At 40.3% G+C, this 118,286-nt stretch overlaps 1 protein-coding gene and 1 non-coding gene across 4 annotated transcripts; one reads left to right on the top strand and one right to left on the bottom strand.

Annotated features, from left to right (window-relative positions):
* Positions 1-30,033: 30,033 nt before the first annotated feature.
* Tnip3 (TNFAIP3 interacting protein 3) lies at positions 30,034-117,478 on the bottom strand. 3 transcript variants are annotated; one of them, XM_021653053.2, is made up of 10 exons: positions 117,404-117,478; positions 84,765-84,858; positions 70,947-70,994; positions 68,002-68,079; positions 65,326-65,391; positions 64,078-64,176; positions 61,770-61,898; positions 55,320-55,436; positions 47,293-47,353; positions 30,034-30,719 (listed from the first exon to the last, which is right to left on the bottom strand). In XM_021653053.2, the coding sequence occupies exons 2-10, from the start codon at positions 84,846-84,848 to the stop codon at positions 30,688-30,690; spliced, it is 714 nt and encodes a 237-aa protein (XP_021508728.2). In that variant the 5' UTR covers positions 84,849-84,858; positions 117,404-117,478; the 3' UTR covers positions 30,034-30,687. The 3 variants fall into 3 exon arrangements, with proteins under 3 accessions (XP_021508728.2, XP_060229806.1, XP_060229807.1); XM_060373823.1 differs by having other exon boundaries at positions 47,293-47,349; XM_060373824.1 differs by lacking the exon at positions 61,770-61,898 and having other exon boundaries at positions 47,293-47,349.
* Positions 84,916-85,046, top strand: LOC132649815 (small nucleolar RNA SNORA17). Its single transcript, XR_009588327.1, has one exon. It is a non-coding gene; the product is annotated as a small nucleolar RNA SNORA17 (small nucleolar RNA).
* Positions 117,479-118,286: the final 808 nt, after the last annotated feature.

Below are 118,286 nucleotides of genomic sequence, written 5' to 3'. Positions count from 1 at the left end.
CTTGATAATATTGGAGCTAATTATTTAAAAAAAATGCTTTGGCTATTTAGTCACTGTTATGCCTACTGCCATCAATAGTCACTAGATACCAAAAAAAAAAAAAAAGCCATTTTTCAATAGGTTTACTCTGAGCCACATTTATTTTTTTGACTTGACTGCTGAGATTACACAGAAGAAATTCAACTTAGGTAGTGCTTTTAGTTAAATCACATTTACCCCTCTCTCCTCATCCCCCCTTCTCACTTCTTTCCCTTCCCTCCCCTCTCCCCTCTCTTTTCTGTCCTTTTCCTGTTCTATGATTTGCAAGATATTCCTGGGATACCCTGTAAGTTCCTGGATATGCCTCCCTCCTAAATGCTGGGACCAAACAATGCCATTCTCATGCTTTCTTCTTTTTGGACTAAATTCAGGGTAGTTTCTTGCAAATATGGCAAAAGGACTAAAAAATGCATAAGAAAACAATTCTAATCTTCTTGAAAACCATTGTAAACCATTTCTTTGTACCTTGGCAAATAAAAACTGCCATTCGAAAAGTAAAACTTAATAGGATAGTGTTTCTTTGTTTCTTTTTAATTATATTAAAGTTCTATTGTGTGTTATCACACTCAAATATACTAAGGTTTTTATTGGATTAAGCAAACCAATTAACAAAAGACTTCAGAGAGTGCTATGTAAGAAAATGGGGTAAAGATCAACACAAAATGTCCTTACTCTCCAGAAGAGCACAACAGACCAGACAAGGAGGAAAAATCAAGACACGTGGACTAGATGAAGTGTACCTATCAACTGACAGGGTTTACTGCTACACAGTTTGCAGGGCTGGGGATATTGCTCAGTGGCAGAGGGCTTGTCTGTCACTGTGAGTCCCTGGGCTCAATTCCTAGACCTTAAGACAATAATAGTGTATCAAAACATAGTGCACAATAAATCACAAATACACAAATACTCATATGAATTTGAAAAGCATTATATAAGTATAGGCAATGCAGACCACAGAGGAAGAGGATCCAGGAAGTCCTGATGAGATTTGATAAGCTAGTGTCAGAGGGCAGGGGAGGAGGACTCACCTTTTCAGTAGACTATTAGAAGGGGATAGGGGGGAAAAGGAGGGAAGGAGGGTCTGGGAGGAGATGAGGGAGGGGGCTAAAATCGGGATATAAAATGAATAAATTGTAAAAAAATAAAAATAAATTAAAAAGAAAGAACTAAAAAGCAAACAAACCAATTAACATTAGTTTTGCCACATTTCTACTCAAAAGAGAGCGTGTTCACATCTTCTTCATTGCGCCAAGTCGGACCCTCAGAAGACTCAATCAAGCATGAGCAGCACAGTGCAAAATCCATCACCTGTATATGGAGAATAATAAGGAACAGTTTTTTTCTTTTCTTCTGAGCCTGTCCCCCGGCCCAGCCCAAGAGCTGAAGCCAGAACCCAGGGCTGTGTGATTGCCAGGCAAATGTTCTACCAACTGAGCTAAATCCCCAAGCCCTGAGCATGACTTCTCAACAGCCTTATGACCTGTTGAATTTTTTAAAATGTATTATTTTGGGTTATTTTTAAAAGAGTATAGCTATTGTGCCTGAATAATAAATCGTAATTGAGTCTATTAAATGATTTTTAGAAAGAGTTTTTATAACAATAGAGTCTGATGTGACTGAAAACTACTGATATTCGAGAGGGGAAATTTGATTTTCTCTAATGTAAGTTTAATTGATCTTGCCTGAATCCATTGGTTTAATCCTTATGCCTAATTTCTCTCCTCAAATACAAATACTTAAGTTTCTCTCTTTTCTTGCTCTTATTTTCTTGATACCTTTCTACATTTTTGAAGTCATGATTATCTAGTAATGTGATGACTATGATATTCTGTCATTTCTCACCTCCAAACCCAAACAGCTCAGTCAAAATCTGAGGGAATTCTAGTTCAAAGAGACTACTAAAACTAGAATGTTTTCCTATAATTGGAAAAAAACAGCAAAATGAGAATTCAAATAGCTTTGAAACTCAGATGACTGAAAACTTAAATTTACTTGTGCATCTTTCAAAACAAGGGAAAAGCATTTTGATATGAAAAGAAGAATGGAAAGAAGGAAAACTTAAAACACCTCACCTTTGTGAGAAACTGCAAATAACCTACTAAGCAATGAGCAGGTTGTGCTAAATATAGTGTGTCATTCACGAACTGAACACAAACTGGCATCTAGTCAATAATACCAGGTGTGGATGTTCTTGGAATAGGAGCACAGATAGTCCAATCATGACTCAAGTACAGGCTGAACTGCAGAATCACAGGCCGGTAACTCTCTCTCTTCACATCCGCAGACACGTGAATGAAGCTGTTTCCTCCTTGTATTTAGTTCAAGACAAGGCAGAATGTAGTGTGGAAAAAAAACCCACAACAAAGTGAACAATGATACCAATGGGTGATAGCAATTTAAAAGGGGGAAAGAGAAAAGGAAATGAAAACGAAATAATAAGTAAGAACCTAAAGGAATTGTGAGAAAGTAAAGACAGGTAAGTGACATCAGCAGCAGCCCTAAGGATGGACAACTGAGATTCTGGAGCAGAGGCCGTGGAAATGAAGCAAAGATGGTTTTCTTAATGATAAGATATTACTGAGAAAAGGGCTAAATTCTGATCCCCACTTAACACTTATAAAGGTCAACACAAAGTGGGTCAAAGAACTAGCTCAAACCACCCAGAGAAACATTAATGGGATTTCAAGAAATTTAAAAGCTTCTACACAGCCATGGAAACAAATAATTGGAGAAAGAAACAATCTACAGAATGGAAGAAAGTCTTTGCCATCTCTATTCATTTGACATGGATTCATATTTAGAATATGTAAATAACTGAAAAATGAAATGCCAAAATTAACATGCAATGAAAGACATGAATGAACAAGCTGAGGTTGAATAGACATTTTTCAAAAGAAGTACAAACAGCCAAAGAATACACGAAGAGATGCTCAACACCCTCAGCACCAGGCAGATACATATGAAAACTGAGTTGCGATTTCCTCTCAGCCCAGTCAGAATAGATCAGCACCAACAACACATCTCAGCTAACAAGTCCAAGAGAAAACAATGCTCTACATCTTCTCAGCACCATAGGTGATGCTGCCAAAAGGGGCACACAGATTGCAAAGTGTGGGGTGGGTGGCAAAGACAGATGTGGCAGAGAGCGGTTACACAGAACAGGAAGTGGGGAGGGAAAACCAGATGTGCCCGAGAGGGTTATATAGGACAGGAAGTGTGGGGAGGACGGAACAGACAGACATGGCAGAGAGAGGCAGAGCATAACACAGTGAAAACGGTCTAAAACCTTTAACCAAAATGCCCTAGTAACATCTTGAGGCTCATAAGGGTGCAGCAAGAAAACAAAATAGAAGCAAAAGACCATGCAGCTATCACAGGGCAAGTTATGAGATTTTCAGAAGTTCTGAAGTCAGAAGAGTCTTTTCAGCAAAAAGAGAGAAAGCAAATTGGATTGTGGATTTGAACCAAGTGGGATTTAAGCCAGTTTGCCTTAAGGTAGAATTTCCCCAAGGTTTTCTGGATTAAACGCAGCGTCTACTATTGCTTAGGTGATTGATTTGTTTAAGATGTAGAACTCCCTCTATAAAATAGCTTATTTTAAGAGGAAATTAACAACCTAAACAGCAATATCAGTGTCATGGGCTGGTTATGTTTTTTTTCTTTTCTTCATACACATTAAAATAAACATTTGTAAAAATGGAATCACTTAAAATACCTCATGCTATTGTTTCTTGTATGCATTAGAGGTGAGATTTCTGTAGGCTGTGAGCACCATAGAAGAACTCTTGTCTGGCATCTGCAGTGGCAAGAAGTCCCTGAAAGAGCTTGAGGAGGCAAGAAATCCAATAGATCTATGGACAGAATACTGAGTATGCAATGGGAGGCATGGCTCGGAGGAGGGAGGGAGCTGAGGAGAAAGGCCCTGAGGTTGAGTAGAGAGAATTAGACAGGATCGATTGTTTCTTACCTTTTCTGGTTAAGGCAGCTCCCAAAGATGCTCCAATCGGAACAAGGAGTTAGACTCTATCTCCAACAGAGGAGCTTCTGTGGTCATGTTTGGTCCATCACAGCTTCTATAATCATATGCTAGAAGTTCAGTATAGCTGAGTACAGTAACAGCAGCATAATTGAAAAGAGGTTCTAATAATTCAAAGTGTCAATCCCACACTCCTTTGAATACATGCCATGTTTCACAGAATTGGACAATGAGAAAAAAAAATAAGATTTGTAGAGTTTTATTCTCTGCTCAGTTGGGGGTGCCATCTCAGATCCTGCCTATCTTGTGTACACACACAACTCCTAAGCATTATCATGTTTGTGTAAACATGGAAGGTGGAAGACCATACTTATAATACAAATGGAAATACCGAAATTGATGATCAACTTAGCTTATCTTTAATCTGAATAAAACACAAAAACATCTCATTCGTTTTTAAAGACTTTCCATAGGGTAAACAACTGAGCAGACACTATCAGTAAGATCAGTAACTATGACTTAGTGGTGAGATGGTGGGAGAACTTGGCTCTCACTTATTAATTCCTAAGCACAGAATTAATTATTATGACAGGACTTCACTGAACACTCCTACTATGAAATTGTGGCTCAGAAGTATGGAAAAGATGACAGTGTCAACATTCCACGAGCAATGAAAAGGTTCCAGGTATGCCTAAAGCAATAAGAAGTTTTACTATTTAAACTTCACTTCCAGTTTGGAAAGGGTATACTTTTCTGTATATTTTTTTCAAAGTCTAAACATTCAAAATGCTTTTAAAATATTTCTGTACCATTTTGTAGACAATATTAAGCTAATTTTACTTTGCTGTAACAAACCTCTACCACTCTGTCTGGGCGTCCTGAGTATGAACATTGCCTGACATATTTCTGCTTTGCTTGCTCTCTGTTAAACTCTTGCAGTGAGGGTTGGTGGAGGAGGAGCAAGGCTGGAGGAAGAAGGAGCATATTCCTTCCTTGTGTCATTTTTGAACCTGTTTTTACTACCTGCTGCCACCTGCGTCTCTGTAGAGATGGTGCGTTAGGCAGCAGCAGTATTTTGTAGACACAGCAGTTGACGATAGTTGACGGGTTTTTGTCTGTTTCTTTCTCAACATTTATTACCAGGCTCATCATGGTTGCTCAGAGACATCAGTTCCAAATGGCCAGGAACCTCTCCTGGGAGGCTCAATGTTTTTTCAAAGACCAAAGACAACAGAACAAAGGTGAATGATGCCTTAGCTTTGGAACTCAGAGCTGCTCGTCACAGAGCCTCCATGTTTCTCTTCCTAAGCTTCTGTGGTCTAGCCCTTTCTGTCTTCTATCCCAAAAGTTGCAACTGTTTTTCCAGGGGCATCCTGTGTGGTTTGCTGTTTAGTTCTTGTAACAGTAAGGCATTAATACCTATCAGAATGCAGAGGTGAAAAGATACACATCTGATTGATCTTTAGGAAAAAAAAAGCCAAGGATGCATGGTAGAGCTTAGCTTCAATAATAGTATTAATAAAACAAATGTGGGATAATAAAATTCATGTGACGTATCATGTACTAAAAACATGAAACTAAAATTGATTAAAAAAACTGATAGAAGTTTTTAAACTTTTCTGTAGACTTATTTGTTTTTATTCTATGTTTGTAGATATTTCTGCTGTATGTTTGTCTGAGAACTACTTGTATACAGTGTCCACAGAGGCCAGAGAGACCCTGAACTGCAGTTACAAACGGTGTTAGCTGCCATGAGATGCTGGGAATCACACCTGGGTCTGCTAGAAGAGCAGCCAATGCTCTTAACGGCCGAGCCATATCTCCATCCTCCATCCTTGAAACAATTTGACATTAATATTGTCAGTGATTTGGGGGGTATGACCTAAATACCTAAATTGAATTGTAGTACACAAAAATCATTTGCATAACAGAGTAAAGACAATACATGTAAAGGCAGAAATACTTACAAGCCATATGTCGGATAAGGAGTCAATTTTCAAAATATATCAGGAGTTAAAAAATCTTTTTTAAAATTTTATTTATTGTTTTACTAATTAGCATTCATTCACTTTGTATCCCAACTGTAGAAACTCTTCCTCATCCCCTCCCAATCCTACCCTCCCTCCCTCTTCTCTTCCCATGCTTCTCCCACAGTCCACTGATAGGGGAGGTCCTCCTCCCCTTCCATCTGATCTTAGTCTATGAGGTCTCATCAGGACTGGCTGCATTGTCTTCTTTTGTGGCCTAGTAAGGCTGCATCCTCCTGAGGGGGTGGTCAAAGAGCAGGCCACTGAGTTCATGTCAGAGACAGCCCCAGTTCCCATTACTAGGGTACACACTTGGAGACTGAACTGCTATGGGCTACATCTGCACAGGGGTTCTAGGATATCTCCATGAATAGTCCTTGGTTGGAGTATCAGTCTCAGAAAAGGCTCCTGGGCCCAGAATTTTTTTCTCACCTTTTGGAGCTCCTGTCCCCTCCAGATCTTTCTATCTCTCCCTTCTTTCATAAGATTCCCTGCACTCTGCCCAAAGTTTGGCTATGAGTCTCAGCATCTGCTTTGATACCCTGCTGGGTAGAGTGTTTCAGAGGCCCTCTGTGGTAGGCTCCTGTCCTGTTCCCTGTTTTCTCCTTCTTCTGATGTCCATCCCATTTGCCTTTCTGAATAAGGATTCAGCATCTTACCCTGGATCCTCCTTCTTGCTTAGCTTCCATAGGTGTACACATTTTAGTATGATTATCCTACATTATGTGTCTAATATCCACTTATAAGTGAGTATATACCATGTGTGTCTTTCTGCTTCTGGGATATCACACTCAGGATGATCTTTTTTTAGTTCCCACCATTTGCCTGAAAATTTCATGATTTCCTTGTTTTTAATTACTGAGTAGTAAGAAGCATCTCCCGAATAAAGTATACAATCACAAGGGCAAGCCACACTTGGCAAAAACATGTTTACCATGGAGTCACATGAATAACAACAGCTGGGGCGAACTCGCTCCCATCTGCTACACCTGTAAGGAGCATGTAAATACATTCCAATAACAGCTCTGTCTATTGAAGGAACTGAGGTCTTCATAAGACTCTTGTTTTGTTTTCTTGGAGTTTTCTCACAGCTCTCAGAATTCTCCTCACACAGCTTCATCCATGGACCTTGTTTGGACAACACTCTAGGACATCACACTAATTGAAATAAGACAGAGACAAAAAAAGAAATGTCTTTTTGTCTGATCTCACTTATGTGGGGCATCTAAAAACACTAATATTTCAATGAGTTCAAATGCATAATAAAAACTAGTAGAATGGCTGCTGCCTGCTACTAGGGTTACGGTGGTGAAGAAGACGCTGGCAAAGGGTGCAGAATCTTAGTGCAGTGGGATGAATTCATTCTGGAGCTCCAATGCATGCAGTACAAATGATGGTACACAAACTTGAAAACTTCTAATACAGTAGATCTTAAATATTCTCAGCACAAAATATATGAGATAATGGATATGTAATGAAATGAGTCTCATGTACTGATTTCATACTGTAGAAACACATTAAAACCTGATATTATACCCTGAATGAACTACTTTTATTTGGTAAGTATGCCCTATTAAAGGGAGAGGGATGTGATTAAAAAATCTATAATTGTTTTAATATTAGAAAGACTATAATATTAAAATCACATACAACACATAATGGTAGACTTTCTAATATTAATATTTGGAGTTATTCTATTATTCTCTTGAGTATGATACAAGATAAATAGGATACGCATAAGCTAGAACAATATTAAATGTAGTTTCAACTAAAGTTTTTCAAACAAATAAAGCAGAAAATCCAAATGCGTAACTTTTACATGCAACCGAGTCAAGCAAGGGCATACAGAATAAAACTGTCTGACTTTAGGGGACTGAGGTTCAGCCACCACTGGAGTGTGTGGGGAGAGGGACACAGCTTTGTTATGGCTGCAAGCAGAAGAGATCCATCACTTTTGACTTTCTTGGCCCAATCTTCCTGTGGGCTGGGGTCTGCTGTTTGTATGGAGTGATGTGTTTTGCAGACTCCTCCTTGACTGGGAGGCTCTTAATAGTAAATGCAGTTATCCACGCACGAAGGACAGCTGTAGGTGTCAGCAAGGAGTGTCACCCTTCAAAGGTGCTAAGAGGAGCCTCGGGCTGGAGAAAGGTGGAGAGGGCACCTGAGAGTTTTATGAAAAGTTCCATAATAACTTGCACATAACTAGACTCATGGGAGGACAAACAAAATGTGATCACTGCTGTTGGTCCAAGAGAGCCCATCTGAATGGCTGGAGACCCATAGGAGAGATGGCCTACTATTGAGTATCCATCTGCAATCCTGGAAGTTTATGCAGCATTAATGTGCTATCTCCTAAAAGTAAAAGTAAACCATATGTTTAGTTCACATTTGTGTTGCTTTTTACAGTTTCTAAAAGCCTTTCGTAGCTATAATTCCTTCTGGGACTAACACGAAACCTATAAAGAGACCCCTGCAGGCAACGGATTTTATATAAATTTTGCAGATGGAGAAACTGAGGTTCAGAAGGTCATATAATCAGTATGTTAGGTTACAAAAAAGTTAAAGTTTGCATCAAAGTACATTTGTTATATCAGTTAGTTATGTGCCCAAAGGTAGCACTAGATTTGGTTGACTGGAGGAATCCAGAGTGTCTGTGACCAGGTATCCCTTTCTCTCACTCTAGAGGAATTTTTGGAATTTTCTCCTTAAATATCTGAGACCTTTAAAGCATCATTGAAGTCTTATGAACAAGAAGATTTAAATTTTCTGAAAAATATAATCTGGTCATTGGCTTTATATTTTATACGGCAGTTCCAGATATCACTTTGTTAGTTTTGTTTGTCCACTTATGATCCCACCAAAATGTATATCACAAAACACTTATGATGGCACAAACATGTGAACACAAAGGGCCAGCAAAGGCTGTCTGTGGGAAGGCAGTGGTCAGCAGCAGGTGAGACGGAAAGCACAGGGGAGTGTGAGTGGCACAGGGCTACCCACATGCTAAGTGTTGAATCCATTACTGTGCTGGACTGCAGAGTGCCACATTAACCTTGGGTCTCCCTTCCTTCACATGGGAAACAGGGCAGTCAGTTGAAGAGGACGACCTTGCTGTTTGTTGACTCCTATGACGTGCTTAATTATTCTGGATAGCTACAAAGTGTTCCACTGGATGTGTGTCTTTAAGCTGAGCCATGAAGACCGCTTCAACCTGTGAATGATGTGAATTGTTCAGCAGGGAATAAAGTGACCAGTAGTTCAGTATAAGCTATGAGAAACAATGTTCTTAATGTAAGTGTTAGGGTATGCTCACACACACAGGCTAATGCACAGACTTTCTCTGGACCAATTCTTTTATTCTGTCACCACTAGAAGCCACTGTTGGTTACCTGAGGATGACCTAAATGCCAAGACGTGCTAATCAGCACGGATACTTCATTTCTATACATACAAAAACAAAATATGATAGAATTTCTCTGTGGGTGTGACACTTTTCTGACTTGTTTGCCTGACGTCATAATTATCTTACAGTAATACACTAGAAAATGAACCATCTAGACAACCATGAAACACATTTTGTCCAAAATGTAATAAGTATGATTACTATAAAATATTCATCACATATTATATACATGATTGGTCCCCATAGTCTTTTTAAACACATGTTATTTTTGTTGTTGTTGTATACAAAACAGTGTGAAAATGGCTGAACATGAAATAGACACAGTCTCTGCAAGCTAATTTATGAGCACACAGGAAAGGGAATGGTTAAAACCAATTAAATATAGTTCATAAAGTGTGGGATGCTTTTGGAGGGACAAGGGATGGGTCTTTGGACAAAAAAGCAATGCTAGCACGCTGTGGAAGAGGTGCAGGCATTGAAGTGTAGTGAGTGAGGACGCAGTCATGAGTGGCATGCAGGACTGAGACTGAGGGTGGTTAAGATAATACATGTAAAGACCCAGGGGTGAGAAAGGCCACTATAAGTTGAGGAAACGCAAGCTAAATGCACATGAATATTGAACTGGAAATGGCTGAGTATAAGGGGTAGTGGTCATGTTATGGTAAATCTTAACAACCATTTAAAGGTATTTAGACTTGGTCCTTCAAGTCATTAGGTAACTAATTTGTTCCGTGAAAGAAATAATCAGACTATTATTTATCAAGCTTATGTTTCCTTCCAAGTGGAAATGGATTATCAGAAAACTTACCAGATGTAAATGTTACTCAGCACTGTCCTAGCTTTCTTGTGTTGCTGTGCCAGACCCTGTGACGGTCAAGGGAAGTCAGGGTAGGAAGGAGCCTGGAGGCAGGAACCGCAGCAGAAGTCATGGGAAAGTGCTGCTAACCGGACTGCTCCCGTGGATTATTCAGCATGCCTCTTTACACACCCCAGGTCCACCTACACAGGCTGGACCAATCATGTACATACTGCGGGGTGAGTACTTTATAGTAATCAAGTTACTACATTTTGGACAAAAGAAAGTATTTCATGGTTGTCTAGATGGTTTCATCTTCTAGTGCATTACTGTAAGATAATTATGATGTCGTGTAGGCAAGTCAGAAACGTGTCACACCATAAAGCAATTCTATCATATTTTGTTTTTATATGTATAGAAATGTATATCTATGCTGATTGTCACATCTTGGCACTTAGGTCATCCTCAAGGAATCAACATTGATTTAATTTTTAATTAAAATATTCCCAGATATAGCCCACAGGTCATTCTGATGGAGGTCATCCTTCAACTGAGTTTCCCTCTTCCTAGGTGACTCTGGTATGTGTCAGGCTGAAAAAGAACTAAGCAGCCCAAGTAGAAACCAGCAAATGACCTGAAAGACAAGTCAAAGTTGCCAAAATAAAAAGACTGGAAAGGTTGTTCCCGATCAGAAATAGAGCTGAACCTCGTCAAGAAGGTGGCATCTAGCCAGGTAAGGTGATGTGAAGCTGTAATGTCGTCATTTGGTAGAATGCAAATTTCAGACCAGGCTTGGCTACATACGGATTACTAAGCAAGCCAGGCTTGTGATTCAAGATCTTACCTCGGATAGATAGATGACAGACAGACAGATGGACAGATTTAAAGAAATGATAGGTACATAGATAGATAGATAGATAGATAGATAGATAGATAGATAGATAGACAGATAGGTAGATGATACATACATACATACTTAATAGATAAATCAAAGCAAAAAAAATAAAAGAAGGAAGGAAAGAGGAAAGATTAGGGAGGAAGGCAACACCTGAAATTTGTCTTAAATATGTGAAAAATTGCAAGTTATTGTGTAGCAGGAGAATAACATCAATGAAAAAATATCAAAAACGGTGTTTTGGGAATGGTAAACAGGTATTTCAGTGAACTGTTAGGTTGAATTATAGGCCCTACATCTCAGAATTTAGGTTGGATCGATATGAAACAAAGCCATGAGTCTCAGACCTAAGAGTTTGGACTTGTTTTAAATTCAACAGAAAGTCAGAAAAGATTCTTCCCATATTTGAAAGTCAGGAGTTTTGATAATTTAGAAAGATATGATGGGATACTAGAACTAAAGATATCAAAATGCTGTTTTTCTAAAGCCATAAAATAAGCATCAGATAGAAACCGACTGATAATTAATGGAGTAGTTGGATGGGTGAATAAGTGTTGTGAGAAAGTAAGTTCCTGTTGTCCCTGACCCGCATTGCTTTGTGCCATGGGTCCTGGAACTATCAACCAGGTCCTACTGTTTACATTTCACATCAACAGTGTTCTCGGATGTACAAAAAACTTGGAGTTTTAGAAGACCGGAGGCTGCCCAACTCTAGGACCAGAAAATGTCTAGGCTTTTCAAAGCACAAAGAAGACAAAAAAGTTTACTGCGTGAATTGCTTTTGTTCTCGTGTATAAAATAATAAATCAAAATCTAGTGTTTTAAATTCTATTTTGAAAAGTTATTAAAAAAATATATAGAATTCTCTCTATATATATAAAGAGAGACTCTTAGAGTATTGGGTAAACTATTTTGACTATAAATGTAAAGATGACTGTATATCTCAAAACTTTAAAAATTAATATGTCCTTCACAAATTATGAGAGCTTTGAAAATGTTAACTATTGTAACTATTTCAAATTAATTCAAAGTTTTTTCTTTAGCTTTCATGAAAAAAGAAAGGAGGAGAACCAAAGTCTTTTCAATGACATTACAGTGACTCAGATTTGGCTTTTTAAACGTATACTGTTTTTATTTCCCAGTATTACCTCAAAAAGGTTTTCTAAGGCCAATTGACTTTTCCTTATCAGCTGATGAATGTGAATACTCAAGGGGTGACATGTAGGAGATATATGTCCTTAGGTGGGAGGTTGGTGCTCCAATTAAGATACTTCTGCATTGCCGCATAAATGGAATTGCATCTACTAAGTCAATAGTTGATTCTAGAGTGACACTTTATTATAAAGTATGCAACGTCGTTAGAGCTTGAATAAATACCTTTTAATATTGGTTATAGATACTATTGTGAAAACACAAAAAGTTGCTAAGGGAGCTGCTGAAATGCATTGGAATACTGTAAAACATGGGATGTTTCAGTAAGGGGGGGCTTTCGTTGGAATACTGTAAAACATGGGATGTTTCAGTAAGGGGGGACTTTCATTGGAATACTGTAAAACATGGGATGTTTCAGTAAGGGGGGGCTTTCAAATCCGTGACAACTGTAAATAAGAACACAGCGCACTTTGCACCCCTCTACATGCCGTCTGCGCTAGGTAAAGTAAGAGTCGCAGTTCAAGCAACTTGCGCACACTGGCTAAGAGTGTGTGGATGAATGCACAATGGTATTTTTTTTTTTTTGAGAACTTGACAGACATGCCGGACAGATTTCGCTCTTTGTGGCTACGTTCCCAGTCTTGAGGGCTTTAATTTTTTGGTCGGTAATTTGTATTTAAAGTTTTTGTTTACAAGTGTGTGAACTTTAAATTACTGATTCATTAAGAAAGTCTCCAAAATTCTAGTTTTGAAGGCATCGTTTTTAACCAAAGTATTTTCACTTGTTATTATTAAGCCTGTGAAAAAGCAAAGGACCCAGGAGGGCTCAGCACTGGGCCATGTTAACGGAAGTCTTAACAGAGGCTCATATCTGAATAGGAGCCGTCAGATGGCGTGCATTCTAAGTGCTAGTGTTGCTTATATAAAAAACACCAGAGAAAAGAAGATCACCCCTTGGATTTTATGCACTAACAACAGGGAAAGTTAGAAATGGTTTTTCAGGTCTCATTCGTTTGAGACAATAGTTCCATCTAGTGGACGTTTGATTTACAACAAACCCTTGAACCCAAATGTTCGTTTTCTCTTCTAATGAAATCAACATTAAAGGAAAACAATACACAGAATAATACGTTTATAATTAACAAGATAGAAGTCAAGTGTATTAACAGAAAAACAAAAGGATTTATCTATAAATAAAAAATTCAGATATTTAGGAATGAACTGATACTTCAAAGAGGTTGGTCTAACTTGTGACTGAAATGAGCCAAGCCATACAAAAGGCCCAGTGGGACTGTGGCCAGAAACAAACCAAGTTGTTTAAAATGTGTCTAAAAACTTCATGACAGGGTTGTTTATTCATTATTCAGGCAGACAGTGTTTACTGTTTACTGGGTGGGTACTAAGTGTGCTTTAGCCAAGTAGTTCAAGGAGGGACGCTCTTATGTTGAAACATGACCAGAACCCGGAGTAAACCATGGGGAAGATGAAAGAAAGAAAGAGAGAGAGAGGAGAGAGAGAGAGAGAGAGAGAGAGAGAGAGAGAGAGAGAGAGAGAGGCCACTGGTTCAGCTGTGTAAATCAAACATCAAACATGACAATGATTTCGAACAACTAGCCCAGTTGAAGTTTACATTGGTTCTGTTGAATGTTGGTTCTAACTACCCTAAAAGTAGACATGAAATGCTGTACTCCAATTAGAATATAAAGAATGTTTTGTCTTGTTTTGTTTTCTATTTACCCACTGTCAGTGAACATGAAACCTAAACCCTCTATGAATGGTTCTATGAAGCAGATACAGAATTAATTTTACTCTGAAAGATCAAATGGGTGTTATATTATCATTTACTTTTGTTCCAAAACCAAAATTAGTGCACCAGACAAATCTTTTAAAATCTACAGTCTGGGGGTAGAGGGTAGGCTAGAGAGATGGCTCAGAGGTTAAGAGAACTGGCTGCTCTTCAGAAGGTCATGAGTTCAATTCCCAGCAACTACATGGTGGCTCACAACCATCTATAATGAGATCTGGTGTCCTCTGCTGGCATGCAGGCAGAACCTTGTATACATAATAAATAAATAAATCTTTAAAAAAAATCTACAGTCTGATTTCTCATGGAAGAGACATATTGTGCCTTGATTATGTTGCTGGACAAATATGCCTCCAGCCACAGCTAGCACCCTGACCAGAGGGATAATTACTGCATTTTTTTTTCAGTCCCTGGGGCCAAATCTAGCCTGGACTTAGGCTTATGAGCTACTGTTTCTCTAAGGATTTTTATATCTTCAGGCTGACAAAAATGCAGCTTGCCTTTCCAATTAGTGACATGATCCTTATTGTCCTTTCTGTAGACTTCATAAGTTAAGTCTTAGCCTTTCATGGAATGCAACATGTGTAGCTGATTGTCTTCATCACAAGTCAGTACTTTCCCACATAGGAGTTGCAAAGTAACCACAGCATGGATACTCCTGAATCCTGAAAACATCTCATTAAGTGATTCTGCTAAAAGAGAACTTTGAGAAAGAAATGCTATAGGTTAGTAAAGGGGAAGGTGAGATGGGATCCATGTAAGCGAGTAAAATAAAATCCCCAAGAACCAGTAAAGCAAAGACTGAGAACAAAGCCCAGATGTGACAATGGAGTAAGAAAACACTTTGATTCATAGAAAAATCTAGTGGTTTAAACAAGTGGTTTTAGAAATGCTTACTGCTAATGCTAATAGATAGAAATTGCTCTTCAACAAGCCAGGGAGAGTACTGGGGATCAAACCCCAGGGCCTAAAACACATTAGTCAAGTATTGTACCATGAAGCGTGCCCAGTCCTGAATACCAGCTTAAAAAGAAAGAACAACAATTGATATCTCACTCACTAGAAATTTTTCCTTAATTGTTTTGAAGAAGAGAGGTTATTTTGAGACAGGGTCTCACTGTGTATCTTTGACTAACCTGGAACTCACAGGCCTCCTGCCTCAGCTCCCAAGCGCTGCAATTACTTGTAGGTATGAATCACTATGTCCAGTGTGCTGGCTACTATTGTGTCAACTTGACACAAGCTGGAGGAATCTGAAAGAAAGAAACCTCAATTAAGAAAAATCTTTTGTAAGATCCAGCTGTATGGCATTTTCTTAATTAGTGATTGATGGAGGAGGGTTTAGCCCATGGTGGGTGGTACATCCTGAGCTGGTGGTCCTGGGCTCTATAAGAAAGCAGGCTGAGCAAGCCACAAGGAGTAGAGCAGTAAGCATCACCCCTCCACGGCCTCTGCATCATCTCCTGCCTCCAGGTTCCTACCCTGCTTGAATTTCTCTCCTGATTTCCATCAACGACAGATAGTGATGTGGAAGCATAAAGCAAAGAAATCCATTCCTTCCCAACTTGCTTTGGGTCATGGGATTTCATCACAATTACAGTAAGCCCAACTAGGACAGCCAGCTAAAAATTGATTTAATTTTTAGTTTTTATTGTTGTAGATCAGATCTTCTGTTGTGACACACGTCAGACAACAATCTGTGTGTAGGGTCAGTTTCTTCTTCCACTTTTACGTAGGCTTTCGGGTTGATCTCAGATTTCCAGACTTTCTTATGAGAAAGTCTGCTGAGCCAACCTTCCTGCCTACGTTTATTTATTTATTTTTTCTGTCCTGAGCAGGATTCTTTTTTTAGCTTCCTTTTGAACAGCTCATTGTTTATGCACAGAAATACCCTGATTTTCGTACTCCAACTTTGTATTTGGCCACTGTTTTGAATTTATTTTTTAGTTCTATGAGGTTTTTTGTTGTTGAGGATTTTGGGTTTTTACATAAGCAAAGATATTTCCAACCTAAGTGACTTTTACTTCTTTTTCTTGTCCTCTGCTAGGACTTCTAGTACATCATGAACAGAAGCAATCTACATGGGAACCCTTCCTTCGTAGAACCCTCGCTTGGGACCAACCAGGCAAAGTTTCAGCTGCTCCAGTGAATACAGTGTTTGCTGTGATCATGCAGATGGTGAACTTGTCTGGCTGTTTCTGTGTGTGTGCTGAGATGATCATATGCTTTTATTCCTTCTTCTGTAGCATACTGTGCTCATTTACTTGTGATCAAGGAATAAGAACCGGCACCTATTTCAGGAAAATGATCACAGATATTTTCTTCCCTGGGGCTTTTAAACTGACAGGCAGATGGTCATTCTTTGCCTGTTTGCTTGTTTCTGCATCTTCCTTCTTTGCTTCCTTCCATGTGAATTACATCTCCATTGTGGCCCAGGCACTGCCTGCTGTCTACAGAAATGAAGTCTAGTAAAAAGTTCCTGTGTTCAAGAAGCGCCAGTGTAATTCACTGAAAAAGCCAGGCAAGGCAAGGTTTTACACAGTGGTTAAATCTCATCACGCGGTAGTCCAGAGCCCCGTGAACAGAGAAAAGGGATGAGATGAACATGTAGTGAAGGGGTTGTTCAAAGGGAAAGCGTGATGAGCTTGGTTTCTTTGAAGGAGGAATTCACCTACGGATTTAGCCAATGGGTATTGACTAAGGACCTGTCACGCCCCGACACCCCTTCCGCAGCCAGCACAGCCTCTGCAGGATGCGGTCACAGGCTGCTGCTTCCTGTGCTCAGATGATAGCAGGGTTTCAGAATTTCTGTTTCAGTGTGTCTCCAGTGCACAGGACAACTGGACCAAGATTGGTGCTCTAAGCCGTATAGGTTTGGATGCAGCAGAAAGCATCAGGACACTGTGGATCAGGCTGTACAAGTTGCCAATAGAAAAGGAAAACCACACAGCTGTAAAAGCATAGCACTATGAGGATGTTATTTAGAAACAATAAGTACTTAGTTACAAAAGATGTAACTCAGGGCAAAGTTTTCTAGAGAGCACGATAATGAGTAGAAAATAGATCTTTGCAAATATTTGAATAACTGTGATAAATAGTAAATACAAAAAGGGTAACTCTATCCTCTGGCCATACTTTTCATAGGACACCTAACACCAGAAGTGTAAACAGCACTGGTGCCAGGAACATCATTGTCTAGAGGGGGTGGTGCCAGTGGCTTTGGGCTTTCACATTTCAGTGTAAGGTGGTGGGTCTATACTCCTCTGCCATGCTAGTCACAGGCTCTAACCTACAGCTGCAAGCCCCCAACAAACTTCTGTAAGCTGTTTGGGTATCTTAGCACATGAAAAAGCAGCTAAGATAGCATCTTCAGGACTTCCAGTACGTCATGAACAGAAGCAATCCACCTGGGAACTCTCGCTTTGTAGCATCCTCGCTTTGGACCGGGAAAGTTTCAGGTGCTTTGGGATGAAACTGGAATGGGCTGTGACATGAGAATTGGGCTTTCAGGTCAGTCCACCTTATGCTAAGCAAGCCCCAAAGCTAGAGCTCCCTAAGGAGGGTCACCTATCTTTCAGTATAGTATCCACCCAGAAGGGTGGTGACACAGTCTGTGAAAAACTGCCTGTCTTCTGGGTTGTATCATCTTATCATTAATCTGGTCAAGAGCTTCTTTTAATTTGTGGGAAGGCAGGGATTTGCACAGAGGCTGGAAAATATGTGCAAAGGTCGGGATGACACAGTATCAGAGATGGCTCAGTATATTAAAAGCAAACTGTCCTTGATCTCTTGATACTCTTCCATGGAGAGAACCTGTGCTAAAAGTTTCTTTCACAGGAAGGTGTGATGACTAACCCTGATTGTCTTCCTAATGGGATCTGGACACACTTTTGTAAACGTCTATGGGGACTTTTACAGAAGGGATTAACTAAGGAGGATTTTTCTTTGAAGTGAGGGCTCCTTCCTCCATGTGGCCTAGATTACAAAGAGATAGGAAAGATAGTGCTACTTGCCTGCCTGTCTTTGCTTCCTGCTGAATGAGATTATCTATCCCTCCCCTGCTGCTATGCCTGCTAGCTCTGCTGACTTCAGCCACCACCAACTAGCACCGTTGGCATTCCATCCTGAGGAGTAGTGAGTTCCCAGGAATCTCCCAGGCATTCCTCGCTGGGAATCCAGCTTCATGGACTGAGCAGTACTCAGCTTATGTAGCATACAGGCAAGTCATGTAAGCCATTCTACTGAATCCCCTTTTATCATGTTCTCCTTCCATCTTTCTGCTCTTCTGAACTCTGAATCTAGAGGATGTTGCCTTAACAAAAGAGGAGAAGTGATATAGTCAGCTATTAAGTGGACAGCAGAAAAAGACAACCAGAAGTGAATTAGAGGACAGATTGAAGACCATGCAGGACCAAAAGCCCCAGGCAAGGTGACTGGAGAATATGAAAGAACTAAAACAATCTGTGAGAAGAAAGCCAGTTAGAGAGGCTGTGGAGTGTTTGGATAAGAGACCCCCCCCCCCCCCCCGTTCAAAGAAGTGCCTTAACAATGCAGAAGGAAAATTCTCACAGGTGGAGATTCTTAAGACTAAATGTTTAAGACACAGGGTTCTAAGCTGAGAAGCACTTGAGGAACAATCCTCAAGTGTAGGATTGTACAATGCCTACAGTGTACATCCTGGCCATTCTGGCTGCCTTACTGCTTCGTAACTGGTCCCTCCTTTTCAACAGGGCCCCCTTTCCAGAAACAAGATCATGGTTAAGGTGTTGCGATGGATTTCACTGAAATCAAGAAAATATTAAAATTCAGCATTTTTCTACTAAAGACAAAGATTTCAAAAAAAGGTTATTCAGGTCTTCTATATCACCTGGCTACTATGTTTGGGGGCTGTTAGTTATAATACAACATACAATGAATGGGAAATGTCTTAGAGAACAGCTCCCAGGTTAAGGGGTAGGTAAGCTCAGCTCCGCTAAGTATGTGTGTCAGTAACTCTCTGGGAGTATATTAGTCAGAATTCTCCAGAGAAGCAGAACTGATAGAATGAATATATACTAAAAAAGTTTATTTAGGAAACTTACATTAGTAGCAACAGTTGTCGCTTGCCTGAGAGGCTGTGAGGATGGGAGTCACTCAGTCTTGGTGGTGCTTCAGCAGTCCTGGTCTGACACTGAAAAACTGGCCAGTTCCTGGAAAGCCACGGTCCTTCGTCAATGCTGGGAGCCCGGAAACGGTGGTTCTGTTATCAGCAATGGAATTAGTGTGAGCAACAGGATAAATCTACTCAAATTGACTGAAGCCCAAGCAGGCAAGAGGAAAGGGCTTGGGGAAAATGCAAATAATCTTCCTTCTGCCATACCCATTCTTTTTTCTGGACTGCTTCCAAAACGTGCTGCCCATACTTGGGGGCAGGGGTTCTTTCCACAACAGTTAAAGCAATTGGAACAGTTTTTCAGGTGAGGCTCCACGTTCAGATGATTCTACTTTGGGGCACATTGTTGGCATTAAACCAACCATCACAGGAATGGGTGTGCGCAGAGGTGTTGAAACAGATTGGTACACAGACCTCTCGCACTGAGTTTTTAATTCTAATTCTGTGCTATGGCCTGGGAATTCGCAGAAACTCTAGAAGGTCCCTGATTGGGGCTGCTACTGCTGGTGATCATTTTGAAAATGGCATTTGTAAATACGAAGAATGTACTTCATTACAGAGAAGAAATCATTACTAAAACGAAAAAAAAAAATTCAGCTTGTGATGAAGTCACAAGTTAGCATGTAGAGCTCTCTACTTCTAAGAATGAAAACAACTTTTCCCAGACAACTCATCAAAGATGTCCTAATCAATATGACAGGTGAGATGCAGTAGCATTTAAACCCTATCTTGCAGAGGCAGATGATTGACTGTAGTGTTAGGTAAAGTAAAGTCTGCCAAGTAAAGGGAGAAGTGGAAATATAGACTGGCTTCAATTTTCCATTAAATAATGGCTAAATTCTCCATGGTGAGTTTGAAGACCTGCATGTGCCCCAGCATAAACCATTGTGAAATTTGCCTGCGCAAATCTTTGGACACAATACTCTATATTGGAAGAAAACAGTAAGTAGAGAATAAGGACAAAAAGAACAAGAAGAATAGACTTCCTGGTGATGGCGCAAAGCATCGGAGAGCCATATGGATTCTTTTCAAACCTAAAGAATCACCACCACGAGGCAGCAAGCTACCCTGGGCCATGCATTATTTAGGCATCCCTCGATTAAATGGCTTATCCAGCTCCAAATGAATCACCGAGTTTTTACCCAATGAAGTAATAATCAGCCCAGGACTTGGTAGAATAGGCTGTTTGGTTGACAGGATTTCTAATATTTGTCTTTGAGTGACCAATCTTTCTAGCAATCTATATTACTCAAAGATTGTTACAATACTGTAAATCCACAAGCTTTTGGGGAACCAGTGAGGGATGGATCCTACTTCAAATGGAATAAGTTTCTTATTACACAGTTATTCTGAAAAGGAGCACCATGGATCTGAAAATAAAACTGTGGAGGCACCGCAGGGATACTGTAGGAAAGCATTAGAGAGTCTTATTAGAAATGCTGTTGGAAGTAGCTGTGCTGGGAGGGTGGAGTTCACCCTTCAAGCTTCTTTAAGAGGAAGGTTGGAACTATTGAGTTAGTGCTCAGCTCCTCTCATTAAAAAGGACTTAAATGAAGACTCCTGACTGAGAAAGGGAGGCTAGGCAGGCTGGGTGAAGGAGGCTTCTGCTAACAAGCCTGGTATGGGGGCTCACACAGAAAACCAGCACAATTGACTCCCTTTGTTGTTTTCACATGGACGGATGTATAGGGGAGAAGGCCGTGATGGGTTAGTTAAGGATATCCCTAGAAAAGGAGCCAGATGGTATAATAAAGCCTACTCCAGATCAATGTGACATGGCCTCTGCAGCACCCTTTAGTATGGCTCAAACTGGGAGGAAAAGGAAATCTGTTTGTTCGCCTTGCAGTTATACGCTGTGTTCATGTGGTGTGAAAGTCTTGAATGTGCTCATATAAATGCAAAAGGCTAACACCAGTGCAGAGCATTATTTGATTGTACACACAAAGGAGCTTCAATTAGCCCTCCTCCAGGATGTCAGGATTTTGATGGTGCCATTGTTTACTTCACATATAAGGCCGATCTAGGTAGTCACAAATTACAGATGAACTGATGAACTGATTGACTATAGTTCTTTTATGCCTGTACTGTGACTTCAACAGCTTTGAGTTCTTAACAGCTGTTTTCCAACATGGAGGATCATCTGTTCCCAGTGGTTAATGCCCTGTTTCCTTTGCCTATAGAGGGTACACTCATTGATTCTTGTAGCTTAGCCCAAGCAGAAGGTCTTATTCAAACCTGAATATTCCTGATTACAGGACCATTCTCAAGAGATGAAGCTGAGGACATCATGCCCAGATTTTAATTCTTACTTTTAGATCAAATATTATCTTGGAAATGCTTCGCCAACAGAAGATCTGAGCCTAGAGACAAGGCTGCAGCAGAGTGAGGGTTCCATGACCAGAAGTGAAACAGCCAGAGATGAGATTGGCAGCTTACCTTTACAACCTCTTAGTATCTATGGCCCTGAAGATATTCCTTAAGGACTTGGGTAAATGTAACAAAGCAGGACAGCCAACTCTCAAAATCTTAGTTATCAACAGTAGAACTTCACCAACTCTTCAAAAATTTCAAATGAAGAATTTTTGGTGTATATTTGACCTCTATCCTGCAACTTTTATCCCTTACCTCGGTGTCCTAAGTTCTCTGAACTGATGTCCATTTATTTATGGGGTCTTAGTGGTTTGGCTGGGTAGTATTTTGTTCAACCTTCCAATGTTCTCTTGTGCTTTCATTTCATGTATTTAAATCCAAAACTTATTGCGAGGTGATTTATTTATATTGTTGAAGAGTATTCAGAATGTCTGTCAGTCTCAGGATGCCTGCAGGGTTCTTTTTTAAAGAAGAAGCACTGAGCCATAAAAAGTCATGTCCAGACAGTCTGCTTCTCAACACCAGGGTATTGCTACCAAACTTGTTCCAAGTCTACCCCAACCTAATCACTCAGAGATGAATCACCACCATGACCATCACCACCAACATCAGAATACAAACCGGAAGATGGAGAGATTTCATAATACTAAGGTAAAAGATGTAAAATTTTTACATAGATAAGATTCTGTAAAGAATAAAAATAAAGAAATAAAAACCAAACAAATATTCTCAAATAAAACCTGGCTCTGTCTCTTGATGTGGGCCCAAGGTCTCCTAGTTCTTTATTTTCATTCTTCTCTGCCTTCCTTTCTAGCCCATCTTGATTCCTTTGAAACAATTTTTGTCAGGAACCTCCAGTGGCCACATTGGGCTATGAAGCAGGTAAGCAAATTTCATTATCCTTCCTATCCTCCATTCTGGATTCTTCAGACTTATTCTTAGTCCTGCTGCAACCTGCCTGGAGGATCCCCATTTCCAACTCTACCTTTGTTTCCTGGAATTCAACCTCTTGGTGCAGATCCAGAGTCCCCCTAGTTTCTCCAGCTTCCACTCTCAGCCTTTTCTCCTACCCCATCTCCATTCTTTTATGTCACTCATCTATCTTAGAAGCACACTTTGCCAGGGACCCCAGAGTCATGGCATCTCCCTAGAATATAAAATAGTTAACAACAACCAAAGAATGGAACATCCACCCACCCAACAAAGACAAAACCAGATACTGATAACGAAAAGCACCCAAACGTCTTAACTCTAGATGCCTTGATCCCAGAGCAAAAGCACAAACATAAACAGCCAAGTAAACATGCCTCCTCCAGAAGCCAGAAACTTTACTTAGAAATGGAAATCAGCTAAAGTGTAAGATAAGGTATTCAATATAAAAATTATGAATATGTTCAAAGACCTTAAAGATATAGATAAATGCCTTAATGAACACTATGAAATAAAAACAGTAGAATGAAATAATGAAAATGTTTCCATAAGATTCCCTGCACTTTGTCCAAAGTTTGGCTATGAGTCTCAGCATCTGCTTTAATACCCTGCTGGGTAGAGTCTTTCAGAGGCTCTCTGTGGTAGGCTCCTGACCTGTTCCCTGTTTTCTCCCTCTTCCGATGTCTATCCTATTAGCCTTTCTGAATGAGGTTTGAGCATCTTACCCAAGGTCCTCCTTCTTGCTTAGCTTTCATAGGTGTACACATTTTAGTATGTTTATTCTGAATTATATGTCTGATATCCACTTTTGAGTGAGTATATACCATGTGTGTCTTTCTGCTTCTGGGATACCTCACTCAGGATGATCTTTTCCAGTCCCCACCATTTGCCTGAAAATTTCATGATTTCCTTGTTTTTAATTGCTGAGTAGTATTCTATTGTATAAAGGTATCACAAGTTCTGTATCCATTCCTCAATTGAGGGACATCTGGATTGTTTCCAGATTCTGGCTATTATGAATAAATCTGCTACAAACATGGTTGAGCAAATGTCCTTGTATACTTGAGCAGATGATGAGACTCATAGCCAAACTTTGGGCAGAGTGCAGGGAATCTTATGTAAAAAGGGAGAGATAGAAAGTCCTGGAAAAATCTGGAGCATCACAAGAACAACAGAACCAAAAATCTGAGCCCAGGGCTCTTTTCTGAGACTGATACTCCAACCAAAGACCATTCATGGAGATAACCTAGAACCCCTGCACAGATATAGCTCATGGCAGCTCAGTCTCCAAATGGGCTTCCTAGTAAGGGGAACAGGGACTGTCTCTGACATCAAACTCAGTGGCTGGCTCTTTGATTATCTCCCCCAGATAATTATCTGGTAATTATCTTGATTACCAGGCCACACAGAAAGACAATGCAGCTAGTCCTGATGATGCCTGATATGCTAGGGTCAGATGGAAGGGGAAGGGGAGCTCTCCTATCAGTGGACTGGAGAAGGGGTACAGGAAGTAGAAGAGGGAAGGAGGGCAGGAGTGGGAGTGGATGAGGGAGGGGGCTACAGCTGGGATACAAAGTGAATAAATTGTAATAAATTAAGTGAAAAAAGAAAATGTTTCACACGCAAAATAGTAGAAATAAAACTGGAAATGAAAAACTCAAGATGTCAAACAAAAACCTCACCCACAGATCAGAAGACACAATTTCAGAACTTGAAGACACAGTAGAAGAAATGGGTAGCTCGCTCAAAAAAAATTGCTAAATATAAAAAAAGTCCAGGCATAAAGCATGTAGGAAATCTGGGGTACTAGGAAAAGTCCAAATCTACAAAAAAAGGGATGGAGTAATGAGAAACCAAAGCCAACGGTACAGAAAATATTTTTATAAACAAAATTATAGAATAAAAGTTCCCCAATCTAAAGAAACTAGTGTCTGCCAAGGTATAAGAAGCATGTGTGACACCAAACAGAAAGGACCAGAAAAATTCCCAACCAAGCGTAATAATCAAAACACTAAATGTTTAAAACAACAACAACAACAAGCTACAGTTGGAAAAGATCAAGGCAGGACTATTTGAATAAAGCCTGAATTCTGAATGGAAACTTTGAAAGTCAGAAGAGTCTGGACAGTGGTTCTACAAACTCTGAGAGACCACGGGGGTGCCAGTCCACAATACCCAGCAACACTAGAAAGCAAAATTGACAGAAAAAGCAAAACATTCAACAATAAAAACAAACTTAAACAATTCTTACTTACCAGTCCAGCTCTATAGAATATCTTAGAAAAAAAAAACTTTATGGAATGAGTTTGGTAATGTTTCTTCTGTTTCCATTTTGTGAAATACTTTGAAGAGTATTGGTGTTAGCTCATCTTTGAAGGTCTGATAGAATTCTAAAACCATCTGGCTCTAGACTTTTTTGGATGAGAGACTTTTGATGACAGCTTCTATTTCCTTAGGTTATATAGAGGTATTTAATTTATTTACCTAGTCTTGAGAAGTGGAATTGATCAAGAAAATTGCCCATTTCATTTAGATTTTCAAATTCTGTAGCATTTAGGCTATTGAAGTAACACATAATGATTGTTTGGATTTCCTCAGTGTCTGTTGTTATGTTCCCCTTTTCATTTCTGATTTTGTTGATTTGTGTAGTGTCTCTCTGCATTTTAGCTATTTTGGCTAAGGGTTTGTCTATCCTGTTAATTTTCTCAAAGAACCAGCTTTTTGTTTCATTGATTCTTTAAATTGGTTTATTCGTTTCTAATTTATTAATATTGGGCCTGAGTTTGATTATTTCCAGTCATCTACTCTTCTTGAATGTGTCTGCTTCTTTTTTCCCAAGGGCTTTCAGGGGAAAATAAGTGCATAATAGCAACAAAATAAAGGAATAATAATAATAACCATAAAACGCTGCTCACTAATAACTCTCAGGGTTAATGGTCTCAATTCCCCAATAAAAAGACAAACAGTAACAGACTAGATTAGAAAACAGAATCCATCTTTCTGCTGCACCCATGAAACACACTTCACCATCACCTTGGTTTCAAAGTATGGAAAAGCACGTTATTCCAAGCAAATAAACCTAGGAAGAAATCAAATATAGCTGTTTTAATATCTGAAAATAGACTTCAAATGGAAACTAATCAAAAGAGATACACGAAGGATACCATATACTCATATACTCATTAAAGGAGAAATCCACCCAGAAGATATAATAATTCTAAATATTTATATACTGTACACAAGTTCATAAAAGAAAACTACTACAGCTAAAATCACATGTTGACACACGATGACAGTGGGAGACTTCAGTGTCCTACTTGCCAGTTTGAATAACTCACAACTAAATGAAAATTGGATCAAGACAAAAATCAGGAAGGTAATTAAAGACTTTTTATATTTGAATAAACATAAATATACAACATACCCAAACCGATAAGACACAATGAAGGCAATTCTAAGAAGTAAATTCATTGCTCTAAGTGCCTACATCAAGAAGCTAGATGTCATCCGAAAACAATAACAACAACACACACAGACACAAACCAACAAACAAAACCAAGGATATGATAGAACTAAATGATGTCACTTATCAAATGGACCTAGCTGCTATCTACAGAAAGAACTTTTCACCCAAACACTAAAGAATAAACTTTTTCTCAGTATCTCATGGAATTTTCTCCAAAATTTGAGCATGTATTAGGACACAAAAAGTCTCAACAGATATAAGAAACATGAAATAACACCTTGTATCCTTTCTGACCACCATGGACTAAAGCTGGATATCAACAGTAATAGAAACAGCAAAAAGTACACAACTCATGGAATCTGAAGAACTCACAACTAAATGAAGATTGGGTCAAGACAAAAATCAAGAAAGAGAGATATTAAAGACATTTTAGACTTGAATAAAAAAATATACAACATACCAAAACCTATAAGAAACAATGAAAGCACCAACTGCCTACATCAAAACACTAGAGAAATCTTATTACCTTAATGACACATTTGAAAGTTCTAGGAAAGCAAGAATAAATAATACCCAAGGAGAGACAGCCCACTGCGAGCAGTGCTACTCATGATCAGGTGCTCCCGGGTAGTCTAAGAACGCAAACTGAGGAAGCCATAGGAGAAAAGGCAGTAAGCAGCATTTCTTCATGTTTTCCTCATGCTCCTGCATCAAGGTTCTTATCTTGATATGCTCCTCTGGCTTCCCTGAATGGACTGTTACCTCTAAGCTTAAGGAATCCCTTTTCTTTGCAACTTGCTTTGGTCAGTGCTTTATCGGAGAAAGAGAAGTAAGTATAACACAATGTTCCTCACAGTAGCTTCTGCACTGTTGGAGCAGAAGATGGAACATGAATACTATGAAAGAGAAACTAGGCGTAAGAAATGGTTTCTGAAATAACTGACAAATAACGGTTATAGCAACTGTTTTGCTTTTGCACCGTGTAGCTGCGAGGCAAGCAATTGGGCATATAAAGAAGACTCAGAGCAGCTGCACTCTTAATGCTTCAGAACAGCTCTCTAGAAACTATAATCATGAGGATTTCAGCAGGATGAGAGAAAGGGCAGAAACAAACAGGGGAAAAAAGCAGCAACAGGGCCATTAATTTGGGGAGACCTTGGGCTGGCTCTGTCCTCTCTACATGTAGATCTATCCACATGCAGTGCAAGAGGCAGGCAGCAGGGCCGCTTAACAGAAACTAAGAGGGCATGTAAGAGAGTGGGGCTGAATATGACACTGCTATATCTATTACCCAGCCTATGGATTTCAGATATGAGTGTGCAGTGATTGGACTTTGTTACCACACTTGGAGCAACTCACGCACTTTATGCCCCTCTTTCCTTCCTCACATAATCTAAACAGGATATTTCTCTTAACTTGGGATGTAACTTAATAATTCCATACAATACATACTATCTCTTTAACCATTTTTTTTTTCAAAACTATGCTCCTATGATGATAGAACTTAATGAAAACCAAACAGAGCGTCCCAGTGAGCAGAACTTTCTGGGCTGACCTAGAGAGCAGAGCTGTGACATCCACATACCTGGGCTGTCCCTCTGAGGACAGTTTTGAATCTTGGTTCTGTCACCTACTTGTCATGGGTCTCTGGGAACATTCCTGATCCTTTTAAGATTCAGATCAATTATCCATCACAAGAACATGATTATAATGTTTTTTTTTTCTGGTATCAGAGAGCAGTGCATACACTATAAAACAGAAAATAAAGCCTAAAGCAAATAAAACAAAAGTATAGCCAGTAAGGAGGAGGCAAAGCTGACCTATGCCCTGGATGTTATCAGGCCTGCAGTTTTCTTCCAACCTTACACTGCAACCAAACAAAGTGAACACATGTTTCTCTTCATGTGATATCTTCAAGTCAAAGATCAAATTCTCCGTGATCACCCAGACTCTTGAAGCGTGCCTGCTTTCATGTTTCCTTCCTCAGATAGGTGCCATGACCTCTTTTCCTTTCAAAACAACACAGCTATTCCTCACTAATGCCCACAAATTCTGTGTGAAGATAAAACACAGCCACAGAGGAGGGTATAAACCTTATTATGATCCCAGGCAGAGAAGTCTCTGAACATGTTATGGGGAGAGGACTATAGGAAGAATGAGGGGGATAAGATCTCTCTGGAACAGTTAAGGGTTTAGTGAAGGGTTTTCTTTTCACACTTGTAGTCCTCCAACTGGGAGGAAAAATGAAATTTGTTCTTATCAACAGACTGTTCTCCCCTAGGAAAACATTTGTGCATTCTTGCCAGTATTTGGCACCTTGTGAATTTGGTACTACCATAGGGTCAGTTTGAATAGTTAAGCCATGTTTTATTGCTGCAGACAGTAGTTACTGTCCTGTGAAGAATATTTTCTTGTGTGTACATTTTTTTTATTTTCATCAGCACAACTTGTTTCATAGACTTAATTCAGAAGGAGATAAAGACATTCCAATGATTTTGTTAACAGTCTGAAGAAATGGGAAATTCCTATGTGCAGAATGTCTTCCTAGAGCTGACAGTTGTTTTTCCTGACACACTTGAAGTGACACCCAAGTATGTCTTGCCTTCCTCATAAATAACAGCATATGCATAGGGCTCAGAAACTAATGAGGCAGCATCATCCTGCTTTTCTTAAGAGTTAAGCTACAGCATAGACAAAGCCCAAAGAGAAAATGCTTAGTTTCCTAAGACTTCTTTACCTTCTCATTATGCAGTGTGTACCCACAAATTAAAACAAAAATAGTTTCAGTTAGACAAGCTGCATAATTTGGGGAGTGAAGCTAAATAGATCCAGTAGGTTTATTTGCACGTGCCTGGGTGTTCCTACTTTTATTTAGGTTCATCTAGAAGTGTGAGATACTTGTAGATTTCAGTTTGTCATGAACATGCATCCTTACAAACAGAAACTCAAGTTGATGCTGGCAAAATCCTTCTTTTAAAAAAATGTAGGTCTTCTTTTATTTCAGCAAGTTTTTTTTCCCACCCTCCATCCCCTTTAGTCCTCAGAAAGGGGGAATCCTCCTCCCCTACTATCTGATCCCATCAAGCCTATCAAGTCTCATTAGGATTGCCTGCATCTTCTTCCTCTGTAGCCTGAGAAGGCCACTTCAACAGGGGGAAGTGATCAAAGAGCAGGCACTAGAGTCCATGTCAGAGACAGCCTCTACTCCCCTTACTAGAGACCTCACATGAAGACTGGGATGGCTATCAGCTACATCTAAGCAGAGGTTCTACGTCTTCTCCAAGCATTGTCCTTGCTTGGTGCATCAGTCTCTTGCAGGCCTCCTGAGCCCAGATTTTTTGGCTTTGTTGGTCTCCTTATAGAGTGCCTGTCCCCTTTGGGTCCTCCTGTCCCCCCACTCTTTCACAGACTATCTGTGCTCCAAAGTTTGATTGTGAGTCTCAGCATCTGCTTTGATTTCTTGTTGGGTGGAGTCTTTCAGAGGACATCTATGGTAGGCTCCTGTCCTGTTCCCTCTCTTCACCCGCTTTCGGTATCTATCCTATTTGCCCTTCTGAAAGAGAATTAAGCATCCTCCCTATGGTCCTCCTTCTTCTTTAGCTCCCTTAGGTCTGTGGATTGTAGTATGGTTATCCTGTATTATATGCCTAATATCCACTTAAACCTGAAGTAGCTGCACTTAGGGCTTTTAAAACTGCTGACTTTTTAGAAATCTGTTAGGTCACTTTGTAAGTTGACTGCAGTAAAACTTAGGTATGTATTATTCTTAGGTTAATTAGTTCAAAAAGCCATAGTTAAGTTTCCTAAACCATTACTCAAATTCACCAGCTGGCAAAGAGACAGAACCTCAATTCATGTATTTGGCAGTTCTTACTAACTCCATGCAGATAGAAGGAAGGCTGTCACCATCCTGTCAGGATGTTACCCTTCCATAAGCCACTCTACATAAAGATGAAAGAGGCTCACAAGTTCTGACAAGCTTAAAAGTGATACACTGGAAGAACTGTTTCATGTTTATCCTTTTATTCAGTTTAACTTATTTAGTCAGGGGAAGTCTAGAGGTCCTTTGATTGTCTATTCACATTCATTTAGTTTCAAGTTCAGTAATAATGAGCATATCACCTAGTCCAGCTGTCAAAACAATGAAAAACCAAGTTAGCCATTATGAAAACAAGGTTTTCTTCCAGAGACTACACAGTGTGTTATTAAATTTTTTTTAGTTGAAGAAATGGGCTGATCTGGCATTCTAGTTACAACCCAGGTTGGCCTTGAACTCCCTGTAATCCTGCCTGAACTCCCCATGGAATTATATGATGTGCCACTGTGCTTGGCTTAATATGTGTACATTCTAAATCAGTATAGAATGTCACGCCACCATAGCTGAAGTCATTTAAGTTCTGGAGTCATCTTCGCAAACCCATCAGTGGTTAGTTGAAGAGAGTTTCGAGGAGAAGCATGTAATCAGCTGTCCTGTGTCATTGTGGAGAAAAGCTCAGCGTGGCTGCAGAGTATCTTCCTGTTCTATTGTGTCTCAGTGGTCCTGACTTTTCCTCTATCCAGGACACAGGGAAGGAAATGCAAGCAGATCTCAAAGGAGAATATTCACAGCTGTCCTGAAGAAGCAAAGTGGCCATAGCTGAGAGCCCACCGTCCATTCCGCTCTGCTAGCATGCATCTCTACCGGTTGAATTTCCTTTCTGAAGAGAAACCTATGAAGGACAGTAAGAAAATAATTCACATTAAATTTTTAAATTTCATTTTCTTCTGCCTTAGGGATAAATAATGTAATCTTCTGGGTCAGCAAAAAGGAAAGATGTTTTACTTGTGAACTGCTCACATGCTTTCAAAGATGGGAAATAGATGGTCAGTGTTTCAAGTACTAACATGCTTACCATTTGGGGCAATTGATCGTGGTCTAATTCTAATTATGAATGGGGAGGAACATTCTGTATTGGAATTTTCATTCTCGCTGGCATTCTGATGGCTTTGGCATGTGCTTGTAAAAGTAAGTCATTTTTCACAGTTGCCAGTTAGGCTCACCCCACCCCACCCCAACCCCCACCCTCACCCCTGTCTCAAAGAGAGAGCACTTTCCAGTCATACAAAAGTGTCTGATTAAAATGTTTCCACAGTACACACCTAAAATCCAGCACTTGAGAGGCTGAGGGGGGAGGACCAGCTGGCAGTGCACAGCAACATCCTGTCTCCAAAAAACTAAAAGAAGGATAAAACAGGACTAGTCGTACTGCGAATGCCACAGAAAACACTGTAACTTTTACGATTGGTTAGTGCAGTGTGAAGGCTAAGATGAAAGTGTTGACATATTTCATAGGTTTTGGATAGCATACTGTAAGTGAGCATGACAAAGAAGGTAGAACTTTATACACGGCAACAGGAAGCAAGCATAAAATATGTCATTAAAGAGAATGTCTCATTTATTCACTATGACATAAAAATATATTGACTATTTATATTTGATACCCAGAATTCAGAATACCTAAGACAATGAAAAACTAACATCTTGGTAAAAAACAAATGAAAAACCAGGAAGAAAATGTTAGTTTCCTTCATCTAAAGAAACATCTTTTCCAATAGATGAAGACCATTCCAGAAAACCAGAACCAATCAAAATGAAGCGAACAAGTGATGAGGGGGTGTCCAACCCAAACTGATGTATCTACACCACAACCCCTGTACCTATAGACAAAGAATCGCAGGCATGTAAGGTATGCTGCTAGTCAAACAACCCAGGAACCTGCTACAGAGGGCCTCTGAAAGCCAGAAGAAGAAAACAGGAAACAACCTAGGAAACTGCCACAGAGAGCCTCAGAAAGCCTCTGCCCTGCAGACTATCAAAGCAGATGCTGAGCCTGATGGCCAAATGTCAGGCAGAGTGAATGGAATTTTATGTAAGAAGTGGGAAATAGTAAGAGCTGGAGAGGACAGAAACTCCACAAGGAGAGCAACAGAACAAGAAAATTTGAACACAGGGAACTAACCAGAGACTCATACTCCAAACAAGGACTATTCACGGAGATAACCTAGAACCCCTGCACAGATGTAGCCCATGGCAGTTCAGAGTCCAAGTGGGCTACATAGTAATGGGAAGAAGGACTGCCTCTGACATAATCTGATTGGCCTGCTCTTTGATCACCTCCCCCTGAGGGGGGAGCAGCCTTACCAGGCCACAGAAGATGACAATGCAGCCACTTCTGATGAGAACTGATTGTCTAAGATCAGAAAGAAGGAGAGGAAGACCTCCCCTATCAGTGGACTTGGGGAGGGGCATGCATGCAGAGAGGGGAGGAAGGGTGGGATCTGGAGGGGAGGAGGGAGGGGCTTATGGGGGGATACAAAATGAACAAAGTATAATTAATAATAATAAAAAAATAAAAAAGAGTCTTCAAGGGAAAACAAAAACAAAACAATTTGTTATTCAATACCAAATGGTCAGCCTTGAAATAACCTATAAACAAGTAACATTATATAGATTTAGTGGGTTATAATTATATATTTAGGACTATATATGTTTACTTATATTCCTATATATTTTTAAATCATTATTATATGGGTAAACATACAGACATGTAACAACAATTAAAAATATAGGCCATGAATTTGAAAAAGAGTGAGAGGGTACATGGGAAAAATTAAAGGGAGGAAAAAGAAAGGGAAAACAATGTAATTATACCATAATTTTAAAAAGTTAAAAATAAACAGGTTTCAGAAACTGTGACCATCTTAAAAAAGCTATCTGAAGAAGTGTTGTGACAGTGAGGAGAGGTCACTATACATTCCTTCAGAAATAAGATGCAGAAATGTTATTTAATACACATGCCTTAACAAGAATATAAGATGCATGTAATAGTGTGATATGACACACTTCTTATTAAAGTAAATCATAATAGTGGAGAAGCCAGAACTGGAAGCTTTCTTCACATTGGGAAGATAAATAATCTTTTTCTTTTTCATTTAAATTCTTTTTTTATAATTTATTCATTTTACATCCCAATTGTAGACCCCTCCCTCATTTCCTCATGGTCCCACTCTCCCTCTCTCTTCCTCCTATTTCTCAGAAAGGGGGGACTCCTCCTCTACTATCATCTATCAGGTCTCATTAGGACTGCTTGCATCCTCTTCCTCTGTGGCCTGGCAATGGCCATACACCAGGGGGAAGTTGATCAAAGAGCAGGCAACAGAGTCCACATTAGAGACAGCCTATGATCCCCTTACTAGGGAACCCACATGGAGACTGAGCTGCCTATTGGCTACATCTGAGCAGAGGGTGCAGGTCCTCTTCATGCATGGTCCTTAGGTGGTGCAGAAGATAAAAAATTTTAACATTGAAGCATAATGTACTGAGGTAACCAAGGGGAGTTAGGACTGAATACACTGATGGCTCATCTACAGATGTGTTTAAATAGTCGTCTTGCCATTTGAGATAAATTTTGTGAGACAGGTAAAGCTACGATCTTTATCACCTTGCTTTGAAAAGAGGCTATGGCTATGAAATAATCTATAGCAGAATGGAGATTTGACAAAACCAAAGCCACACCTTTTGATTTTTGTAGGGAAGGCAGAATTTTCCTGAAACCTAAGCAAGCAACCTTTCCATTTGAGATGCAATAATATACAACTTGTTTTCCTTCCTGAAGGTATTTAGTTTGAATTTGAGAGAATATAAACAATTTGCTAATTTAAGTTGCTAATTACATAACATACCATGAACATATGTTCATCCATCTATCATCTATCTATATTCTGTCTGTATAGTTTTCTATTATCTATCATCTGTTTCTATTATATCTCTCATCTATTTTCTGTATATTATCTATTATCTATCAGTTCTTATCAACTATTTATCATCTTTAGCAAAATCACTGCATTGATTGATAAGCTGAACTTTTGATCAATTTGTGTGTTAATTACTACTAGAATAATTAAAAATGTATTTTATCAGAAAAACTTTTTAATTATCTCTACTGGTTATTATACTAAGTATAATTATAAACATCCTGTTTCTTATATCTCAGAGTAGGCCTTGTTATTTATTAGTTTTTGCATACTGACAGAAACAGAAAAATATCCAAATAGCCAGCTTTTTTCCACTAACATAAGCATTATCTCTAATGATGCAATGTAAAGGCAGTTATAAAAAGCATAGAAATGTAAAATTAAAGATGCTGGCTTTCAGAATAAGATCATTATCATTTATTTGAATGAAAAGCATTCATGTTTGATTCTATTTTATTTACCTATCATGTAGCTCAGGACAGCTCCTGTTCTTGGTCCTAATGTGGGATTTGCTCTCAGGCTTTCCTATGTGCTGGCCAGTAATCAGCTGTATGCTTGTCGACAAGTTGTTTTATCTTTCTGTGCTTCAATGTTTATATTTATAAAATATGGACAATAACAGTACTCACTTAAGAGGCTTACTATGAAGCTTAGACAAAGTAGGATATGTATATGCAGTATGGTCTTCATGTTTGGAATGAAGTGGGAGAAGTTCTGGAAATACAGTAGGGCCTTTGCGTATGTGGCTGGGTGGGGAAGAGGTGGCACTCCTTGGAGAGACCCTTCTCTCCATAGAACCAATGCATTCAGCCTAAGAGGGAATTTGGCATGAGAAAGATGGTCATGTGGAGTGAAGGTAGCAACAGGAGCTGTGCTGACTGCCATGGCTATTTCTAATATTCACTTGACCAGATTTCTTCACCTAAAAGAGAGGCCCCTGGGCATGTCTGTGAGCGTGTTTCCAGAAAGGTAAAATTGAGCTGGGAAGAAGTAGTTGAATATGAGAAGAGCCATCCCATGAACCAGGGATCTGGACTGAATAAAACAGAGAGGGGGTGGACCACAAGCATTCACCTCTCTCTGCTTGCTGACGGCTGGCACAATAAAACCAGCTCTCTCCTGCTCCCAAAACGTGCTCTCTACCATAGTGGAAAGAAACTGAGCCAAAATAAAGCCATGCTTTTTGTGTTGCTTTTTGTTAGATATTTTTTTACAGTGATTAGAAAAGCAATTAATAGTCAGAATACCCAAACTGTGCCAAGTTGAAAGACGCAAGGAAGAGACCCCTTTACAGAGTTTTAAGGGATCATGACCTTGCCAACACCCTGATTTTAAACCACTATGAAAAACGTCTGAAACCACCTAGTTTTGGGTCTGTGTGTTTCTATTCCTACAAACCAAATAAAGTTAATGTTCAGTATGCTAGAAACGGCCAACTATGATGTTTAGGCTCTGGTCTTCTCTACTTCTAGCAAAGTCCTTATTTCATAACTTTTTCACTCGTTAACCAAACTTCAGTTCTGCACTACATGAGAAGTTGGCAACGCACTCAAGAGCCAGGCATGCACTGCAGCCAGCCAGAGCTCTCTTGACATTTGAATAAAGCAAACAAATAGCATGTTTTCAAGATGTACTGATTCTGTTATGCCATAGCTGTTCTTGAAACATGGAAGCAATTTTGTATCCATCAGCACTTGAAAGGACATGGAAATCTGCTTTGTAAAATCACCTTTGTAAACAGAAGCTGTCACACATTAACATCTGTGGATTTCAACACATGAAAAAGCTCATTGCTTTGTGATGTTCAGTGAGGATGCAGGAGAGTCTCCATTGCCTTGGAGATGTTCATTTACTTCAACGTGCCTCTCAAGGATTAAAAAATAACCACAGACAGTAGATGAGATCAAGGCTGGAAGCTAGTTGGCTGGAAGATTAAACCAGGTGGTACTCTGCTCCACCCTATGTATAGCCCTCCTCACTCTGTGAGCATATTTTCCTCCTAAACAGGTTCCTGGTATCCAAATGTGGGCCCCAAAGATCTTTCCCAAATAACCCAAAACCTTCTTCCAGGATTCAGCTAGTCTCTGCAGAACTGGGGGTCCTTCAGAAGACATTTTGTGGGATGGTGAAGGATGTAGGTGGAATCAGATTGTGCCAGCTGTACTGTATGAAGCCCACACATAAGAGCCCTATAGATTACAGAGGGAAGAGAAGAGCGCATCTATGGGCAAGAAGCTTACAGCTCCTGTTGATGTCAAGAACTGGCTTAGAAAGAACATTCTAAATCTACTCTGGCCTATCCCAGGGATGCTTATCAAGGTAAAGAATGGTCTATAACAGTTTCTAAGTGTGATTTATAAAAATTTACATGCAGCATGTAACTCTATTTCTGTACCTGGAAAAAAGTGTTTAAAATTCGCACTGTTAAAAATTGGTGTTAACAGGGTCTTTTCTGAGACTGACATTCAACCAAGGACCATGTATGGATATAACCTAGAACCTCCACTCAGATGTAGCCTGTGGTAGCTCAGTAACCAATTGGTTTCCCAAAGTGAGGGGAACAGGGACTATTTCTAACAGGAACTCAATGACTGGCTCTTTGGTCTCCCCACCCCCGAAGGGAGGAGCAGTCCTGTTAGGCCACAGAGGAGGGCTTTGCAGCCAGTCCTGAAGATACCTGATAAAACAGGATCAGATGAATGGAAAGGAGGTCCCCCCTATCAGTGGACTTGGAAAGGGGCACGGTGGAGATGAGGGAGGGAGGGAGGGACTGGGAGGGAATGAGGGATCGGGACACAGAGTTAATAAAATGTAACTGATAAAAAAAATAAAAATAAAAAAAAGAAGTTATTGTATAAAAAAAATTGGTGTTAAATTTTTTAGAAGAAGAAGGGAGGGTGAGATTAGGAGGAGAAGAGGCAGGGTGAGATTAGGAGGAGGAGATTAGGAGGAGAAGATTAGAATTTGTATCACAGCTGGGATACAAATTGAATAAATAATAATAATAATAATAATAAATTTTGCCATTAATCTCCTGTTTACCTTTTACACTGTTTGATTGTACCCTACAGGTATCTCTGTGTGACACAGTGAAGGGAAAGAATTGGAAAAAAATTGACCGACTTCAAAAAAAGAGAGTTGGAAGTTCACAAAGGTAGTGATAGGATATTTTAAAAGTACAAGAACGAAAGGACGGAAGGAAGATGTTATCTGGAGAAAATTCCAAGCCAGCTATAGCTCCAACTCTACAGCAGGAAGAGAGGCAGAAGTCTCTTCCAAAAGGTCAGCCAGAGAGCTCTGTCAAGAGACTGGCAGTCCTGTCCTCAGGCTAAGCCAGGGGCCTCAGCAACCTCAAATTCGGTTGCAGGTTCTGGTGAGCCAAAGGTCCCTGCAATGTTTAGGAATCTCATTCGTAGCTCAGTAGGACTTGGATGACAGGGGCCAGGTGCCATTTAGAACAACAACCTACTGCTGAAAGCAGCTGTCCTGGTGATCTTAACACAGAGGGAAAAAAAACACTAGACCCCAGAAACCTAAATTTAATTTGCCAAAGGGCAATAGTCTCTGAAGGCAGTTATGAAATGCTGGTGTACAGATGATGACATGGCTAAAGTACCGAGCTCTGCCATGAGCTGCCAGGAGCAGATTTAACGAATGGAAATAACCCCGGGGTCTGATTGCCCTGAGACTAAGGTCACGCAACCTCTAGAGCCACTCATTTCTGGACACTGCTATAGAATCTAAGAATTCTGAAGCCCTGCGGGCTGCTTGACACCCTCAGCTGCATCTTTCCATCAAGGAAATTACACCCTTAGGAGGCCTTGAAATCCCAAACACAAGTCCCCGCAAAAATGACAGCATTGGAGAGAATAAATGTCTCTAAACAAAGGAGAACTGGCAGGAAATTCATCACATCCCACACAGAAAACCAGCCCTTTGTATACAGACAGGCCAGAAGGTACAGATCAAACAGTGATCTAGCCAGGCACAATCAACAAAATTACAAAGATTGGCTAGTATCTTTCAATGACAACCTTAAATGTAAGTGGTTGTCACCTCAGACTAGATTCCTGGATTTTTTTTTTTTTTTTGGATGACTGGATTATAAAACTAGATCCAATCATCTGTTGTCTCCCAGAAACACAGATTGCTGGCAAGGACACCCACAGACTGAGAGTCAAAGAACGAAAGATAATAGATCCAACTGCAGGTGCAGAAAGCAAGACAAGGCTCTTCACGAACTAAAGAATTACACAGAAGACCCAAATCAATGAAATTGTACATCAAAGGGGGGAATATTACAACACATGCCAGTGAAATCCAGAGAATCATATGGAAAAATTAAGAAGGAAACTAGAAAAAATGGATAAGTTCTCAGACACATATACTCTACAAAAAAAAGATTGCAAAGATATATTTAGGAAACAAATAGATCCAAACAAATGACGGGTTTAAAATAGTAATTAAAGTTCTGCCTATAAAGAGAAACTCAGGACTAGAAAATTGATAGCAAATTCTACAAAACATTTAAGAAAGCTAGCACGAGTATTTCTCAAACTAGTCAACAAACAGAAAAGGAAGGAAAACCACCAAGATCATTCAATGAAGCTCATATTACCCCCAAACCCAAAGAGAATACGGACAAAACTGATGCATAAGTCATCATCATAGTTCCTTCATAAACACAGATGCACAAGTCCTTGCCACATTTTTTGTGAATTGAATAACACGTTATGAAGATTATGGGATTTAGGGCTGGTTCCATCCACATAAGTCAACATTGTAAAAAAAAAACTTCAAGACAGAGATTACAAAATATTCTCAAATGAATGCAGAAAATGCATTTAATCAAAGTCAGCATCCCTTTATGAAAAAAGCCACAAAGACAGTGATGATAGGACTAATATACTTCAATGTAAAAAACACATTTTCAACAAAACCTATAGTCATCAGAAAGAAGGAAGAAGGGGAAGGGAGGGCAATAGAGACCTGTGACACGCAAGTAGAAGGGAGGACCAGAAGACAGGTCGGAATGATGGAGGGAAATGAATAAAACAAAAATATAAAGAAAAATATGTTTTAAAATACCACAATGAAACCCATTATGGTTTAGGCAAACTTAAAAATAAAATTTTAAATGTAGCCCTGCTTGTAAAAACAAATCAAATTTTATACATGAAGTTCTTTCCAAATAAATATCCCAGGTATAAAAAAAATCCTGTAATTTCAGCTTTAATTTTTATAACAAGAATAATTATAATGGAAGATACTAGGATATTATTATTATTTTCATTAATTAAAGATAAAAATATAAACTTGTCAGCAGCCAGGAAACTAATAGCAACAATATTTTCTGATTTTTAAGGTGCACAGATCAATCAATGGCATATGAAATATCAATTTTTTTTATATTTACCATAGGGTCAAATTTTAATACTTCTAGAAATATACTTAGGAAAGAAATCAGTGTAAAAAAAAACACCTCAGTAGCAGAAGCATGTATTTATTAATGAGAAAAAGGGTAAAGAAGATACGGGTTATATACATGAGAGAACAGTTTTCAACCTTAACATAATGAAACCCTGTCATCTACAGCAGAATAGATAGAATTGAAGGTTGTCATGTTAAGTAAAATGAGCCAGATGGGAAAAAAACACAGATGTTCTCTTTTACAGATGAAAACTAAGCCCTTACATCTCACAACAGAGGAGAGCACTGTAGTAATCACTCAATGCCAAGATGTCTAGATTGGGTTGAGCCATAGGAATGCCTGTGAGGGATTTTTATATTGAGGGTAATTGAGGTGGGTGGAGCCACTCTGAAAGTGAACAGTGCCATTTCATAAGCTGGGCGCTGGACAAAATGAAAAGGAGAGGTCAACCCATTGATCCAGAGTGTAAGCCAAACTAGGAGCCAAATGAAGCCTTTCCCCTTTAAGTTGCTTTCATTAGGGTACTTTTTCACAGGAACAGGAATATAACTAAGACAATGTATGATTAAAATTTTTAAACCTATGATTTCTTAGTAATATTACTGTTTAATTGTTATATGGAAATTCTAAAATTAGGGTGCATCTCTGGAATGAGGGAGGTTTCTAGGAGTCTACGGGGATGACCCTGTCTGAGACTCCTGGCAGAAGGTGATATGAAGCCCGAAATCACCACTTCCTGTAGCCAGGTGGGACTTCTAGTGGAGGAAGAGGACACCAACCCACACATAAAACCTTTGACCCAATATTTGTCTTGCTTGCAAGAAGTGTAGAGATAAAGATGGAACAGAGATTGAGGGAACAGTCAACCAATGACTGACCCAACCTGAGGCCTTCCCCATGGGAGACAGCCAACTCCACTGACACTATCAGTGATACTCTGCTATGCTTGCAGACAGGAGCCTAGCAGAACTGTCTTCTGAGAGGCTTCTTCTAGCAGCTGATGGAAACAGATGCAGAGCATCACAGCCAAACAATAGGCTGAGCTCCGGAAGTCTTGTGGAAGAATGGGAGAAAGCATAGAAGAGGCTGGAGAGATCAAGAACACCATAAGATGACCTACAGAGTAAACTAACCCGAGGCTATGGGTGCTTGCAGAGACTGAACCACCAACCAAAAAGCATGCTAGGGCTTGACGTAGTCCCCCTACACATATGTAGCAGATGTGCAGCTTGTTCCTTGTGTGGGTCCCCTAACAATTGGAGCGGGAGCTGTCTCTGACTCTGTTCCCTGACTTGGCATCCCTTTACCATAGCTGGACTGCCTTGCCTGACCTCAGTGAGAGAGGATGTGCTTAGTCTTGCTGAGACTTGATGTGCCAGGGTGGATTGGTAGCCATGGGGAAGGCTCCCCTTATTTGAGGCAAGGGGAAAGGGTGATTGGAGGAGGTGTGGGAGGGTGGAACTGAGAAGAGAGGAGGGAGGGGCTGGAATCAGGCTGTAAAGTGATTAAATAAATTAATTAATGAAAAGAAACACACACACACACACAGATCTATAGATCTAAAGGGACTTTCCAGTCAGATGAACCAAAGCACAGCAAGATTCTCTAGTAAAGTTAATGAAAACACATGAATCATTGTGACAAGAATGATTTCAGGGACTTGATGAATATAGCCGGGCTTGAGCTTTGAAGTAGTTACAAAGGAGAGAGGGAGCAGTAGAAACACAAAAATTCTGAGTAAGGGATTTACTTAGAATCCCTATCCTGCAATATACAGCCACAGTCATTGACAGGGCTGTGTGAAAACAGAGAATAGCAGTTTCAACAGCAGCTACCCTGAGGAATTCTGCCAGACTTTTCATGCACAGGTGAGTTAATGATATATTTACTAATACTTGCATATAGTACTGTGTCTTTGACTTGTCATATTCTAAATATCAAATGAAGAAAACATAATAAATTCTACTTGTGTTAAATGGTTTTTATCCCAGATACTCTAAATCTGTTAGAAGAAAAAGTGGGGAAGAGCCTAGAACTCATTGGCACAGGAGACAACTTCCTGAACAGAGCACCAACAGCACAGGCTCTAAGAGCAACAATCAATAAATGGGGCCTCATGAAGTTGAAAAGCTTCTGTAAAGCAAAGGACACCGTCATCAAAATGAATGCCTACAGATTGGGAAATAATCTTTACCAACCCTCTACCTGACAGAGGGCTAATATCCAGGATACATAAGGAACTAAAGAAGCTGAAAAGCAGCAAACCAAGTAATCCAATTTAAAAATGGGGAACAGAGCTAAACAGAGAATTCTCGATAGAGGAATATCGAATGGCAGAGAAACACTTAAAGAGATGCTCAACCTCATTAGCCATTAGGGAAATGCAAATCAAAACGACTCTGAGATTTCACCTTACACCCATCAGAATGGCCAAGACAAAAAACTGAAGTGACAACACATGCTGGAGAGGTTGTGGAGAAAGGGGAACCCTCCTCCATTGCTGGTGGGAATGTAAACTGGTACAACCACTTTGGAAGTCAATCTGGCGCTTTCTTAGACAATGAGGAATAGTGCTACCTCAAGACCCAGCTATACCACTACTAGGCATATACCCAATATTTGCACATGGACATTTGCTTAACCATGCTTATAGCAGCTTTATTTGTAATAGCCAGAACCTGGAAACAACCCAGAAGTCCATCAACGGAGGAATTGGTACAGAAATTGTGTTATTTTTACACAATGGAATACTACTCAGCAATCAAAAATGAGGAAATCATGAAATTTGCAGGCAGATGGTGGCTCTAGAAAATATCATTCTGAGTGAAGTATCCCAGAAGGAGAAAGACAAACATGGTATATGCTCGCTTATATAGACCTATAAGATATGATAAACATAATGAAATCTATACACCTAAAGAAGATAAACAAGAAAGAAGACCCCAGGTAAGATGATCAATCCTCACTTAGAAAAACAAATGGGATGTGCATTGGATGTATGTCAGGAGTCTACCACAGAAGGCATCTGAAAGACTCTACCTAGCAGTGTTTCAAAGCAGATACTAAGACTCATAACCAAACCTTGGGCAGAGTGCAGGGAATTATATGAAAGAAGGGGAGTTAGTATGACATGGAAAGGATAGGAGCTTCACAAGGACCAAATATATTTGGGCACAGGGGTCTTCTTGGAGACTGACACTCCACCAAGGACCATGTATGGATATAACCTAGAACCTCTGCTCGGATGTAGCCCGTGGTAGCTCAGTAACCAATTGGTTTCCCATAGTAAGGGGAACAGGAACTATTTCTGACAGGAACTCAATGGCAGGTTCTTTGACCTCCCCAACCTCCCAAGGGAGGAACAGTCCTGCTAGGCCACAGAGGAGGACTTTGCAGCCAGTCCTGAAAATACCTGATAAAACAGGGTCAGATGAAAGGGGAGGAAGTCCTCCCCAATCAGTGGACTTGGAAAGGGGCAGGGAGAAGATGAGAGAGGGAAGGTGGGATTGGGAGGGAATAAGGGAGCAGGATACAGCTGGGATACACAGTTAATAAAATGTAACTAATAATAAAAAAATTAAATTAATTAAAAAAATGGTTTTTATCCCCTCCTTTGGAGCAACTGTGTTGTTTATAGAATGTCTATTTTAATTATAATAAAAAAATTAGAAAAGCCATAATGCATGCTGTGAGCTTATAGGAAGATGAAATTATTGAGAATTAAGTGCTTAGATAATTATCCAAATGAAAGCCTACATACTCATTTTTAACATTTTAATATAGTGATGGAAGTAGGCTGTTGATTGAAATTGAAAATCCATGCAAGGTACTTGATTCGAGTATGAGTCTCTGGGAAGACCCTTGTGTTCAAATTTTCTGGTTCTGTTGCTCTCCTTGTGGAGTTCCTGTCCTCTCCAGATCTTACTATTTCCCACTTCTTACATAAGATTCCATGCACACTGCCCAACAGTTGGCCATAAGTCTCAGTGTCTGCTTTGTTAGTCTGAAGGGCAGAGCCTTTCAGAGGCCCTCTGTGGCAGGTTCCTAGTACCATGCATGGAGATAACCTAGAACCCCTGCACAGATGTAGCCCATGGCAGTTTAGTGTCCAAGTGGGTTACATAGTAATGGGAAGAGGGACTGCCTCTGACATAATCTGATTGCCCTGTTCTTTGATCACCTCCCCCTGAGGGGGGAACAGCCTTACCACGCCACAGAAGATGACAATGCAGCCACTCCTGATGTGATCTGATAGACTAAGATCAGAAGGAAGGAGAGGAGGACCTCCCCTATCAGTGGACTTGGGGAGGGGCATGTGTGAAGAAGGGGGAGGGAGGGTGGGATTAAGAGGGGAAGAGAGAGGGGCTTATGGGGGATACAAAGTGAATAAACTGTAATTAATAAAAAAAAGAAATTGAAAACTGGAGGTTTGCAATCCTATGTATAAAAGAATCTAAATTTAGTGTTAAATTGCACTGTGAAATTTAGATATTATTAAAATTCTCCAAGGCTCAGTTACCTCCCATATGAGCCAGCATAAAATAAATCTATGTTATAGTATTGCTTAAGATAAACAATGCTATAAAACTACTTGAGTTGGTACATTACAGGTATTTTTCTTGATTGTAATGTTATCCTTGTAGACACTGTTACGTTACAAGTTTATGTATCACAAAGCTTGTTATATTTTCTTAGGAAGGTATGTCAGTAGATCTTATCTGATGCATAAGTTATGATGCATAAGTTTCATTTTAAATATTTTATTATTTAAGTTGGGAATATCATCCTAAGTAATTCATATTTTATGTGATTATTATCTTCTCTAACTTTGGCTTAGGAGGTCTTTGGTAATGATGTGTACATTACTGATTGGTGACTTCTCTAGAGTAATTGTATTTTCTAGTGACTAAAAATGTAGCACATGGAAATAATATTTTATTTTCATTGCAGACCAATAGAAAGTGGAAAGTTATACCACGTCACAATTCAATGGACTTTCGAACTACAGACAGTATGCAGTGGTCCTGGTTAGCAACAGACCTTTCTAATAAATTTCTTCATTATGGAGGGAACCCAAAATCTTACTGATTATATTTGTAGTCTTTGTGTAGTAGAAAGCAAAGCAAAACGAAAGTCTAGTAGGCATGTGAAAAAAATATTTTCAGAAAAATATGGATGTTTTATTACAGAATTTTCAGTTTTTTATGTTTCTTTATGATACTAGTATAATCTATGGCCTTTCCTGCTCCACGTTAATTGTCAAACTGACAAACTCTTGGATCACCTAAGAGATGAGCCTCTAGGTATGCCCGTGGAAACGCTTTTGATTGTATAAATTGAGGCTGGAAGAACTGCCCACCGTGGTGGCGCCATTTCCTGACTGGGCTCCTGTTCAGAAAGGGAACATGAGGGGCAGCATGTCTCATTTCCATCTCTGCTTATTGACTGTGAATGCAGCATGAGAAGCTGTCCCATAGCCTGCCACCATGACTTCTCTGTGATTGTACAGTATAACCTCAAACTGTGAGCTCAAATAAGCCCTTCCTTCTTAATTTTCTTTTGTCAGAGCATTTCATCACAACAGAGGAGAAACTAAGACAGAAATTAGGACCTGAAAGAGAAGTGGGGTGATGGCTGTATAGACATAATAATGTAGCTTTTTCAGGTTTGGAGCTAGGTTATCACATACCATAGTTTGGTGCTTTCGATCACAAAAACCCTAGAATTCTGGAAAGAGAATTTAATGGCCATTTTGCTGGGATTTTGGGAAACAAAAATGCTAAGAAAAATAAGGACAATGTAGGCCTGGCTCATGAGGTCCCAAAGAACTAGGTGGCTTCCATGCGATGTTTTGATAAAGAATCTGACTGCAGTCTACCTGTGTCCGGAGACTCTGAGTGAAGCTGAATTTAAAGACAATTGGCTAATTTGCTTAGTGGAGGAAGAGATTATGAACAAGCTTACAGTTTCACACCAAGAGTGCCGACAACAAAGCACCCACAATTGTTCAAGAGAACAATCTCCACTGAAAAGAAAGATGGCACTCCGCACTTGAACAGTGACTTCAAGATCAAACCTGCTCATTAAAGGTTCCAATTTATAAAAAAATGAAAATGTACATTGTTGTCGGTTGTTCTGATGTTAATTACTGACCCTCTGTGTAAACCTGCCTAAGTTGTTGTGCCTGATTGGCTAATTAAACAACCTATATCTGGGAGGGCAGAATGGGGTAGGCATGGCTAAGGTTTCCTGGCTTTGGAGAATCCCAGGAGGAATCATGGGAAGAACCAGACTGATGAGAAGAAAGGAGGGAGGAGGACACCAACATGATTTAGCATGGAAAAGAAACAATGTGGAGCCTGGAGAAAGGATCCCAATATTGACATGAAAAAGCTCAGATGAAGAATAAAAGCAAGTATTTATAAGATTATGGATGGAAGATAGGATGGTTAAGGAGGATGGCATTGGACGGGGGTTAGGAGATGGATGCTGAAGTGATTTATACAGCATAGGTAGGAATATTTGCCAGGCCCAAGGTAAATAAAGCAATTATAACATATAACAAGTGTCTGTGTCTTATTATTTGTGTATCGGATTAGATAATACCCCCATGATAATCTTAGGGCTAATAACAAACATTATGTAGCTGAACACTCACCTTTTCTTTAGAATTTACAACATAAATTGAAGGAGTAAGCCCGAACTGAGAAAGTAGCTGAGGGAGTTCCCTGTTCCTCAAAAACAGGAGCTTAGGAGAGAGTTTTCCCAAGGTCAGCACACAGACGCTGACATGAGTGTGGTCCAAGCATTGCAAGTCTATCTAATGATGGCAGTGTCATCCACATGGTGTTGGGCTAGGGGCATGAAAGACAAGGCTGCAAGAGTCCTGCTCCAGCCAGCGGTTTCAGAGGGCAGTCGAGGCCAGGCAGTGTGTGGCAGGATCCATCTCTCTGCCAGGAGGTCTTCAGAGACCATTGTGGGACACCTAGGTTGAAGCAGAGACTCCAGGATATTTGAGATGCCAAGAACTTGTGATATTTACAATGGAGACCCATGAAATGGACTGATCCTGGGCCAAGACAGAGGCTATGTGCACTGCAGGTGGCAGAGCTGGAGGGGTGAAGCATGTTCAAAACAAAATTCATTATCTCAGATGACATTTCAAGTAAAAGTTGAAACTACAGAGCTGAGCTTGAGGTTTCTAGAAAAATCCACATGTCTGGAAATGAACTAGGTACAGTCACAGTGTGTGTAATGGAAGGCCTTAAATGGATGAGAATGAAAGGATTCTGCTTATAACTTAATTCATAATATCTATTCCTGGTCAGCCTCAAAGCACTGTGCAAGCCAGCAGAAAGTAAGGCTGCTTTTAGAAAGAAGCAGGGATAATAGTAAACTCAAGGAAAATGAGATTTGCAGGCACTTTGGAGTATTTTGCAGATGGCATTTAGTATTTTTCCAGCACGGTGTGAGGGGGTTGCTGTAAACAGTTCTGGACTAACAGAACTGCTTCCTTAGAGTCCCAAGGGAAAGCAGTTCTGAGCTTTGCAGTTCCTTTGTCTGCCAATGACATTCGAAACATCTGTTTGGCTGGGCTTGGTTATGCACACCTGTAACTCTGGCTCTTAGGACATCACAGCAGGACCACGAGGTAAGGCTCATCCTTAGTTATATAGTTATTTTGAAGCTATTGGTCTGCATAAGACCATGTCTCAAAAAAAAAAAAAAAGAAAGAAAAAAAGAAAGAAAAAAAGAAGAAGAAAAGTCTGCCTTGGAGCCTCCTGGATTGTGGGTTTGCACTTGTTCGGGGGTAGAATCAGAGTGCGGTAGCTGTCACTCTAAGTCTCCGACCCTGAGCCTGGAATAGGAGCAGAACAGAGCTGAGGCACATACTTCGGCGTCTCAACATTGTCTAAAGGAGCTCGCTCCACACCACAAACGAGAGTCGCATATGCAGCGTGACTTCACTAGAGCAGATGGGTGTTGAGAAGGCATTTCCCCAAAGATCCCATTTGTATGTAAATGTGAAAGAATGCCTGTTAAAGCTGTGGTCTTACCATGTGCCTTGTGCTGTGCATGGGGAGGAAGCTGGTTGGGAGCACTCCATTGATAGTCTGGCTGTGGGGAAAATAAAGCTCTGTTATAAAAACATAGACTTCAACAAAGGTAGCGGCATATTAAGATATAATTAAACTCTGTGGATTTTATTAAGCAGCCAATGTACAAATAAATCATTTTGAAACAAACCTTTTGCCAGTTTTCCTCATCTCACCTTACCTCAGCCCTCTGCGTATGCCTGTCTAGAATTCCTAGGACTTGGGAATTATACATTTTCTGTCTCTTTCCTTTCTCCCCATTTCTTTCTTTCCTTCTTTCTCTTCTTTTCTCCTCCCTCCCTCCAACCTCTCTCTTTTCTTGGCACTTCTGTTAACTTGACGTAAAGCAGAATCACAGGGGAAGAGGAAACTTCAACTGAGGCATCGCTTCCATCAGAGTGACATGTGAGCATATCTGTGGGGCGTTCTCTTGATCAACAACTGGTGTGGGAGAGCCTAGATTACTGTGGGTGGTGTCCACCCTGGGCCGATGGTCCTGGGATATAAGAAAGCAGGCTGTGGGGGCCATGGGGGACAAGCACCACTTCTTCATTGTCTTGGCTTTAGTTTCTGCCTCCAGGTTCCTGCCTGTGCTCCTCCTGTGGCTTCCTTCAGGGATGAACTGTGATGCATATGTGTTAGCCACATAAACCCTCTCCTCCCCAAGTCGGTTCAGTCAGTGTCCTCCCAAGTTTACATGTATATGTTGATTATCAGGCAACAAGGCAGCTGCACTGAATAAATGATACTTTATCATGTTGGTTAGTTTTATATCTTCTTGACACAATCCACAGTTATCTAGGAGGAGGAAAGCTCAATTGAGAACAATGCTTGCTCAGGATCTGGCTGTAAGCAAGCCTGCAGGGCATTTTAATTAACCCATTGTGGGCAGTGCCAGCCCTGGGCTGGTGGTCCTGAGTTCTAAAAGAAAGAACGTTGAATAAGCCATAGGGAGCAAATGATTAACCACACCACTTCATAGTCTCTGCATCAGTTCCTGTCTCCATGTTCCTGCCTTGACTTCCCTCAAAGAACTATGATTCAAGACACAGAAGCTGAATAAACTCCCCCCTCCCCCCAATTTGTTTTTGGTCATTTTGTGTAATCACAAATTACAGATTAGTCCTAAGACACTTATTGTCCTAAATTGCCAAGAAAAGTTCTAAGCCAGAATTCTAATTCTTTTACTTAACCTCTTAGAATGAAGGTTTGCCAGCTCTTCTGGTCTATAGGGTTGGTCCAGCTTTCTTCCCACACTCACCATGCTTCCTTTTTCCCATTCCACAAATAATACAGGACTTAAACTCAATTACTTAATTCTCCCCTAAATACAATGCAAAGAAAATTAGCCAACAAGAAAAATTTGCAAGGTTGCCACAAGAGCAAATTATAGTGGACAGCAAATACAAGGAGCGGCAAAGCTCATGTGTCACGGATTATTTAGTTATTTAGAAAGTCTGCCTTTGCTGCAGCTCACTCATCTCACGCCTTAGACACCTAAGCTCTTAGCTCCTCTGGCCCATGAAAAAGCTACAAGAGGAGATGAGATCAGCTCTGCTTCTTTATCTTCTCATTTATTTTTAGATGACTCAAGTAACACGTAGTGCATGTAAGTGACGCCTTATACTCCAGGAGAACTGCCAAAAGCAGGTAACGAAGTGTGATCTTGCCGACATCACTAGCTGTGATTTCATTCAAGCTTAGGTGTAAAGAAAGATGAATTATTCTTCTAAAATCTACCTCAATGTTGGGTTACACTGATTTCATTCCATAGAATACTGTTTGAAATGTAAGTCTTTACATTGCCTTCATCAAATGTTGGCCTTCTTTGGTGATAACTCCATGATCTGAAATTCCTCACTTCTTCTAACTGACAGGAAAGGTTGCTACACCATAGGACATGAATTTCTCCCTTCCACCTGTTAACGAGGATTGACAGAAGCAGCCAACCATCTCTATTCCTACATAAAGTTGACTTATTCCCGTACCTTGCATTTCCCAAGACTATCCAGTTTTCCAAACGGTAGGCCTAACTCTTTTTCCTTATGTTTCCCACATGCTTAATTTACTTCTCTATCCCTGAGAGAAAAGTTTTAAGGAATGATGGCTATGGTTGTAGAGCTCTCAAAGCATCTCTGGTGGAAACTGAAGAGCAGAAGAGCAGGCAACAAAGAGAGTGTAGCTGCGACCAGCGACTGGCCACATCAAGGAAAGAAGCAGGTCCAAAAAGAGACCTCAGTAAGTTCCAGTGTCCTTCTGCCACCCAACAAATCCTGTATGCTCCCACAGGAGAAAAGTTTGAGTTATACTCTCACACAAAAATAACCAGTGTTCCAGGCAACTGGAGAAATATATTTCTCTAAGTGCTTTAATAGGAAAACCCTGTTTCAAAGTATCAGGGTTATGGCATGATTACATTTTTCATAAAACCTAAAGGCAGGGAGAGTTATTTGTTTATTTCTAGATGCTGAAATGTATGACCATTCCACTTGAATGAGGGCTCCTCCCATACTGGTAAAGTAGAGTAGAACCAAACATGTTGATCAGAGGGCAGGAAATATTGCTATTCAGAACGACAGCAAGGGTGCTCTGGTTCTGACTCATTAAGGTTGATGGTCCAAATCAGTTCTATTTACAAATAACTATTCAACTGTCCCGGCAGACACAGGTACAAAGAAGAACTTTAGTGAGATACTTGGGTGTTCAAAGAAAATTCTTTTTTAACTGGAAAAGTTTAAACTATTTTGCATGTACATAGTAATATTTATGGTAATTCAACACCAGTTTATAACTGTTTGTTTTGACATATTTGTTTGTCATAATTGTTTGTTTTGACAATAGTAACTTTGTTTATCTTATATGTTAAAATGTACTTTAGGTGGTATCATATTTGATAATCGAGAATGGCCCATGTAAAATATGTTTTTTCAGGAAATTAAAGCTCAGTTTGGTATCTTTTATTTAATTTATTTATATCTATATGTCCCGTGAGTTCAGGTCCCAGGAATAATTGTCATGGACATGAACCATGAGAACAGTGAAAACTGGAAGTTAGGTAAAGGAGATCCTCTTATTTCAGAGACATACATCATTTCTACCAAAAGAAACTCCTATACAGTCATATGCTGGAAGAGGAAGTTTTACTCACTACATGCTCCCATGGATGCTGGCCTGGGGCTTTTGGGACGCATAAATCCCACAGATGGAAAACTAGGCCACAGTTACTGGTTGGGAGACACATCTGGGGAGAGTAAGAGTGTCTGTTTCCTGGAAGTAAGTGAAATTGAGAAGCCACAATGACACTTGCTGTATACAGCCAGCCTCTGTTTACATTCGAAGGCCTAGCCTAATCTAGCATAATACTCGCTCAAAACAATAAGTGCCAAAAAATCTTAGACGTGATAGAAGCGTCTCATGAAGTAAGTCTTGCCTAAGATGACACTATCATTACGGAAATTGTGAACAATTGAAAAGTATACACAGATAGCTTTGTTTTAAGCGTTCTCTTCATAGAAGGGCCTCATCAAAGGCAAACCATTAGAGACAGGGACTACACAGTGAGATTCCAGGCAGGCAATTAGTGATGAAGAGAAACAATGTCCATTTAGAGAAGCAGTAGAGCAGGATGCTTCAATGACAGACGGACATTCTGCTTTCCAGATTACATTATGCAAGTGACTGACACCAAAGAAGCACATTTCTCAGACGCTTGTGGGTTTGCTTAAACATACTTGGACACGTCCTGTGAGCCTGTGAAAAACTCTGAGAGTTACATGGCTGTCTTGACTTTCTCTGTAATTCCTTGTATTATCTGTTTACTGGCATTTTTTAGGCATGGTGAAAACTGAGGATGGTTCTGGACCATCTATTGCATTACCAGAAGAAGGTGTCATTGGGACCATGGGAGATGCTTTATGTGCGGGTCAAGATGTCTATTTTAGTCGCTTGCTTTCCTAGTATTTCTTTCTCCATCTGACAAGATTTTTGTTGTTGTTTTGTTTTTGGATTTTGGTTTTTTGAGGCAGGGTTTTTCTATGTAGCCTTGGCTATCCTAGAACCAGCTCTGTAGACCAGGCTAACCTCCAACCTATAGAGATCTGCCTGCTTCTGCCTCCCACGTGCTGGGCATATGCCATGCCCACCCTTCTAGCTGACAAGATTTTTCTACAGAAAAAAAAAGAGATTTCAAATCATTAGTTCTAAAGTTGATCTTGACCCAGCTATGAGGACACTCAGATGCCCAAGGGTGGGTGTGCTGCCAGCACTAAAGCCAATTGAAAGAGACTGCAACTGCTTGTGATATGCTGATTCTATTTTGAAATTTCCAAATGCAAGTTAGAAAGTCAGATAACTGTCAGTTGTTATCTGACAAATTTGTCAGGTCATATCATTCTGTCTTGGTAAAGCTATTTAAATATAAACACAGACTCTTCCACCACTTGCTAAATGATACTGACATTGATTAGCCTGACATTAGGATGCTTGCTGTCTCTCTCCATTTGAGCAGTATGGTGTGTGTTAACACAGAACAACCGCTGCTCTGCACAGTCTGGCCTCCCCATGCCTCTCTGCAGTACAAGAGCATCTTCACCTGAGTGGCGAGGACACAAGATGGATTTGTTTAGTCACTCAGCTTTGCTTTATGTCTTCTCACTATTTAAGGCCCACCTTCATCCTGCAAAGTCAACAGCCTGGGATCTTTCCACACTTGACACACTCAGAGGAAGCTGGCTTCTGACAAGTTAGTCATTCCGTTGACATCCTATGTCCATGTTCTGCATTCCTATAAAGGATGGTCACATGTCCCTGTCAACGCACTTAACAAGGACCATCAAACCAGCTCCTGCACCTTTTCATGAGTTATACTACTGTTTTGGAACAATGAATAAGATAGTAAAACATGACTAGGCCATCAAAGCTTGAAAGAAAAATTCTAATAGATTTAAGATATTAGATCTGAGGATGTTTCTTAACTTATAAGCATAAGCTTTGCTATACTGTACTTAGGTAATTTTTTATTGATATAAATAAAAATTACAGATGTCATGGGAATAAAAGTTACTTGCAGGTCATTCTCTATAATGTCAAGCAGATGGATATACCTTCTTAACTGGATCAGAGCTCTGTAACAAGGAGTACATTGCCAAACCTCAACAAGTTATCACCATGTGAATTTAATATAGTAGGAATGAAATATGGTAGGAAATAAAATAATTTGTGTTCAAACAAAATGAATTAAAGTAACTTTGCATGTAAGAAATAAATGAGAGTGTAATTTGTTCACTAAGAATAATTAGAACTTTTCACCCATTGTTGTGTTACTTATTAGATTGAATAAATGATTTTCATAAAATTATCTAATTACATTTTTATCCCTTTTAACTTAAATTTCTTATTGCATAAAATAATTTCTAATTTCTTAGAAATGGTTCTACCAAAATAATTCACATGTATAACGTCAGTGCTGAAAAAAAAGAGTCCAGAAATAAAATTTAATTCAAAATCTACTATAAATTAAGAAGGAAAGAATGATTAATACTTTAACATTTAAGAGGCTGAAAATATTATGAAGCTAAATGACTAGCAGAGCAGGTTTCACGCCAATTCTGTCCTTATTGAAAAGTATGACATAGCTTTCAAGTAAAATGTTTTGGCTCTTTTAAATATAAATCACATTATTTAAATGTGTATGTGTGTGTGTGTGTGTGTATATAAGATATGAAAATGGGAAAGAAAGCCATGAAAGGAGAAGAAGAAATCTTATGGGAGAAAGGACAGAGGCAAAAGTCATATGAGATGAAAACATGACTGTAAGAGAAGGGAAGCACTTGAGATGAGGAACACTAAGAAGAAGGAAACAGGCAAAACAGAGGCAGACGTGAATTTACTCATCAAAACAGCACAATGGAAGCTTTTACATTGTATGTTAACTTCAAAATTAATAGAAAGGAGACATTACCTACATTTTCTTTAATTAACATCAGCATTTACTTATTTAATTATAAATTACTTATAATTTCCTGAGTCTAGTTTTAATATACTCAATTACATTTAACATGCTTACATTTCATATACTCTATCTCATGAAACTGACTTTCTTGAAAGGGCAGTTCTGTTAAATCTGGAAAGCCACTGAACAAAGCCTGGGATTTCACTAGTCATGTGCATGGCATTTAGAAATATGTATGCCTTGGAAGGCAGGGACATTCCAGCACGGCCCTTCAAAGAAAAAAAGCTTCAAAACAGCTTGCCTGTGTTTGAGTAGTAGGTAGTTAAACTCTCATTCTACCAAGATAAATATTATAAGAAAAAGATCAGAAGAAATCTGGGACCCAGGGTTGGGTAATTTTTTAATATGCTTAAGTTAAAAAGGAATTTCTAGTGGTTTCTATCTCCTTATAAGAATGATATCATCCCCAGTAATAACCTCTTTAAAACTGAGTGTCAATCACCAGAATTCAAAAGAGCTTGAAGATTAAAAATATAAGAAAAAAAAATAGAGTACGCGTATGCTTCATGAATGTTCTTTGTTCTAACATATGACAGAATTCAGTCTGTCCAACGTGGACTGAGAACATATTTTTCCTCTTAAACATTTAATTTATTTCCAAAAAAAGACACTATCTGTGCTTTTCCAAACTAAAGTATTCTTAACCCCTGCTCATGAATATTCCCTCAGGGTGGAATATTGAGATACCTATGATTATAATTTTATCTTTAGTTGTTTGGAGACCCCAAAACCTTTATTTTTGGGCACACTTTAGGAACTCAGAAGTAAAGCAGCATGGATGGTTTTCAGAATGTGCCTTTACTTACTATTTTGATCCATCTTCCATTGTGGACCACTGGCCAATGAAAGTTTTAATGTCAACACTATTTCAAGGTCTAAAACAGGGCTACCTGGCAATAGCTCCTAAGTGAAGCCATCAAATTCCACGCACTGCAAGTATTTCATGTGACATTTGGTGGTGTGACAATTATAGTTGCTCAGTTAGAAACAAAAATGGTTAAAATGTAAACTAAGGACGTTAGCAATAGAGTCATCCAAACACTGAAGAGACGGGTTTTGGTTTTCTCTCTGCTATTATGAACCAGGGAACACCTGCCACTGTCTGTGTTACACCTGAACTAAACCACTTACCCAGATACTTGACCTTGCTGGAAAAAAAGATCAGAATTTGCCACTAAATTTTGTAGATCATCACTGTCCTATGACATAGTAACAAAGTCCACTTGGTGAGCTCGAGAGAGGTTAGGACAGTGGGAGGAGGAAGCTGATGTCCAAAAGGAAACTATTGGTCATCTACTCACAGATGGGAGGAGCTGAGCTAGCCTGCTTGTCAGCGAGTAAATCAGTGAAAAGGATTCTTTTTAAAACTACATGTACTGGAACCTTCAAGACAATTCAGTAAGTAGTAAGGTATCTGCCTCTGAGTCTAAAGAACCCATATAGTAGCAGGAGAAAACCAACTCCTCAAAGCAGTTCTCTGATTTCCATACGAGTCATGTAACATGTGTGCATGCACAGAAGCATGCAAATAAATAAATGTCGATAAATTAAAACAAAAAAAACCACTGTCCTTACTATGCAGTCAGCTAGAAGCCAGCAGCTGCCGTAGTAGAATGGCCCTATTGCCACCATCTTTTGAGAGGGTTCCGAGTCTGAGCTAGGAGCATTGTAGAAATAAATAGGGAGACTCCCTAGACTCAATGCTGACAGAATTTCATACCAGGTTAGGTGATCGATCCTGGGTGAACCCCCTTAACCCTTCTGAAATTCGATTCTTTCTCTTATGAATTCTCCTATGAATAGTGGGGCTGAAGTAACCCATCTCCATTCTTCCTGTAGCATTTTAAAATTGAATAACTTTAACTAAATGTGAGAGATTTGCTACACTTTCAATAGTAAGACCTACAAACATGTTTAAAGGCACATAAACAGAGAGCCCTGTGCTCTCCCGGTGATCACGCCGCTTCCGGCCTCTTACCTGCTGCTGGTGACTTTCCACCTCTGTCCTCCTCTCCGTGTGGCTGCACCTGCACTTACTCTTCCCCGAGTCCTCGGAAAGTGAAGCACTCCCAATTGTCAAGGCATGCTGCAGAGCCTACGTTCAGAAGAAAGCACACTGTTGCTTGGAGGTTTACAGCCATCTCTGTAATTCTTTCACGATTGTCACAACCCCCTCCAGTACAAGAGGAGGCTGACTAGCTTCATGATTGACAGCTTCTTTTCTTGGTTGTTTTCTGTACATGTGAATGTTTTCCAGATCTCTCTCTTCTGAGTGATGGTGTGTGTGGTATTCAGCTCCATTATTTTAAAGCGAATCGCTCATGTTGGCCTCCCTGCCTCCTAGCCTCAAAGAGAGAAGAGCCTTCTGCAGCATATTTTCTATCTGTGCTATTCAAATTTTGGTGGCATCTACAGGGGCAGACATATCCTCCCTGGACACTCTATCCAGAGGTTTTGAATCGGTAGGTCTAAGGGGGGTCAAAAACAGTGCTGTATATCTATGCCATATCTCCAAGGAATCTCTACCAAGTGCCCATTTGTACAATCACTGCCCCTGTTGTGTTTCTCTTCTGCTCTGTCCTTTTCTAGCATTCCATTCCCTGACCTAGCCGGCCATATTTATGTTTTATCAAAACATTTATTTACTCATGACTGTGTGGGATGGTATGTGCTATAACTTTATGATTTTGCCATTGGATGAGGAGGCAAAGACAAGCTAGTACTTGCTAGTGAATTCTCAATCCTTTCTCATCAGTCCATGGTGCTTCATGTGCATACTTACATTATATAAGAACAGTGGCACACACCTTTAATCTGAGCACCCAGGGAGGCAGAGGCAGGCAGATCTCTATGAGTTCCAGGCCAGCCTGGTCTACAAAGTGAGTCTAGGACAAACAAAGCTACACTGAGAAACCCTGTCTCAAAATAAAAAATTTAAAAATATAACGACATCACCTCTTGTTTGGAGACTTACAATTCACGATGAGTTTAATAAAAATAATTGTTAACATTGTGATAGATGCTCTCATCCATGGGTGTCCTCAGCACCACAATTTGACAACTTACTAATTAGTTAACATCTGGAGTCAGAAACAGTTTATCTCAGAGGTCTCTAACTTCCCTTCCTTGGTGAACAAAACTTAATGGGGCTAATGGACGATCTTAGTGGAGCAGCGTACTCCTCTTATTACTACAGAGAGCTGTCAAAAAGGCTGGATGAAAGAACCAGCTTATAGTCCTGAATAGATATTGTCAGAAATTAGGAATTTCCTAATACTGAGTTTTGGAATCTAAATATACCACCTAGTCCGATGGGAGTGTTAATTTTCACAATTTTGCAAGAGAAACTGAAGGGGTTGACTCAGGATCCACAAGACCAAGTTCTCAGCACAAGGAGATGTATTTGTCCCAGAGAAACACAGGGCAAGGAATAAAAGATAAGGCAAGAGATAGAGAATGAGGGGTAAGGGGAAGGGAACAAGGGAGGGAGGAAACAGGTGTTTATCCCTGGGGTAAGGAGCAAAGGGCTGCCTCTGGATAGAGAAGAGACAGACACGGCTGATAGAAATATGTCTAAAGGGAAAAGGGAAAACCCCATGTTAGGATAAGTGTTCAATTTTAATCGGTCCTGTTAATTAGGTGAGCCAAAATTACTGGACTTCAGTATTTTGATAGCTGGACCTCAGAAGGAGGAAGTAACCAAATAAGGTAATAGACCTTGGTGGCTAGCTTTAAAAATGTAATCTAACAGTTTTTAACAAGGCAGAGGAGATGAGCAATAAGGGCACAGGCTTCCAGAGCCGTATTTGCTGTGCTCAGGCTAGCTAGAGTCCCTTTAGAAATGCTGCTGCTGCTGCTGCTGTTGTTCGGTTTTATGGTTTTATACTTTCTTCCTCTAGGAGAAAACTGAAGAACAAAGTTGTTAAATAAATCATTTTTGTCTTAATTTACTTACTATTTGTGATGGTGTATTGGGCATCCTTACAAGTGCGAAAGCCCCCAGTTCTTTTGTAACATGTACAAGCTGCTTAATTCTAGGAAATATCGTGAAAGTTAAATAACAATGTTAAGCTGTATGAACAATAGTAGAGAGAATCCAGGGAGGGTTGCAGAAATGAGTGACAGTAATCAAATATGTCAATGGAATGCCCAGTACCTGTGACTAAACTACTTCTGTAGATCATCTTATTTTAATTTCCTGGTTTACCTTTCACTGCTATTCCGGAAATTTTAATTTTGAGTCATGAATGAAATGTGAGTTGAATCAACGTTTGTTTCATCTTGGCGCTTTCCAACTTCCTTGAACCTGTTCTAGATTAGTCATTTTCACTATTGGTTCAGATACACTAAATAATCCATCCATTGCCAAAATGATGAGGTCGCAGACAAGTTAATTTGTCCTCAGTGGCACTGACTTGACTAGGCTCAGTTCTCACTCTGGTTAAATATCTACCATATCTAAGAACTTGACATTGGCAAAATCCTTGGATATTTTCTTCAAAGTAAATGATTTGAATTAAGTACAAGCACACATTTGAAAAGTTCATGCTAATTACTTATGTTACTGTGTGTTTCTTGCTGTTATTTTTAGCCTTTGTGCCTTTGCTGAATGAGTGGGTTATTAGCTAAAGGTTGCCCCCAAATTCATGTGCTGGGGTTTACCCAAAATATCTCCATCTTTACTACAATAGTTCAAAAAAGAAAAGAAAAGTATGCATCATAAAATCCAAACATCTGAGCACTTAAGAACCTTAGTGATCACATCAGGTTATTCCAACTGCTGCCAATCCAACTGTTACCAGCTTAACTTGTGCATTATCTTTTCTCCCTATGGTTAAAGAAAAAATAACCTCTTGTATAGATACCCCTGCCAGGGATCTGCATCCCTTGTGATTATTTCACAGGCCTATCTCTATGAGGAAGAGGAAACTACTACAAACCAGAAAGAAATGAGAAATATCCCTCTCCAGGGCAGCCATTCCTCTTGGATCTAATGAGACAGTGACAGCAGCTATGTCCAGACAGGCTTGACCAGGCAATGACATCCACAGCTGATGGCCCTGAATCCCTCCCTACAGGGACAGATGAACTCTTTTGCTGAGGTCGAATGACTAGGAATTGTGTGTGTGTGTGTGTGTGTGTGTGTGTGTGTGTGGTGGGGGTTGGAGGACCAGACTTCCATAGCATTGGGAGCAGAATGTTCTATCTATGTATCAAATGTTGTCTGAGACCAATGTTAATACCCTCAGAACGCTCTACGAACTTGCTCTTGAGATTTCAACCCACTCAACAATTAGGTTTGTTCAATAATCGTTTGCTTTCCTGGCCCCTACCCCTTTATTAGCTCTCTGATTATGCTGTGTCTTGAGGCTAATACCCTTTCTCTTCCAATGTTTAAAACAGCAGATAGGAGCATTGCAAAAATCACTGCCAAATGAGTTCCAGTTCAATACCAAGCCATCCCCAGCTTAAAGGCTGGGGGCCATGGTGATAGCTCTCCATTATAAAATAAAGCAGGGAGATATGTCAGGAAACCCTGCTGCTAAGTTTGAAGTCTGACATTACCAGAACTCTCTGAGCTTGGTGGGAAATGGCATGGTGGACTCGGACTCCCTTTGTAGCCAAGACTTTCCCTTCTCTGCCTGGAGGTATTCCAAACCCCACACCCTTTACCTGAGGAATGTCAGTAGCCCTTAGAGTAACTATAGGTCCAACTCCCATTCAGCAAGCACCGGAGATTCCTGAACTATTCCCTATGCTGATGAGGAATCTCAGCACTTAGCCTCTCAGCCAATGACCTTCATCCACCTCGGGTCTCTTCACCCCTCCCCAAAGTCTGTATAGTCTCCTCACCCCGGAAGAAAGTTGATCTGTCTCCCTGCACCTGATTCCCGAGGTTTATTCCCACTGTGCTCACCTCCTCCCCACCACCTCTGCTCCCTTCATTCTAGGGGACTGATGGCCATGATCCCCGGGGCGCCTGGGAGAGCCCCCACACCCAACTACCTGTCACTTGAGCTCCAGAGGATCTAGTGCCCTGAAGTCCGAGGGGAGTGCATACACACCGTATACATAAAGACAGACAAGCACACACATAAAAATAAAAACGAAGAAATTTAAGTTCAACAGTAATAATAGCAATATTAATGATGTACATCTCATTATGACTTTATATCTAGGCTTTTAAGTGACAGTTTCGGTGGAGCAGAGTAGGATGAAAGCAAACTGTTACCGGCTTAACTCGTGCATTGCTTTTTCTTCCTATGGTTAAAGAAAACATAATCTTCTGCATAGATAACCCTGTCAGGGATCTGCGCCCCTTGTGATTTCAGTATTCTTTTATGTATTTTAAGTATTCTTTTATGTTCTTTATCATTAATCATAGGCAATAAATTATGTTATACTAATGTGATGCCTGTTAAGTGATGGATCTAAGGTGAAAAATTAGTTGATGCATATACTGTAGACTTACTAATTAAACTGATTAAGTAAATCATTCATTCATCCTTTCACCACTCAATGAAGATTTAAGAACATTGTGTGACAAAGGACGAGTCCTAAACACTCCAGAAATGTCAGTGACCAAAGTAGTAAAAGGGGAGCAGTCATAATTGTGAAAAAAATAAAGTAGGTTGTATCTAGGATGAGGGCATATAGTTTTAGTCATGTGGGAAGGAAAATACTGAAAAGGTCTTACCTGTGTAAAGACACAGATTTTGTTAGGATTATTTTTTTCTTAATGAGATTTTATGTTTTTATGTACCAAACTGCAACGTTACTTTTTTCTTTAGAGATACGGCTGCCTGGCCTGGAGCTTGCTATAGAAAGCAGGCTGGCCTGCACTTCTGATACATCTACCCAAAAGTTGAGATGAGAGTTGTGCCACACACGTGGCTTTTCCTTGAATTTAAAGATATTCTGTCAACCATAATCACCAACACAGAAAAATAACATGTGTACGTGGAAATGAACCAAAATACAAAATTCTTGAGTGTTTATATGCAGCTGGGTTTTGTTGTTTGGTTTTTCGTTTTTTTTTTTTTTTTTTTTTGGGGGGGGGGTATGTATTTATTTGTTTGTTTTTTCCTTTATGGCAAATTGAACTGTTTTATTGTTGTTTTGCTTTCATATGGCAAATTGAACTCTTTTTTTTTTTCTTTTTTGCCTTCTTTAGGCAAAATGAACTAGGACTTTAAATGTAATCACAGTTATCCTACTTCTTCTGATTCTTGAGGAGTAACTTTTCCAGGAGAGGATAAAAGAAAAAAAGACAGATATTTGCCCTGAACATTTTCTTTCTCTCTAAAGGGCAAAATACAGTTTATGCAGCCTTTCTTTGCCTTTCTGCTTTCTCTTGGAGAATGACTCGCGCTATAAGCAGCCCTAATACCAAATTTGGTTTGGAAGCATCCTGCCGGGGAACCAGCACGCAGCTCACCTGGCTATAAACAGCACCTCTCAGAGAGAGCTGCCATGCAGTCCAAGCTTATAGGACTGAGCACATTTGAAGGCCATTCATCTGCTCTCTTTTGTTGCAGATAATTTCTGTGACTTTGGTCATGAAATACCTAATTGAGTGACGCATATCTTAACTCACCCACATAGCTCAACATGCAGCATAGGACTTATGTTTTTGTGCTAAACTAGTATTCTCACTTCCCCAAATATCACATCAGTCCATGAAACAACACACACACACATATACATACACACATATGCACATATACCCACATACATATGCATACACACATGTACATATACATATACACATACACACATATATATACACATACATATATACACACATCACACGTATATAATACACACATACACACACATATATGCATACCCACTATACACATATATACACATATACACACATATACAACGTGTGCCCACATTCACACACTCACTGTCCTTCTCTTACAGCAGTTCAGTTTCTCTTCTGAGCTTAGTTATTGCGCCACTGGTGTGCCCCCAAAACCCTGCTGCAGGTTCCCGTTCACCCCCTACATCAGACATCTCAGCCCTGAATTTGGCATGCATCCATACATCATGCATGCATCACACCTAGCTCTGTAGCCATCCCTTTAAGGAACAGCTTGCTTCCTCAGGAAACTTTTGTGGTTGACCAAGACATACGTATTGTTCGCAAACACCCAGTGCCACTGTGTGGTTCTTTAAAAAAAAAAAAAGTTCTCACTGACGTCTGCAATTTCCCTTCATTTCTCCTTTTCATGGCCCACTGCAAGGACAAAAATTCCCTAAAGCGTCCATGCTGTGGCTAGGTGGTCCATGCAAACCAAGCCTCATCAGATGCAAGCTTGACCACACTGTGCTCACACTTCTGCTGTAATTCAGGAGGACTCCAGCTGAGGCTTTGGGGGAGGGTCAGGGGTGACCCTCCATGCTATCTCTGATCTGGTACCTTATTGAGTCGTTTAATTTCACATGCATAATGTTCTTTCTTCCTATTTGCCAGAGCATTGTTTTCCTTCAACAGCTTATTCTCCTTCTTCAGTGCTTGTAATTCTTCCCTTAGGCTGTTGTTTTCCTTCTGAAGAAAAGGACAAGAAAACACGACCCAAATCAAAAATTACCAAAGGGAAAGGGAAGGAAAGAAATCCTAAGAGACGGGTTGTTTCTGGCAGTCGGCTCCCAAACATAAGCAAACAAGAACTGCAAGGTTTTCTCTAATGTTCCTTTTGAGCAATTTTCTTCCAGTGGAGGACAGGGTTACTTAATGCTCCTGTGGTGGTCCCGGGGGCGGAAGGAATTAAAAACCCTAATCCTCAATGCAATAGTCAAAAGCAGTGGGTCTGAGGAACAATCCTGTTTCTAAGGGAGGACTGGTTAAAAACATTTAAAAGGCCTAAAAGGGAGGGGGGTGGAAGCATCGCAATAAACTGATACTAAACACCTCAAACACTGCACCATTCAAAACCAGAAACAAGGACAGTAAGTTCTAGACAAATGAAGGCCTTCACTACAGATGAATATTGGCATAGCATTGTCACAGCTACTACTCCAAGGCGGAAACCCAGCCTTGCCCTGCCAACATGCCTCAGACAATCTCCCAGCAGCTCACTGTTCCACATGAGTGAGGACCCTGGTTCACGCCTTCGCTTTATAAAACAGATAGCAAAATTCTGTGGAGTAAGTTGGATCCTTACTGAGAATCCAGTCTAGAAAAATCAATACTGCAGAACAAAAGTAACTCGAGATGAGAAGCAGGTAAATAGGGGTTCAAATGTCATTTTCATCACATCCCAATCTAGGTATTAAATTTAAGGGATCAATTTTAGGCAACTGATTTTCTTTCAAGGTGAAAGCATCTCATTAGCACTTACTTGAATAGGCTGAGCCTATGCCCTAAGATGACTCAATCGTTTTCTAATTTAGCAGAGGTTATGTTATTACCTTACATCAAGAAAATGTTCCCGAGTACATGAGGAAAAGAATAGGTGAAGTTCCTGACTAGGGTGTAGGTGGAGAAGGAAGTGGAGCATGTACTGCATGGCAGAAAGGGGCTTGTCACAGTCCTGTTTCCTGGTTCATCCTGACAGTAACCTGAGTACGGTGGGCTAGCCTGGACTATGATGTGGTAGGTACTGCTCCTGGCAGGAGCGAAAAGACTAAGAGAGACACTCAGACTACTGAGATAAGGTCCCCAAGGATTTGGGATCTCCCCCAGGAATCTCATTCTGGGAATGAAGCCTCCTGTCAGACAAAGGGAGTTCACAGGGTCCTGACACTGTCCTACCATCTTACAGGGCAGACTGAGGCAGGACAATGACTGATCAGTACTCAGCGAGAACCACCTCTTAACCAGGACTCCTCAGTGTGAACACCTCTTGACCTCTATTTAACTGTGAAGGCGAATTTGGAGGTCACTGGACCTCTTTTTTGGTGTTCTTCTTAATATGGGTACACAGGGACTCAACTTCCTTTCTTAGCTTTTCACAATTGTCTCTTTAATTTGACTGTTGAGAACAGTGGCTGAGTCCGGCTTGTCAGGGACCCCAGGACAGACTCTCACCCTAGAAGCCCTGCTAACAGTAATGTCGGACTTCTGCCCATATAGTTGCATTGCCAGTACCTGACAGTGGCAAGCCTAACCTTGAGAATACTTACACTTGCTTCTATTCTTACTATAGCTTCAGAGAAAGGTCATTAGAATTTAATATTCTCCTCATCATACCACATAATATAAAGCCCAATGACTGAGGAAAAGATTGCATCAGGAAAAACCCCTCTCATTGTCCCTACAGCCTGGAGCCAGGGTTCAGGTCCCTAAATTCTTATTGCTGACTGGCTCAAGGCTGAGCTTGGGATAGTGAAGGAGATGATGATTGTGAAGTGATTTTTAAAGTGTTCTGTTTACACAGGTATGGTGAAGTGCTTCTGTCACCCCAGCACTTGGGATACTTAGGCTGAAGGATAGTAGGTTCAAGGCCAGCCTGGGGACAGTAACCAATTCTGGGCAAGAGAGGTAACACTGCTGGGAAATTTAGTGAGACTCTGTCATTAGCAATAAAAGTCACAGGAGAGGCTGCAAGACTCTGCAAGGTTCTCACCCAATCAACTAGTTTCTCATTTCATGGTCACTGGAGGCACACCCCCAGCACTGCCCCCCTCTCCCCTTTGCCGGGCACTGTGCCTGCCTGTGCTTCCTTTGGGAGCTGGTTTTCACAACCATACCTTGCTCAACCAGAAGCCAGTTGCGGACCACCCACCTCAAGCTGCCTGTCGCCCTCTGTCACGCTTTGCTTCTGCTCCTTCTCAAGGGCGTGAGTAACTTCTGCGGCAGCCAGCTTAGTTTTCAGCTCCACGACCTTAGTGAGTCATTGGAGAGAGTTGCAGATAATCACACCAGGTGTCTAGCCCAGTACACTTGAGATCAGAAAGAAGCACCCCACCCTACCCTGTTCAGGAAGTCCCCCAAGGAAGAGCTCTTCTCTAAAGTATATCAGCAGGTTTCCATTTTAAAGGGTGCTTGCTCTATAGAGAAAGCATACAGTTTACTCCAAATGACTCCTGCTTCCAGAAGATGAAGAAGCCGGAGCACAGAAGAAGTCAGGGCTCTGAGCTCTCCAGATGTGCCAGGCTTCAGAGGGGCTGGGGATGGGTGGAGAAGAGGTGTAGGCAAGAAAAAGCTGCAGGTGGTCAGGCAGGAAGCTGGTATGACCATCCAGGCCTGGGAATCTGCCACTCCACCTCCTGACAAATTAGACCTCTGAGTGAGAGCCTTCGTCATGGTGCTTTCTCCAGTTTGATGACTGTACTTGTTCTTTCCTCTAGGTTCACTGGACACTCTGGGAAGCTGCGGAAGCATTCTTCTGGGGAACATGGTTGTTAAAATTTGGACTGGTCCAGGATAGACAGAACAAGGTGGCTGGACTGATGTGTGGGATGCTTTCTTCCTGCTTCTAAATTTAGCTCTTCTGGTATCAAATGAGGAAGAAAAAGCAAGGGCTGTTGCATTACTGTGGTCAGTTTTCTTCATTCTGAATTATTTAGGGGAATTTATTTCCTTCTGTCTTTTTTGAAAATGGAGTGCTTTCAAATAATAACAACTTTAACTTATTAAAGAAAAATTTCCCCATAAGGTTCCTTTTTGGCTAAAAAGCTTCTCCAAATGCATATGCGATAGAGAAAGTGGAAGGGGGCATTTCCCTTCCACTCTGGCAGTTACCACTGTTTCTCTGTGAATGGAAGGTAGCTGATTCTCTTGCCAGTTTCGCACTGACTGGGCCTCAACCTTAACTTGGCAATAAGAACTCAGAGCCGGGCACACTCACAGCAACTCTTGGGAAAAAACCCAGACTACATTTCCAGCAACTGACTGACATTGTATTATCAGGACCAAGAGACTGATGGTGATGATGGAACTCTCTCCCTCATTTGCTTGTAGTTAGGAATCCACAAAATTCTCATGTGGACCTCCCAGGATTAAAGAAAACCCTAAGTGAAGGGTTTCTTACCTTTCTTTCATATAACTTCTTCATATTTCGGAATTGCTGGTCCCACTGTTGATTGACTTCCAAGAGCTGAAATTATTAAAATTTGGTGATGCAACAAAAGATTTCTGCCCATCTGGAAGTTTTGGAAATACGTGATCAGTGTTGAAACTCTTTGAGATTTTTGAATCTGTGTATGAAGGCAGCACTCCTAGAAAGCTCTGGTTGGGCTGGGATGGTTTAGAGGTCGGCTAGAAAGGGCTTTCGGAGAGAGGAGGCCCTGACCTCAGAGTCTGATGGAAGCCCCTCATCAGCTAAGCCAAGTCAAGAACTCCAATGTCTGCTGTAAGAGGTCTTTATAAAGACGGATTTCCTTTTACATAGAAAGGTTTCAAGTAAGGTTATTAAAACAGCCATGCTCAAGGCCTGAGTTTAAATGGCTTTCCTCTTTTCCCAGCTGTAAACCTACAGTTACCTAGGAATCTCCCTAGAAATTCCATTTACAGCAAAAGGTTTGTCTTTTTTGGGGCAAACTTTATGACCCATTGTTTATTTTATCAGTGCACAGCCCCATCTGAGGCACCTCAGAAGTCATCCTGTCACCTTGCTTGTCAAAACAAGAAGGGGAAAAGTGATTCTATGCAGCTCTGTGGGTTGTAACTTGAGTCACCAAAATAGTATACATGGCTACGTCTAGGAGAATAAGCCCAGCTCTTCTTCAGGAAGCCCACACCCACACTATGGAGTGTATCTTAGTCCTTCCCTGGGAGTTTCTCTTCCTACTGTTTAAGTCTATGTTCAACTCCCTTTGTCACAGACTCCAATTCAACTGCATACTGGCTATCCTTCCATAGTTTTCCTGTTTGTTTACTACTTCTACCACAATTAATTCTTGTGACAGCTTTTCAAAGAATTGATTTTGAAGTCCAAAGTCTATTAATTGGTAGTTATTTGCCTGCAGTGACAAGCTTTAGTATGTAGACATATTTTTTTATTCCTCTTGGGTGAAATTGTAGGCCCCCTACACAGAGGTAGTCAATGGGCAGCTTGGATTTCCATGTGGGTTGCCTAGTAAGGGGAGCAGGGGTTGTCTCCAACAGGGACTCTGTTGCCTACTTTTCCATCACTTTCCCTTGGCGGGGCTGCCTCACCAGGCCACAGGGAAAGAAGATGCACTCAGTCCTGATACGACTTGATTAGCTCCAGTAGGTTGGGAAGGGGAGCGTCAGCTTCCTTTTCTGAGAAGTAGGGAGGGGGGTATGGAAAAAAGGAAGGGAGGGTGTGACTGGGAGGAGAAGAGAGAGGGGCTAGGACAGGGATAGAAAATGGACAAGCAAATAAATAAATAAATAAGAAAAAAGGTGTGGATTTTTGGAATTAATAGTATTTGTCATAAGAGAGTATTAGAAATGCTCTACTAACTAGAAGAAAAAAATAAGATCTTGATCCGAGTTTCATTTTCTTGCAAGAAAAGTTCACAATTCTGTGTTGAAAAAAAAATGTTGACAGTTAGCAGTATGTGGCAGACATCAAGAAGATAGTCAAAATGTCTACCAAAACAAACAAACCCGAAAACCAAAAAGCAAACAAAAACAACAAGACTTTCACCTAAATAAAAACAAAAATGAAAATATCTAATTCAGAGTGGCAGTCATCAGCTAACTCTGGTGGAGAAAATTCTTATGGTTAGTATCTGGCTGTACAACAGTCTGTGAAGACACTTGGTCCCACTGCCATGCAGGACTATGCCACAGTGACATGCTGCAATAGTTTAGTGATTTCCAGAAGGACACAGTACTCCCCAGAATCAAAGGGGAGGAGAATATGCTGAAGAAGAGAAAAAGGAAGATGAAATGCGCCAAATGAGTCAGCAAACGAACCACAAAATTCATATGTATGATACATCGCTTTGCTTTGCACTTTCTCTATCAAGAAGAGGAACGAGTTCTAACACCTATAAAAGAAGAGGACACCAACAGTGCAACTAGGAGCACCTCTTAATTCTAATAACATTTCAGAAAGTATCTCTCTTCTAAGGCACTGTGCTTTGTGTGCTTTTTTTTTAAGATTAACTTTTAATTTTTATTTTATGTGTGTGGGTGTTTGGTCTGCATGTATGTATGTGGACCACATTTATGCCTGGTGCCCTCAGAAGTTAGAAGAAGCCGTAGAATCCCCTGGAATTAGAGTTAGAGATGGTTGTGAACCATCGTGTGGGTACTGAGAACTGAAGTTGAGTCCGCTGTAACTGCAACAATTATCGTAACTACTGAGCCATCGCTCCAGCCCCTAAGACAGGGTTTTATAACACATTCATTTAGGTGCTCAACTAGGAAGTCACTGAATTTAAATCCACTGCACATAAGCTTTTAACAAATCAAATTTCATCAGTTGACAAGATCATAAAGGATAAGCTCCTGTGGTGTACCTAGAAGAAATACCAACAATTGTGAAAGTAGGGTTATAACTACCACATTTGTGACATTAACACTTTTTTCATTTGTCATAGCACAAACATGATTTCTAAAGGCTTTTCCTTTTTAAAATAGTGTAGTCCAGTATTCTAGCGACAAACACTGTTATTTAATGGTAGTAATAAAAGGATTAAAGATACCTTATTTTAGTCTCAGTCTTAATACATGGCTACATGACTTTATTTAATATCTTTCTTCTTTATCTAATATCTTTATCTAATATTACCTCTTGTCTCTGTTTTTCCAAGTGCTTTATCTTTTGCTCAAGAGAATTTGTCAAGTCTTTTCTTCTTGATGGAGCACACTTTAATTAAGAAAAAAAAAGATTGAGATTAAGCAGTCTATAAAATAAACAGAAGAGATTCTGTTCCTCAAACCTCATTCAACTAGCCAAATCTTGTGTTTTGTAAAAATATTTGTTATGGGAGTTGGAGATATGTATCTTTGTATTGTATGCTTAGCATGCACAAGGCCTTGAGTTTGAGTCCTAGAACTTAATACACAAAAACCTCATCACAGTGACAAGCTGATGTACCAGCCTAATATACTATCTACTGCTCATTTATTTTAATTAATTACTGAAACAATTCACTAATAAATTGAAACTGACAAGACCAACACATACAGCTACACACATACAACACACACACATCAAATTGATTATGAAGTGTGAATAAATTTACTACCTCTATGACCATTACACAAGAATGTTATAGAACTGGGCAGAGATTATCTGACTCTGTATTTTAGTGAGGCTTTTTGAGTGGGGTACTAAAACATCAGTTTAGACTAATAATAAATTGTTGGCATGACAAGAACTAATAACCTATGTCTTCAGTTACTTTCCCCCAGGGACTGAGATACTAATTCAAAGAAAAGGTCAAAGTTCTACCTATCTGCTATCTAGCAAAATGAGCACCCCCAAGAACGTTTATAGAAAGGACTGCTTCCCTACTATAATGCAGCAGTCTACATCCATTCCATTCAAGTCATTTGGCAATTCAGTGAACTGGGTGATCAGAGAAGTCCTGAATTATGTTCTCAGCTTCAGGCACAATAGTTACCACGAACCACAACTCTAGAAGCCATTCATGAACAACCAGGAAATATTGTCCAGGCTTATTGGTTTTTACCAAATGTGGTCAGAGGAAGTAACTGTTTGGCAATCATCTTCTTATTTCAAGAACTTCTTTTCATTGGAAACAATTAATAAAACTATTTTTCTAACTTATTTATGTCTCAGTGTTTCAGTGTTTGATAACATTTTATACAAAATGGATGCTCTTTGTTGTTTTAACTTCTCTTAATTTAGAGTCATGTTTTCATCAGACCACAGTTTCAGAACAGTCTTCCGTTGTCAATGAACAAGCTGTTTACATTAGCTCATTACCTCAAGAAGCCATTTGGCTAATTCAGAAATGTGACATCAAAATCTAAGTGACAGCAATGCCTGCCATTATTATTGGGCTTTCTTTCCCTTTAGGGGGAACAAGTCTAAGAAACTGGGCCCATCCTGGAATAGAACGGACTAATCACAAAGTGTCCTTGATCTGGAAAGTGCTACAAGCTGATCCTACCCAGCATGCTCTGAACTCAGCAAGGCAGAGATACCCTGAGGTTGATTCTCCTCTAGGGATTCGGCCCAACAGCCCAACCACATTACAGGAGACCCTGTAAAGTGTGAAAGCACATGGAAGGCTACACCAGCCCTGGGATTCACAATTCCTGCTACTGGTAAGTACCCTAATATGCAACATCATGCCTAGAAATGTGAACTTAAGGTCCTCAAAAATCTTCCTATTTGTGGTGAAAAAATTGTGAGTAGCAAACATTTGCACAGTATTAGCTCTGGTGTCCCAGGCATCCTCCAACCTCCAAGCAATTTTCTGTAATAAAAAAAAAAAAAAGAAGAAAGAAAGACACATAGGTTCTTGGCTTTTCTGTTATAAGTAAATGTTAAGAAAGTCTACTAGTAACCAGGGGAGCACTAATGCCTGAGATTCTGAAACAGTAACTATACCTGGAGCCTTGAGAAGAGAAGACAGAAAACACAGGGCTAGAGTTTGTGGAAATCTATCACCAGGCCTTTCTAGAGGGCCTAACCAGCACCGTACCAGGGTGTATATGCCTCAGGGTGTGTATTAAAGCCCAGCACAGTCAACTAGTCACAAAGCTGGTCATTCATATTCAGAGTAAGTTTTTGTGTGCATTTGTTTTTCTTTTCAGTTTTTCTAAAGCTAGCAAAGGCATCTGATCACAGTAAATACAAAGATATTTAGTCACTGGGTTCAAGGAAGGGCCTACTTATGAAATAATCATTCCTTCTAAACAATTCCTTCTTATTATTTTCTATGAAATGCAGTCTGTGTTAAAAATGTCTAGATGTTTTTTTCTCCTACCAAAACATCCAAGTCAACTGCTAAGATATTTGAGTTTTGGTACAGCAAATTAAATATCTAAACAAACAAATGATTCCACTTAGTCTCTCATTATGCCTTGGCTAATTTTTTTTATAAAAAATTTAGGTAATTGAACAAGTTGGATCAGCGGGGAATGGCACAGGCCACAGAAACAAAGAACTGAGTTTGATCCTTGGGACTCATACAGTGGAAGGAGAGGGTGAACTGGCGTGTAGTTCTCTGGCCTTCTCAGTCACTCTGAGGCACACGTGTGAGCACATGCTCAAATTAACGAAGGAAAATACAACAAAACTAAGAAATGCAGTGATTAATTCATTAAAATAGTGAACATAGTAACTGAACAAAATGATAGCGTCATTTGCATATATTAATATTTTAAGTCCTTTACCACTAAATGTCCTATTTCTAACCACATCTTTACAGTATTCTTTTTTTATTTTACTTGGAACTAACTTCTTATACATAAAAACAAAATGTAAAAGCACGTAGCATAGGGAATGAAATCTGTGCAGATATGATCTTGTCATTTAGTAGAAGCAGCCCAACCCAGTGAGTTCCAAGGCAGTGCAACAGCCACCAGTGGCCTTTCACATGTCAAATAATATGGGTTAAAATGTCAAATAATATACAGTGCATTTCTTAATTGAAGAAAGTGGGTTGACTACTGCTGCTCTTCAATCATCTGTCCCAGGATCCACAACTGTGTTCTTGGCTCTGTTTGTGGCCCCCTCATCCTGACACTTGTTCTTACCTCTGCATGCTCCATGTGAGCTGCTGTGGTGCTCAGTCCAGCCATATCCTGGAAGACAAGAAAGCTGCTTTCCTGAGAGTCTTGTAAAGTAGAAAGAAAAGGAGAAAAAGAAAATCTCTCGCAGTTCCTTTCAGGATGAGAATACTCAAACTTTGAACAGCATATGTGTCTGTTAACTCACAGTAGGAAATAACAAGAAGTTCCCATTAGACTGGAGCAGAAGTGAGTCTGTATGCTAATCACACAGAGGAAGGATGCAAGAGGAGAAATGTGATTTATTTTTTTTAACTTTTATCGGCTTCCACGTAACAGGGATTTCCCAGGATGTCCCAAGTAGGCAGATGGTGACTACGATGTTGGGAAGACTAGCCTTGTTATGAGTATAAATCATTCTTCTTCCTCTAAAGGCAGTTTCTCCCACTGGAGAAAGAAGCTCCTACACAGAATGCCTGGGGCAAACCTAGCCTTTCTTTGGTAGCCTAACTGCCATAAACCTATTGTATTTCGCTGAGCAGTTAGGTCACTTGATTTTTTTTTCTTTTTTGACAGCTCGATTTCCTGTTTCCTACAGTTATAATTTTTCTTGAGTTTAGCTGAGTAGGATATCACCAGTCACACTAACCTGTGAGTGCTAGTTCCTACAGAAGCAAAAGAGAAAATAATTCACTGCAAAGTAAAATGTGTGTTGCTTGCTCTTCAAGTGTTCTGTATTGGCAGAAAGGATTAGGCTGGTTTCTGATTTAATACTAATTTTTCATAGGCTGAATTCAAATTTTTCGCCAAGGCATTTGTTTCAATCATTGAATCACTGTTTTTCTCAAATATTTTGCTCTGCCTTAACTGGTGGGCTCTTGACGTGCTACAAACCTTTCAGCTCACAGTGGACCGAATACATGCTGCATAGGAAGTGGTGGGATGGAGGTCCTGGAGCACTGAAATAAGTTTGCTCAAAATGGGTGCTTACACGTTTGCTTCCTGCACTTATCCATAAAAACACTTCTGATACCATGAACCAGAGACCACCATCCCTGGCTCTGTCATTTTATAGTCCCTTTAGTCACTAGTGACGTGGCCTTATTTAAGATGCTCAGTCTTTGGAGTGACAGCAAGCCATCATTGTATTGAAAGACCCTAAGGCCTGTCCTGATCATCCTCTGGCCACCCTCTCCCTTTATCATCCCTGTAGCTACTGTGAGGCTTTGATGTCCACGTTCTCGATCTTCATCTGTGCAGAAGCCCCGGTGACATCCCATAACCCCCAGTGACATTCAATCTGACTTGGAGTGAAAGCAGATCTCTTTTTTATATTTAAATTTAAGTTACTAGAGGAAATAGTGTTTCCTTAGGACATTTTTATCTGTTTAAACTACTTTAATTTGTTCTTATTCATCATCCTCTCCCACTGTTCTTCCCTGTCCTCTATTCTCTTACTTGATGCTACTCTTTGTCATCCCCAAATAGCTCTCTCTCTACTTCATGTCCCCTAGTTTCTCCCTCCTTCTCTTAACATCTATTCTTCCCCTTTGTGCTTTTAGGACTCTCTCTTCACAAATATGCATAAGTGTACAGATTAAAATGCACAATCATTTAATAACCTAAAACTAGAACCTGCATATGAAGTAAAACAAAAACTGTCCATCTGAGTTTGGCCAATTTTCTTTACCATGATGATTTCCAGGTTGTCTGTTTCATTTCACCTGAAATGACCTGATTTCACTTTTCTCTGTGCATACATAAAGTGCTATTGTGCATATGCATGGTTTCTTTATCCTTGTATCTGTTGATGGAGATCCAGGATGGTTCCATTTGTTAGCCATTGGAGACAGAACAACAATAAATATGGCTGTGAGGTGTGTTGAGTTAGTGTCCAGCAATGGTATGATTAGGTCATATTGTATTATCTTTTTACTTTTCTGAAGAAGCCCCATACTGATTTTCATACTTGCTGTTTCAGTTTTCACTCGAATTTATAGTGAGTAAGGCTTCCTTTCCCCGTCATCCTTGACAGCATTTGTTCTCTTTCATTTGCTTGATGATAACTGTTCTGACTGATGTACTCTGGAACAATTTTCCCACGCAACGTGGGAACAAAGTTCCCCTCTGTTTTGATTATATGCTTGCAGTTTTTGCTGCACTTTAGATAGATGGCAAATAGCTAGCTTTCACCAGTCTGTAGTCTATGAATCCTCCCAGTCTAAGGGCCTCTAAGTACTTCACAACTTAGCAAAAGCAGAGCAGCTCTAGAGCAGAGCGAGCTACATTGTCCATTGTGCTCTCAGGACCTCTTATGACTCACACACTCCATCACTTAGTACCATGGTTTAATACCTTGCTCCCTATACGCAATACTCTTAGACTTAGTTGCTATTTATCATTTAGACACAGGAACAGCATGACACCTTCAGAATACAGAGTAGTATACCCTGAAATGGATCTGTTCCTGGGTCAGCCTCTTACAGAAAGTCCTAGCTTGTCTCTGCTTCTTAAAACACTCTAGCATCCGGAGACACACAAAGTTGTATGTTTTACAGCAAGCCAAGACGCGATCAAGTAGGAACTCCAACACATCTTTAAGGAGCTATTCTGCGTTAATGTAAACGAACATCTTGTAAATGAACTTCATATGAATTTGTAAATGAACACCTTCCATACTTTAGTTTTGGATCAATAAAGTTTTAACTCTGCATAATTCCCTGAATATCCTAACTAAATAAATGAGTAATATAAGTAACTGTGTTAGTGTGAAATCTCTCAAAGGCTGGACCATAATCTCCAGGAACAATTCCTTCACTGCACAGAGTTTTTTCACATCTTGGGAGCAGAAGCAACATGCTGACATAGGAGCTGATGACCCCTCATGGCACCGCTGCTCACCATTTTCTGTAACTAGGTCTCTTTGCTCAATAAACATTGTCATTTGCTTCAAGGGTGCTTAAGTAGATCTTAGACTAAAAAGAAAAATAAAATCAGCTCCATCTAGCAAAACATACCTGGATCTCACTGTGTTCTGAGAAACAGAAGCAAGCAAGAATTTCCTGAAAGAGACTCGAGTGATCAGACCAATAGACTCTCTAAACCACAGCTGTGTTAGAAAACAACACTTTTTAGGTTGCAGGAGCTGAGATTCTGAAAATGAGTTTTGTTGGTGTTAGAAAGGCTACAATCTTCTGTGCAGTAAATTTGGAGATAATTTCTTTAAAAATATTGATGGATGAAAAGGGAGTGGTAAATGCATAGATACTTGATGAGTAAGTAGATTAAAGTGTTAACGGCAGATTCAGGTAGTCGGAGTATCAGTGTGTCCCATAAAATGTTTTTTACTTTGATGTGCATTTGAAACTTTCCACAACAAAGCATTTCAGAAAAAGTCTGAGCTAAGCCTTCAAAACTGTACCAATAACCAGACAGTGTTTAGACTATCATTATAAAAGCGCTGAAAACTGTGTGTACCCAAAGTTGAAGCATCTGTATTAGAGGCTTCTGGTGAAGACTGAAAACAGGAGCAACCCAAAAAGCTGCACAACCAAAAGAGTTTTGTCTCAAAACGAGCCCAGATGAAAGGAAAGTCTTTGTAGGAGCTAGGACAAGATATTGTCAACATTCGCTAATATCTGTTTATTAATAAATAAAAGTCCATTTTAAAAGGTTTTTGAACATCGGTACAAAGTCCCAATTTATTTCTAATATCAGAGATCAGACCTCTACTCTTGCCTGATGCGTCTAAAACAAAAAGGGGGAACTGTAGAGAGCTGCGGAATGCTATGCCTTAAAGATGGAGCTGGTTTCCGCCTTCCACCTTCCCGATGGTGAGTGCTCTCTGTCACGAACAATTCCACATTTGGCTAAGGCTGAAGATCTGGCTTGCTTCCATGTATGTGGACCTATCTGCATTGCCCACGTGGCACGCCTGGGTTGGCTACCCAGAGGCTATTTAAGCTGTGGGCTGGCTTTCCCCGGGGTCCGAGGATTGTTCAAGGTTCCTGAATAAACTGCATTGAAAGAAAAAAGGTTTTGCTGCATTCATTAATTTATCAATATGACACTGAATGTGTATGGAGGTCAGAAGCCAGCCTGCAGAAATTAATTCTCTCTTTCCACCATGCAGGTCCCAGGAACCTGTTTACCTTGGCAGCAAGTAAACTGAGCCCTTAAATGTATGATAAAAAGTATTTAGTGGTACTTATTTTGTGAATAGAAAGAATAGTTTATGAGTCTGAATAAAAAGAATAATTTATAAGACTTTTTGGTACTTATCCCAAAATCCTTCAGAAAATGGATTTTGTAGGCCTTGCCTTATCTTTTCTGACAGTACAAACAGGTAGAAACTGTCTTGAAACTTGTTTCTAGGAGTAGGTTAGCACAGCATGTGCCTTCTTCCGTGAGACCTGAGTTTTCTCTCTAATATCCCTTCCAAACTCATCATAAAATAGTTTTCATCCAAACTAGAGCTAAAAAAGCTTATTTAGAAAGAGGGCTCAAAGGGGATTAAAATCTAAATCCCAGCTCATGATAAGGGGTTGTACTTTTCATTCTGTCACTATCAAGGAGAAGGTGTGAAAGTGTTTGTTTTGTTCTGAGTAGAGGGTTGGCCACTCATTGGGGTCATGGCAGTTAAAAATCTAAATATCTTTGGAATTTCCAAGGAGAGTTCTAGATCTGGCAAGGCCAAAGGGACCAAGAACTTAACACTGAATAACCTTAGGATCAAGTTCTTCATGGAAGAAGCATATGATATTGTCCGGCGCCAACAAATTATCCTGATAGGCAATCCTTCCATGAAAAATTAATGAGACCTGTCTAAGTTCGTTTAATAAAGTCATTACCTGTCATAGAGAAGACACAGGTATAATGATCACTGCAAAAATAAGGGCAATTCTTCCTGCTCTAAGGGTCAAAAGTTGAAATATCAAGTCCCCAATTCTTTTAGGTACCAGAGTGGACGCAGGACTAGCCACAGGATTATCAACATGGATTGCTGCAGCCATGAATCACCTGAAGGAATGGGCGGGCATGGGAGCGTTAGCAGGCCTTCTGGTGTTGGTCTCCTTGGTTTGCCTGTGGTATATATGCAAGATTAGAGTCTCACAACAGTGTGATGTAGCCATGATCATTCAGGCCTTTACAGCCATTGAAGCAGGACATTCTCCCCAAGCATGGTTGGATACTATAAAAAGCTAAAATGATACGCTCAGGATGCGAGGCTAAGCACTGCACTCAGGGTCAGCAGCTTTCGACCCAGAGAAGAGCATGTCTGATTGCATGCGGGTTGATGCCCCAGGTCCCGCCTCTGAGAAAAAAGTATCTGACAGGTCTGATGCTCTTTGGGTGGATGACACCTAAATGAACATCAGTACAAAGTCCCAATTTATTTCTAATATCAGAGATCAGACCTCTACTCTTGCCTGATGCATCTAAAACAAAAAGGGGGAACTGTAGAGAGCTGCGGAATGCTATGCCTTAAAGATGGAGCTGGTTTCCGCCTTCCACCTTCCCGATGGTGAGTGCTCTCTGTCACAAACAACTCCACATTTGGCTAAGGCTGAGGATCTGGCTTGCTTCCATGTATGTGGACCTATCTGCATTGCCCACGTGGCACGCCTGGGTTGGCTACCCAGAGGCTATTTAAGCTGTGGGCTGGCTTTCCCCAGGGTCAGATGATTGTTCAAGGTTCCTGAATAAACTGCATTGAAAAAAAAAAGAAAATTCTTTGCAGGATCCTGTGAACCTTGTATCTTTAAATAGGCTTTTAGAACTGATAAATTTCTATATGTAATCTCTTTTCAGCCTTATAAAAATGATACATTTCTTTGTGAAAATGATACTTCTTACTTAGGCATGTTTCCCCTGAAAGTGCCTTTCACCCAGCAGTATTGTGCTCCAGAGGCTCTACCATAAGAGTCTATTTTCATACCGATAGGGTTTCCTGCATTATTCTCACCACTTTCCCATTCCCTTCATTAAATGAGTCTGTCTGCTCATTTCTCTTGCAGTTCTCTGTCCTCTCTATTTATTCTTGGCAATAGAAGCGCAGAAAAAAAGCTTCGAGTTTGTCTCAGAATCTGTAATTGATTCATATCTCCTTTATTCCATTATCTTCCAAACACATCAAGTCCTAGACTCATTTTCCGTTCCTGAACCAAGAGTCTACCTACCAGCCTACTGGTGATCCCATTCAAAGGAAAACCAGAGAAGCCTTCCCCTCTGCCTTGGCCACCGGCCCATTCCTGCCTTACTTAAATAGAAATTTTCTTATGCTTTTCATTCTGCTATTATCGTAGTGAGAGCAGGAAAGTGTTTGTTTTGTTCTGAGCTGCCTCCTTCAGTGTTACTGCATAAATCACAGTTCAGCCTCCTACTGGGGTCTAAGCTGTTTACTCAAGGAATCAAATATGTGGGACACATTTAGAGGACAGTCTAGTGGGTGAAGAATGCAGACTCCCAGGGCTGTTCTGTTGAGGCTGGGGAGAAGGGCATACTGGTTGAACCAAGAGTGGTGCTGTGGCCAAGAGGAGAAGCTGCTGCAGAGAGGCTGGAGTCACTCCTGACACCAGCCTGAGGCCAGTTCCCAGATGGCTGACAAGAGGAAGGGGGGATTAAAAGCAAAATAATGGTTTTAGTTGGATAGATTTGAGTTTAGGGATTGGTTCTAATCCTATGAGTTGTAAGACCATGCAAAAATTATTTCACATTATTAAGCCTGTTCCCCGTCTGGAAAGGGGCAAGGATTAAATAAGTTAACACAGAGAAATACATTGCAAATTACTGGCTCAGAATAAGTACTAACCAGACAGCAACAAGAACTCAAGCAATAGGAAGCTGACAGAATGGTGATTGCGCACACCTCTGGAAGGTATTGGAAGTACAAGATAGAATGAGGAGCCTGCATAACCAAGGTTGAGAAAAACGCTTTTCATCCTCAAAGGTGGAAGCCATTGTGTGCAGTTGCCTTTGGCACTTCAGGAGACATACTCCACCTGGAGAATGTTTGCTACAAGGAAGATTTCCTGGCAGTGCTCCTGACAGCAAGCACCTAGGTAAGAGGTAGATGTATGAAAACCATTAGCAGACTGTGAGATACAGAAGTTAAAAAAAGATTCCATGGCACTTTCATGTGAGGACAGGGAGATTGCTTCTGTGAGTGGGAAGATTTGGGTATGAAGTGTTCTCCCAAAGCCTCATGTGCTAAAAGCTGATGGGCATTGGAAACAATTGGGTCTTGGGAATTCTGCTTTAATAAATGGATGGAGTTAATATTAGTCATATATTTACAATTTGACAACATTATCAGGAAATTCAGGGAAAAAAAGGCGTAGAGCCTAGCTGGAAGAATCAGGTTAGTAGGCACATGCCTTAGAAAGATACCTGTGTCCCTGGCTACCTACTCTGTAGCTTTCTTCTTCCTGGCCACCATAAGATAAGCAACATTTCTCTTCTGTTTCATGTTGTTCTGTCTCATAACAGTTCGGAAAAAAAACAATAAAGCTAAAAAGTGAACTGAGCAAACCTTTCCTCTTACATTCTCTCACACAGTTATTATAATAATAAAACATTTGATTACCATGAGTACATTGTACATTATCTTCCACTATGGATTCTGAATATGATTTGTAAGGAAATTCTAGTCATAGCTTACTCTAAATCTCACCCTCCTATGACCCATGTAACTGAACAGGCTGTTTATTGCTGACATCTTTTAGGAAAATCTCCACTGTGATATATTCATATGATTCTGAACAACTTACTTTCTAAAAACCGATAACCAACCGGTAAGATGGCTTTAGTGGGTAAAGTCTGTGTCAAGAAACCTAATGACCTGAACTTGTTTCTGGGACTACATGGTAGAAGGAGAGAACAACTCTTTTATTTTATTTTATTTTTTTAATTTTTATTAGTTACAGTTTATTCACTTGGTATCACCCCTGTAGCTCCTTCTCTCCTCCCCTCCCAATCCCATCCTCTTTCCCCTTTATCCACCCATGTCTCTCTCTCCATGTCCTCTGAAAAGGGAGGTCCTCCTCTCCTTCCTTCTGATCCTAGTCTATCAGGTCTCATCAGGAGTGGCTCCATTGTCTTCCTCTGTGGCCTGGTAAAGCTGTTCCCCTCAGGGGGAGGTGATCAAAGAACAGGCCAATCAGTTCATATCAGAGATAGTCCCTGTTCCATTACTATGGAACCCATTTGGACACTGAACTACCATGGGCTACATCTGTCCAGGAGTTCTAGGTTATATCCATGTATGGTCTTTGTTGGAATATCAGTCTCAGAAAAGATCCCTGTGCTCAGATTTTTTGGTTCTGTTGGTCTCCTTGTGGAACGCCTGTCCTCTCCAGGTCTTACTATCTCCCACTTCTTTCATAAGATTCCCTGCACTCTTCCCAAAGTTTGGCTATGAGTTTCAGTGTCTACCCTGTAGGGTAGAGCCTTTCAGAGGTCTTTTGTGGTAGGCTCCTGTCCTGTTCCCTGTTTTTCTCCCTCCTCCAATGTCCATTCTCTTTGCCTTTCTGAATGGGATTGAGCAACTTGGCCAGAGTCCTCCTTCTTGATTAGCTTCCTTAGGTGTATAGATTTTATTATGTTTATCCTATATTATATATATGTATATATATATACATATATATATGTATATATCCACTTATGAGTGAGTATATACCCTGTTTGTCTTTCTGCTTCTGGGTTACCTCACTCAGGATGATCCTTTCCAAAAAAATGGAGAGAGAACAACTCTTTCAAGTTATTCTATGATCCTTATAGACTTTTCATGATATGAGTGCACCAAATATATATATACACATATACACAAAATAAAAAAATTAGATATAACAAATAAAAATTACAAAAGAAACCTATGACTAGCAGAGAAAACGATATTTATGTGTGATCCTAGAATTAAAGTAGCAAAGCTTATGAATGAAGTGTAGAGAAGGCAAATGTTTACACCAAAGCAGGGAAGGACTCATGCTGTGTAGGAGCATGACCACAATCATAAATATTGTGAATGATCTGAGCAGGGACAGAATAGTTCACCCAGTGTGCAAATACACAGGGCTTCCAGAAAGAAGGATATAGCATATGAAATCACAGAGCCCGCTCAAGGATTACAGAGTGACTTTTTGAGAAATGGAAGAACGAGCACATTCTGTAGTGTAGAAGAATGTGCAAAATACAATATATTGTGGGAAAAATACTCATGAGTGACTACACATCCTTGGCTCTTTATAATTCTGTGGACTCTGGCAATGATTTAAAATATTTCTGAAATGTAACTTATTTACTTGTAAAACAAAGATAAAGTTGGAACTGATTGTCATTACAGACATCAGACTAGCTGTGAGCAAATATTAGACCCTTCAGGGTATGCAGAGGAATTTCTGTAGCATGAAAATACTTTGTGTTCTGCGTCAGGTTAAGGGGAACAACTTTCAAACTTCAAGGGCTCATATGGTACCAAGATGAATGCATAATGAAAAAGTGATGCATTTCCACCATGGAATATTCATTACTCGGCTGTTAAAAGGAAAAAAAGAAAAAGAAATCATGAAATTCAGAGGGAAATGTATAGACTTAAAAAATCCAGACACAAAAAGAAACTGTGTGTGTGCATGCACATGTGCATGGGTGTGCATGTGTGTATTCTCTTATATGTTAGCTTTTAAGCTGTCAATAGGCGTGTTACAATTATTATAACCACAGAGGTTAGGTATAGAATAATGGGCTAGTGGGGAGGAAGGATCTCCCAAGGAAGAGGAAATAGAATATATAGTTAGGAAGAAACAGGAATGGGAGAGTGGAACAGGAAGGTTAAGCAGAAAATGGGAGTGAAAGAGGAGGAAGGTAGAGAATACAGGGAGAACAGCTAACGTTAAAGGACATTTTAGGGGTCATATGGAAACCTACTGCAGTTGAAACTTCTCAAAATATATACATGTATGAAAGAAATCTAAACGGAATCACGAAATAACAGAACCAATCCCCAACCAGACTTCTCTTACCACCAAATGAAAACCCCAGAACCAAAAATGGGTTATATCTAATTAAATTGTTGACCAATGGGGCCAATGGTCACTTCTGAACAACTTAAGCTATTGCACTACTGGTTTCTCTCAAAATAAATAAATAAACTGATGGTAAGACACTATTGCTGAAAACAGCACCTACATGTCTCATTGACTATGGAGAATTCAAGATGGCACCTAGATAGAGCCTTCACACCAAGTGACTACTGTTCATGGTACTGGCAGATTGTAAAAGCCAGAGGGTATAGACCACAGTAAGAAAGTATACCTTCTAGGTCCAGCAGGACTGATGCACATATTAAACTACAGAAACTGTGGCAGCATGAATAGGGCCTGTACAGGTCCAAGACAGACAGGGTCCCAGTGCTGAGATGGAAACCAGGCACAAGCCCTCATCCCTAATCCAGAAGCTATCTGCAATTGACAACTGCTCATAAAGGAAAAGTAATTTTTCTCTAACAGAGTCTCCCTGGATAACAAACCACACGTAAGGACAGGCTCCTTGCCCAGCAGTAGACAGCCAACGCAAAACAAGCTCAATGTTACTCTTGGAGATGTTTGTCTCTATGCTTTCTTTGGCATTTTTTACCTTACCTTGTCCTTTGCTTATATACTATGGTTTTGATTTTGTAGTTTTATGGGTTGTATCTCTGTGTTTGTGTTTCTCATACTTTTTTGTTTTAGGTTATTTTCTCCCCTGTTTGTTTGTTTGTTTTGTTTTATGCTGGATTGATTATTTTTATATATGCTCATTTACTTAAGAAAGAGAGAAAGAAAGCCTAAAGTTGGATGGGTGATCTTGGGAGGATCTGGGGAAATCTGGGAGGAGATACCAGAATATAATGTGTGAAAAAAATTATTTTTGATAAAAAAGAAATGCACATGTCCTATAACTCCCAAGTTTTGACTCAAGCGAAATGGCTCAGATGGCACTTGCTGTTCTTCCAGAGTACCTGAATTCAGCTCTCAGCGCTCATATTGTGTGGCTCACAACTGTCTGTAACTCCAGTTCCAGGTGATTGGACACCCGTTGTTGACTTCATAGGCCATGAATAGAAGCTGCTGGGGCAGAGTTTTTGAGAACTTGTGAAACAAATCCAAAGAAACCAGACAAAGTCTTGTAATCTCTGTTTCTTCATAACATGGATTGTTGTTGGAGTGTGCCCCTCCCATGTGTAACAAACAGAAGTGGGTCTACTTTAGATCACCCATTATTGTTTAGAAGGATGTCTCCAAGCAGGAGTTGTCCTCGTGACTGTATATGGCCTAACCCATGGTTCTAACCTTCCTAATACAGTTCCTGGTGTTGAAGTGACCCTTTGTTGCTACTTTGTAACTGTAATTTTGCTACTATTATGAATACTACTGTGTCTTCTGATGATCTTACGTGACCCTCATGAAAGGGTCATTTGATGTGAAAAGGGTCATGACCCACAGGTTGAGAAGCACTGGATGTGTCCTTGCCCATGTGACTGTGCACAGCTTGAACTCAAGTGAACTTTTGTTCTCGTAACATTGCCTAGCCCTCAGAGTACCCTAAAAGTATAAATTGCCTAGCACCCTGTGTAAAGATGGCTATTGTATGTGAGTTTTGTCTGCTTCGTTTTAGGCTCCATTCTCCCAGTTTCACAACTAGAGCAGTGACAATGAGTTTAGCTGCACACAAGCGGTACACACCCACAAATTCCCATATGTCTGGAGGCCGAGGTGTCTTAAAGTCATACGAGCTAAGGATTATAGGTACACCCCTAAACAATACTAATGCTACAAGGAAGTGACTAAAGGGAACAGAGGGAAGAAAAGGACCAGAGAAACAAAACATATGAAAGGGGGAGTCATATTATAGATGTCACTGTATAAGGCATTTAAAGAAGTTGAATTCTGGTTAGTATCAACTGCAAATGAGGAGATGGGTAAAATTTAAGGCAATAAGGGTCAATTAAAGTCATCAAGCTAGAAGCTTGCTTGTTTTTGGATTTTCAAGACAGGGTTTCTCTGTGTATCCTGGCTGTCCTTGAACTCTGTAGGCTAGGCTGCCCTCAAACTCAGAGATCCACCTGCCTCTGCCTGGGATTAAAGGTGTGTAATATACTGCCAGGCGAGAAGCTTGATCAGTGGGCTTAGCTATAGTGTAAAGAAGTGAGGCGATGAGTGTATTTCACGTTGACAGGTGGAGATAAGGCGTGTGAACATACAACATACGAGAGTAATACTGTTCAATAGCTACTTTACAAAGTGACAATTTTCAAAATGTCCTCTTTTTTACCTCGCGGGCTTCTTTTGTCTTCTTTCTTCTCAAGGACCGTTTCATAGCTCCTCGCGTTTCTCTAAACCTCATAGTTCACTTCTTTACAGTCTCTGCAGGTGGTATTGCCTCATGTGCCACAAGGAAGTTAGAAAACAGCAGCTAAGAATTCTCTGCCCATTGCTTGCAAGTCTGGACTGCATGACAATGGGCAGATTTCACACATGAAGTGATGGAGAAGCAGCATTCTACAGGCAGCGACAAGGCCCCATTCTGCCCACACAGTGGATAGAACTTGTCACCCTGTGGCAGGGAAAGGTACAGGGAAGGTTTTTCTACGAAGCAGGATCCATGAAATTGCACGGAGTACTGAAAGGGTTAGTTAGGAGCACAGCACAGCATGGTAAGAAAGCACAGGACAAGACCACTAAGGGGATTTCAGGGTCACTAGGACATTTCTTTCTAGGATTAGATAAGAACGCCACAGAAGGAAAAGCAGATTATTTTCTGTCAGGCAAGAATAATGTTCTGACAACTGGGTATGCAAAGAGGAAACTACAGGGGTTAGTTTTAAACTTTTTAACCATTGACAAACGTTCACTGGTAACTTTTAAAATAAGCAGGCTTTTCAGGAAGTGAGGCTTAGACAAGAAATAATGTCCCTTCATGCAGTGCTAGTTTGCTTGTCACATGAATCAAAGAGATTTAAGAGTAAAGATAATTTAGTAAGACGTGTGTGTGTGTGTGTGTGTGTGTGTGTGTGTGTGTGTGTGTGAAAGAGAAAGGGGGGAGGCAGATAAAGATCCTGAAAGGTGCCTCCTACTTAGGGTCTTGTCTGTGCCTGTGTTTGATGATGGCTGAAGCTTGTATAATTCTGAGACATTTCTTAAAAAAAAAAAGCATGTGAGTTTAAGGTCAACTTTTTATGGTAATAACGGTTTTTTACAGTCATCCAGTTCCCCATTTGCTTTACAGTATATTTTTGATTTTTTTATTGTCTTCTCTGTATTTGATCAAAATCTAAGGCATTCGGTTTTCAACATCAGCCATGAGTACAGAAATGCTCACACTGAATCTTAGAAATGGCTGTCAGAGGTGTGTTTTATGACGGTTTTCTGGAAAGCTGTCCACCACGTCCTCAGCTCGAGCAGAACATTACAGTACCTCTACTCACATACCAGTGCCTCAGACAAACTTCTTCAAAGCAAGGAGCTCAAAGGCCCACGCAGTTCCCAATCCGTAAAGCGCCTCCCTTTCTCAAGCAATGCGGAAGGAAGTAAAATCAACCTCCAACAAATGTGGGCATGAATTGTGCTGATTTTAGCCAACTGGGTCACTTTCACCAAAGATGCCTTTTTCTGTTCCTTCTAGGACTCTCTCTCGCTTTCCTGGAAGTTCAAGAGCTTTGCTCCGGGTTTCCCCCTGACAGGGGTTTATGTTGATTGGAGGATAGGGCTTGCTCCTTCGCTCTACTCCATCAGCCATCAAGGAAGTTCATGGCTGACCGGGTGAATTGTTGACTGTGTTTTGAGATATCGCAGGAAAGAAACCGCTCCTTACCTGTGAAGAAGGGACATTTCTGTAGCTGGAAGTGGCCTCTGGGGTGCCTGCTATCAGGTCCCGGATTTTGTCATCAAGCTCCATGCTCTCACACCTGGCAAGGAGGGCACAGAAAATCACATGTGACAAAAGCAATTAGAAATTATTCAAGCCTGCCGCTAGAGGCGTTGCAGGTGAGGCTACGATGTCACATGCGTGTCAGCAGCTGGCAGAGAGGAGGGCAGCCATATCTACCCTCAGTGTTTTGCCCTATGAACATCTGAGAAAAGCGAGCCTGAGATGGTCACCAGTCCAGCACCAGGGGGGATAGACAAGGAGCTATCCTGAGACAACCACCAATCTGGCGTTGCTCCCCAAGATGGGGAGCCAGCCAGAGACTAGAAGAACCTAGCCAGGAGCCTCAGGCGGGAGTGAGCCCAAGACAGAGGACTCTTGAGTGGGGCCACTCAGGCCGGTAGGCTGGACGAACAGCGAGCCCAAGAGAAACACCAGACCCATATGGCCTGGACAGGGGTTCTCTTCAGTACCCATGGCATCACTGCCTTTAATCACAATAGGAAGAAGGGAAGTGACAGGCAAGGAGAGAGGTTGTGACAGGAAGCAGGGAGTTTGGTCACCCCTGTGGAGAGTGGGGAGAGCATATGCACCTTGTGCTTAGCTGGCAGCTAAGTGGAGGTGGAAAGAGTATTATGTCGTGGTTAGGACTTGAGCTATCTGCTATTCTCATTGTGATGGTTGCTGTGTCACTAGTCATATGCCACTATGAATATGACTGAAGTTTTTCATATAAGCCTCTGTGGAAGCCCTCAGTAGAAGTTAAATAGATAAATACTCTTCAGAGGTTGAGCGTAATGGGCCGAGTGTAAGTTCCTCTGTGCTCCTCATTGGCTTGGTTTGTAAAATAGGAAGCCACTGCAGTGTTTTACGGCTGGTAGGTTTGGTGATAAGACAGCACAGGGCAGCATTTGCTGGATGCTTCCAAACAGAGTTTTACTCTAAAGACATTACGTAGTTACCAAGTGTTGTCATAAGTGCATTTGGAAAGTGAAACTCAGACATTTAGTATATTGATAAAAAGAAAAGGAAAAATAATTTTAAAAACACAAAAATTCAATTTAGTATAAAAGATAACAAAATATTTATTAGCGTTGTTATCTGGGAGATGACCTATTTAGGTGCTGTAAGAATTTTTAAGAATATTGTTTAACATATGTAAGAACTAAGTAGATAAAAATAATTTGCACTTTGCTTTTGATTAGTGTAATTCAAGAGAAATGAAGGCTTGCTTCTTTTCTATAGAGTCACAACTCTGACAGCTGGGGGAAGAAACTGTTAAACTTCATAGGCTTCTGTTTGTTTCTTAGATCATTAATTTTTTTAATTAGTTGCATCCACACAGTTATATCCTTATTATAACACAATAAACTGAGGTTTGCAGCACAGTGCAAAACAAAACAGAACAACAACAACGAATAAAGGCAGAGAGGCTGGGGAGACAGATCAATCTTTAAAGTGTTTACTGTACAAGCACTGGGGTCTGAGTTTGTCCCCAGAACTGCAAACATATATCACACCAAACATAATCTCAGCACTAAGAAGACAAAGACATGTGGAACCCCAGAGCTACCTTTGTCTACTTGCTGAGCTCCAGACTAGTGGGAGACCATGTTCTGGAAAAGGGTGGAATTTGCCTGAAGAATGCACCTCAGGTTGTCCTCTTTCTTCCATAGGCATGTGCATACAAATTTACCCCCACAAATGACTCTCATCAAAATTTCATCACGTAATTATAATAGGAATTAGTGGAGATACTGTGTGAAGCCAATTTGACTTTTGAAAATTAGCTCCCCCTGGCTTCTATACGATTGTGATCTGTTTCTCCACAGAGGACCGTCCTCCCAGGACAGTGGACCACCAGAGAGGACAGAGAGAGGATGGGTAATTGTTAGGAGTATTTGCAGTTCTTGTGCTTTCAGGATTAGTTCAAAAGTTTCCAGCAGAAACATCTTTAAAACATTCAAAACATTCTCCCCCCCACAATGACTCTCTTGAATGCTATTGTTTACAAAGTGCACCCAGAGTCATTTAATTATTTAAATTTTCATTAGTCAATCATAGCCAAGCCACTGCTGATGTGTAGAATCATTTCTGGTAGAAAAACATCTCAAATGTTATGGTTTATTGCCTTAAAAGGAAACTTCGTTTCTGATATTCCCTTTTTATTCTAGCACTTCCTCATTAACTGCCTATACATACACTTAATTCTTTAAGTGCTCTGTGACTGAACCATCTTACCTTTCAGGATCCCTTGTTTATTCACGAGTTGACTAAAACCCTGGGCAGATGTTCTTTTAGCCTGCGCCTGGCACGCTCACAACTTCTTGTATGTTGTATGTTAACATCACCGGGCACCTGCATCTTTCTAGCTGGCATTGGTGGTATGTGGTGAGCATACAACTTACACAAGAAAACTTGGTTTCATGGTCACGTGACATAGCTGTTTAATTAGCACTGGCGTAGGAAAACTCCCAGGGAAAATAATTACATTCAACAGACAGAAGCAGAACACCACACTTCTGGGAGTAACCACGGGCCCTCTTAGGTCCTGGGACAGAGAAGCCACTCTCAGAAAAGGACAGACAAAGCCAGGACAAGGATTCAGAATTAGTGCTTTTCCCCTTCAGTGTCCACAGGTCCTGCTCACTCACTCAGTCTCAGCTTTTATCTTGTGTTTCAAGTCTTGTTTTCAAAGGAAAGATTCTGGAGAACAAAGATTCAAGCACGAAACAAGGAAAATTTGATAGTCATTTCTTTTTCAATGGAAATGCTTCCAGATGTTCAAAGACCAAGGGTTGGTAACCTGTATAGAGAAGTGTGGTCCCAGAGGCACTGATCAAGGCTCCAAGTTCTAGTGTTAGTTTTGACTAGCATATGCTGTGTAACAGTTTCCTTTGAGATAAAAACATTATCCTGGAGGGACGCTCACCAAAACGCAGGAAGGAAACAACTTAATGGCTTCAGGAAGTCCCTGAAGCTGACCATACTCACCGGGTTCCTTACTCTCTGAGGTTGCATTAATATTAAGGGATGTAAAGATTCTCTCTGACCAGTAGGACTGCCTAGAAAGGGGCACAGACCAACTAAATTGCCTGGAAGAGACACTCTCACACCCAGAATTGCCTTCAAATTGTTCAATGGGCTTCAGGGTTCCAGCTCCCATGAACTCTCACCCACGCTGGGATGTTTGGCAATGCAGTTTTCTGAGTCATTCTTGTTTTTTTTATGTAAAGCCTTACTCACACTCCCGTATAAACCTCTAATAAGTGGATTCCCTATCTTGGATGAGTAGATTTTCATTCACGTGTCCCCAGGAATAGTGTCACAAAAGGTATGATTGATACTTACATATATTCCTGGCTTTTGGGGGGAAAAACTAATTAGTCAACAAAGGAATTCTATGTGGTATTTTAAGTTATGACGTCTTAATGTTTTAATTACCATATTCACGAAAACACTAAGATTTGTGGCTTGAGAAGTAGGAGAAGAAAAGGCACTTGCTCAGAGAGTCTTTAAAGGTTTTCTTTTATAATTTTATATTTATTTATTTACTTATGGGAGTCAATTCTTTCTTGTCACCCTGTACGACACAGGATGCCATCAGGCCCGTTGGCACCTTTACTGGCTGAGTCCTCAGATGGCCCTTGGAGAATTTCTAAAGTAATATTATCTTTGGGCGAGAAGAAACATTTCCAAAGTTTTACCCAAGGCAATGTATTCTTAATAATGCGAATAACGCTCTAAAATTGTATTTCATTTCTGATAACCTGTCCAGGTGACCAGGATGTGGACCCTGTTAGTGCTCTCCTGCATTCTTGGCTGGATCCTGGTTTATTCCCCATGTTTTGGGATCATCTATGTCACTCTTCGGATGCCACACGCACAGGTCAAACTTCTGTGGCTGTGTCTAGAAGAACAACCAACACAGAGAAAGTCACCCTGGAGAGGAGGCAGCCTGGCTCATTGAGTAGGAAATACTGCACTACCGCTATGGTGTCCCTAGAGGGCGCTCTGCATCTAGTTCACTAGAAAATCATTGTTGACTTTGCTTCCTTGTGGTTTTCCCCTAGAATTTTAGCTTCAGAAATTGAGAAGCAGAAAGATACAGGGAGAAGAGACAGAAAGGCAGAAGGTGTGGTTTACATGTGAATAAAAAGATGATAGCTCATTTTTAATGCATTTTAAAATTTTTAATAAAATACTTTTTGCTTCAAAATATAGAATGCATCATGAATTAGCATTTCTTCTTTGTGCAAAGATCATGCTAATTTTTAAATTACCACAATTTTAGTAGCTGGACAACCAAAGAAAGCACCTTTATTTCTTTTAAACTAAATATCTTTGTAGTTGCAATCTTTGCTGACTATTCTGTGCAGCAGAATTACAAAGTGGCTGCCTTCCTATGTGCACTATAGGAGATTTAGATAGTTCATGGTAAATGCACAGAATTACCGCATATAGTAATAGCTGGTGATGATTTGATTGAACATGTTCTGTAACTTTTTCCACCTCTGATACAGGGGCTTGCTCTTAATAGCTTGATGAAAAGAGAGGTGACATGCTGTCTGAGATTAAAAGGTTGTCACACTTTTACACATAGACTGTAGCAATCTATCTCATTATTCTCTTTGCCATGTTCATATGGATATAAAACTTATGAAGTTGGGATTTCTTTCTGTTTCAGAAAACAGGGAATCCTCCTTTCAGAACTGATTAAATACTTTCAACATCAAAGTAAGCAAAAATGAAAATACAGTTGAGGGCGTAAGATGTAGCTCAGTGGCAGAGTGCCTGTTCCACCTGTGCATGGCACTAGGGTTTAACACAGAGCATAAGCAAAAGCATGTAATCACAAGTAGACTATCAATCTTCATGCCAACAACAATTTTTGATGAAGAATGGGATATTGATATAATTTTATTGAATCCTTCTGTATGTGGTATTAGGAGAAGTATTAAGAATGACTTAGAGAATCTTGGGGCTGGGAAGATGGTTTAGTGAGCAAAGCACTTGCCTTGCAAGCTTGAGTTCAAGCTCCAGGACCCAGGCAAAGAAAAGAAAATACAAAATGTATAAATGAGAATCTTTGAAGGTAGCTGAAGTTTATACAAATGATCGTCAAAATCATCAGAAAATACAAATTGTAGTAAGATTATAGAACATTTTAAAAATGGCTTTACATCTCTAGTATTTCTTCCACGGCAGTTCAGTATCCAAGTGGGTTCCATTGTGATAGGAACAGGGACTGTCTCTGACATGAACTGATTGGCCTGCTCTTTGATCACCTCCCCCTGAGGGGGAAGCAGCATTATCACTCCACAGAAGAGGACAAGGCAACCACTCCTGATGAGACCTAATTGACTAGGATCAGAAGGAAGGAAAAGAAGACCTCTCCTATCAGTGGACTTGGGGAGGGGCATGCATGCAGAGGGTGGAGAAACGGAGAGATTGGGATGGGAGGAGGGAGGAAACCACAGGGGGGATACAAAGTGAATAAAGTGTAATTAATAAAGAATTAAAAAATAAAAAATAATAATTTAAAACCAGAATATGATTATGGGAAAACGTAAGTGCGCAGAAGCTGAGAGAATTTCTACAGTACATTAGTTCAAAATGTTCTAAAAGTTCAGTCATGAATTCTAAGAAAAGAATGAAGAACTGAAAAAGACAGAAAAAACTGGGGAATGCCAATGTCAAGATCAAGCCTAGATTCAATCCTTTCTTTCTAATCTTATTGGAATGAAGGATTGACAGGGTTTAAGTGGTAAAACTTGAGTGGGGTAGTTTGTGTCATGATCATTTTCTGATTTGATGGTTCTCTTGCGATTCTCTTTGAGGGAATTGTTACTTATAGGAACTATCAGAAAAACATAAAGGAATAACTGGTATCCAAATGACTGACTTAAAAGAAAACATTATTTTTATAATTCTTTAAAGTTATCTCTGAAGTTTAGAGTTATTTTAAAATAAATATTATCCTTAAGAATATTAAAAATTTTTTAAAGGTCTAATACTTAAATTGTTTTACGCTCAGTGTAGGAGCCACTTATTAAAGTGAAATAGTTCATTGAGTAGTGGGAAATTAGATGGAAGGTGTTGGTCCAAAGCTCTATCCCCAAATATGGCAGAGCTGGTAACATTGTCCTAAACAGAAGGATCGTTACCAAGTAAACAAGCCTAAAACTGGGTTTCTGTTTACCGGGAAAGCAAATCTCCTAAGGTAGATTCCTGCCAGGAAACTTAATCCTCCAGGACCTGCTCTTAACCTTCTCCCAAAAGTCACCTAATTCCTGGTCAATCTGGACAGCCAGTATCAGCTCAGCTCCCCACACCAGTACTGCCATGTAAAACCTGCTTGCTTTTCTGCCACTTTGGTCTTCTCTCTGCCATGAAGTTTGAGTCACCAATAAACCTTTCTTTCTACCAACAGAGTGATCTAGTTTTGTAGTTTTTCTGCACCATTGTGTGTATTTGGTACCTGAAGCCTGGGAGAGACGCGGGCTCCTCCCAAAGGCCCTGTTCCTCCTAACTAAACCAATCTGCTGGGTTTTACCCTCCTAAGCATGAATCACTTTTTCTGCTGCCTCCTACTACCCACCATATTTGACTCCAAAGTTTAGGTTCTACCTCTTCAGCGGCTTCTCCTCTACCTCCTTATCTGCTCGGCTAGGTACCACCTTTGAGCTGCCAGCTCTGTCTCTTTCTCATTGACTCACTGGGCCCGATCTCTCTGCCTCTGTTGGCTTCTGGAGCCTACTACTATTGCTACAAAAGTTGTGTGTGGTGTGTCAGGTGACTTCTCTGTGCCTACTGGGCGCCCTATCATATGGAGGAGGGGTGCTTCTCCACTAATCCCTGACATCTCTCTCATAAGTAAGTCTCTTTCCCTTTGGGGATGTTCTTGAGTTGCAACACTGTCACCAGACCACTTATTCTTTCCATTCCCTGCGTCTTCTTTCCTATGCCATTAGAATCTTTCCTACAGGACTCCTACAGCCTCTTAAGTTTTTCCCACCTCCTTCTTGCTCTTTTTCTGGAAATTCCTATCTCTCTACCTGCCTCCACTGCCTGTCTCCCAGAGCTAGCTCAATTGCCAGCTGTAGGCTCTTCCCATTCAGAATTAGAGTGGTGACTCCTCACTTGTCTTTTCTAATGTCTTTCCCTCCTCAGACTCACTTGATTCCATGAAGCCTCCACTGTCTTACTGCAAGCAGTATGGACTTAGTACAAACTTGATAATCAGTCTCAATGGGCAGAAAATGGCACACTGATATCCAAATTCTCATAGATTGTGACATCTGCCATCAGACAAGAAAATAATCCAAAAATCCTCTCATCTCTAAGCTTTCTCTACTTTCTACTCTTGAAAATCTTACAGCTCTAAGCCTTCTTTGTTCTCCTTTTGATCTGGTCCCTCCTTCTATTCTTATGGAGATTCGGACTCTTGGGTATGGATCATATTAAATATTGCCATACACTGTTCTACTCTTTAGAAAAGCTAGCTCTGGAGTTGGGTTATGGTCAGGTTTTTCCAGACCCATGTATGCATATTTAAAAGTTTCCTCCAAAATCTCTGCCTTGTGTAGAGCTATCCTCCTGTCTCTGTGACAGAGTGAAGGAGAGCAAACAGAAGAGCAAACAGGGAGGCACGATGTGCACAGAACAGCTCAAAGGTAAACTCTGGATAGAGATTCCCACTGCTTATCTCATTCTCCTTTCTTTGGTTGTGATTACTTTTAAAAATGACTAAATGACAAATGTTTAACTCTCTGAATATCCTCTCTCTTATATTTCTAAACACTACTGGTAAAGTACAACACATTTTTAAATCTCAGGATTTGCAAGACCATTGTGCATACTCTTTATCTCAGGATTTGTAAACTTATTGCCTGTGATTTAAAATATCTATAAAATCTGTAACAAAAAGTGTGTGAAAATTTATAACAGGAAGAGTTGATAGTTTAAAACTTTATAAATAGATAATTTTCCTTTGATTTTTTAAAAAATCTTTGCTATAGTGCAAAGATACAGATCTGCTTGGGCTGCTTATAGACACTTATTAACTGCTTTTTCTACAATGAGGATTTCAGTGCGGATTACAGACAGTTGTCATACAAATATTTTGAAAACTGATCTCTATTTTATAAATAGCCTTTAGACTTTAGAGGATTCATGCAAGGTCCTAGGAAATTGTGACTTGGATCGATCTGTCACAGGTCAAAGGGACTCCTTTTTCCCCTTCCTGTTGGGTGTATGTTCTCTTTTATCTTCCCAGACCTTCCAGGCTAGAGAAAGACCTGGAAGCAGCAAGCAGAAATCCCCCAAGTGCCTTAACATTACCTTTTCTCCTTAGTCTATATCTGCCCCAGCAGACCTCCACTGAGCTGACAGACACCACCCCGGACTCAGCTCTGGCCTTGAATCTGATTCAAAACAGATATATCTTCCTAGCTCCAGGTGATCCTGCAGAACTGACAAGCCCTGGACTTACTAAAAGCCGATGTAAAACAGTCTATCCAAGTGCAAAAGAACATGTTTGTAAACTGTGGCCTCCAGGGACCATGTCTAATTTGGGATTGTTATGGTCCTCTTTGGGGATCTGGCTTCTATGCCTCATTGGCCCATTAGTTTCTGTCCTTCACACAATAATGATTGCTCCTTGTCTCTTTGGGTTCCTTCAGGAGATAATTAGTGAAATAATCCAAAGGTCATTAAACCAGATGCTTCTGGAAATTGCCCATATCTTTATTATTTTAATGAATTAAAAGAAATGTGTGCAAAATTATTTGTAATTACACTTTATTACAATATAAACATTACCTATCTACCACAAAATTTGAAAATCTAAATGAAATGGACAATTTCTTGATAGATTCCATTTACCAAAGCTAAACCAAAATCAGGTAAATAGATTAAGCAGTCCTATCTCCCTCAAAGAAATAGAAGCTGTCATCAAAAGCCTTCCTGCCAAAAAAAAAACCAAAAAACAAAAACAAAACAATCCCAGCACTTGATAATTTCAGTGCAGAATTCTACCAGACCTTCAAAGAAGATCTGATGCCAATACTCTTCAAACTATTCCACAAAATAGAAACAGAAGGAACATTAGAAAACTCATTTTATGAGGCCATAGTAACCTTGAAACCTAAACTACACAAAGACCCAACAAAAAAGGAGAATTTCAGACCTATCTCTATTATGAACATTGATGCCAAAATACTCAATAAAATGCTTGCTAACCAAATCCAAGAACACATAAAAGATATCATTCACCAGGACCAAGTAGGCGGCTTCATTCCAGGTATGCAGGAGTGGTTCAATATACAAAAATGTATCAATGTAACTCACCACATAAACAAACAGAAGGGAAAAAAGAACACATGATCATCTCCTTAGATGCAGAAAATGCACTTGACAAAATCCAACACCCATTCATCTTTAAAGTTTTGGAGAGATCAGGGATATAAGGCATATACCTAAACATAGTAAAGGCAATATACAGCAAGCCTATAGCCAACATCAAACTAACTGGAGAAAAACTTAAATCAATTCCACTGAAATCAGGGACAAGGCAAGGCTGCCCACTCTCTCCATATCTCTTCAACATAGTACTTGAAGTCCTAGTTAAAGCAATAATACAACTAAAGGAGATCAAGGGGATACAAATCAGAAAGGAAGAACTCAAAGTATCGCTATTTGCAGATGATATGATGGTATACATGAGTGATCCCAGAAGTTCTACCAGAGAATTTCTTCAGCTGATAAATACTTTCAGCAAAGTGACTGGATACAAAATTAACTTTAAAACAATCATTAGTCCACCTGTATAACAAAAGACAAAAGGGCTGAGAAAAAATTAGGGAAACAACACCCTTTACAATAGCCACTAATAACATAACATACCTTGGTGTGACTCTAATCAAGCAAGTGAAAGGCCTGCATGAAAACAACAAGTCTCTGAAGAAAGAAAATAAGGAAGATATCAGAAGGTGGAAAGATCTCCCATGATCATGGATCAGTAGGATTAACATAGTGAAAACAGCCATCCTGCCAAAAGCTATTCAATGTGATTCCCATCAAATTACCAACACAATTCTTTACAGAACTTGAAAGAACAATTCTCAACTTCATATGGAAAAACAAAAAACCCAGAATTGCTAAAACAATCCTATACAATAACAGATCTTTTGGAGGTATCTCCATCTCTGATCTCAAACTGTAATATAGACCAACAATAACAAAAACTGCATGGAACTGGCATAGAAACAGAATGGTGGATCAAATGAATCGAACAGAAGACCCAGAAATAAACTCATACACCTACGGATACATGATTTTTTACAAAGAAGCCAAAACAATACAATGGGAAAAAGTTAGCATCTTTAGCAAATGGTGCTGGTCTAACTGGATGTCTACATGAAGAAAAATGCAAACAGATCTATATTTATCACCCTGCACAAAACTAAAGTCTAAGTGGATCAAAGACCTCAACATAAAACCAGACACACTAAATTGGTTAGAAGAAAAATTGGAGAAAATCCTTGAACTCATTGGTACAGGAGACAACTTCCTGAACAGAACACCAACAGCACAGGCTGTAAGATCAACAATCAATAAATGGGTCCTCATGAAACTATAAAGGTTCTGTAAAGCAAAGGACACTGTCATCAGAACAAAATGACAGCCTACAGACTGGGAAAAAATCTTCACCGATCCTATATCTGACAGAGGGCTAATATCCAGAATATATAAAGAACTAAAGAAGCTGAAAAGCAACAAACCAAGTAATCCAATTAAAAAAGAAATGGGGAACAGAGCTAAAGAGAAAATTCTTATAGAATATAGAATGGCAGAGAAACACTTAAAGAAATGTTCAACATTCTTAGTCATCAAGGAGATGCAAATCAAAACAACCCTGAGGTTTCACCTTATACCCATCAGAATGACTAAGATCAAAAACTCAAGTAACAACACATGCTGGAGAGGATGTGGAGAAAGGGGAACCCTCTTCCATTGCTCGTGGGAATGTAATCTTGTACAACCCCTTTGGAAATCAATCTGGCACTTTCTCAGAAAATTAGGAATAGAGCTACCTCGAGATACAGCTACACCACTCCCAGGCATATATCCAAATTATGCTCACTATACAACAATGACATTTGCTCAACCATGTTCATAGCAGCTCTATTCGTAATAGCCAGAATCTGGAAACAACCTTGATGTCCCTCAACAAAGGAATGGATACAAAAATTGTGGTACATTTACACAATGGAATACTACTCAGCTATTAAAAACAAGGAAAAAAACATTTGCAGGCAAATGGTAGCAACTAGAAAAGATCATCTTGAGTGAGGTAATCCATAAGCAGAAAGACACACATGGATATACTCATTTATAAGTGCATATTAGCCATATAATATAGGATAAACATACTAAAATCTATACTCCTAAAGAAGCTAAACAACAAGGAAGACCCTAGGGAAGATGCTCAATCCTCATTCAGAAGGACAAACGTGATAGACATTGTAAACAGGGAGAAGACAAGGAACAGGACAGGAGCTTACCACAGATGGCCTCTGAAAGACTCTACTGATCGAAGTATTGAAGCAGAGGCTGAGACTCATAGCCAAACTTTTGGCAATGTGCAGGAAATCTTATAGAAGAAGGGGAAGATAGAAAGACCTAGAGGAGGCAGGAGCTCCAAAAGGACACCAACAGCACCAACAAACTTAGCCCTGAGGGCCCTGAAGAGAATGATACCCCAACTAAGGAACATGCATGGAGAGGACCTAAAACCCCAGCTCAGATATAGCCCATAGACTCAGTTTCCAAGTGGGTTTCCTAGTAAGGGGACCAAGGGTTTTCTTTAGCATGAACTCAGTGGCAGTGTCTCTGATTACCTCCCTCTGTGGGGTACAGCCTTGCCAGTCTATAAAGGGAGACAATGCAACCAGTTCTGATGAGACCTGATAGGCTAGAGTCAAATAGAAGAGGAGGAGGATCTCTCCTATCAGTGGACTAGGAGAGTGACCTAGGGAGAGAAGACGGAGGAAGGGTGTGTTTGTGAGGAGATGAGGGAGGGGGCCACAGCAAGGATACAAATTGAATAAATTCTAATAAATTAGAAGAAAAAGAAGAAGAAGAAGAAGAAGAAGAAGAAGAAGAAGAAGAAGAAGAAGAAGAGAACTTTTTCTTTCTTTTTAGAAAGAAAAAAGAAGAAAAAAATAAATATTATGACCCTTCACCCCAGAAAGCATTACTTAAACTAAGTAACTAAGTGATATTTAGTTCAGTGTCATTTATAAGCAAAAGCTTGCCAAACCAAATATTTTCTATTCATTTCTTTGTATGAAGAATGGATCGTTCATTCCTAAATAAAATGGCAAAACAGAATTCTCTTTATCTGTCCTGAAATGTTAAGACATTATTTACACGTAGCAACTTTTACATGAACATTCAGCTAAGAAAAACATTTGGTGCAAAATCAATTGCTTGTCTTCATTAATTTTCATGGTATTGACATAAAAGCTAGTCTTGTGTTTGTAGAAATATAACCACACAAAAGTTCTAAAAATCAAAGAATTCAGACTATTTGAAGGATAGAGGAGCTTCCTGAGTAACTGGCATTTCAGAGATAATCTACTTTGGCCAAACAATCTACTGTAGAGCTAGGGATGGGCAAGGGAAACAGTTCTAAGGAGCAGCTTGCCTAGCATGTTCAAGGCCTTGAACTTCACCCCACTATTGTAAAAAATCAAACAAAAGACAAGCAGGAACCGGTGTGCCCTCCGGAAGTCAGAACTGTCTTTCAGTCTTACAGGTGAGAGAACAGGTCACAGACCCAATCTCCTGCCCACGACTGGGGCTGAACCACAGCATATCACCTAGGAACTAATGATGCAATTTCTACCTGTAGAAAGAAGACACAATTTCCACTGTTTACTTTATAGATGTTTACATCAGCAAATAATTTATGATGATAATTTAAGTTCGTGCTTGTAGATGGCTGACAACAGTTAACAGGTCATCTAGAACAAAGACTGAAAAAAAGCTGTGTGTGGGTGTGGTCTGTTCTCCTCTTCCGCCAGGTGGGTCCCTTGGATGGAAGGAACTTGGGTATTCAGGCTTGGTGGCAAGAGGTTTTACATGCCCCATTTTCTATGTTTATATTTTTGCCTCAAAAATTGGGAAACTTACATTTTACTTTCTCTGATTAGTGCATCATTGGACCAGGGAAAGGTTTTTCTTTTGCGTGTTAGAAATTTCATCTTAAAATTTTCCTATTTTATCCAGATTCCTTATGAAAATCCTCTTTATAAAATGGGCTCTGGATTAGAATAAAAGTTTAGTTCAAGGCATTTAGGAACAAACACAAATAGATTTTGCTCATATGAGATTTAACACATAAAAAGGCAATGCACTTACTTAAGCATGCTAGTGACAAGTGAAAATCAGTTCGAAAGCTGTGAGCTACCGTCAGTGTGATACAGAAAGCATCCTTAAAATCTTTCAGTGGTGGCTCTCGAACCTGGCTCTCAGCTTCAGGATGAAGGGCTGAGGTGCTGTTGGAAGACACACCCACACTACACGCTGGAGCTGATCTAAACCTCCTTAGAAAGCTAAAGCACCAAAATATTGAGACTAGGCCAGGAATCCAGAGGAATCTGAGACTATGTCTAGGAGTCTTTATCTAAAATATGTGGGCTACCATGAGGGAGAAATAAAGCGTGGCTGTGTTGTTCTGGTAAATAAGGAGGCCTATGCAGGAAACAGAGACCTTATTCTATGGCAACCTAATGCCCTACTGTAAGAAAAACCTTGTTTGATGACACATACATCATACCCTCACTGAAGATCAACTCCAAGCAAAGACAATTTAAACAGCTTTTCTGAGCTGGGATCCTAGGTATAGGTGCTTCATTCCCATGCACAAAACCTTGAGTTTCATTCCTCTCTCTCTCTCCCTCTCTTGCCTTCCTTCCCCTCTCCCTCCCTTCCTCTCTCTTTCACACACACACACACACACACACACACACACACGAAAGTAAAAAGAAAAGAAATAATAATTTTAAAATTGAGTCTATATAAAAATTTTTGTCCTATTTTTAAAAATAGATTCTAGAAGGAAGTGAGGAGTATTGGGTAATCACCATTTCTGAGGAAGTGCAAATATGTGGCAAGAATCTGGGCAGGCCAGGTTTCATTCAGGTTTTCGGTCAATTATAAGAGAGATAAGAGGCATAGTGACTTTTTAGCCATTTCAAATCAAATGCTAAAACAAAAAGAATTAACTGTAGGAAAGTGAACAAACATAAGGATTGGCTAAAAAGTGCCACATGACTTCATTGTAAAGAATTACCTTCAGAAAAATTAACTTAAGACTCATGGGCCCAGGCTCTCAGTTACAAAGGGTTTCCAAGACACCCATAGTGACCAATCATAACACTGCAGAGAAAAAAAAATATCTTAAATTAGGATTGGATTTTATCATCATCCTACAAGTAGATACTCAGCAGGGATTAGAGCCTGGAGACTTCTTGGTGGTTAAGATAATGTGTCAATCAACCAAACCAAACCAAACAAGCAAAACAAAAATTCCAGAACTGTAGAACTCACATTCTGAGGTTTCTGTTAAGATCAACAAAACCTTCAGCTCCATCCTGCCTCCAAACTATCCTATAGTGAGTGAATCTACAACTCAGTTCTGTAATAACATGGCTTGAAAGTTCTAGTCAAAGTGAAGGACAATGATCAAGACTGCTGATTGACTTGAGTTTAAAAAATGGGATCAGGAAGATAACACGGCCTGCAAGAATCATCTGGGTTCCACTCAAACAGGAGGAGAGACTGGACTCCGCAAAGTTATCCCATGACAGGTATGCTGTGGCATGCATGTACCTAAATGCACACACACACACACACACACACACACACACACACACGGTACACATGCACCACCCACACAAGCAATAAATACGGTCCTTTAAAAAATAGCTTGTCAATTGGCAGCTCAGTCTCCACGTGGATCTCTGAGGGAGGGGAGCAGGGGCTGTCTCTACCATGAACTCTGTTGACTGCTCTCTGATCACTCGCTCCTGATGATGCAGCCTTGCCAGGCCCCTGGGGAAGAGGATCCAGGCGGTCCTGATGAGACAAGCTATGAGCAGATGGCAATAGTGGAGAACTCCCCATGTCAGTGGACTAGGGGAAGTGGATGCGGGGAAGAGAAAGGGAGGGTGAGACTGGGGGAGTTGAGGGAGGGGGCTTCAATTAGAATATATAATGAATAAATTGTGAAGAAAAAATAAAAATAAAAAACATGTCCTAAAACATGTCCTAAAACAGTAGAAAGAATCGCTAAGTATTTAGTAAGATGATGTGATTTTCTTCTTAGAAACCCCACCTTTCAGCAACAAATCAAATAATCCAATTAGAAAATTAGAGCTAAACAGAAAATTCTCAATAGACGAATATCGAATGGCAGAAAGACACTTAAAGAACTGTTCAACGTCATTAGTCATCAAGGAAATGCAAATCAAAACGATCCTGAGATTTCACCTTACACCCATCAACCTGACTAAGAGCAAAAACTCAAGTGACAACACATGCTGGAGAGGATGTGGAGAAAAGGGAACCCACCTCCACTGCTGGTGGGAATGTAAATTTGTACAACCACTTTGGAAATCAATCTGGCACTTTCTCAGAAAATTAGGAATAGCGCTTCCTCAAGATCCAGCTATACTACTCCTAGGCATATATCCAAAAGATGTTCAAGGACATTTGCACAACCATGTTCATAGAAGCTTTATTTGTAAAAGCCAGAATCTGGAAACAATCCAGGAAACTGAGGAATAGATGCAGAAATTGTGGTACACTTACACAATGGAATACTACTCAGCAATTAAAAACAAGGAAATCATGAAATTTGCAGGCAAATAGTGAGGTATCCCAGAAGCAGAAAGACACATATGGTATATACTCACTTATCAGTGAATATTATACATATAATATAGGATAACCATACTAAACTCTGTACACCTAAAGAAGCTAAGCAAGAAGGAGGACCCAGGGTAAATTGATCAGTCCTCACTCAGAAAGGCAAACAGGATAGACATCGGAAGAGGCAGAAAACAGGGAACAGGACAGGAGCCTACTACAGAGGGCTGTTGAAAGACTACCCAGCAAGGTATCAAAGCACTGCTCAGACTCACAGCCAAACTTTGGGCAGAGTGCAGTGAATCTTATGAAAGAAGAGGAGATAAGAAGACCTGGAGGGGACAGGAGCTCCACAAGGAGAACAACAGATCCAAAATGTCTGGGCACAGGGGTCTTTTCTGAGACTGATACTCCAACCAAGGACCAATCACAGAGATAACCTAGAACCCCTGCACAGATGTAGCCCATGGCAGCTCAGTCTCCAAGTGGGTTCTCTAGTAATGGGAACAGGGACTGTCTCTGACATGAACTCAGTGGCTGGTTCTTTGATCACCTCTCCCTGATGGGGAAGCAGCCTTACCAGGCCACAGAGGAAGACAATGCAGCCAGTCCTGATGAGACTTGATAGACTAGGGTTAGATGGAAGGGGAGGAGGACCTCCCCTATCAGTGGACTTGGGTAGGTGCATGGGAGGAGATGAAGGAGAGGGGGTGGGATCAGAAGGGGATGGGAGGGGGTTATAGCTGGGATACAAATTGAATAAACTGTAATTTATAAAAAAGTAATAAATTATTAAAAAAAAGAAATCTCACCTTCCATGCACTTGCTCATGAGGCCATAGACATGAAGCTTTGTAAGTCTGCTCACTTTTTTACCTAACCTTTTCTTTTCTTCTTTATATTTCTTTTCTAATCATGCATTTCCAAACATGTTAGGCTTCCTGACTCTTTGTCGAAAGCTCACCCCATGTTCATTCACAGTACAGTGGCTATCTCTAAGTGGCTGCTTGCAGATTTCCATTGCTGCTAGCCCAATTCAAAAGGCATGCCTTTCTTCCTTTCCTTCATCCTCTACTGCTTGGTTTCAGACATCCCTTGGCCCATACCTACTGCAGGGCTAGGCTGCCCCTATGCTGAACTTTCCAGCTCTGGGTAGGGGCAGGGCCTTCCCCTCCCTTTTCACTATATAATGTAGACATTTTGGTTTCATAACTCTCTCTACCACTGGGTGGAAACTGAGATTTATAGTTTGCCTAGCCCAAAGTTATTCTTTTAGAATTTAATCTCTATTGGAATTGTCTTAAGGCTTTAAAACAAACAAACAAACAAACAAAAACCCAGCATGCTACTTTTCAATTTACATCGTTTCAGAGATGGTTGATATTGAGAAAATCGTGAAAACAGAATACTTCAAAGTGACTACAGGCCACAGGAACATTGACGGCACTGTGCCTCAAAGAAGTCACATGCTTAAACTTGTTTACAAAAAGATGCTTAAACTTGTTTACAAAAAGAAGAATCGTTAAGGTGTTGAAGAGAATAACAAAAGTGATTTGTATATAATGTGTAAATCTTGTAAGGAGATCTTCTGGATCCTGGTTGAAGGCCAGAGATGCAAAGTTGAAAAGAAGCTTAAGAGAAGGTGAAAATCTAGAGAAAACCTGGAGGTCTGAAGCTGGCCTCAAAGAAGATATACACAGTTCAAACAAAAAGTGAGCCAGAATAGTGATAGCACCAGCATGGGGAAGCAGATAGTAATTTGAGGGCAGCCTGTCCCAGAAAAAGTAAAAGCAGTAAGTGTCAGACCTGTAAGGAAAGAATCCTGCTATGCTTATTGCTTGGAAATAACCCCAGAGTAGCCTAGAAGTATCTGTGGCTGTCTCAGTGGATACACAGGAGAAAACAGTAGCCTGGGTGCAAGTGTGGCTCAGGAGATGGAAGAAGAAGTCGCAACTGGCAACCACCAGTTACAGATGTTAACCCCTGACAAGATGAGAGATGAAATTTATTACTGAACTGATTCTTATCTCCCTAAATTCCCCTGAAGTCAACGGGAACTGATTTTGGTGTCAAGCTGCAGTAGCCAGAGAAGAGTGCGACAAAAGAGAGAGAGAGAGAGAGAGAGAGAGAGAGAGAGAGAGCTGGTCACACACACCTCACACCCCAACATGCCAGGCAGAGCATCCCTGTGGCACCCGAAGGGAAGAGCTGTTTCAAGAAGATGTCTGCGAAGAGACACCAGAACAAGTGATGCGTCAGGCAGCTCATCTGCCTTGAAGATTCCTAACTCCTAACTCACATGTGGTTTGATGGTGAAGACTTTATTCTTTCTTTGCTGGTCAAGTCCAGAACCTTGGAATGGTGCTCCTGCCCAGGGGGAAAGGGTGCCTGTGCAGGCAAGTGGTGCCCAGGGGCCTGTGTGTGTCCATTTTAATAAGCATTGTCAAGGTGGGGTGACGCTGGGCGTTTATTCTGTTTGTGTTTTAGGATGATGTGTCTGCTTTTCTTGGTTCCTTCCCTACTCCTGCCACCGTTACCACTCAAACCAGTGACACCAACCATGCCAGGGGGGGGGCTGAACAGCAGCTTTACCAACTTTGAAAGACTTTTTGCAAAGAAGCCACTACACGAATCACAAAATCTCTTTTGCATAATCTTAAACTAAGTAGAATATTAACAAACCAAGTTTTCTCAAAAATATTATAGGAGGGCCCTCCGTACTCTTTATATAGACCCATTTTCTCAAAACTATACCTAGTTAGAACTCGCCAAGCTGCGGGGATTTTTCCACACTTCTGAGCAGCATTTTTTAAATCTTTACACAGAGCTGTGGCAGTTGGCAGCTGTTGAGTCTCCAGATTCTCTGCACGTATAAAGTGACCCTGAGCATGTGCCCAGGGCAGCAGGTTCCCTCTGAGCATCAGGTAACCACCCACAACCTGCTGATTATAATACATCCTTTTCTTTGGTGAAACTGTTCAGTTCAAAGAGCTGTGGTTAACTGCTGGTTGTGGTTTAAAGATCAGGGAATCATTTGCCAGACATTACCTTGGCCATCTGTTTTTTTCTTGTTGTTTTTTTCCCCACAGAATTTTTGTTTGTTTTAGCGTCCTCAGAGAGCATAGTGTTTCTTTTCCCCTAGCAGATGTCTGGTTCCCTGGCCTCACTGGCTACTTCAACTCCTCTGCTCAGGCCCTGTTAGGAGAGCAAACTGGAACGTAACCAAGCCTGGAGGACAGTGTCACAAAGGGAAACTGTCTCTTTGATCTGCCAGGTTAGAGGGAAAGCAAAGGTCACTTTGTGATAAGAGACTTGACTGCAAGTAAAAGTGGAACTTGGTGTTGAGGAAGAGAGTAGGAGTTGAAGGTCAAGGGGAAATTTGGTGGCTTTAGTAACTATGGTTGACTTGTGAATGGACTCTAATGATGAGTAGGGGGCAGGAAAGAAAGTATGAGGTGTGAGGAAAGTCCAGAAAGCCCTGCTAATCAGATGTTCCACGAGGGAGCAAGTGTGGTGACCACACGGAGGCTGAAGCTGAAGAGCTGCCCCACAGACCCCGATGCGGATCCATTGCGATGGCTTTCTGCAGCCACAGGTTCCACGCTAGAATCTCCCACCAATACTCGGCATTTTGTTTCTCAGGTGTTTGTATTTAGTTTTCTAAGTATTATATTATATGTTTCAACAGTAAAAAGAATGCTAAAATCTAAATGAAAATAGCATTTTAAAAACAGAGACATTATCGCACTTCCTCACCAATAGCTCAGGCCAACGAGAACAATGCGTTTGGGTGCCCATCTGTGTTTCATGGAGAGCATGTGCAACTTGGAGAGAGCCCTAAAATGCAACTTAAAATGTGGATTATAGACACCAGCCAGCTGTGGTTTGGGAAGATTTCCGTCAATCACATAAACTCATTTATTCAACATTTGTATTGCAATAACCCACTGTGAGTGAAGATCTTGTTTTGCTCATATATAAATTAAGGAACTACTTCACATCAACTCCAACATTGAGATTGTGCTGTTGATCTTAAATGCCACATTTTAGACAATGAGATAAATATCTAGGTAATCTATTATGTTATATTGGCTCATTTATTTACTTATCATATCATATAACTTTATGTGGTAAAAAATGGGGAACAGAGCTAAACAGAGAATTCCCAATAGAGGAATATCAAATGGCAGAGAAACACTTAAAGAAATGCTCAGCGTCATTAGTCATCAGGGAATTGCAAATCAAAATGACCCTGAGATTTTACGTTACACCCATCAGACTGACTAAGAGCAAAAACTCAAGTGACAACACATGCTGGAGAGGATATGGAGAAAAGGGAACCCTCCTCCATTGCTGGTGAGAATGTAAATTTGTACAACCATTTTGGAAATCAATCTGGCACTTTCTCAGAAAATTAGGAATAGCGCTTCCTCAAGATCCAGCTATAGCACTCGTAGACACATCTTCAAAATATGCTCAAGGACATTTGCTCAACCATGTTCATAGAAGCTTTATTTGTAATAACCAGAATCTGGAAACAACCCAGATGCCCCTCAACTGAGGAATGGATACAGAAATTGTGGTACATTTACACAATGGAATACTACTCAGCAATTAAAAACAAAGAAATCATGAAATTTGCAGGCAAATAGTGGCAACTAGAAAAGATCATTTTGAGTGAGGTATCCCAGAAGCAGAAAGACATATATGGTATATACCCACTTAAAAGTGAATATTATACATATAATATAGGATAAACATACTAAAATCTGTACACCTAAAGAAGCTAAGCAAGAAGGAGGACCCAGGGTAAAATGATCAATCCTCACTCAGAAAGGCAAATAGAATAGACATTGGAAAAGGGAGAAAACAGGGAACAGGACAGGAGCCTTCTACAGAGGACCGTTGAAAGACTCTACCTAACAGGGTATCAAAGGAGATGCTCAGACTCATAGCCAAACTTTGGGCAGAGTGCAGGGAATCTTATGAAAGAAGGGGGAGATAAGAAGACCTGGAGGGGACAGGAGCTCCACAAGGAGAACAACAGATCCAAAATGTCTGGGCCCAGGGGTCTTTTCTGAGACTGATCCTCCAACCAAGGACCAATCATGGAGTTAACCTAGAACCCCTAGAACCCCTGCACAGATATAGCCCATGGCAGCTCAGTCTCCAATTGAGTTCCCTAGTAATGGGAACAGGGACTGTCTCTGACATGAACTCAGTGGCTGGTTCTTTGATCACCTCCCCCTGATGGGGAAGCAGCCTTACCAGGCCACAGAGGAATACAATGCAGCCAGTCCTGATGAGACTTAATAGGCTAGCGTCAGATGGAAGGGGAGGAGGACCTCCCTTATCAGTGGACTTGGGTAGGGGTATGGGAGGAGATGAGGGAGGGAAGGTAGGATTGGGAGGGGATGAGGGAGATGGCTACAGTGGGGACACAAAGTGCATAAACTGTAATTAATAAAAATAAATAAATTAAAAAAAATTTTATATGCCTTAAACATGCTAGGCTTTATCATTGAGTTACATCCATTCGGAGAACCTTGATTTTTCATTACTGGGTATTTTTACATCATACAAACATTAATTTTATAAAACAAACATTAGAAAACACACACAAAAAAGTTTGCTTCACTTCCACTGGACTCTGATGGTTCAGTATTATGAGCATGTTGCTGGATTGTTCTCTGTGTTCATACAAAGGTTTACTCAGACATGTGTATTCTTTTACTTTTTTTTTTCTTTTTTTGGAGGCAGAGGCTTGATCATCCTGTCTTAGTCTTGAGCAAACTAGGCATACACCATACCTATCCTATCACAGGTTTTTATGATAAATATACCACTTATATATTAGTTCTAACTTTGTTATGTACAAATTTATTTAAAGTTGTTACATATGGACACAAGTCAAGACTTCTTTTAAAATAGTCTATAGGGTGCAGGGCTAGCTATGTAACTTTGTGTTCCAACGTGACCTTTATACTGAAAAATAAATGAGGGGCTGGAGAGGTGGTTCAGTGGTTAAAAGCACTGGCTGTTCTTCCAGAGGACCCGGGTTAAATTCCCAGCACCCACATGGGCATCTGTAACTCGAGTTCCAGGGGATTTGACACCCTCACACACACATACATGCAGGCAAAACACCAATGCATACGAAATTATAAGAGGTAGCCAGGTGGCCAGAAAGGTGCACTCCCACAGTGTTTGTGAAAATTGGGCCTATTTGGGCTGCTCTTTGTTTTGTTTGTATTTGTTTCTGATGTCAGCCCTGGAGACTGAAGAAGATGAAAGGATCTGAAATGTTCAGAGAATTATTCAGAGGTATAAAGAATTGTTTAAAAGCCAGCAAAGCCTTAAGAGTGAAAGAAACAGACCAATGACGTGTTCAACGCATAAAGAGCTCACTAAGCTTTGCTTAGAGAAATTCTTAAATCAAAGGGAAAATTCACAGATCCCTTTTCAGTGGAGTCTATTCAAGTTTCTTAGATATCATCAACTGAAAAGGTCGTGCGAAATGAAGTGTAATAGCTAAATATTAATGGAGGAAACTTTCAAGACACACACACACTCTATAAAAATTTAAAATTTTGCCAGGCAAGACCAGTGACCTGAACTTGATTCATGGAATCTACATACAGGTTAATGAGAGAACTGGCTCCTCTGACCTCCACATACGCCTGTGGCATATGTGCCTACCATAATTCAAAGCTAATTTAAATTTTAATTTAAATCTCTTAAAATCATATGCTGTATTGCTTCATCATTTTGGTGATCTTTAAGTCCCAACACTAAGTTATTGTATTGGGAATAAAAGCAAAAATAAACCAAAAGATTTGGTGCCTAATGAGGACAATTTAGACAAGGAAGCCGAAACTTAACATGGTAACAGAATTGATCAGTCTTTGTCTCTGGCCCAGCACAAAACACTCTATGGAAGTGACGTTACCCAAGATCCAGAAATGTCCTTTCTTGCTTGTAGTTCGTCCCTCTGGAACGTTTATGGTGATGAGGCTTCTGTGGGGGCCCATCCAAGGATGGGGCCTGGGCACCAGTAAGGTCACAGCTACACCTAGGGAACGGATGTCTTCCTAACCCACCATCGCCAGGGAAAGGAGCCCAGCCGAGGTCTCTTCCGGAAGGGCAGGAAAGCCCTCCTGGGCATCTGTGTACTCCTGGGTTCTATCTTCTGGTTTATTAATGATTTTCCTCAACAATTCTGCTGTTAGGAATTCGCCATGACAGGAGAGGGAAGAGGGGAGATGTAAACAAAGATTTAAACACGTTACAGCACTGCTTCTAGTGCTAAATGACTGAATTCAGGCCAAATATCTCAAAACAGGCTGCTGGTTAGATAAATAGCCATAGAGCCACGTGACAGGATACTCTCAAAGAAACAAAACAAAACAAAAAACACCAAAACAATTCGTAAATTTTCTTAATATACCGTCTTTTAAAAAAGAAAAAAGAGGGTTGGGGTTCAAGAGATGGCTCAGTGATTAAGCACATTGGCTGCTCTTGCAGAAGAATTAGGTTCGATTCCCAGCACTCACGGGACAGTTTGCAACCACCACCACCGGCCACTGCAATTCCAGAGGATCTATGTCTCCTTTAGACCTCGGCAGGCACAAGGCATGCGTGTGGTGCGCACACAGAGTGCAGAGCAAGCGCGAACTCATATGAAATAAAAACAGATCTTTAAAAATCTTTAAAAGAAATCTCAAAAGGGACCATTTTATTGTATACTCACCTTTTGAAAATATTTTTGTTGTATGTATTTACATTGTGTGCTTGGTGTGTGCCGCAGTGCAAATGTAGAGGTCAGAAGACAACGTGGAGGAGATGGCTCTCTCGCCCCACGGTGTGGGTCTTGGGGATCAAATCTAAGGTGCCAGGCTTAGTGGCAACTGCTTTTTGTCCACGGAACCTTCTTTCCGGCCCATTCCCATTATTTTTTTTTTTCATTTAATCTCTACTCCACTTGTTCATTATAAAATTGTGATGCCTCAGTTATACTGACTAACTTGTAATTTCCTTTTTAGTTGGATCTTGATTTGAATTTAGAAAGTTTGGAATAATGGAAAAGGAAACAGCACAACGCTTGCTTTCAAGAACAAACATGGCGGAGTAGAAAAATCAGCGTGGTGACATGTGGAGGACGGGAGTGAATTCACAATGCTGCAGGCCCGCAGGAGGACGGCTTCCAGAGAGTGCTTGGAAAATAGTGTTCTGTTACTGCTTATCTTGGATGAGGGTTAAACAGGAGTTGTCTTTGTTTATTTTTCTTGTCTACATTTCACAATCATTTGATTCTGCATGTATGCAGCACCTCTTAGAAGTAACACGCAAAGAAATAGCTGACATAAACTGTTCTAATTTTACTATTTGACAAAATTAAAAAAAAAATATTTAAAAAGTAAGAGGCAACTAGGATAAGAAGATGGTAACGTTAGATTAATTCGTACATTCAGAGACATGAGCGGCTTAGAGGAATGGCACGTGCAGGGCAGTTGCCGGCTGCCACGCCCTCGTTGCCATGAGGAACTACCTGTTCTGTTAGCAGCTAACCAAGCAACAGCACGACATGTACCAACTGAAAATGAGGAGCGGCCTCTTTCTGTGCAACGGGCTTTGATTTTGACGCAACGTAAATCTCAGTACCATGCAGAACACTATACAAACCGAAGCTCTAATTATGAATAACAGCATTCAGTGGCATCCAATTCAGATTCATAATGATGACGCTATGGCACGTGGAACATCTCTGAGTTTTACTGAAGATGTTTATGCTTGGTTTATGGATTTGTATTTGGACTCCTGGTTTATGTGTAAGGGTTCAACCTGTATTTTACTGTATTTTAAAACAGTAATTAACAGTACAGAGAAAAATGAAGCAAAGGGACAAATCAACAATTTGCATCTCAAAATAAATTTTCTTTTTAACATGCTAGTATTTTCTGTGATAATTGAAAAACAGGTGTGTAAATATAAAGAGATTAAAGAAATTTTAATGTTAAGAATAATTGTGTTTGGAAAGCAAAAATACCCTTGATTTAGAACTATTTCCTACATGTGAATAAGAAAAATGTCTCTAATTCTGTTGGCTTGGAAATGAGTTGATGTACAATTTAAGTCATTACATGCTAGTCTAATGAAAGAAGACATTGAAATATAAGGTGTCACATAGAATCTACGTCAATAGAAATCTAGCAAGATAAAAATTTCTGAAAGGGAAAAATAAAAATGTATTTCAAACAATTTCTCAGGATAATTACCAAAGCTACGTTTGTGCAGAGGCTGAAAGAAGCCCCCAGAGAAGAGAAACTGGTTCCCTCAGGGCACTAAATTTTCAATAAAGGAATCGATTCAAACCCAAAGCAAACTGAATTTCCCAAAGTCTGTTCCTTCATTCTACCTGCTTTTTCTTCAGTGTATTCACACAACTTCCTGTCAGAAAGTTGGAAAGAGTTCTAAATATCCTGTTTCTACTTGCCCTGAAAATTGGAATTTTGCTAACAAAGTATATTTCATCCTGCTGATCTGCTTTGAACCACCTCAAATTCAAGCTGCAGAGAGGGAGTGCTCTTGCCCTAGACTGTAAACCCATGAGGGTCTGTGTATTTATCAGGTTGGAGAGGACAAGTCAATATAAATTCTAAAACCTTACACAAAAAGAAAATGACTCAGTGCAAGAAGAGGAGGCGGGGAGGCTCTCACTCCTTCCCTGGCTTTGTGTCGGGTGTGGCTGCCAGGACCTGGAGCAGATCTCCACAGCAGCGTCAAGCTTTCACAGCTTCGTAGAAAATATTCCACTGAAACAGTGTCGTCTCAGTCTCCAGACACAGAAAATTCCACACATAGAAGGGAAAGTGGGGTTTCTTTCCAGGTAAATAGTGAGTTAAGTACTGGGAAAAGTCTAATCTGCTGTACTTTCCGGTGTCCTTCCTGGATAGCGGTAATAGCTTCACAAGTAATTGATGCACTGGGCCAAAAGTTTAACAAGCACAATTTATTAAAATCTGCAAAAACATAACACCACTGGTAGCTGCTTGGACTTTCCATACAAGTAGGACCTCATAAGTGTGTGATTGGCACAGAAAATATTTTTACAATGAGGATTATGGAGTCCTACTGAAAACACATGGCTCCATCAGCCCCACGTCTCAGTTCTCAGTGAGGGTCTCCACCAACTAACTAACGGTTAATTTCATTTGGTTGACACATGTCTTTCTTAGTTTGGAAAGAAAAAGAACTTAGTTAAACTGATGTCCGGAAATCCATCAGGACTAATGTTTGTATATTGGTTTGGAGAAATATACCTTTCTGAAAATCTGACACATTTCTATCACAACTAAATTAGTAGAATTTGTAAAACAATCATGATCTATTATTTCCTATGTATCATAAAAGTATTCGTTCATTTCTTCAAAAAGAGTTTCTCCTTTAATTAAAACTACTCCCTTCTCTGCAGTAGAGGGGATAGCTATCAAGAACCCCTTCTAGTCTGCCTGTTTATAATAGTTAAGTTTTTAACCAAGAAAGGAGAGGGTTAAAAAACAAAGAGGCCAAAATACTTGCTTACAATGCCATAAAAGAGATCATTTTAGTTTTTGATTACTACCACCATTGTCCTGTTCCAACCCGAACATCTGCCTGTCACCCCATAAACATACTTACACTTCTCTTCCCTTTATGAGCAAATAAATGGGGCTTTAAGAGACTTTTTAATAGATAGCAGCTGTTTGGCTGCTAAACACTGCATCTGGAAGGGAGTATGCTATTCACATGAAGGAAAAAAAAAAAACCAAACAAACAAAAACGCCCTATTGCTTAATTTTTCTTAAAGTACACTAATGTTTTACAAAAAGATGCATGAATGCTTGTGATGTGCAGAAAGGAGAGCTCCTCAAAGGTTTCTGAAAGCCAGCCTATTGCTACAGGGAGACCAGAGGCTGCTGCCTGGATAACGTATCAGGTGGTGTACAGTTGAGGGCTGAAGACTGCTGCAGTGCATGAACTCCGGGCCGGGGAATTCACCAGAACTGGCATCCACATCCTTCTGCGACAGTCTCTGCTTTGGACTAAGTTTAATCATTATGCTTTCCTAGCTGCTGTAACTGTAATATTCTGAATTCATGATCCACTTAAAAGTACTAAAAACAAATGTTGTGACAAAAATCCGGGAAGCATCTGCTTTACAAAAACTTTAAACGAAGCACTGACTCCAGGATCCCAGAGTGCTGAGTAAGGCTGCTTATAAAACACTGTGGAACATGCAAACCAAAATCACTGTTGACTCGAGCAGTGCCTCACACTGAGATAAGGGATGTCTCCACTTCCTCGCATTTCCTTTGAAAGGTAGCTCACGAGACAAACCTCAAAACTTCAAGAGCCCTGAATTTTGCCCTTGTAGATAGAAAATGCTCTCATTAGAAAGAACTCAGTTCAGCGGCAGTGAGCGATGGCTAACCCAGGCACTCTATGTGCTACTTCCTACCGTGTTTGCTCTGATCTCAAGTCTTTCTTTCACCTACCTACTGCAGCATTCATCTCATCTCCTCTGCCCTCTTTCTGGACCCCTTGTCACATATAGCAAACAGGTTGATCTGCCAGTTATCTGCACTTTTAGAAGTAATCTAAAACAGGCTCACCCTTCTCTCTTTTTTTCTCAGAAGGACTTAATGTTCAACACTGAATGAAAACAATACCAACTGTCAGGGTCTGTGTAATTTTTGGGCAAGGTAAACACAGAGAGATTAAAAAATAATATGTTAAATAGCATGTTAACAAGCATCTTCAACAAATGGTGCTGATCCAACTGGATGTCCACATGCAGAAAAATGAAAATAGATCCATATTTATCACCCTGCACAAAACTAAAGTCCAAGTGGATCAAAGACCTCAACATAAAACCAGATACTCTAAATCTTCTAGTTAGAGTCTTTCAGATGCGCTCAGTAGACTCCTGTCATACGTTAAATGCACATCCCATCTGTCTTTCTAAACGAAAGTTAGAAGAAAAAGTGGGGAACAGCCTAGAATTCATTGGCATAGGCGACAACTTCCTGAACAGAACACCAACAGCACAGGCTCTAAGAGCAACAATCAATAAATGGGACCTCATGAAACTGAAAAGCTTCTGTAAAGCAAAGGATACCGTCATCAAAACAAAACGACTACCTACAGATTGGGAAAGAATATTCACTAACCCTTTATCTGACAGAGGGCTAATATCCAGTATATACAAAGAACTAAAGAAGCTGAAAAGCAGCAAACCAAATAATCCACTTAAAAAATGGGGAACAGAGCTAAACAGAGAATTCTCTGTAGAGGAATATTGAATGGCAGAGAAGCACTTAAAGAAATGCTCAACCTCATTAGCCATTAGGGAACTGCAAATCAAAAGACCCTGAGATATCACCTTACACCCATCAGAATGACCAAGACAAAAAACTCAAGTGACAACACATGCTGGAGAGGTTGTGGAGAAAGGGGAACCCTCCTCCACTGCTGGTGGGAATGTAAACTGGTACAACCACTCTGGAAATCTATCTGGTGCTTTCTCAAACAATTAGGAATAGTGCTTCCTCAAGACCCAGCTATACCACTGCTAGGTATATACCCAAACTTTGCTCAAGTACACAAAAAGGATACTTGCTCAACCATGCTTATAGCAGCTTTATTTGTAATAGTCAGAACCTGGAAACAACCCAGATGTCCATCAACAGAGGAATGGATACAGAAATTGTGGTATTTTTACACAATGGAATACTACTCAGCAATCAAAAAAGAGGAAATCATGAAATTTGCAGGTAAATGGTGGGATCTAGAAAAGATCATTCTGAGAGAAATATCCCAGAAGGAGAAAGACAAACACAGTATATACTCACTTATATAGACCTATAAGATAGGATAAACATAATGAAATCTATACACCTGAAAAAGATAATCAAGAGAGCGGTCATGGGGTAAGATGATCAATCCTCGTTTAGAAAGACAGATGGGATGTGCATTGAACGTATGACAGGAGTCTACTGAGCGCATCTGAAAGACTCTAACTAGCAGTGTTTTCAAAGCAGATACTAAGACTCATGACCAAACCTTTGGCAGAGTACAGGGAATCATATGAAAGAAGGGGAGTTAGTATGATGGGGGAAAGATAGGAGCTCCACAATGACCAAATATATCTGGGCACAGGGTCTTTTCTGAGACTGACATTCCATTCAACCAAGGACCATGTATGGATATAACCTAGAACCTCTGCTCAGACGTAGCCTGTGGTAGCTCAGTAACCAATTGGTTTCCCATGGTTCCCAAGGGGAACAGGGACTATTTCTGACAGGAACTTCAATGACTGGCTCTTTGACCTCCCCAACCCCCAAGGGAGGAGCAGTCCTGTTAGGCCACAGAGGAGGGCTTTACAGCCAGTCCTGAAGATACCTGATGAAACAGGATTGGATGATTGGGGAGGAGGTCCCCCCCATCAGTGGACTTAGAAAGGGGCAGGGAGGAGATGAGAGAGGGAGGGTGGGATTGGGAGGGAATGAGGGAGCAGGATACGGCTGGGATACAGAGTTAATAAAATGTAACTGATAAGAAAAAAATAAAATTAAAAAAATAGCATGTTAACAGTAGGTCGGAGGATGGCTATAGCAAGTCAATTTAACACCACATAAAAAGGGCACCATCTGAAAACCTGGATATTCTTCTTAAAGTCATGAGACTCTGAAGATTACATACGGCCTTTGAAATCCCTACAAGGAAGTAAGCAGCTTCAGCATCTGTCTGAGACAGAGACATGGGGCAGGGATATCTTCTTCTACCTCTTTGTACAAACACTGTGGTTTTTTATTTCCCTCCTGCCTCTCTCTTAACCCTGTTCAGTCTTAAATTTTGTTTGATTTTTTTGAAACAAGGTCTCATCTTGCCTCTGCTGATCTCAGTCTTGGTATGTGGCTCTTTAACACCTGACCCTTCTGCCTCTACTTCCCAAGCACTGGGATGAGGTATGTCCCTTCTTCATTCCCATCCCACTTTCTTTCTTTGTTAATGTCAGAGGATGTAATATGACTAATCCTCAGGCTACTTCTGTAATGCAAATGCACAGCTTACCATATTTTATTAAAAGTTATTGTATGTCTATTGTTGTATTGGGAATCTTTCCCTTGATATAGATAAAAATCTTACCAAGGAGACAAGACACACACACACACACACACACACACACACACACACACACACACACCATTATAGAATGATAATGAATAGTATATAACAAAATGCTAATTTTTCTGTAATTGAGGTTGATATACTTGTGAGAGACACTGTTTAGAAGAATGGGAAAAATTAATACTGTGAAACAGTTCTAAAAATAAAAACAAGTGTATTAACAAACAAAAATTCAGAGCATACAACTTTGTCCTATACATTTTACTTCTAAATAATTGGCGAACACTAGTTATAAGCACATATAGGTGAGAAACAAAATCCATGTCAACGTGACTACCTTTCTAAGTTACTGCTAAGCTTGCTGCAAACTTTATTCAATTGCAAGCTTTTGCTTTTAGAATTGCCTCATCTGCTCGAGTCGTATAACAGTCATCACTGCAATTAAAACATATGAAACAAATATTTAACAGTAAAATCTCAGCAGGTGTGTCTTCTTCTTTAGGCAGGAGAGCATAAATGGGCCAGAGTCTGCGTATGTGTGGAGGTGCTGTGAGCACTGCTGTTTATTAATGCTACTGCTCTGGTCACCAATCAGTTGTAGACACTGTTGGCTGACTCTCCTGCCATCAGTTCCCTGTCCAAGCTTCTTAACCGAGCCCCTTGGCTACATCCATGATCTTCATATTGGAAGCAGGTTGTCCATAAACGCAGAACCTGAAAATTTGCCTCCAGCCCCACAGGTGTCTCCAACTGAAAGCTAACACTAAGACTCTGAGTTTCAATAAGTGTTTAATTATCTTTTTCCTTTAAGGGATTAAAGTCCTGGCAAGCTGGCTTAACAGGTAAAGGTGCTTAGAGCTAAGCCAGACAAGCTAGTTCAATGTCCAAAATCTGCAGAAAGGTTGAAATGAGAGGACAGACTCCATAAAGCTGTCCTCTGGTCTCCACACATGTGTTGGGTCATATGTACCCCTACACACACACACACATACACACACACACACACACACACACACACACACACACGAACAAGGAACTATTGGTCTATAACATAAATCCTTAGATATTTAGCCTCTTCATGGGAAGTCATCTGAGCTCCCCTTAACTTTACACTACACAAAGATGAACAAGTCCAAACGACCTGTTGCCTGACCCTGACACTCCTACCCGACTTTGCTATCACTGGGTCATGCACTTCTCTGTACATCTCTATCCTCAAGTGTAAAACTCTTTCCTTTCCCTGACTTTCTCACAGCTGAAAATTTATCTGGGCTTACCCGTCCCATTTTATTTTGTCTAATTTCATGAGACAGGGTCTTGCTTACTAGTCCTGGCCTAGATCTTCTGTGTAGACCAGGCTGGTCTTGAGCTTGTGAAGATTCTCCTGCCTCTGTCTCCTCTGTGTTAGAGGGATGGATCTGTACCACTTCATTTAGCTGTGTGCTGTTCTTTATTAGGCAGAGTATTTAATCATATATTATTATTCATGTTACATGTAGATTTTTAATTTTTACTTGTAAGCAGCTGTAGTCAAGGGCGTGTGTCTGCCTTCTCCAAGCAGCTAGCATAGCATCTTGCACATAAAAGATGCCAAATGAGAAGTGACACTTGTTCACTGTGTCAGTGAATAGAATGAGGCAGGAGAAAACCCTTTAATGATTGATAGGATGAAGGGGGTAGCTGAGGAAAGGAGGCCACAAACTTCTCACCCTGAGCCTGTGCTAAGGATTAAGCAAATCAGGTGATGGAAACAGAACTTCCTTGCCTTAGTGGTGAAAGAGTTGTTTCTTTAGGCAAAACTTGTGCAACTGAGAAATCATCCCCCACACAAAAACTTCGCTATAGACCTTTACCAAATACTTTCAAAACCAAATAACTTTCATGGTCCACCATAATTCTTGCCTCTTGGGTAGCAATGGAAAAAAAAATGTTCAAATCATGCACCCTGGGAGCCAGTGAGATGGCTTGGCAGGTGAAAACACTTGTGCAAACTTTGTGGGTGATTCAATCCCGAGAAGCCCCAGCAGAAGGGGGTAACTGAACTGATTCTTCAACTTGTTCCCTGACCTTGCCACATGTGCCTTGGCATGCAGCATCCTCTCTCTCTCTCTCTCTCTCTCTCTCTCTCTCTCTCTCTCCCCCTCCCCCCCTCTCTCTCTTTCTCTCTCTCTCTTTCCCTTTCTCCTTCCCTCTCCCTCCCTCCCTCTCTTTCCCATGTAAGTGTGTGTGTGTTGTCCCTCTGCCTTTTTCATAATGATGACAATGATAATGATGAAGATAACAAAATAAAAACAAACAAAACAAAAAAATTTAAATGGCACCCACCACCTTTCTTTGTGTACTTCATTCACTTTCATCCAGAAGATTTTCTTTTCAGAGTTCTTAACAGACTCATCATTGTTGAATCAAAGCGAAAACGCTGTAAGCAGAATATTTTCATTAGAGGAATGTACCCTGTAAGGAAAATGATGCTGTTACCTTTCATAATCTTCACATTGGTGAGTGATTGTTACCAGTGTCTCCTCATGTTGTTCATTTGGGAGTTGTCGACGTGGAATCTAAAAGATAAAATATATAAATAGAAAGCATTCAAGGCTCAGATATGAGGAGAAAATTTTATCAGTCTCAGAAAGAAAACCACTTGCTAGATGCATTTTCTGTTAAAAGTCATGTTTTTATTCTCATGACTTATTTGCCAGTGCTGTCAGTCATGAGAAGATAGGCCACAAGTGTGCCTTGTGCATGCTTCAGAGAAAGGGTAAAGCCCTGAGTATAAACAAAGGCTGAGCCTTTCAGTTAAGGAAGATTCTGATGACAGAGAGAAATTGTCCAGTAACAAGGAGAAGAAGGCTGGACATTCCAACATTCAAGGCATAAACTGTTAAAGCTGTCAGACTGACATGTTTGCGGTTCAGTTATCCACACTGCAGGGATAAGCTGTCCAGGAGTGCCCAGCCACCCGGTACGACCAAGGCCTTTCTTCCCAGAATACCGTTTACTACAGATTTTGTTCAATGGGAGTTAGTAATTATGTCCACAATTTTTCAGGGCAAGAGGATAATTAGTGATGTAACAACTAATGGAAATAACTTTTACTTCCCACTTTTTCTATTAAATATTAATTACAACTTAATCACCCAAACTGTCAAAAGTTACACAGGCAGTACGGTGCCTCAGAGGGTGCATCGAAGACATTTGGAACTTCAATAGTTAGATGACTCATGTGTAGATTGAAAGCCAATTCCTGTAGGCAATTAACACATTTAAAATGCCCCTGGAAACTAGTAATTTCCATGACCCCTTCAGAAAAATGTAGGGGATGGGGTCTATGGGAAACATGAGGGCAGTTTGTCTGCATTTT

The sequence above is a fragment of the Meriones unguiculatus genome, chromosome 21, assembly GCF_030254825.1.
Source record: "Meriones unguiculatus strain TT.TT164.6M chromosome 21, Bangor_MerUng_6.1, whole genome shotgun sequence".
NCBI lineage: Eukaryota > Metazoa > Chordata > Mammalia > Rodentia > Muridae > Meriones > Meriones unguiculatus.
The sequence above is the reverse complement of the archived record's forward strand: the minus strand, read 5'-3'. Positions and strand labels throughout refer to the sequence as shown.

Coding starts and splice junctions, on each gene's coding strand:
- Tnip3 (XM_060373823.1), bottom strand. CDS start 84,848: ATGGAGCTTGATGACAAAATCCGGGACCTGATAGCAGGCACCCCAGAG. Junction 65,392..68,001: donor TGGAAAAACAGAGACAAGAG/GTAATATTAGAT, acceptor TAATAATTTCAG/CTCTTGGAAGTCAATCAACA. Junction 61,899..64,077: donor AGGGCGACAGGCAGCTTGAG/GTGGGTGGTCCG, acceptor CCTTTTCTTCAG/AAGGAAAACAACAGCCTAAG.